Here is a 139,155-nt window from a genome sequence, read left to right as displayed (position 1 = left end):
CATCCCCTGTTTCCCCCATCCCCTTACCCGCCTCCCCTGTGATCACCATTGGTTTGTTCTCTATAGTTAAGAGTCTGTTTCTTGGTTTGCCTCCCTCTCTCTCCTTCTCTTTGCTTGTTCGTGTCTTAAGTTCCACATATGAGTGAAATCATACAGTATTTGTCTTTTCCTGACTGAGTTATTTCACTTAACATAATACTCTCTAGCTCGATCCATGTTGTTGCAAATAGCAAGATTTCATTCTTTTTTATGGCTGAGTAATAGTCCATTCCACACACACACGCGCGCGCGTGCACACATCTTTTTTTTTTTTTTAAAGATTTTATTTATTTATTTGAGACAGAGAGAATGAGAGAGACAGAGAGCACATGAGAGGGGGGAGGGTCAGAGGGAGAAGCAGACCCCCTGCTGAGCAGGGAGCCCGATGCGGGACTCGATCCCGGGACTCCAGGATCATGACCTGAGCCGAAGGCAGTCGCCTAACCAACTGAGTCACCCAGGCGCCCACACACCACATCTTCTTTACGCATTCATCAGTCAGTGGACATTTGGGCTGCTTCCGTATCTTGGCTATTGTAGATAATGCTGCTATAAACATAGGGGTACATGTATCCCTTCAAATTAGTGGGTTTTTAAAAATTTTTTGTTTTACTTTTTTTAAAATTTAACTTCAATTAATACATAGTGTATTATTAGTTTCAGAGGTAAAGTTTAGTGATTCATCAGTTGTATGTAACACCCAGTACTCATTACATCACGTGCCCTCCTTGATGCCCATCACCCAGTTACCCCATCCCCCCACCGCCCTCCCCTCCAGCAACCCTGTTTGTTTCCTATGATTAAGAGTCTCTTATGGTTTGTCTCCCTCTCTGATTTCTTCTTGTTTTATTTCCACCCCCCTTCCTCTATGCTCCTCTGTTTTGTTTCTTAAATTCCACATATGAGTTAGATCGTATGATAATTTTCTCTCTGATTGACTTATTTCGCATAGCATAATACCCTCTAGTTCCATCCACATTGCTGTGAATGCAAGATTTCATATTTTTGATGGCTGAGTAGTATTTCCTTGTATATATGAACCACATCTTCTTTATCCATTCGTGTTGATGGACATCTGGGCTCTTTCCACAGTTTGGCTATTGTGGACATTGCTGCTATAAACATCGGGGTGCAGGTGCCCCTTTGGATCACTACATTTGTATCTTTGGGGTAAATACCAACCAATTGCTGGGTCATAGGGTAGCTCTGTTTTCAACTTTTGAGGATCCTCCATACTGTTCTCCAGAGTGGCTGCACCAGCTTACATTCCCACCAACAGTGTAAGAGGGTTCCCCTTTCTCCACAACCTCGCCAACATCTGTTGTTTCTTGACTTGTTTGTTTTAGCCATTCTGACTGGTGTGAGGTGGTATCTCATTGTGGTTTTGATTTGTATTTCCCTGATGCCAAATGATGTGGAGCATTTTTTCATGTGTCTGTTGGCCATTTGTATGTCTTCTTTGGAGAAATGTCTGTTCATGTGTTCTGCCCAATTCTTGACTGGATTATTTGTTTTGGGTGTTGAGTTTGGTAAGTTCTTTATAGATTTTGGATACTAGCCTTTTATCCGATAAGACATTTGTAGATATCTTCTCCCATTCTGTAGGTTGTCTTTTGGTTTTGTTGACTGTTTCCTTTGCTGAGCAAAAGCTTTTTATCTTGATGAAGTCCCAATAGTTCATTTTTGCTTTTGTTTCCCTTGCCTTTGAAGGCGTGTCTAGCAAGAAGTTGCTGGAGGGGAGGGGGGCGGGAGGGATGGGGTAACTGGGTGATGGACATTGGGGAGGGTATTGTTGTAATGAGCACTGGATATTATATAAGACTGGTGATTCACAGACCTGTATCCTGGAAACAAATAATACATTATATGTTAATTAATTGAATTTAAATAAAAAAAAGAAGTTGCTGTGGCTGAGGTCAAAGAGGTTGCTGCCTGTGTTCTCTAGGATTTTGATGGTTTTCTATCTCACATTTAGGTCTTTCATCCATTTTGAGTTTATTTTTGTGTATGGTGTAAGGAAATGGTCCAGTTTCATTCTTCTGCATGTGGCTGTCCAATTTTCCCAACACCATTTATTGAAGAGACTGTCTTCTTTCCATTGGATATTCTTTTCTGCTTTGTCAGAAAAGAATTTTGTACCAGTACCATACTGTCTTGATGATGACAGCTTTGTAATAGAGCTTGAAGTCCAGAATTGTGATGCCGCCAGTTTTGCTTTTCTTTTTCAACTTCCCTTTGGCTATTTGGGGTCTTTTTGGTTCCAAACAAATTTTAGGATTATTTGGTTCCAGCTCTGTGAAAAAATATTGATGGTAGTTTGATAGGGATTGCATTGAATGTATAGATTGCTCTGGGTAGCATAGACTTTTAACAGTATTTCTCCTTCCAATCCATGAGCATGGAACGTTTTTCCATCTCCTTCTGTCTTCCTCAACTTCTTTCATAAGTGTTTTATAGTTCTCAGAGTACAGATCCTTCCTTTACCTCTTTGGTTAGGTTTATTCCTAGGTATCTTATGGTTTTTGGTGCAATTATAGATGGGATTGATAACTTAATTTCTCTTTCTTCTGTCTCATTGTTAGTGTATCTGTAGTGTATAGAAATGCAACTGATTTCTGTGCATTGATTCTGTATCCTGCCCTTTGCTGAATTCCTTTGAGTTCTAGCAGTTTTGTGGTGGAGTCTTTTGGGTTTCCCACATAGAGTATCATGTTATCTGCAAAGAGTGAGAGTTTGACTTCTTTTCCGATTCAGATGTTGAACTACACTTGCAGCCCAGGAATAAATCCCACTTGGTCTTGGTGAATAATCCTTTTAATGTGCTGTTGGATCCTATTGGTTAGTATTTTGGTGAGAATTTTTGCATCCATGTTTATCAGGGATATTGGTCTGTAATTCTCCTTTTTGGTGGGTTCTTTGTCTGGTTTCGGGAACAAGGTAATGCTGACCTCATAGTATGAGTTTGGAAGTTTTCTTTCCATTTCTGTTTTTTTGAAACAGCTTCAGAAGAATAGGTATTAATTCTTCTTTAAATGTTTGGTAGAATTCCCTTGGGAAGCCATCCGGCCCTGGATCTTCTGCTTAATGATCTGTCCATTGCTGTGAGTGGGGTGCTAAGTCCCCTTATTATTGTATTATTATCAATGAGTTTCTTTAATTTTGTTATTAATTGGTTTATATAATTGGCTGCTCCCATGTTAGGGGCATAAATATTTACAATTGTTAGATCTTCTTGTTGGATAGACCCTTTTATTATGATGTAGTGTCCTTCCTCATCTCTTATTACAGTTTTTGGTTTAAAATCTAATTTCTCTGATATAAGGATTGCTACCCCAGCTTTCTTTTGATGTCCATTAGCATGGTAAATGGTTTTCCACCCCCTCACTTTCAATCTGGAGGCATCTTTGCAGACAGCATATCGATGGGTCTTTTTTTTTTTTTATCCAAACTGATACCCTGTGTCCTTTGATTGGAGCATTTAGCCCATTTACATTCAGAGTAATTATTGAAAGATATGAACTTAGTACTGTTGTATTACCTGTGAAGTCACTGTTTCTGTATATCGTCTCTGTTCCTTTCTGGTCTTTGTTACTTTTGGGCTCTCTCTTCACTCAAAGGATCCCCTTTAATATTCCTTGCAGATCTGGTTTAGTGATCACAAATTCTTTTAATTTCTGTTTGTCCTGGAAGCTCTCTATCTCTCTTTCTATTCTGAATGTCATCCTAGCTGGATAAAGTATTCTTGGCTGCATATTTTTCTCATTTATCACCCTAAATATATCATGCCATTCCTGTCCTGCCAGGTCTCTGTGGACCGGTCTGCTGCCAACCTTATGTTTCTAGCCATGTAGGTTAAGGACCTCTTGTCCTGAGCTGCTTTCAGGATTTTCTCTTTATCTCTGAAATTTGCAAGCTTCACTATTATGGCAAGCTTCACTATTATATGTGGAGGTGTAGACCTGTTTTTATTGATTTTTGAGGGGGGAGATGGTTCTCTGTGCCTCCTGGACTTGAATGCCTATTTCCTTTGCCAGATTAGGGAAGTTCTCAGCTATAATTTGTTCAAATAATCCTTCTACCCCACTCTTTCTTTCCTCTTCCTCTGGGACCCCAATTATTCTACTGTTGTTTCACTTTATGGAATCACTGATCTTTTGAATCCTTCCCTCGTGATCCAGTAGTTGTTTATCTCTCTTTTCCTCAGCTGTTTCTCTCTCTTTTCCTCAGCTTCCTTATTCTCCATCATTTTGTCTTCTATATCATTAACTCTCTTCTGCCTCATTTATCCTAGCAGAGCCTCCACTTTTGATTGCATCTCAGTAATAGCCTTTTTCATTTTTACCTGATTAGATTTTAGTTCTTTTATTTCTCCAGTAAGATATTCTCTAGTGTCTTCTATGCTTTTTTCAAGCCCAGCTAGTATCTTTATAATTGTTATTCTGAATTCTAGCTCTGACATTTTACTAATATCCATATTGACTAAATCCTTGGCAGTGAGTACTGCCTCTTGTTCTCTCTTTTGGGGTGAGTTCTTCCGTCTTGTCATTATGTCCAGAAAAGAATAGATGAAAGAGAGAGAAAATACAGAAATAAACAAATCAGAAGAGAACAGAAACCAAAAAAAAAAAAAAAAGAATCAAACAAGAAGTTAAACAGAACAATAAACTAGATCTCAAAATAGGAAAGGAAAACTTATATATATACAAAAATAAAATTGAATACAATGAAAGGAAGCCAGAAATGAAAAATACGTATGGAATGTAAATGTAAAAATGAAAATTAAAGACTTAAAAGAAAGAATTGATAATATAAGAAAATAGCTAAAAAGGAAATAAAATATAAAACTGAAAGACTAAAGAAAAAACCACGAATGCTATATACTGTTTTCTCCAAGAGCTGGAGTCTTGCAGTTCTGTATGATCAGTAAACATGGTATAGCCTGAAGTTCTGCTGATCTTCTGGGAGAGGGGCCTGTTACGCTCATTGTCAGGTGTCTTTGCTCCGGCAGAGTTGTACCCCGCTTACAGGATGCCTGGCTCATATAAGCGGCTCCAGAGCCATGTGGGGGATGAAAGTGGTGGCACCCTGATCTCCAGCCCTGGAGCTGAAATTAACACCCCCCACTCTTCACAAGCCCCCACAGAAAAGCAGTCAGTCATTCTCCTGTGTTTACCCAGCCTGTGACCGAGAGTTTTTATCTCAGGCACGCGACCCCGTCTGGAGTCTCCAAACTGCAGACTCCTGTGGTGTGCACCCATGTCGCTCCTCCTGGGCCACGGGAGGGGGGTGTCTCACCCTGGTTCTGCTGCCTGCTGGGTCCCTGCTTAGAAAGTGGTTACCCGACCCTGCAGCGGTTCTCAGTTTATGGCAACACCAAGCAGAAAGCTGGCGCCTGGTCTCGCTGATCGCAGTCGATTTCTGCTCCGATGCCTGGGAACTCTGCCACCCTTGGGCACCCCCATTCTTTTTGTGACCCTGGGGACCCTGAGACCACGCCGTCCCACCTGGGATTCTGACCTGCTTGGCCCCGTTGAGTGCCTTTCAGGCAGACTTCTAAAAGTTACGATTTTGTGTTCCACTGCTTACACTTTCCCATAGCTGCTTACGGAGGCTCCCTCCTCCCGCGGTTTATCTTCCGATATATCGCCTTGGATTCATGTCTCTGCACTTCCTACCTTGCAAAAAGTGGTCGCTTTTCTATTTGTAGAATTGCAGCAATTCAATCTCCGGTTGATTTTGCAGGTGTTCAGAATGATTTGATAACTATCTAGCTGAATTCCAGACGAAATTAGGGGCCCCTACTCCTCCTCCATCTTGACTCCTCTTGAATTAGTGTTTTTGTAAAATACCCAGTGGTGCGTTTGCTGGATTGTAGGGTAGCTCTGTTTTTAACTTTTTGAGGAACCTCACTGTTCTCCAGAGTGGCTGCACCAGCTTGCATTCCCACCAGCAATGCACGAGGGTTTCTCTGCATCCTTGCCAACATCTGTCGTTTCTTGTGTTACTGATTTTAGCCATTGTGACAGGTGTGAGGTGGTATCTCATTGTGGTTTTGATTTGCATTTCCCTGATGATGAGTGTGTCTGTTGGCCATTTGGATGTCGTCTTTGGAGAAATGTCTATTCTTGTCTTCCCAGTTTTTAATTGGAGTGTTTGGTTTTGGGTGTTGAGTTTTATAAGTTCTTTAACTATTTTAGATAATAACCCTTTTTCAGGTATGTCATTTGCAAGTATCTTCTCCCATTCTGTAGGTTGTCTTTTGGTTTTGTTGATTGTTTCTTTTGCTGTGAAGTTTTTTTTGATGGAATCCCAGTGGTTTAATTTTGCTTTTGTTTCCCTTGCCTCAGGAGACACATCTAGAAATACATTGTTATGGCAGATATCACAGAAATTACTGCCTGTGCTCTCTTCTAGGGTTTTTATGGTTTCAGGTTTCACATTTAGGTCTTAACCCATTTTGAATTTATTTTTGTGTATGGTGTAAGAAAGTGGTCCAATTTCATTTTTTTGCATGTAGCTGACCAGTTTTCCCAACACCATTTGTTGAAGAGACTGTCTTTTTTCCTTGGGATGTTTTCTCCTGCTTGGTTGAAGATTAATTGACCATAGAGTTATAGGTTCTTTTCTGGGTTTTCTATTCTGTTCTATTGAGCTGTGTGTCTATTTTTGTGCCAGTACCATACTGTCTTGATGACTACAGCTTTGTAAGGAGCTTGAAGTCTGGAATTGTGATGCCTCCAGCTTTGCTTTTCTTTTTCAGGAATGCCTTGGCAATTCTTGGGGTGCCTAGGTGGCTCAGTCGTGAAGCGTCTGCCTTCGGCTCAGGTCGTAGTCCCAGGGTCCTGGGATCGAGCCCCACATCAGGCTCCCTGCTCAACGGGAAGCCTGCTTCTCCCTCTCCCACTCGCCCTGCTTGTGTTCCCTCTCTCACTGTGTCTTTCTCTGTCAAATAAATAAAATCTTAAAAAAAAAAAAAAAAAAAAGAATGCTTTGGCGATTCTTTTGTGGTTCCATACAAATTTTAGGCTTGTTTTTTCTAGTTCTATGAAAAATGCTGTTGGAATTTGATAGGGATTGCACTAAATGTGTAGATTGCTTTGGGTAGTATGGACATTTTTAAAAAAGATTTTATTTATTTGACACAGAGAGAGCACAGGCAGGGGAAGCGGCAGGCAGAGGGAGAGGGAGAAGCAGGCTCCCCGCTGAGCAGGGAGCCCGATGTGGGGCTCGATCCCAGGTCCCTGGGGATTATGACCTGAACTGAAGGCAGTTCCTTAACTGACTGAGCCACCCAGGCGCCTCAGGTAGCATAGACATTTTAACAATATTTGTTCTTCCAATCCATGAGCATGGAATGTTTTTCCATGTCTTTGTGTCATTTTCAGTTTCTTTCATCAGTGTTTTATAGTTTTCAGAGTACAGGTGTTTCATCTCTTTGGTTAGGTTTATTCCTAGATATTTTATTGGACTCAACAGATTCTTGTTTTACTCCCAACTACTATCATATGTCATTGCTCACATTGTTCCGCTTTTGGCCAGTGAGAGCTTCTACAAGCTGGTTTGTCTTTCCTTTTGACATTTCCCCCGTAATTGTTTTGAGCACAGGTTTCAGGCTCATCTTATACTTTCCCTGCCCCAGCCCTGGAATCAAATCAGCCATTTCTCTAAGGAGCCCTAATTCTTTGTATTGGGGAATGACATTTATCGACCAAGATCTGGATACTGACTCCTTGCTACTGGGTGTCCCTGCTTCTCAACCCTCTCAGTGGACAGGGATGGGGAGGTGTGTGCACATGCTTCCCATGTGTATGTGTGTATAGGTGAGGTGTGCCTCTATTTCCATATGTCTGTGTGTGTTCAACATATGAATTCATAGGAACAGCTCCATGTCCACTCCAGGAAAGCAGGGCTCATTTGAGCCCTTCAGTGTCTCTATGTGTTGCTCCCTTCTCTGCACTGACAGCCCTATATTTATTCACTGTATATTTATGTGTCTTCTCAAACTGGAACATCTTTTCCCAATCTTTTTTTTTTTTTAAGATTTATTTATTTATTTGTCAGAGAGAGATTGAGCACCAAGCAGGGGGAGTGGCTGGTGGAGGGAGAAGCAGACTCCCTGCTGAGCAGGGAGCCGGATGCGGGGCTTGATCCCAGGACCCCGGGACCCGAGCCAAAGGCAGACGCCTCACTGACGGAGCCACCCAGGCGTCCCCATCTATCCCAATCTTAAAAATCTGCCTATCTATCCTTTAACTAAACAAACAAAAAACCCAAGGAAGTTACTTTTAAAATCTGAGTCACTAGATTGTTGCAGGAGGCTCTTGGTAGGTGTTCTTGCCAAGAGTGTCTCACGCATCAGGTGTGTTTGTGACGTCGTGCCTAAATGAAGTGAAGCCTCTTCCTGTCGCGTGAGGAAGAATGGTTTCAAAGTTGAACACAGGGCACTGCTGATGCGCGTGGGGAGGGATACGGGTGGATGCGGTACCGCCTCGTCTCCTATGGGCTTTGCTTTGTGGTTGAACATCACATCGATTCTAGAATAGTGGGTTAGTGCAGGAGACTCGGGGCCTCTGGATCGGCCCCACTTCCTGTGCCTAAGTCCCTGTGGGCAAGGCAGTGAGGGCCACATGGCCACCTGCACATGTGGCAGGGTTTACCCAGGAGAGGAGACCCTCCAGATGAAGCTCACGCAGGGCCCTGCTCATTTCTCTTCAGTTGCTGCTATTTGGAATTAGCGTAACTGCATGAAAGCTGGTGTAAGTTCTGACACCAATAAATGAGTAGATGCAGACTTCTTCTGACACGGGTATTTCTGGGCCGGCATGGTTTTGATCTAGAACTGTCTGCTGTAGAGTCAGATCCGGCCTTGGGCCGTATCCTGGAAGGTGTACGTCAGTGGAGTTAACAGAGGCAGCTCAGGGCTTGGCTCCCACGGCTGGCACAGCCAGGGGAGGGACATGTCTTTTTTCCTTAGATTAGCTATTCTTTAAATGGAAGTTTTATAAAATATTTTCTTTTCCACTTTGAATAGTCTCAGACTTTCAGATGGCTGTTGGAGGGAAACCTCCATTTCCACTGTGCAGCTCTGAGAAAATGAGCCCCTGGTCACCCAGAGCCAGGTCCTGCGTTGGCCCCATCACTTTCTGGGCAAGTCTCCTGGTCTGGCGTGCCTGCTCTGGAAGGCGGCACTCGCACCCCCCTGCTGCATTTGTGTGGGGTTAGATAAAACATGTGGAAGCAGCCCCCTGCACAGATGCACTGGCCCGAGGTCTCCGTGGCTGAGAAAGTAAAGCTGAGAAATCAGGGAGTTACTTTTCCATCTGCCTGTTCTGCAGATGTTCACTGAGAGAGGGTGGCTTTCCACTGACCGGTGACACGGGGACTGGGGACTTGGATCCTCCCACAAAGCCTCTGCTGTTCTTCTGGTTCAACAGTCACTGGCATTGCGAACCAGTGGCTGCCCTGCTCTCTGCAGACCGGGGTTGACTCAGGCGTAGGCCGGCTGTGGGAGTTTTCGTGCCAGCAGCCACGAAAGTGACAGTGACAGAGATTAGACGAGGCTGAGAGCGCAGCCCGTTGATGTGGGCACCGGGGCAGGCAGAGCTGGGGTGAGCCAGGTGTCCAGACCATGCGGTCGATGGTCAACCCTGTACGTCATGATCAGAGATGGTGCTGGTCGTCGGGGCCACAGCAGGACAGGGTCCTTGGCCCTTAAGGAATGCATAGCGTGGAGGGAAACGATGAGCTACCGCAGCCCTAAGCACGGGCCGGACATGAGGCCCCGGGAGAGATGCACACGCCAGGTGCGGGCGAGCCGCTGGGCAGACTGGGGACAGCCATGTGGGTGATGAGGCCTATTTGCGAGCTGGCCCGGCCCAGAGAAGGCCAGAGTGTTCCAGCAGAACTGGCAGGCTGGGGGAGCGCCGGGCTGGGGAGGGCATAGCGTGGTGCCCTCTGACTGTTGGCACAGCTCTGAGTCAGGGAGGGCTGGCCGGGGTGCTGCCGCCCACGGACTTGACCTGCAGGGGGGTTTTCACCAGATTTGCATTTCTGAAAGGTGGACGGTGGAGGGGAGGAGGGCAAGACCAGAGGTTCACCCGAGCCCCTACTGTGATCAAGGTTGGGGCGGGGAGTGCTGGTTGGAGTCACTGCCCTGGGGTGGAGGGGAAGGCAAGATGCTAGGAGGACGGCCAGCTTTTGGTCAAGGCAAAGACCATTGGGAGGTGCTCAGTGACAGGTTTGCGTCCATCTCAGGGTTGGGGGTGCCAGGGGCAGAGAGGGCAACTTGAGTAATGAGTCCACAGGAGTTCACTTCCTAGCCTTGGGCTGGCCACGTCCTGCCCACTCCAGTCAGGCCCTTCCTCTCCCCAGCACACGGACACACCCCTGCAGGTCCCCATGGCCGTGGTCAGCTGCGGTGATGTGGCTGACGTCCCCTCGTCCATCCGCCTCCTCCGCTGGCGTCAGCGGCACCACTTGGTTCTATTCTTGTCCTGCCGACTGCCGCTCCCCATTCTGTGCAGGGTGTCCAAGATGTCCCGACCTCCTGACTCTCGTGTGGTCCACCCCCTCTCTCCGGGGTGGCCTCACCCAAGCTGGAGGCTCTACATACTGACTCAGTGTCCTGGAGCTGCCAGAACAAAGTCCCACAAACCAGGTAGACGAAACTTGCGACTCTGGTGGCCAGAACCTGAAATCAGCCTGGAATCTCTTTCAGCTCCTGGTGGATCCAGGAGTTCTTGGCTTGTGGCAACATCAGCCCAGGCTTGGCTTCTGTCTTCACATGGCGTTCCCCTCTGTATGTCTCAGATCCTCCTCTCCCCACTCTTAAGGGACACCAGTCATTGGATTTAGGGCCTCCCCTAAATCCAGGATAATCTCATCTTAAGACCCTTCACATAATTACCTGCGTAAAGACCCTTTTTCTAGAGAAGGTCCCATTTGCAAGGACGAGGGGCTGGGATTTGGCGATCTTCCGGAGGACACCGTTCAACCCTCTCCTTGCACCAGGCACACCCTGATGGTCACCGAGTTTGCATTTCTGTCACAGTCTCGTTTGTTCAGAATTTGTGTGAGAAGCATCTCAAACCTAAAATGTCCCGACTCTTGCTTTCTCCTCCCAGGCAACAGAACCTGCTCCTCTCCGTCTGCTCCATTTCGGGACATGCGGCTCTGCTCTGCTGGTTGCTCAGGTGGGAACCCCGCATGGCCCCCTGCCTGTCCACGGCTGCACACCTGTCCTTGGGCCCCTGTCACGGCCCCCTTCTGCTCAGACCCTCCCATGGTTCCCTGTGCCCCCAAGTCAGGGGGGCCTGTGGCCCGTGAGAGTCTGTGGGACCCGGTCCTGTGCGTCCTGCTCCCTTACCTTCCCCTTCTCCTTCACCAGTCTGCCCAGCCACACCAGCTGTCTGTCTCACACACCACACTGTGGCTCCTTCTGGTCCTCCTGCCTCCGAGTGTCTCCCGCAGGCACTTTTACTGACCCTCCCCCAGTCTTCTCTGTCCCTGCCTGGTTGTCCTCATCGCCTCCTGACACCCGTGTGCAAAGTGACCTCCCCAACACCCTGTGTGAGTGGTCACGGGTTGGTGCCTGTCTCCGCCGGAGCCCATGCTCCCCCAGGGCACAGGATGGTACTTGAGGCATGAGCATTTGCTGAAGGAAGGAGGGTAACCTCATTTGCCCCTTGGCTTTTCACGAGGTCATGTGAGCCCCCACCTCATGCTGGCTCCCTGGGCAGGTGGGAGGCCCTGGACTCCCTGGCAGCCTGGCCAGCTCTGCGGTCTTGGCCCTGTTACTTAGGCTCCTCAGGGTAGAGCGGCCCCCCCGGGAGAACCTGCCTTCAGGGAGGGTGCGAGCACTGAGTGGGTTAAGATGCTGAAGCGCGTAGGAACTGGGCTGGCTTTCGCAGCCACTGCTGCTGGTAGTGGGCTGGGCATCGGGACAGGCTTCTCGCTCCTTCCCCGACTCGCTAGTCTTGGACTGGATTTCTCCCACTGAACACGGTCTCCCAAAGCATTACTTCCCCTGGTGACCTTCCGTGGTCCAGCCAGTGCTGAACAAGTGGCATAACTGCCCTCGACCGGTTCCTGTGCCACATTGCAGGTGTTCATGGGGGGGGCTCGGCGTAGCCCCCCCTCGAATTAGTCTTACTTTGAAGCTTTGCCTTGTCATCAAGTAAATGAACCATTATTTCCATCTGCTCCTACATACAGATGTCAGGAGAGTGCCCTTTGTCATTCCTGTCTTCCATCCAGTCTCCCCGACCTCACAGTCACCAGGTCTCTTCCCAGAAGGGCTGCCCCATCGCACAGCTCGGGGGGGCTCTGGCTCCCACTCTGTCCCCACAGCCCGCCCTCAGTCTGTGCAGGGGCTGCCTGATGTGCCCCTTCTGTGTGGCCTGGTCCCCTGGCCCTCGCCGACTCCCTGTCGCAGCCCCGGGCCCAGGACGGTGTCCTGCACGTGTAAACAGTTACTAGAGGGAATGCATCCGGGTGGGTAAAAACTGTGAGAACAAGTCCAGGCCTGGAGCACATGGAAACTCGGGGCCACCAAGTGAGCAGGATCAGGCTGAGGGGGTTGGCTTATAACGAGGTAGAGTGCTTCTTTCCTCTCCGTGTGAAAATACGCATTTTAAAAAAGTATATGGATGCTGGGGAATAAAGGGACCAAAAATGCTCTGCAATTATTAACTGACGCTTTTCTGCTTTTGTTTCCTCAGACACCATTTGCTTTTGACTCAAGATGATGTGATGTTTTATTATAAAACTCATTAACCATGATGGCTACACAGACATTAAGCATAGACAGCTATCAAGATGGGCAACAAGTGAGCGCCTGAGCTTTATTCCACATTCTAAATACAGTCCATGGATCGGGTACTGAAACACGACCGATGCTTTGTATATTTATAATTCAGTTTCGTGAGGTTGCAGGCTCAATTTTAAGGATGTGATGCATTGATCATGTGCTGGTGCTAGAAAGGCTCGCTCTAGAGTTATTCAAATCATTTCTTCCACTGATACCAAGTTGCCAGTAATTGTGACTCCCCTAAGTCATAGTTCATTGGGAATTTCCTTTTTTGATGTCCTTGCTAATGAGTGTTGTTGCTTTTAAAGAAAAGCTGGGTGTTGAGGAAAGCTGGATGACCGGTTGCTGACCTGAGTGGGAACCACGGTGTTTCCCCTCCCCAGGCGTGAGCGGCGGGGGGTCTGTCCCATTTGTCTGGGCAGCATCGTTGCTGTGCTGTCCGCTCCTGTTGTGTGGCCATGCCCGGACAGCCTCTTGCCTGCCCTCCCACTGTCCGTGGACTTGGTGTTCCTTGCAGCTGCGGTTGAAGGTCTGGGTGTTTGGTGTTCTGTGCCCTGAAGGAACTGGGGAGGCAGGGATGGGAGAAGCTCAGCCGAGGCCTGGGCAGCCTCTCTTGGGACACCTGAGGTCTTGGGATGCTCTTTGTGTTCAGAATGGGGTCCAGTCCCCCTCTGACTGTGGAGCCCTGGAGCTTATTTCGTCGAAGACCTTCCAGTCTTTGCTTCCTGCTTCCTGTAGTCAAGAGGTGGTAGAAGAAGGCCAAGAGGCCCCTTTTTTCCCTACTCGAAGTGAGCTGGGTCACAACAAGGCCAGGGGGACTGGCCCGAATGAGGTCACAGCCCTGCATCAGTGAAGTTGCAGGTGGCGCCTGGGACCTGAGGCTCCCTCTCTCTTCTGTTGTGTCTTTCCTTGGTGGCCAGTTCTGTGCATTCCTGCTTTGGTTCCTGTTGCACAGACTTTGTTTTTGTTGGCTTGTTGTTGTTGTTGGCTTTTTGTTTAAGTGTCTTAGCTTCTTAGGGGAATTGAGGCATGGGGGTGCTCTCTGCACCTGGAAGTCCTTGGATATTTCCAAGTGATTTTGTTTCTAAAATGCAAAGCTAGTGTTGTCCCTCTCTCCACCTGCTGAGCCCTGCCTTGAGGACCCTGCATTGCCCTTGTCCTCACCTCTGCACCCCACTTCTGGGCATCCCTGCCCTGCGGCCCTGGCCCTGGCTCTTCCCTTGGCTCTTGCCTCAAGGAGCAGCTTGGCCAGGGCCCTCTGGTCCTGCAGGTCTTTGCTTCCATCGCTTCCTATGAAGACTTCCCAGCCTGCCTTGGTCCCTCCCCACTTGCCACCTGCCTCCCGTCCTTCCTCCACTGGTCCCCCTGATGCCCTGCTGGCAGATCCTGCCAGGAGTCTCCTCCTCCAGCAGGTCTGTGCCTGGAGGTGACTGAGGTGGCTGTGTCCTGCGCAGCGCCAGGCACAGGGAGGGAAGGAGCCTCGCTTTTCCCTTGACGTGGAAAACTCTTGGCGAACATTATTTTAAACATTTCCTATCCTACAGCATAGATATGCCCAATTTCCTTGGCCATGTCTCCAACATTTAGGTTTCTCTTTCTTCCACACTCATTTTTTTTTTTTTTTAAACCTGAAATAGGTGCCTGGGTGGCTCAGTCGTTAGACGGCTGCCTTTGGCTCAGGTCAGGATCCCAGGATCCTGGGATCGAGCCTGCATCAGGCTCCCTGCTCCATGGGAGGTCTGCTTCTCCCTCTCCCACTCCCCCTGCTTGTGTTCCCTCTCTCGCTGTGTCTCTCTCTGTCAAATAAATAAATAAAATCTTAAAAAAAAAAACAAACCTGAAATAAATCTTTTAAGGCCTTTTTATACTACTGTCAGATTTCCTACCAGAAAGTTGTGTTTGACTGGGCTTTAGTTAGTTGCTTTAGTGTTTTGTTTTTCGAGAGAGAGAGGGAAACCCTCTCCCGGGCCCACTGCACCATCTAAAGGCAGAGGCACAGAGGCGTCCCTGCCTATCTGGACCACGGAGAGGCAAGTGCGGCGCCAGGGTCTCCCCTGCGACACAGCCCCTGGGGCCTGTGACCAGCCCTGGCTGTTAGGTGCCGGGTTTGTGGCAGGACGCTGGCTCTCCCCCGCTGCGTGGGAATAAGCCCCTTCCCCGAGGGCCCCCACCGGGCTGCTTCCTTGAGGACAGAGTCCTGGCAGTGAGGGGTGGTCCTGAAGAAGCTGAGGGGGCTGGCGATCTGCTCACGGATAATTACAAGGTTCCTGCAGCATTTTGGGATTTCTTTCTGTAAACCGAATTCTTTATGCTTAAGGATTTAAATACTTTTCACCTAAGTTACAAACCAAATAGCTAGTTGAAAGCAATTTATAATATCTTTAAGGCTTCCTCTTATGTTTAATACTATTTCTTTAAACACAGCTGGTCTTTGCCTTCTGAATACAGTGACTTTTTCTCAAAATTTGGATAGCTTATGTATTCCTGAAATGTAAGAGTAGATAGGGGAGAATTTAGAATATAGGGTCTGAGTTGTTTTTGTGACAAGATAAGAGTTTTAACTACTCGTGTGCACTTCTCTTGCTCAGCGTGAGCATCTAGAGCAGGCAGAGACAGTGGAAAGATTATTTATGTGCCGCTTCCCTTCAGCGCTGTGTAGTAGTGTGTTTTTGAAAATCATAAGCATTTCACGGATACCGGTCCTCACAGTTTTCAAGATGATTTGGAAATTTGACCTTTGTTTTAGCCGTTTTCAAAACGTATTAAATTCAAAGGAATTTTGTTGGTAGTGTTTTTTATGTATTACTGCCAGTCATCCAGCTGTCTAGCAATTTACCACTCCTGTTGCATTTCTGTTTCTGTTTGAGAATAGAGTACTTAGTAGCAGTTTATTTTATGTTTAGTAACCAGAATTCTCTCCTCCTTTCACAGATGCAAGTAGTAACAGAGTTAAAAACGGAGCAAGATCCCAACTGCTCTGAACCTGATGTGGAAGGAGTGAGCCCCCCACCCGTGGGGTCCCAGACGCCAATGGATGTGGACAAGCAGGCCATTTATAGGTAGCGATGAGATGTGACGCATGTGGGTTTTAACAGGAATGACAGGAATAGAGAACCTTGTTAAATGGAATGCTAGACCTATTAGCTAGGCAGAGTAGTAAGGTTTGATGTGATAACCATGGGAGTGAGAAGTTTGTCAAATTAAGATATTATTCCTGATACCTTAAAAAAAAGTTTTGGAATATAAATGGACATTTTAGTCAACCTTGCAAAAAGAAATCTTCAGGCCCAGGTAGTTTTACTGGAGAATCCAGTAAAGGAAGAGGGAATGCCTCCCAACACATCACTCTGATACTAAAGCCAGACAAAGACAATACAAAAAAAAAAGTATACACCAGTGTGCCTCATGAACTTAAACATAAAAATCATTAATAAAATATTAAATCCAGCAACATATAAAAAGAATAACACACACTGACCAAGTGGAGTTTATCCCAAGAACTCAAACTGATTCGTTAGTCAAAAGATCAACCAGTGAGACACACAACATGATCATACTAAGTGACACAGAAAAGCATTTGACAAAAATCAACAGCTAATTATGATTAAAAACTGTCAGCAAAGTGGTAATGGAGGGAAACTTTCCTAACCTGATGAAGGGCAACATCAAAAAGTCTGTTGTTCTCATCGTATTTAATGGCCAAAGACTGTTTTCCTAAGACTGGGCACACAGCAGAGACGTACGCTCTGACTCCTCTTGTTCAATACTGTAATGGAAGTCCTAGCCAGTGCGGTTAAGGCAAGAGAAAGGAAGAAAAGGCATACCAGATTAGAAAGGAAGAAATAAAACTGGGTCTGTGCACAAACGACGTGATTGTTTATATAGAAAATCCCAAAGACTCAACCAAAAACCTTCCAGAACTGGGTGAGTTTAATAAGGTCACACATTACAAGGGCAACACACAGAAACCAATCCCATTTCTATATGAGTAATACACAATTGGAAGCTGAAAATTAAAAAAGACAATACCATTTACAAGAGCTCCAAAAAATTTAGGTATAAATCTAACAAAACACAGAAACTTTATGTGAAAAATTATAAAATGCTGATGCAAGCAATCAAAGAAAACCTAAATAAATGGTGACACATACCATGCTCATGGACTGGAAGACTCAACTTAGTAAAGATGTCCTTTCTCCTAAAATCGACCTGTAGATTTAGCATAATTCCAGTTAAAGCCCTAGGACAGTTTTGTACATACAGACATGTTAATTCTAGATTTTATATGGAAGGCAAAATAACTAGACCAGCTGAAACAGTGTTGAAAAAGAATAAAGTGGGATTTTTGAGACATACCATGGCATTATGGTAATGAGAATGTGGTGACGGTGGTGAAGGGATAGGATCAGAATCACTTTTGTCCTATACAAATACCTTATTTATTTGATCTTTGACAAAGGTGCAAACAATTCAGTGGAGTAGAGGTAGACTTTCCAAAAAATGGTGTTGGAAGAATTAGACATTCATATGCTGAAAGAAGGTCTTTGACCTAATCTCACGTTTTATACAGGAGTTTACTCAAGGGGCGCCTGAGTGGCTCCATCAGTTAAGCATCTGCCATCGGCTCAGGTCATGATCCCGGGGTCCTGGGATCGAGCCCCACGTCGGGCTCCCTGCTCAGTGGAGAGCCTGCTTTTCTCTCCCTCTTGTGCTCTCTCTCTCTCTCTCTCAAATAAATAAATAAAATCTTAAAAAAAAAAAGTTTACTCAAAACGAAGTATAAATCTAAGTGTAAATTTTAAAACTATAAAACTGGTCTCTCCATACCATGGAATATTATTCAGCCACAAAAAGGAACGAACTAGTGATACGTGTTACAACATTGATGAGCCTGGAAAACACCGTGCTAAGTGAAAGAAGCTAGATGCCAAAGGCCACGTATTGTATAATTCCGTTTAGATGTCTAGAACCCTAGCAAATCTATAGAGACAGGAAGTCGGTAGTGGTGGCCTGGGGCTGGGGTTTGGGAGAAGATGGGCAGTGACAGCTGATGGCTGCAGGGTTTCTTTGGGGGATGACGAAGATGCTGTAAGATTGACCTTGGGGATGGTTGCACCGCTCTGTGAACAGAGTAGAACCATTGCATTGTACACTTTGAAGGGGATAAACTGTAGTATGTGAACGATATCTCAACAAAGCTGTTACATAAACGAATGCAGACATACGTACTAAAATATTCTTGTGCAAATGTAGGACATACATTTTAAAATTTTTTTCCTGCAGGCATCCACTCTTTCCATTATTAGCTTTGTTGTTTGAAAAATGTGAACAATCTACGCAGGGCTCAGAAGGCACAACTTCTGCCAGTTTTGATGTAGATATTGAAAATTTTGTAAGGAAGCAAGAGAAGGAAGGAAAACCCTTCTTTTGTGAAGATCCGGAAACTGACAATTTAGTAAGTATAAGAAATGTTTTATTTTTTTCCCCAAATTTAAAATCTGTTCAGTAAGTTTTAAACGTCTAATTAGAACTTCAGGATGTAGTTCTGCTAAAGGGGAGAATCCGATAGTTTATGAAATAACTTCCTGTATGTGTGACCTGAACGTCCCCATGTCTTCTAGCTTTCTGTAGTGACTTTTACTGTAGGGATCAAAGGAGCTCATCTGTGTCTGTGTCACAAGGGGCCTGGGGACGCAGTTCTCTCCTGAGTGTCTGTGAAGTTCACTGGGGTTGGTGTGCTTATAAGCCGTGCCTCTCAGGCAGCATGCCTGTGCCCCAGCCCAGTTCTGGGCTTCCCCGGATCGCGGACACACACCCTTATGCTCTGTGTGGAGGCTGGCAGTAAGTGGTGATGGGTGACAAGGCTGTATGCAGACTTGAGGAGGCCCTTGAACACAGAGCAGGGCAGGCTTAACGGGGCTCGCACGCTCCTCAGCTGCTTCCCCTCGCCTTTCAGCCTCGTGTGGGTGCCCTCCTCCCAGGTCCGGCGCCCCAAGGTCCAGGGTCCTCTGTGCTTGCTGAAGGAAATGTAGAGTTTGTCAGAGTTAACATCACTGCTGCACCCCTCAGTGCTGGTGGAACGCTGTTAGCCTGCGTCAGGGGACACACTCCTTCCTGGGCTCCCTTTAGAGCCTGCTAACCCCCAGCCGAAAACCTTAGTCAGGGCCCTGATCAGCAGAAAAGTGTCTCAGGAAACTTTTTCCTGAATAAATGTCCCAGATCTTTGTTGGTTTTTAATTTCTCATTATACGTTCAACACTTCGTGCCTAACGGATTTTACCAGGGCGCTGTCTGACCGGGAGTCAGCCTCCTCATCTCTGAACTGGGAGAGTGCCCGCCCTTTTGGGGTGAGAATCAGAAGCTCTCTCCGCCTCTGAATCTATCACACAGCCAGCAGTGCATGGCTGCGGGGACAGCCAGAGGGGACCCAGGTTCTCCTGACTGGTGTTCCAGCACAGAGCCTAGCAGAGCCTGGGACGGGTCGCTCTTTATCGCCTGCTTGGCGGTTCATTCCACAGGTACATACGAATTACTGTCCCCAAGGTCACCGGGAAGGAGCTGAGCTTTGGGGTTGTGCATTCACAGGCAAGTGGTGCTTATTACAGACGACTGTCTACTGCTGTGGGGCAGGTTACTGTGAAATTTAGTGACTTAAAGTCACTGTAAAACTCCTAGAAAAATCGGGCGCCTGGGTGGCTCAGTCGTTAAGCGTCTGCCTTCGGCTCAGGTCATGATCCCTGGGTCCTGGGATCGAGTCCCACATCGGGCTCCCGGCTCGGCAGGGAGTCTGCTTCTCCCTCTCCCACTCCCCCTGCTTGTGTTCCTGCTCTCGCTGTCTCTCTCTCTGTCAAATAAATAAAATCTTTAAAACAAAACAAAACAAAACAAAAAAACTCCTAGAAGAATCTTAAAAGGGCTAACCTAGTGCTAGGGAAAGAGTTCTTAGGCTTGTCACCAAAAGCACAATCCATAAAAGGCAGAGTTGGTAAGTGGAGTTTTATCAAAATGAAGAGCCTCCTATGAGGGGGGTATGGATTCCTCCCCATTTACAGAGGAAGACACAGGAGCAGAGGGAGGGTAAGTACCTTGCTCTTTGTTGGAGCCGGTCCGCGGTGGGGCCGGGGTGAGGCTGGGCTGTCTCCTGGTGCTGCGACTCACTGAGGGCAGCAGGGGGACATCTGTGCCCCACACACCAGATGCAGCGAGATGCCAGAGGTCCGCGGCACTGGAATGACTTGTCGTTTTGCATGATTTCTGAGGTTATCCCCCTCCTGTCACTGGCAGTGCAGATGGTCAGCGCTCTGTGGCATTCAGGCGAATGACTGAGAATTACAGCTTACCGTGATGCTGCTGTTTTCTTGTCTGAAGGTCTTCATTTTCTCTGCTTCTAGATGGTAAAAGCAATCCAGGTTTTGCGTATTCATCTTCTTGAGCTGGAAAAGGTTAACGAACTGTGCAAAGATTTCTGCAGTCGATACATTGCTTGTCTAAAAACGAAAATGAACAGTGAGACTCTCCTGAGCGGAGAACCTGGAAGCCCGTACTCCCCCGTCCAGTCCCAGGTATCTGTGTCGGGTCCTGCTCTGCTTCTTGGTGATGGTAAGGTCTGCGGGGGTGACAGGTACTGACTCCTGAGACCAACTGCCCTGTTGGAGTGTCTGGGCTGACATAACGCCATCCTCAAGCCACAAGGACAGGCCCTCTGGGCTTCATGCAGTAAGTGGGGTGAGGCCTCAATCTGCGTGTGCAGACCCTGGATCCCAGCTTTCTGGAGGATGGAGTACCATTCATTGCTTTCCTTTTTCTTTAGGGTTTTTATTATTTCTTAAAATTGTGGTAAAATACACATATCATAAAATGTACTGTCTTAACCATTTTTAAGTGTACAATTCAGTGGCATTAAGCATATTCACACTGTTGTGCAACCATCATCACCATCTATCTCTGGAACCTTCCATCTTCTCAGACTGAAACACTATCCCCATGAAATACTAACTCCCCATTCTTCCCTCCCCAGCCTCTGGCTCCCACTATTCTACTTTCTATGAATTTGATCAGTCTAGGTACCTCACGTGAGGGGATCATACCGTATTTGTCCTTTTGTGCTTGGCCTACTTTACGGACATAATGTCCTCGAGGTTCATCCATGTTGAAACACTGTTATACTTGAGCCACTCTGATGGTGACATTCCATTGTGGTCATAGTTCACACTTCCTGATGGCTAATGGTGTTGACCATCTTTTCATGAGCTAATTTGCCATCTGTAGATCCTCTTTGGTAGAAGGTCTGCTCATGTCTTTTGCCCATTTTCTGATTGGATTTTTTTTTAAACTGTTGACTTTTGAGAGTATTCTAGATACTAGTCTTTTTTTTTTTTTTTTTTTAAGATTTTGTTCATTTATTTGACAGAGCGAGAGAGCACAAGCAGGGGGGACAGTAGACGGAGAGGGAGAAGCAGGCTCCCTGCCAAGCAGGGAGCCTGATGTGGGGCTCAATCCCAGGACCCTGGGATCATGACCTGAGCCGAAGGCAGATGCTCAACCATCTGAGCCACCCAGGCGCCCCTAGATACTAGTCTTTTATGAGCTATATGGTTTGTAAATATTTTCTCCCAAGTCTGTACCTTATCTTCTCATCCTCTTAACAGGATCTTTTGCATAGCAAACATTTAAATTTAATTTAAATTTTGATCAAGTCCCATTTATCAACTTTTCTTTGATGAGTTGTCTAAGAACTCTGCCTAGCCCTAGATCCCAAGGATTTTCTCTAGTTTTTTGTTGTTGTTGTTGTTTTCCTGAAAGTTTTATAGTTCACATTTAAATCCATGACCCAGGGGCGCCTGGGTGGCTCAGTTGGTTAAGCCACTGCCTTTGGCTCAGGTCATGATCCCGGAGTCCCGGGATCGAGTCCCACATCGGGCTCCCTGCTCAGCGGGGAGTCTGCTTCTCCCTCTGACCCTCCCCCTTCTCATGCTCTCTCTCTCTCATTCTCTCTCTCAAATAAATAAATAAAATCTTAAAAAAAAAAAAAATCCATGACCCATTTTGAGTTAACTTTTGTATAAAGTGTGAGGGTTTAGGTTGAGGTTCTTTGTTTTGCCTCTGGACGTCCTGTGCTCCAGCACCATTTGTTCAAATTCCTCCCTTGAATTGCTTTTATGCCGTTGTCAACAGTCAGTGTATTTGTGTTGCTCTGTTTCTGTGTTCTCTGTTCTGTTCCGCTGGTCTCTGTATTTACACCAGCTAATCTTGTTACTGTAGCTATTTAATAAGTCTCAAATTTGGGTAGACTGTTTCCTCCCACTTTATTCTTCTTTTTCAAAGTTATTTTAGTTATTCTAGTTCCTTTCCATATAAGTTTTGGAATAATCTTGTCTATATCAACAAAAAAATGTTACTGAGATTTTGATAGAAATTGCATTAAGCCTGTGTATCGTTCTGGGGAGAATTGATGTCTTTCCTCTGTTGACTCTTCCAGTCCACAGACCGGGTATGTCTCTCTGTCATTTCTTTCATTGGTGTTTTGTAGTTTTGTGATAGAAGTCCTACATATGTGTTTTTAGAATTACACCTTGTGTGTTTGTTTGTTTCTTTTTTTTTTTTTTTTTTGGCTATTACAAATGGTATTATATTTTTAACTTTAGTGTCCCTGCTAGTATTTAGAGATACAGTTGATTTTGTATGTTTTATCTTTCATCCTGCAACCTTGCTGAACTCATTTATTAGTTCTAGGAGGTCCTTTTCACAGATTCCTCAGGATGTTCTCCTTATTCAGTTATGTCATCTGCAGATAGGAACAGTTCTGTTCCTTCCTTCCTGATCTGTTTGCTTTTTATTTCCTTGTCTTACCTTATTGTGTTGGCTAGAACATCTGGTACTATCTTGAATACGATTGGTGAGAGTGGACATCCTGCCTTGTTCCCAATCTTAGGGGAAAGCATTCTGCCTTTCACTGTTAGTTATAGTTTTAGTGGCAGGTTTTTTCTAGATGCTCTTCATCAAGTTGAGGAAGTTCCCCTCTATTCCTGTTTCTCTAAGAGTTTCTATTATACTGAATTTGTCAAATGCTTTCCCTGGGTGAATTGATATGATTATGTGATTTTTCTTCTTTCTTCTGTTAACGTGGTAGTAGATTACATTACTCGATTTTTCGAATACTGAACAAGCCTTGCATTCCTGGAATAAACTCCACTTGGTCATGGCACATAATTCTTTTTATATAGGTTCCTGAATTCTGTTTGCTAATATGTTGTTAAGCGTTTGTATGTCTGTATTGGGGGATATTGGTCTGTAGTTTCTTTTTTGTTACAGTCTTTGTCTAGGTTTGGTACCAGGATAGTACAGCTTTGTAAAATGAAGAATATATCCTCCTTTCCTATTTTCTGGAAGTGATTATATAGAATTGGTGTTAATTCTTTACATGTTTGATAGAATTCTCCAGTGACACTAGCTGGAGCTGGAGATTTCTTTTTTGAGTGTTCAAGTTCCGAATTCGGTGTCCTTCATAGTTGTAGGGCTGTTCAGATGACCTGTTTCACGCTAGCTTCAGAGGCCCACGTGCCGCGTGGACTGCGGCACTCCTCTCCTGCTGACGTGTGTAGGGTCTGCGGTGCTCTCAGTTTCCTTCCTGATGTTGGTAATTTGTCATGTCTCTTTGTTTTCCCTAAGTCTTGTAGAGGTTTGTCAGTGTATTGATCTTTGCAAAGAACCAGCTCTTTTTTCATTGATCTCTGTTTTTCTGTTTTCAGTTTCATTGATTTCTGCTTTGATCTTTATTATTTCCTCCCTTCTGCTTGCTTTAGTTTCCTTTTGTTCCTCTTTTTTAGGTTCTTGATGGTGGGAGCTTGGATTATTGATTTGAATGAATTAATATTCTAACCAAGTTAATGTGGCAGACCCACATTATTTGTATGTACCTACCAGAGCTTTATACATACATTCAGATTGATGTGGCAGCCTGCAAAGTAGTCGTCTTTGGGCAGTACCCACTGATGCTGTTGAGCTGCTGAAATCCCTGGGTGCCTGCTGGGCGCCAGACCTGTGCCTGGATGCCAGTGTGGCGCTCTCTCCCTGGCCGGCCAGCAACCCAGCCATCTCAGTGAATGGACGGGTGGAATCTTGATGCGGTGTTTATGATCATTTCTGTGGAACCTGCTGCAGGCCAGGCCCAGATCTAGCACTCCCCAGTCATGGACACCAGGGGGCTCGCGTCTTTTATGATGATCAATATGATGACAAGAGGAAAGATAATCTTTTGGAAGCCAGATTGAAACCAGTATCTCAGTACTGATGATGATAGTTGATACTGGGTCAGTCTTGGATCTCTTGGTTTGCAGGTATGTAAGGTGGGCTTTCTGTTTTCCCATAGCCCCTCACTTTGTATTTCTGACTTACAGCAGATTCCAAGTGCCATCTCAGGCACTCTCAGCCCCCAAGGAATCGTGGTTCCGGCATCTGCGCTGCAGCAGGGGAACGTAACCATGGCAACGGTGGCAGGTACGCCGACCGAGAAAAGGATGCTCTTTCCTTGAGCTTTTGTGGAAAAGCCCTTTATATTAGAACAGAGAAGTGCATAAATATAATTTCTAATTAATGCCAGTTCCTGAAATAGGAGTGGCAAAATCCAGAGCATTTAGAATTGAATGCCTGTTTCTTGTTTTAATTCCCAGTAACAAATAGTTGACGCAAATTGTGTTTCCCTACTAAAAAATTTTGGGAAGAAAGGTTTTATATAGGAGTTGACAGCATATAGCAAAAGCCAATTGTACTTTGCAGATAACATAGTTGTTAATTGCACTCTTGGCAGCACCGGGAAAAGCTTAGGTTGGGTCATTAATGTTTGACAAAGAAAGAAAAATTCATTCTTAGTATTACTTGTCAAATAAAAACACGGGAGGGGTACCAATTCTGTGGTTCCCTGGTGCATCTCGAACATCGCAGATATAAAATTGTCATGAAAATGGAATGGGGCATGTGAGGAGGGGAGAAATTTACAACGAAAACCCTCGTGTGATAGTGTCAGGCGAAACCTCCACAGGAAGACGAAGGCATGTTTGATCAAAATATACTATGATAACAAATAGTTCACACCAGTTGCCAGGTCCTTTAATACTGCTAATTGTGGGGAAAGTAGGAAACAGAGGCGGACAAAAAAGGGAATTTGCAGAATCCAAATAAGCCCTTGTGTCCTGTGCAGTGGTCCACCTTAACACCCGCTTTGCACTGTGCCCCCGACCGTGCCTGTCCCCTCCACTGCCTTGCCCCTCACCCTGCACACTGCCCTGCTCTGTTGCACTGCGCCCACCCCCTGCACACTGCCGTACCTCCTGCACAGTGGCCCGCACACCCCTTACAGTACCATGCCCCCCCCCCCCCGAGTGCCCCTCCCCTGCAAAGAGCCAGACCTCACTATAGATGCTGGAACACTACTTGTCCAGGGAAGTTGTTCAATAATTTATAGTGACAAGTCAGCCAGCAAAGTATTGATCATTTGAAACAATTTAAAAACCACATCAGACTAAAGATTTTATTCCTTTCATACGTATATCGAGTATATTGAGAATATGGTTTTAAATCATTGAGAGTTAAAGAGTATTTTAATTTCTTCCTTCTTGAGGTGGCACAGTGTATCAACCTGTCACAGTTGTCACCCCTCAAGGCCAAGTAGTGACACAAGCGTTGTCGCCCGGCACGATCAGGATCCAGAACTCCCAGGTGTGTGTGCCATTCCCGCGGGAGGGTCTGGGGGCGCGTCGCGCAGGCGTGGGGCACAGTAGGCCCAGGCTGGATCTGTTCCCTCTGCCTGAAGGTCGGTTGTCTCGAGCTGGCTTCCCAGTAGCAGTCTCCAGTTAATCTCAGTGTCCATGTTTTGTCTCTTGTTTACTCTTTGTCTCCCTCGGTGTAAAAAAGTTGCAAAGTTCAGAAAGTCTAAGGAAGCAGGAAAAAAGTCATCCATGACCCCTTCCCTTCAGCAACCACTGTCGTCCAGTTGAACACTGGATTGTGTGGTTGTCTCTGGATCAGGAGACTCGAGGCAGTGTGGACACGCTCTTCCCGCCGCCATGCAGGTTGACAGCGGACCCAGCAGGCAGGTCTTGCAGCCCGTGGCGAGGCCCTTCTGTGCTTCTGCTGGGCCAGAGCGCCACTCTGGCCAGCGTCATTCACGGCAGCACTGTGGTGGCGGTCACTCCTGTGCTGTCCCCCACCTGTCCGTCCTGCCCCATGTCTGGCTGCGTTGTGAGCGCAGCTGAGGCGGATTCTGACATTGCCACTCTCCCACAGAAGAGAATTGGCCACCGTGGGCCACATTCTGACCTACGGCCCGTCAGGAGGAGGCAGGATTTGGCCTTTTCCTAGGGCATCTCTATGGAAAGGTGATTCTACCTTTTTTTTTTTTTTTAAGTTTTTATTTATCTATTTGACAGAGAGACAGCCAGAGAGGGAACACCAGCAGGGGGAGTGGGAGAGGGAGAAGCAGGCTTCCTGCGGAGCAGGGAGCCCCATGCGGGGCTCGATCCCAGGACCCTGGGATCATGACTTGAGCTGAAGGCAGACGCTTAAGGACTGAGCCACCCAGGCGCCCCAAGGTGTTTCTACTTCTAAAAACATGTTTTCGAGAAAAGAGAAGTAGCCAGGGGGAATTTCACGGATTTCCTCCTGCTCTAGCTCCTCCCCCTTTCCCAGGAGAGTCTTATTTGTATATATTTTAAGTTTTTGCTATTACTTGGCCTATGACAAGGTTTTTTTGCCTCTGTTTTACTCTTATTTTGCTTTTTTATATCAGGTGGTTGTGTGTCCAGCTCAGTGTGCAGGGTGCTGAGAGGCTTGGAGCCAAGCACCGCTTTTCCCGCCCTGTTCCCTCCTCTCCCCTCGGGCAGCTGCTTTCTGATCCTGCTGATTTCCTCCAGTGTCTCACTAAAAATCCTCCCTCTTAACTCACCCCTGAAGCTCCCTGTTTGGGCTCTCTGTCACGGTCGGGGCCTGTGCTCTGTCCGTGCGCCCCCTCGGCGGTGGCTCTTCCCCGCCCTGCCTGTGCTTCTCCCCACAGCTCGGCCACACCTGTTGTCAGTATGAACATCACCTGGTCTCTGCGGAGCTGAGTGTGTACCTGTGATCTCAGGGCTTCTCTGGTTCGGATGTGTCTGGCTGAGCTCACAAGTGCTTCACTGTTGCCCAAGGTGCATCCATTGGGGCCATGGGCCCCCAGAAGCTCTCCGCCTGCCTTCTCCGGGGCTCTTCTCTATCCAGGCTGGGCATAGCGTGTGTTCTCGAACTTTCCTTTGACATCGCCTTGAGGAATCCCTTCTCCTAGAGCCTACATCCTCTACTTTCTTGGCTTTACTCCCCACTTTGAAAACTTCCACAGAAAATGTGCATGGGAAATACATTCTGTCGAGACGTTGCAAACCTGAAGATGACTTTATTTTGGTCTTGTACTTGACTGTTTCCCAGGACGGTTTCCGGAAGAAATCGTCAGCAGGGCCCGGGAGCATGGCATCGGGGTCTCTAGCCGCCTTGGGAGGAGGTCAGCGCTCGCTGCTTTCCAGGCTGCTGTGTTTTCTCCTCTCAGCCGCGTCTCTTCTCCGAGCTGTTGCTGAGCCCTGGGAAAACCTCATGTCCTGGAGTCTGAGACCTCTCCTTGATGCCACTGAGATAGCCCTGCCCCCACCCCAAGACATTAGATCTTCTGAACCAAATCTCTGCATTTTTGTGTCATTTTGTATTTGTATTCCCATTGTCTGGTTTCTTTTTTTTTTTTTTTTTTTTAAGATTTTTATTTATTTATTTGAGACAGAGAGAATGAGAGAGAGAGAGCATATGAGAGGGGGGAGGGTCAGAGGCAGAAGCAGGCTCCTCGCTGAGCAGGGAGCCCGATGCGGGACTCGATCCTGGGACTCCAGGATCATGACCTGAGCTGAAGGCAGTCGCTTAACCAACTGAGCCACCCAGGCGCCCCTCCATTGTCTGGTTTCTGAGAGATCTTTTATCCCCCAACCCATCCATGCAGGTTGACCTCTTCAGCACAGTTTGGATTTCTTTTTTTTTTTTTTTTTAAGATTTTATTTATTTATTTGACAGAGAGAGACACAGCAAGAGAGGGAACACAAGCAGGGGGAGTGGGAGAGGGAGAAGCAGGCTTCCCGCGGAGCAGGGAGCCTGATATGGGACTCGATCCCAGGACCCTGGGATCATGACCTGAGCCGAAGGCAGACGCTTAACGACTGAGCCACCCAGGCGTTCCTCAGTTTGGATTTCTTAGACTCTTCCATGCCCTTTGTGCTTTCTCTTGAAGTAGCTCCCGTTTTTGCTTCATGGGTGGTTGAAGCCTTCTCTCTGTTCCCTCTGCATCTCAGCGTTTATTCACTCTGGTGTCTGCTCTTTGTGATGGAGGCCTTCGGATGTTTGGGGACAGTTGGCTGTCCTCGGACCTGTCAGCATGAGCTGCCAGAAAGCTGTTGGGTGTGTGGCAGGTACAGGCCACAGCAAGCCGGCTTCTCCGCGGGCTGGCCTCTGGAGTGTTTCCTCCACTTAGTGTCTCCAGAGAAGGACTTTCAGACTTCTTGCCTGGGGCATAGGCCTGGTTGCGAGGGCGAGAGTGGGCCGGGGTCTCCCATTTTGCGTGTAGATTTTCCTTACCCCTCTTTCTGGCCTTGCCCCTCACTTCCGCTGTCCAGCTTGCTCAGTGTGCCCCAGTCTCCTGCAGGGCAGGGGGCAGATCAGTCATCTGCAGAGAATGATGGGGAGGGTGTGGGGGGGTCTCACTGCTTCTTAAACAGACTTCCAGCCAGTTTCCCAGGCTTTTAAACCCCCCGCTTGTCCAGCCCCCCACGGGGCTAGAGCTCAGCAGGGCCAGCGGCCGTTCCGTGCAGAGGCCTCGGCTTGCTTTCCTGACGCAGCCCTGTGGGCACTCAGGCCCCTTGGTAGCATCTGTGAGGTCGAGTCATACGGCTAGCTGTCACTTCGCCTACTTTTGAGCCTGCATTTGCTTTAACCCTGCACGAAGAAAGCAACACTGGGCGTATGTCAAATTTCATGAAGAACATCATATATTAATTGAGACAAATAAGACAGATGAGCTACATTTTGGCCCTGGTGCTTTGGAGCTAGTATTAAAAGTTCATTTCCTCTTCTTTTTCCGGTACACACAAACACAAGCATAGAGAGGGTGCTTAATACTGTTTGCTTTCAGTCCTTTAACAAAGAAATTCATTTCAAAAAACACTCACACCCTTAATATTAAGAAATGTTAGATACAGCTAGTGGCTTGATGTTCCCTGTAAGTCATGGATTGTGTTGTTGCGATGTTGTTGAGGCTTTTAAAGCATACATCTGAAATGATGTCAGGCCAGAGGAAGTACAGATAATACAGTGACCTCCAGAGTCACGTTCCAAACCCTTAGAAGGGTGTCTGGATACATTACACTGAAGGTGATGCTCTTTCCTCTATAAAGTCGGATTCCTGCGTAAGTTCTGCGTTCACGCGTGCACAACAGCAGGGATGTCCCCGACGGGTCTGTGCAGAGACCCTGCGGAGCTGCGGTGGGGTTCTTCCCGGCCCGGGTCGTGAGCGCTGACCACACCTCTGCACAGGGAGGCTGGGCCTTTGGGGCTGAGACCTGGCCTTACGGACATCACATCTTTCTTACATTTGTGTGGAAGACAGTCCCGTAAGAAGTGTTACGCGCATCCTTTCCTGTGGAAAGGGAGTGGGCAGAACGTGTCCATGCTGTCCTCAGGGGCGAGGGAGGCTGTGTCTGTGTTGGCTCCGAAGGCTTCTGGGCCAGAGGCAGGTGCCTTGGCCCCTTTGCTCTGTGAGCCCCGTGTCTGCACTGTGCGTGCCTCTGTGTCTCTCCCCTCTGTTCAGCCCGTGTGGCCGCCTCTCGTCAGCGGCGCTTCTGCCTTCCTGCCCGTTCTTGCTGATCGCTTGGACTCTCTAGGCTAGGAGAGCGGGTGCTGTCACGTCCATGACTAGAGGGTGCGAGGGGAACACGAATGGTGGGCGAGAGGGCCGTGGGCCTCACATGTCTGCAGGGCAGCGGCCCCAAGGCCCTCTGGGCTCCTGTCTCACCTGCCGGACGAGGGGCCACTGCCCGCGAAACAACGGTGTCAATAGTGAGAATGCAGAGGGAGCCCCCCGCAGGTGAGCCTGTGGGGCCCAGCACACGCGTCTCCGCTGCCATACGTCCTTTCTCCGTAAGACCTGTGGTTATTGTCTCCATCAGAAGTCGTAAACTACTTGCCTGTGTCCTAATTTCCTGTGCCTTCTAACGTTATTTTTCAATTGTTTAAAAGCTTCAGTTACAGTTAAACCAAGATCTAAGCATCTTGCATCAAGATGATGGCTCATCTAAGAATAAAAGGGGCGTTCTGCCGAAGCATGCTACCAATGTGATGAGATCTTGGCTCTTTCAGCACATAGGGGTAAGAACGCAAGTGACTCCAGTCAACAGCGCCCAGAGACGCTTGCTTGCTGGCTTCCTTTCTGGAAAAAATGTACTGTCTGTGCCGGAGGCCTGGTGTTGAGTGTCAGTGTCATTGACTGTCTCAATGTTAGGGTGGAACGTGGGACAGAGGAGGGTGACCACACTCTGGAGGTCTCTGCCTCAGGGACTTAACCAGGGGGGCCCTGCTGCTGACAAGGGAGTGCCTTCCGCTCATGCTAATCACCTACGTGCCACGGAGGGTGACCCAGTGTGGTGAGGTTCGAGAAGTGGGCAGAGAGAAGAGGAATTCGGGAAAAACCTGGGGGGCTAGTGACGTTTTAGATACTGGATTTGAGAGGAAGATACGTAAGGTCGAAGATGGAGCTGTGGACAGAGGGGTCAGCACGTGAGCTTGTTGAACTTGAGACGGCGTTTGCCCTGCAGACAGCAGCGGCCCATGCACACGGTGTCGGCACACCTGTTCACTCACCTGGGTCATGGCCACACCCTCTCTGTGAAGATGTCCCGTCTTAGGGAGCACACACTTGCTCGTCCATTTACTGGGCAAGACTTGCTTATTGCCCAGCTGAGACCCTCGGTCCTCCTGCCGCTGAACTTGGGGGAGGCATGTGACCCAGAGCAGCTTTCAGGGGCGGCAGCCCAGGCTAGTGGCCAGGGTCGGGACTGACCAGGTTGGCTTGCAGGGGAGCGTGTGGTGAGACAGAGGCAGGAATGTGGCTACTGTCTGCTGCGTACGGCCCTGTCCAGGTGGACGAGGAGCCCGCAGGGGTGTGGGCACAGACGCAGAGGCCTTTCGGTGCCCGGAGGGACGGAAAGGTCAGGAGGTCCGGCAGGGTCCGGCGGGGAGCTGCCCGGCAGCCTCGGGAACCAGCTTTGCGGCCGGAGCTTTCCGCCTGCTATTCCCGACTTCTGTGCTGCGTCAGCCGGCTCTGCCCCTTTGCCTCCCTGCCCCTGGCCCCCACTCGTGTCTCTGGGTGCTGACCGCTCCCTCCGCAGGCCGCCTTGCTCATCTGCATCCCGGTGCCCCGTGGCTGTCAGCGGGGTGTCCTCGTGCCCTTTCTCCGCATGCACCCTTGGGGAGGCCCGCTGCCTGGGCCCGAGGCCTGCGTGTGCTCCTGGCGCCGGTCTCCGTCCTCGCCCTGACTCTGAGCCCCGGGGCCGGCACCAGTCTCCGTCATCCCCTGTCTTCTGGGCTTTAGCCCTTGTCACTGCCGACCGGCTCCCCCTTTTCTCTAACTGGCGCCAGGCTCCTTCCCCGAGAGACAGCAGTCCGAGGTAGCCACCGACTCCAGGCTTGGAACCGGCACGTGATGTCACTGAGCAGGACCCCTCTCCCTTTCCTGGCCAGCCCTCCTGGAGCGCTAGGACCCCCCAGCTTCTCTCCTCTTCTGCCCTGCTGAGCTGTCCCCGCGTGCGGGACACAGCAGCATGAGTCGGGGAGAACAGTGCCGCTCTGAGCAGTGCAGCCGCTTCCGGAAAGTTGTCCTGAAAGGGAAAGGCGTTACGGACACCATGGTTCAGCGCTGTTCATTCTAGTGGTGGGAAGACTTGGTGTGTTTGCTGGGACGTTACCCAGCTGGTTCCCATGGTACACGAGGGCTGGGGCGCTCGGCAGACCCAGGCAGGGGGTGGCGAGTGAGACAGCAGGCTCCCCCACTGCTGTCCCCTGGGATGGCCCCGCCACGTGCGTGTCCACGCTGTAGAAGCACAGACCAGTGTAGGACGGCCATCGTCTTCCCGGTGCCCTTTCGTGTCTTCATAGTTCCTAAAGCAGGAAACCCTGCTCGTAGGTTGAAGTACAACGTTCCTTATTGTTTTTTCCCTATGAGGCATTTTCTGCCTCCTTTGGCCCTTGTTTCTTTGAAACAGTCCTCTCCTGCAGCCTTCCTAACACGGGAGGAGGACGGTTACTGCCGCACGATGGGGTTTTTCCTGGTTAGTGCCCTGGGTTTCCTGTCCCCTTTTATTTTATGAGCTTTTAAACGGCAGGCACAGTATTCGCATTTCCGTAATCTCTACCTCGGGGCCATATGCGGTGGCGTCACCCCAAGTCACTGTCCGAAGGAACAGACGCTGCTGGGGAGGCCGGTGTGGCACGACACTGTGGTCACCGGGGTCACCGTAGTGGGCAGCAACTTTCCCATACGCTGAGTGGTACGGTATCTCCTGCCCCCCACCGTGTTCTCTGGGGTCCCGGGCAGTCCAAAATAAGGGACTTCGTTGCACGTAGGTTTTTGAGGCATTGTCTTACTGGTTTCTACACGTGGACCGTAATCAGCCACGGAGAAACCGCTTATTACTGTAGATAGAAGTGATTTCCTTTGGTGCTTCTGTCAATTTTGATATGTACCTTCTGGTTGAATTCTGTTTTTTAAAGTGGAATGTTTTCATCATAGAAGAAAAGAGCAATATAACAGGCATTCCCACCCCCAGCCCTGGGCTCGGCTCTTCACAGACCGCACACACTGACCTCGCCCGGGGCGGGTCCCGAAAAGCCATCCACGCACGCCCGTGTCCCCGTCCTCTCTCAGTGCCTGTGACAGAAGCATGTTACCCTGTGTGTCGGGCTGGGAGCAGCCCGCCCTGCCCCTTCCCTGCGTCCCCCTTGTTGCCCAGCTGGAGGATGGGGAGTGTGTGTACCCTCTGGCCTTGGCTTCCTTATCTGTAGGACAGAAGTGAGTGTGAGCATCAGGGATTTACTGTAGGACGTGCAGCGTTGTACCTGTGCTGTCCCCAGTGTATGGCTCGTAACTTGGCCTCGGTGAAGTTGTCCCTAAATGACAGGTCAGCAGAGCGCAGCTCTGCGGCAGGCAGCGGCTCCCGGCGGGCTTGGCCCTCGCCTCCCCTTTGGGCCTTCTCGGCCTAACCACGCCTTCGCCTGCACTTCACCGGCCGCGTTCTCGAGCGATGTGGAGAAAGATGTCCTTCTGTTTGGGACATTTCTAAAAAGAGATTATAAGACTAAAGAGGTTTTGGCAGGAAGCACTATTGCTACTAATGCGTTTTTTACTGAGGATTATTTGTATGTTTCTGTTCTACCTAGACAAGCTGGAGTGCCTTTTTCAGAACTGAAGTTCATGCTAACCCTTCTTTTTATTTTTAGCATCCCTACCCGACAGAAGATGAGAAAAAACAGATTGCTGCTCAGACAAATTTGACTCTACTCCAAGTTAACAACTGGTAAGATGCGCCTGCTCTCTGAAATTGTGCCATCGGCACGACAGAGCCCTCGAAAACACACTAATGAGTAGTGGGATCCGGTTGAAAGTATCTGAGTCCTTTTAACTAGCGACACTGTGTTATCAGAGTACTGGATAATTGGTGGCAGGATATTTGAGAATAAATCAACACACACTTCCAACTTAAACATTTAATGCTCACTTTTCGTCTACATCCTGCTTGTCCAGTCAGAAATGTGTTTCTCCAGGGGCATCTGGTTGGCTTAGTTGGTTAAGCGTCTAACTCTTGATTTTGGCTCAGGTCATGATCCTTGGGGTCATGAGATCGAGCCCTGCGTCGGTCTCTGCGCTGGGCATAGAGTCTCCCTCTGCCTGCCCCTCCCCCACACTGCTTGCACCTGCACACACACTCTCAAAAAAAGAAAATGTTTCTCCATTGTGTTACTACTACACCTAAACCCCCACATTCATTCAGAAACGTGATGTTTTTGTCGATGAGCTTCCCTGGGTGGTGCATGGTGGTGATAAGGCATCTTGACCTCTGGTGGCCCTCCCCTGCAGCTTCCCCCCCTTTGGAAACCTTGTGTCACTTTGGTCAACTCTGAGTGGGGGAGGCAGCCCCTCAGCAGGAGTCGGGGTCCTAAGAGGGAAATGCCTGGGGCAGTGTCGACTTTATTAAGTGAAATATCCTGTTGTAATGTCGGTATCGCATACTACTGTGGATGCTGGGACCCCGAGCACGTGCGTTCCCCTGAGATCACAGCTGTTCACCACGATGATGGGCGTTAATGCCGAGGGGCGCACTTCCACTTGTGTCAGTCATCTGTCTCATTGGCACTCACTCCGACGTGGGAAACAGGTTCGGCTTGTAAAATGGGCATCCGTAAAAGAAAGCACAAGTTCTACCACTTGTAAACACTGTTGCCTTTTTAACTGTTAGAATTTAAACTTGAGCAAGGTCAGGTAAGTTCCCATATAAATGACAAAATCTCCCAACATATGCAGCCGTATATGCAGGAGGTATGCTTTGGGTTGCACTAAATACTTGTTATCTTGCATTTGGGCCATTGTTTTGGGTGCCAATAATATAGACCATGCTCTTTGAATTATTTCCTGTTAAATCTTTTAAATAGGGTTAGCGAAAACAAAGGTTTTACCTATGTTGTTGCTGCGACATTTGCGATGGCCCAGTACCCTCGGTTTCCTCACGTTTCTCGTGTGACGCTTCCAGTCTGGGTTTAGCCCTAAGGATGGTCGATTGATTGATTGGGGGTGGACATTAGGGTCACTTCTTCGGACATTCTGATGCTTTTGTTGCTGCTCGGCCTTCTTGCTTTTCTTCATCTTTCGACTTCCTCGAGCTCCCTAACTTGCTGCTCTATTAAGTTAACAGAATTGTCTGATCTGGAAGGTTTACATCAGCTTTTAATTTTTACGTTAATAGCAGTTTACTAGCATGACTAGCATAAAATTTCTAAAAACTTTTCGTATTTGTAGCTACTTCTACTTTTTGTGACTTTCCTTCTACGTTTACAAAAATCACATGTTGGCCTGAGCTTGAGCACCCCATTAGCTTGCACCCCACCACCTAGCAGCATTGAACGCGGAGGCTGAAGAGGCACATGCTGAGAAGCAGCAGCGGGCTTCCCTCCCCAGGCAGTGGCAGGGTCAGTGACGAGCTGGGGGCCGCCAGGGCTCCCCGGTGACTTCCAGTGCCCGCCTTGCTTGTGCTCCCGGGACCAGATCATTGCCTGGAGCTCTGTGGCTTCAGTCCCCTCGTTTCCATCGGAGAATGTGTCCTCTTGCACTTGAAGATGCTTCTGAATGCTAGGATTTCATTTTATTTTTTAAACTTTATTTAAGTCATCTCTGCACCCAATGTCGGGCTCGTTCTCGGTAGAGATGAGTGGCACGCTCCAACTGGGCCAGCCAGGTGCCCCGTGAGTGTCAGGATGCTAATGTTAAGTGGCCTGGGAGCAGATGCATCCCAGTTCTGCTGTGCATGGGGGGGCATGGAGAGTGGGGTGTGGGGGGCACACTGCCAGGACCAGCCTAGAGCCCGAGTCTCCCGAGGAGCCTGTGTTTCTCTTACACCCTGAACACGGCTCCTCGCTCTCCTCAGGGCCCCGCTTGCAGGGGTGAGCAGGCTTGGCTCCGGCGAGAGGTGAACCCCCTCCTCCCTCGTACTCCTAGAGGGGGAAGCGGAAGTGCCCCTGGGCTGGCAGGTGCAGCCGTGACTGCATCCGAGTGTGCGGTCCGAACAGCCGCGGGCTTCTGGCGGGCGGGGGCGGTGGACCGGAGCTCTGCTGCCTTCCCAGGTCCGAGGGCACCGGCTGGGTGCCAGGAGGGTGCGAGCTGAAGAAGGCAGGCTTTCCGTGCACATACTGAACGTCCCTGAAGCGTGCTCCCGCCGCTCTGCTGGTGCGGGGTCAGGTCCCCGCCGCGGCTGCCCGTCCCTGCCTGGGCTGCTGGGCCACTGTTGCAGCGCTGGCACAGCTGAGGGGTTTAGGACAGGGGCCCCTCCGTAACTAGCCCGTCACCTGGGGCGGTGTCGAGGGCCGCAGCTCGGGTTCCAGAGCCGCGCGCGTGGGGGTGACCACGAGTGGCATCAGGCACCGTCCGCACCCCGAGGCCCGGGAGGGACGGGACTGCGGGGTTGGGTGGGCTCGCTGTTCGCTGGGTGAGGGGGCGAGGCGCCCAGGGCGGTGGGGGCCGTGCTCAGCGGGAGGGCTAGAGGAGGGCCGGCCTGGTGACCGGGTCCCTGTGTTGCCCTCAATGCCCAGGTTCATCAATGCCAGAAGACGGATTCTTCAGCCCATGTTGGATTCTAGCTGTTCAGAAACTCCAAAAACTAAGAAGAAAACTGCTCAGAACAGACCGGTCCAGAGGTTTTGGCCTGACTCCATTGCCTCCGGAACTGCGCAGCCGCCACCCAGCGAGCTGGCCATGTCGGAAGGTGGGCCGCCTGGGTGCTGGGGTGGGGGTGGGGGGGCGCGGGGGGGCGGGCGGCCTTGGCTGCCTGGGACGCGTGCACAGCTGCGGTATTCTGCGTGTGACGTTATCTGCAGAGCCTTGCGACAGAGTCGCACACGCAGGCCCAGTGTCCGCAGTGTGATCGGTCCCGTTTTCCCCTTGCTGTGTGTCTTTCCCCTCAGACTTCAGTGCGCGGGAAGGAGCGGTCCCATCCTCACCACCTGGCATTTGGCCTTTGTTTACCAGCGGTGAGCCCCTGCCGGCCTGGTCCTGCTGTCGCTGGTCCCGCCGACCATGCCTCTCTCAGCAGTATGCTGCTACGACGTCAGGGAGCTTTGGGGCCCCTATTTCTTCAGATACATGTTCTGTCTCCCTCCCCCACCCCTTCAGGGACCCCAGGTGCCCATCTTTTGTACTGGTGCGCTTTCCCGGGTTTGGGATTCTGTTTCTTGTCTGCGCCATTTTGATGGTTTCTGCGTCTGTCTTTGGGCTTCCCTAAGCTCTTCTTCTGTGGCTCACTAGCCACTGGTCCCACCGTGGGTATGTTCCAGGGTAGACACTGTCGTGCTCATCTCCAGAAGTTCCGGGAGAGGCTTTGCTACCTTTCATGGCGCCACCTCATAGAAAACAGTCACAGTAACTGTTTTGATGTCCTTCTCTGCGGGTTCTAACATCTGGCCGCCCTGCGCTGCTTTCTGAGCTTGCCCCTCATTGTGAGTTGTCTCCCTGCCTGTGTGAGGGCCTGGTGATCTTGACTGGATGCCAGGCCCTGTGACCGTCACCTTGCTGGGGGCTGGTGCTTTCGCACTGAGGCAAGTCCTCCTGAGCTCTCTTCTAGCAGTGACGTTACTTGGGACGCTCTGACCCTCTTGTGCCTTGCTTTTGTGATTAGTCCTTGTTTGGTGACCCAGGGGCGCTCAGTCTCAGGCTGACTACTCAAACCAAGGCAAGACTAGATATCCCCCGGCCCCCATGCAGCCAGCTCTCAGAGGCCTGGACAGTGTCCTCCAATCTTCTCAGGTGGTTCTCTCCCAGGGCGTGATTGTTACCTGTATGCGTGTGCGGGCCTGTCCTCCCCCGAATGTACCCGGGGGGCTTTCCACAGCCCTGCTGGCCGGAGGGCTGGGGCGGGCCTCTCACGGTGGGCTGTCAGCCATGCTTGATTTTGTTTCTTGAGTTGTGGTGTGTGCATTTAAAGCTGGGGCTTCATCCTTTGGGTTTTGATATGCAATGGTCTTCTGTTTATATTTAAATAATTTATGTTTTCAGTTTTTGTTTTCTCTTTTAATCCAAGAATTAGTTACAAAGGTGTGTGTTCTCGCTCCCTCTCCCCCCCACCCTTGGAAAAGATAATACTGTATATTGGGGAAGAAGTTCAAACAGAACTATCCAGTGAAGAGTGATTTTTTTCCTCCATCCTGGCTCCTAATCTTCTCCAGAAACCATCCTCATTACCAGTCTCTCCCGTCTATGCTCCCAGTGCATACGTGACATGATAACACTGTGCACAGACCAGAGTGAACGAATGAGTCTCTTTAAAAGTGTTTCCCAAATTGTGATGTATGACACAGCCTTCTCCCGGCATCACATCTCACTACTTCTGCAGGCCTTTACAGATGCGCGCACGAGACCCCCGTGTGTGTGCATCTGCTCGTGTGGCTTCTGTCCCTCGCCGTTAGGCCTTATGACCTTATAACCCGCATGTTACAAGGTTCCTGGTCTCTCTTGTTCTCCGTGTGGCGCCTCCTTTCTGCCCTGTGCATCTATGTTCTTTATGGTCCTGACCCCTGAGGCCTTCTGTAGACCAAGAGCTTTTAGAGTGTATTAGCTAAGGAAGGGCTGAGGCTGATTCTAGAGACCGTTTCCTAATCCCTGTGGAACATCCCGGAAACATATATAGGGGTCTTAACATGAGGTCAGATAAGCCAACCGTGCCCCGCCGAGTAACAAAGTGTCTTCCTGCATGGATGCTAATTTTAACCTTCTGCCCCAGGAGCCGTTGTGACGATCACCACGCCCGTGAGCATGAATGTGGACAGCCTCCAGTCTCTGTCCTCAGATGGCGCCACCCTGGCGGTGCAGCAGGTCATGATGGCGGAACAGAGCGAGGACGAGTCTGTGGACAGCACGGGGGACAGTGGGGCCACGCTCGCCTCCACCCACATCAGCGGCCTGGTCCTGGAGAACAGCGACTCCCTGCAGTAGGGGGCCAGCAGGGCCCAGAACCGTGGGGCGGGCTGGCCTGACTTTTTATAGTTTGCACAGCAAACATTTTACACAGTTTTATTTCTAATATGTTTTATATGTAGATAGAGGAGAGTGCACTTTTGTATTCCATAGTATGCTTCGAGAGCATCTTCGCTGGTGCAGCGACTTCTTTCAAGTGTGCGTGTGCGTGTGCGTGCGGGTTTTTAAGGAAATTCTTGAAAGGTTTAACGCTAAAAATGTGATGAATGACAAACACCCCTGTGAGCCCCTAATTAGATTAAGGAATAGTGTTGCCGTTTTCTAAAAAATTATGCAGTTTCAATTTAGTTCTGTGGTTGAAGCAGGTCTCCGTGGGCTGATTTCTTTGTGTGGCCCATGGATTTGAAAGAAGCTTCTGCATCTTAAAGCTGCCGGCTCGAGGCGGGCACCGCACAACAATAAAATAGGCGTGACTCCGTGGTGGGCTTGCGGCGGTCTGAGTACGCTTAGGTTCTCGCACATTCCGTGAGCCTGTTTCATTTGCTATAGATAAAAAGAAACTCCTATTTTTACCTTGCTGGAATTATTGGATAAAAAAGCTATTTTTATAAATTCGTTATGAATTGGATTATGACTATGTTGAGGATAAAATTTCTAGAGAAGAAACAATACATGCTTATTATTTCAATTTGGAATGTTCTGAACTGACCAAATTTAGTGAACCTGCCCAAAGTTAGCTAGCATTCCATGGTTCTCTGCCATCCCAGGGTAGTGATTTATACTTACTACTATGAAAGAAACAACTGTTGAATGAAATTTTGATACCTGCAAATTTTAGTTTATATGTAAATGCTCAGATTGCATCTTACACTCGATCTGAACATAGATCTAAAGGTATGCTAAATAGGACTAGGTAAGTCAGGTGAAGTGGTGGCCAGTAATTGGTTAACAGCTCTTACCACCCGTATTTCTGTCTGATTTGAATCTGACTACAGTTAAAGGTTACTCTGCCACTTAGCTGTGTTGTTTTAGGATCTTTTAGTCAGCCATATGTTTGCATAGAATGTTTATTATAAACTAATATAAAATGTCCTCTACCCCACTGGCTCAGAGTGAGGGCCAGTAACCCACGCTCAGCTCTGTTACGTAATTAACATCTCCCTGAAGTGACATGGTGACCCGGACTGGGGTGACAGCGTGACGGCAGACTCTCCCGCCATTGGTCCTGGTGTCCGTTTTTTCTCCTTGTCCGTTGTTGCTTTGAAATTTCCAGAGCCCTCCCCCTCTGACTTGATCACATGAGATTTGGAATAATTTTAGGACTTCTGTTTTCCTGGTGACAAGACGAACCAAAAGAGTAGACTGGGTTTTGTTTCCTTTGTTTCATGTATTTGTTTTCTTAGGCTCTCAGTTCTCACATGGCTTGCAAGTGGGGCTCTTTCTCAGAGTGAAAACAAGCTACCTTGTTTCATAAAGTCTTTACGTGGTCTTACATGGGATGGCCACAGTTCGTGTTTCTAAAGGATAGTTTCATGTTTGGGAAAGTCGTCCGTTCTTGGGGTTCAGTAACACTAGCTGGCTATAGACCAAGGTGACACTGAGGGATATTTTGAGTGAGGGCAGATTTTGTTCTGCAACTGATTTCCTCCCCCAAAATTTATTGATTAAAGTTAATCACAGAAGAGTATTATTTCCTAGATAACTTAGAAGGCAGTTAGAAATACATGGAAATTTCTCTTAAAATATTTCAGGAACTTTAGAAAAAAACTTGACTATCAGCTCTTGGCAAGAGAATCACATTTTTAAGCAGCAATTACATTCCTTATTTATAAACGATTTGTAATATTTTTAGTAAGTCTACTCAAGTTTAAAAGATCATTTTAACTTGACCTAAACTCTGACATTGTTGGACTTCTTGAAGTTAGGACCTATGGAGGCCAGCTAGCCGGCTTCCTCCATCCCCAGCCCCTCCTAGCCGCCCCTGCTCTTTGGCCGAGTGCAGACGTTCTCCCAGTGTGGACTCCCAGCCGGTCACCATCTCCCTCCCCACCCGGGGGTCGCGAGGGCTACACAGACCTCGTCAGTGTGGAGGCGGGGGGCCGCACAGGGTCCTCCCCCCCCCCCCCCCCCCCCCCGCCACCGCGCTGGCCTGAGACTCGGCCTTCCATGCCCAGTGACACCACGTGCTCCTTCGGGCTGAGGCCGGTTTTCTTAGGCTCTCAGTTCTCACTGGCTTCAGAGCATCAGGATGAGCCACTCAGAGGTGCGTCCGGGCTGGCCTGGGGACCACAGGTACTCGAACGCAGCGCGGCACGCCAAGCTGTTTCGGTTCAGGGAACCGCCGCCCAGCATATTTGTTGTCTGTCTGCCTTTTATAAAAACCCCCCGTTTCCAGCCCTCGGGCATTCCAGAGAATCTTTGCAAAGGGGACTGCATCGACGTCCAGTTTCTGTGAGCAGACTCGGTCCTGACTCTCCACAAGAAGGATGCTTTGGATGCGTCCTGAGACCCAGACAAAACATGCTGTCCCTGCTGTTGCGCTGTTGAGCAGGTAGCCGATGGCCGACCGCGCCTGCCGCGTCCTGACTGCAGCTAGTCGAGTAAGTTCAGTGTTTGTCCCGGATGCAGAGTGGGGGCGCGGGGCGGGTGGGCAGCCAGCGGCGCCGGCTCGCACCCAGACCGCAGGAGCGGGGCTGCGAACACCCCGCACCCCCGGGGCGCAGGGGCCTTTTCCGCGCGGCCCGTCATCGGCCGGTCCAGTCCTTCCCTGGGGGAGCGAGCGTCAGGGTGCGCTCCTTCTAGGCAGACTCGAACATACCCGGACGGGGGGAGAAGGCCCGTCTCTGGCAGTTAGTGACAGAAATAACTCCGCAATCTGCCTTCGTTTTAGTTCTGTTTGGTCTATGAACTGACAATCTTTAAAATGTGAATACTGTAACCATATTGTTTTCTTGGATTGTTGTCTTTAAAAGGGATTTTTGTGAAGCAATTGATTTATCAAAGCAAAAAAATTAAAAATAGAAACATGCTTTATGGATGTTTTATTTTCTGAAGCGGAGGTCACCGCAAGCTGCTTTTCCATTTTATTTATTTATTTATTTATTTATTTTTAAAGATTTTATTTATTTATTTGAGAGAGAATGAGAGAGAGAGAGCACATGAGAGGGGGGAGGGTGAGAGGGAGAAGCAGACTCCCCGCTGAGCAGGGAGCCCGATGCGGGACTCGATCCCGGGACTCCAGGATCATGACCTGAGCCGAAGGCAGTCGCTTAACCAACTGAGCCACCCAGGCGCCCTGCTTTTCCATTTTAAGTAAAACATTCCAATCGTTGACAGGTTTTGCTGGTGGTATGGGGCTCGTAGTGAGCCCTGCGCTTTGTTGAAGAGTTAGGCTTGTACTGCATTGGACACTCAGGTCCATTTGCATTTTCAGGACTCTTTCCTCAAATTACTTTCTTCAATTAGTCATTGGTATTCCGGGAAAAAAAATTGGAAAGTTTCTGTTTGTTTTTTATTGTAGTTTCTCATAAACCTAATTATTTTGATAGTAATGAGAAAATGATTCATCAGTGAGGTATGGCCTTCCATGGTGCATATTGTAAAGTAATGCCCGAGGTCCTTCTGGACTCGTTGAAGAGCTGCATTAAATCAATTTCAGAGAGTTTTTTCTTTGTAGTCCAGTGTGTTTTAACTCCCTCCAAACTGTTTATCCTTAGAGGCCAAAGTAAGCAGACTTAAGTGTTTTTTTAAAAAGTACATCTGAAATTGTAAATCTTGCAGGCGATGAGGAGAGCTGGTTCCAAAGTATATTGTTTCAGAAAATGTTCTGTTTGGAGGGAAAATGGAGCCTCTGTGTCGTCTCTCCAGCTCCTCTAGGGCAGAACTTTAACCAGGTGAGACCTTGGCCCAGTCTTTGACCCCTTTAGGCTTCAAGTGCTTTGTTCGTAAAAGGAAGAAATTGGTTTATAAGGTTTATTCTAGCTCAAAAATAATATTTATAACTAATGCAATTCTACTCATCTATATAATATTTATAATATTTATAACTAATGCAATTCTACTCATCTATATAACTAAATAAGTAGTGATCTAGCAAATCCTGAGAATAAGAAATATATTTAGATTAATGTTTTGCATTTTGTTCTGTTATGCAGAAGTCAGCAATAATGTATGTTATGTTTAACCCCTATGCTGTGCTTATAGGCACTCTGGGACGAAATTCTTAGCACAAATGATTTTTGCCCTTTTACAATGAGATCCTCTTGTCTTCACTAAGATCTAAGATCTCCGTACCATTTTTAAACTATAATTTGCAAAGCTGCAGAACTGTGGCATCTAAGCCCCCGTGACGAGGAGATGAATGCTGGTCTTGGAAGTGGGCCTGTGGCCAGCTTCCTCCCAGCAGTCCACTGTCCCCAGCAGCCAGGCCCCGGGCCAGCCTCCTCCCAGCAGCGGCTCTCCCACCTCTCCCACAGTCAGTCTGTAAAGAGCTACTTTGTGTGGCTTGGTTGAACAATTTAGTATTTTATGTACAGATAGTATTTAGAAGGCATTATCTTGCACAGATGTTTCCATTTCTTAGGTCATTTAAATGAACCCAAAACTTCAGCCTGCAAAAGCCACTGATGGCTTTAACATAGCTGAGGAATGCTCTTTTTTTTTTTTTTAAAGATTTTATTTATTTATTAGAGAGAGAATGAGAGACAGCATGAGAGGGAGGAAGGTCAGAGGGAGAAGCAGACTCCCTGCTGAGCAGGGAGCCCAATGCGGGACTCGATCCCGGGACTCCAGGATCATGACCTGAGCCGAAGGCAGTCGCTTAACCGACTGAGCCACCCAGGCGCCCGCTGAGGAAGGCTCTTATTGCAGCGGTTTGAAAAGGAACATTTTAAGGATGTTGATGGCTTCAGTTGCTTAGGCATTTTTTTTAGAAAATGGCTTGTGGGGAAAAATTAGGTATATTTTTAAATATGTTGCTTTCTGTTACCTCTGTTTTCTCTAGTATTAACACAGCAGTCCTGTCAGAAATAAGTAGCGAAGCCCATAAGCATCTACACTGCGTGTTAGTGTAGACCGGAGATCTGAAGCGCAGAGTTTGGTTAGAACAGAACAGTGGAGTTGAGCCAGAGAAGCCGAGAAAGGCGTGTTTCTAGGAGCGCAAGAGGCGTGTGTGGAGGACATTGGGTTGGGCCCCCAGGAGGTGATCGGGGCTTCTAGCGGAGCAGGGTCAGAGAAGTGGGGTGAGGCAGATGCCAGGGGTCACGGGGAGGTGACTGTGGATCAGCAGATGGTGATGAGGGAGCTTGTCTTTGTTACCTTGTGGAAGACCTTTTAAGACCCCAAACACAGAAACGATAGGATAAAACGAGTGGATTTGGCCAGATCCAAAGGAAGCTTTTCTGTTCAGCAAAGGACACTGTGGACTGTGAACAGCTGATGATCTGAGAGGAGTGTTTTTCTGTTTTAGCATCTACCGCCGATGAGGAGTTACTGTTTAGGTTTAAGGGAAGAGTCCTGCAGATCAAAAAGAAAAAGACTGCAAATCGAGAGAAAAATGGCCGAGGATATGAACCTGCAGTCCCTGAAGGCGCGTCTGAGCGGCCAGCAAGCCTATGGAGGAGGCGCACCACGAGCCGGGCGCCGGAAACCGCTTTCTCTCTCAGGCCACAGTGGGGAAGGCGGTTCTGAGTTTGCGTAGAAGTGGGAGCCTCTCTCCTGGGGTAGGAGCATCACTGGGACCCCTGCCGCGGGGTCCTTCTCACGGTCCTCCAGGGACTCCAGCAAACGGAAGCGTGGTGTGTTCTGGCCCTACCATCCCGGCCAGGGAGTTGTGACCGCTTCCTGTGCGGACCACTGCAGAGATGCTCCCGGCAGCGTTGTTCGGGGCCGCAGGGCATCCAGAAGCACCCTGGGGGTCTGTGCCAAGGGGAAGGGGAAGGCCCGTGGGGTGGGGTGCACCTGCTGAGGCGGGCGCCCCCTACTGGGTGAATCTGACAGGCGCGTGTTCTTAGGTCTGGTTCGGAGGACTGCTTTCTCTCTTGATGGCGGGGGCGGCGGAGGGGGGTGTATCTTTGCTGTGCGGCTCCTAACTCAGGATGGAATGCCGGTTTATCTGGTAGAACAGTGGAGACCAAGGCAGATAGTCCTCATGCCCAGGAATGGGCACACCCCTGCCGACAGGCCATTAGCGTGTGTGAGTGAATCTTTTGAACCGACGAGCTGGGTTTAGGTTTCGCCGTTGCTTTTTCTCCTTCAGATTCCTGCAGCCAGACCCTTGTCCTTGTTTCTGCCCTGCCTTCAGCTTTCGGCAGGCCCTGCACACCTGAGCCCCTGAGGCGGTCTCCCTGCTCCCACCCCACTCCCAGCAGAAGACCCCGGCAAGGCGGGGGGTGGTGGGCAGGTCCTGGGGGCTTCCGGGGTCAGCCTCCACAGCGGTCCTGCCCACTCGTGTCTGCCGGCAAACTGCCTTACAGAGTGGGGGGAAGTGGCCTGGGATCAGGGCTGCATCCTGGGTCCAAAAGGTTCTCTGGGCCTCCCCAGAAGTAGCGGTCTTTATGGGTTCCTCCCCTTGTGGATTAAGGCTCTTCATGTGAGGGAACAGTCAGGGTGGTGGGCGGGGGTCATGCCTACACACCCTCAGGGGGTCTCTCCAGTCCCCTAGGCTGCTCCCCACGCCTCCTCGCCGGCCCCCGTGTGAGGGAGCGCTGTCTCCCTGGCTGGCTGTGTTCTTTGCCCTCCCTGAGCCGGTCTGCATCCCCTCCTGCCCTGGAGGGGTTTGTCCCTCTGGAGGTCAGTCATCTGGTGGCCTGGCCGCTGCAGCTCAGCCAGAGAAGAGTTAGGGTTTTGTGGGTTATCCGCTGTCCTTACTGTCGGGTGCATACTCTCGTGGCTTCTCCATCAGAAGGGGAAGCAGGGCCGCAGCATGATTAGCAAGACTTCCAGACAGGCTGACGTGGAGAAAAGAGGCAGCACTGGGTCTGCCACACCTTCCGTCAGGTGAGAAATGCGCGGAACGCGCCTGCCCCAGGATACTCCGGCTACTCCGAGGCTACGTGTCTGGCCCAAGGCGTGCGTCCCGAGGCGGGTGCCGGAGACGGAGGGAGGGTGCTCGCGGCGGGTCGGGGGGCATCACGAGCTCTCTGCACCGGAGGTCCACAAGTTAAAAGTGGGCATCAGGAAGGAGAAATGGGACTTGGAAATCACTTTTACTTAGAATTTGAGAGGTGGTTTCATGGTCTTCTTCCTGTGGAGCGTTCTCAAACGCCGGCGATCCTGATTGTGTGTGGGGGAGTGTTTGTGTTCTGGGCGTGCCAGGCTCTTGTGGCCACGGCAGCATTTCCAGCCCTGCGTGCGCGTCTAGGACTTTGTCCATCAAGCGAATCCCGTGTCTGGAACCTGGCGAGGTTTAGGTAGCGCCTGGCCGGCCGTCCTGGCACCTCCTGGCTCTGTGCCGGAGAGGCTCTGACCCGCTCCGCGGCGCTTCGTCTGTTCTCTCCCATCCCCACCCCCATCCGCCGTGTCCCCCGGTCCCTTCCTGTCTCCTCCGTGGCCCTTGACAGTTTCTCAGGCTCCGCACACAGGCTTCATTGGTCCTCGCCTTCCTTTGAACTTGTAAACTTTGAGTGAAGCAAATACCCGCTCAAAACAAATGCAACTTTTGATGTGAGTCAGTGCAGCAAAAATAGTCGGCGTGAATCTGTTATTATACATTACAGAAATTCTAAGTCAGTGTTACATTGCAGTTCTGGGGCGGTCAGCCTGCAGACGCCCTGCCCACCGCACCCCGCCGGGGCTCGTGATCCCCTGGCACAGCACACGCGGGCCCCTGCCTGGCCAGCCCCGGGGGGACACACCGGGCAGCCAGAGCCTGCCTCCCGTGTGAAGGCCAGCTTTCAGGGCCCCCAGTGGGAACCAGGCTGGGGCAGAGCCCCCTCTGCACAGAACCTGTCCCTGTTGTCGCGCGCACCGCCTCCCCTGAAGCCTGGCTGCCGGTCTGTGTGCCTCACCCCTGCCCAGGCCGCAGGCCCGGCCTCCCTCGCTCTCCCTGCCCCCACCCCTGGTTGTGCTGGCAAAGGGTTCAGAGGAATGGGCGGCGCCACTCTGACAAGTCCTGCGGCCCGGGCAGCTGCTCTGTTCTCAGGACTTTGTGGCCTCTGCTGTGAGCGCAGCACCCCGACACGGTCGCCAAGACCCGTGGAAACCGTGGACTCACCCCGTCCAGAGCGCTCGCACACACGCGTCTGTGGGCAGGAATTGCCACACGGGACTTCCAAACCAACGAGCTGGCCTCTGGGAGGATGCTGCTCTGCCGGGCAGCCCGGGGCCAGGCAGAAGTGCTCCTCCGGGAGCCGAGCGCCACGCCAGGACTGCGGGGGCCTTGGCACAGGGCGGCTCTGCCCCGGCTCTGATGTGGCCCTGCTCTTGCCGGTCCCTCGGGCGGCACACTCCTGCCCCACAGGGCGGCCCCCACAGCTCTCCAGCCTGAAATGTCACCTTTCGGTGGGCACCAGCCCTCCCAGGTTGGGGGGATGTGGCCGCTTTGCCTCCCCGCTCTCTCCAACTCTCTTCCTGTTTTATTCTTGTTTTCACTGTAGTAAACAATATAAAATATAGCATCTTAATTACATTTTTAAGCACACAGTTCTGTGGTATTAAGTCCATTCACTCTGTCGTGCAGCCCATCCCCACAATTCATCTCCAGCACTTTCCATCTTCCCAAACTGAAGCTCTGTCCTCATCAAACACAGTCCCCACGCCCCTCCCTCAGCTCCTCGCCCCACCCCTCCCCATTCTCCGTCTTGTGTCCATGGGTCTGATCCTTCGAGATGCCTCTGCAAGTGGAAGCATTCAGTGTTTGTCCTTCCGTGACTGGTTTCTTTTGCAGAGCGTGATGTCCTTAGGTTCATCCTTGTAGCATGTGTCAGGATGTCCTTCCTCTCCAAGGCTGGGTAATATTCCGCATGTACAGAGCGCGCTTGTTTGGTTCTTGTTTGACCCCTCCCACCAGAAGGGAAGGTCTGGTGTCCGGGCATTTGTAATTCAGGGCCTGGACTGGTGTCTGGTGTATAGAGACGCTCAGTCGGTGTCTGTGGGATGCAAGAGTGTGTGTGCCGGCCGGCAAGCTGCCGTCCCCAGAGGCTATACCGATTTCCGCTCAGGAGCCGGCAGGGGCCCGTGCGGGGGGCTCGCCCCACTCGGGGGATTTCCTGCTCCTGGCCCTCACTAACCTGGCAGATGAAGAAGAACCTGGCCTGTGGCCTATGTCTCTGAGTCCAGGAGCAGGCAGGCTGGCCGGCCAGCCTCCTGAGGGGTGAGGTGTGACTGACAGTACTTTGAGCCAGGGCGACAAAGCCCAGGAAGAGCTGTCCGGGGGCCGGAGTCTTTCCAGCACTTGTCAGACCATCGTGGGGGACGGCTGGTTCCTCATCCCGCAGCTTGGGCTCCAGGAAGAGCATGTTCCTTCTGGAATCCACCGTGCACTCAGCTGTGACGGAGAATGGGGGAAGGGACTGAGAACACACCTGTCCCTAGGTGGCCTTGGAGGAAGTGTCCCTGCTCAGCGCTTCTTGCTGCAAGAGACGTGGTCTGTGGCTCCTTCGGCAAAAAGGAAACTGCCGGGAAGGCCAGACTCCAGTGGTCCTGAAGCCGGAGGACCGGGTTCAGGCCGGAGGACCAGGCTGAGGCCGGCGGCCAAGCCACCGCTGGTCACACCGGGAATGGGGCAGATGCCACACTGCAGCCCCCACCCCCTGGCCCAGATCCCACATGGGGCTCCACGTCCTCCTTCCTGGTGGCGTGGGCCAGTGCGTCTGATCCGCCGGGCTTTTCCAGTGCCTGCGTCCTAGCTGCAGAGATGTCAGGAGAGTGATGGGTGCTTCCCGGTCTGCAGCTTGGAAGGTGGGCTTTGTCTCCCACCAGGACATGTCGGGAGCTGAGGTGATCCACAACCCACAAGGGCGCTCACCTTCTGGGCATGGCCAGGAGTGACCCACGGTCCCCAGCCCAACTCAGCAGGAGGAGGGGGTCCGCCGGCCACATGGGATGGTCACATGGACCCAAGGAGCTCTGTCGCCTTGCCCTCTGGGACACTAGTGTCCTGAGCCAGCTTGGTCACTTGTGGGGGTTCCCTTAAAAAGGGCACCCTCAGGAAAGGGCAGGGTGTGTCCCCACCCATCTTTTTCTTTTTCCTTTTTTTTTTTTAAATATTTTATTTATTTATTTGACAGAGAGAGAGACAGTGAGAGGGAACACAAGCAGGGGGAGTGGGAGAGGGAGAAGCAGGCTTCCCGCGGAGCAGGGAGCCCAATGCGGGGCTCGATCCCAGGTCCCTGGGATCATGACCCGAGCCGAAGGCAAATGCTTAACGACTGAGCCACCCAGGCGCCCCTTTTCCTTTTTCCTTAGGACTGGTCCCCCACCACTGGCATTTTCAGCTGAGCCTGTGGCCAGCTGACTAAACACCCCAAAGTCCAGCTTCCCTGGCAGCCAGGTGTGGCCCCGCCCCAAGTTCAGGCCCGTGGGCGGAGCAGGCCACCTGTGCTGACGACTGCCAGCGCGTCCAGAGCAAGGGGCTTCCCGCCACAGCCCAGGCCCGGGATGCCAGGTCGCAGCCTCCGTCTTAGAGACAAGGGGGTAATGACTAAGGAACGGCGCTTTATAAGGGGTGTGCCCAGGGCACCGGGCTGCTCTCTGCCAGAGGATGCGGGCACGGGAGGGAGGTGCGCCTGCAACAGGAGGCTTGTTGCCGAAGGCCTCCCGCTCCGGAGAGGTGGTGTCCGGGGGTGATGGTGAGGGGACAGCCGGGGACGTGCTGGAGGTGGCTCCTGAGCCCCATGCCTGCTGCTTCCACCGCAGCCCCGCCCAGCTGGGAAGCTCAGAGAGCCCCCCCAGGACAGCCCCGTGTGGCCACGGCGCTGCCCACCGGGTCTCGGCCGGGCTGGCACGGAGGAATGAGGAGCAGGCCGCGGGGGCTGCCGGCTTCCGCCACCAGTGCGAGCAGCAGGGGCCGGCGGGCTCCTGACGAGGTTGAAGCCTGGGGTGCCCGGGGGAGGGGAGGCTCAGAGCTCCACGTGGAGCACCGTGGTCCCCAGGGAGCAGGCTATGACCGTGTTGGGGACGGTCCAGTACCAGCATTGCTGCGGGAAAGTAACCTGCTGACCCATCGGGAGTCCTGTAATGACAGCAGCAGGTACGACGGTCTCCTCCATCCGGTCACTGTTCACAAAAGCCTAATACAGGGACTACTGGGTTTCAGAAACGTACCCAAGATACTTTCCTTTTCGTCCAGAAACTAGCTTTTACTGGCTTCGTGTGTAAAAAGATTTTTTTTAAATCACCGTTACACACAGATCCAGGGCAGAGTTCTAGGCGGCTTGCGATGAACATGAGCGTCCCAGACCCACCGCATGCACTCGAGAGACAGCGGCTTCGGTCGCCCCAGCTGCAGCCCGTGGCCCTTGCACGCGTGGTTCCAAACCCTTGCTCACCCTGTCGTTGTTGCCCAGTCATGTCCTTCTGCCGAGGGTGAGGACCCTCCTGCCCACAAGCCCCTTCCCACCAGTGCAGACACACGTTTGTGTAGATCGGCACGCAGCGTTTACAGGGTTTTAATTAGGCAGTCCTTCCTCCCAGCTTAGCTGTGTTGGGCACTGTGACTACGTTCCTCGTTCAGCAGACCCTCGAACCACACAGCTTTGGACTGCGTGGATCCACTTGTCCGTGGATTTGTTCTCCATAGTCTAGTCTGTACATGTATTTTCTCTTCTTGATGTCTTAATTTTTCTTTCCTCTAGCTTAGTTTATTGTAAGAATACAGTATAAATGTAACATATAAAGTCTGTTAACTATGTTATCAGCAAGGCTTCTGGTCACTGGTAGGCTATTAGCAGTTAAGTATCTTTTTAAAGATTTTATTTGAGAGTGAGAGTGAGAGAGCATAAGCGGGCAGGGGGGTAGGGGCAGAGGGAGCAGCAGACTCCCCACTGGGCAGGGAGCCCGATGTGGGGCTCCAGCCCAGGACCCTGAGATCATGACCTGGGCCGAAGGCAGACGCTTAACCAGCTGAGCTTCCCAGGCGCCCCAGCAGTTAAGTTTCTGAGGAACAAAACGCTGCAGATTTTTTACTGCAGGAGGAGGGGGGTTGGCACCCCAACCCCTGTGCTGTTCAAGGGTCAACGGTCTAGCCTGCATTCAAATTGCCTTTTTGTGGTGTTTCCTAGGTACACTAAAGCAACCCCTACTTTCTACCAGGCTTTGACTCAAATGTTTGTAGCCCTCTGATGTTCCCTCCCCCTCAAAGCATCCCCTGGAGCCCTCTGTCCTGCTGCAGTCCATGGCTCACTAGCCCTCTGTCAGGGGACCTGCCTTCCCCGCCATTCTGGGGTGCCCTTGAGGACCTGGGGAGCACCTCTTCCAGTGCCTGGGTGGAAATGTCTGTATCCCCATCTTGCTGTTAAGGGACGGCTTGGCCTATATTCCTTCCATTCCAGATGTTTTTAGGCTCTGCTCCCTTGTCTCCCAGCCTCCACAAGCTAGAGATCAAGTCAGATGCTTTTCTCATTCCCAAGACTTTCTAGGTGAGCTGGGTTTCCCCACCCACCTCTGGAAGCTGCTTTTGGATCCTGTCCCTAGTGATCTAACATTTCACAGTGATGTTTCCTGTATGAGTCTTTCCCCATCCATTGTGCTGGGTACTGGATGGACCCTCTCAACCTACAAAATCATGTCTTTCAGTCTGGGAAGGTTCTTGAATTATTTCACTGGTGATTTCTTTCCCTGCTTTCTCTTTTCTTCCTGGAACTATCTCTAGTCAAATATTGGAATCCAAGAGGCTCAAAGAATTCCAAGTACAAGAAACATGAAGAAAAATACATCAAGATGCATCATGATTTCCAAAATAATACTACAAATGAACAAAGCTGGAGGGCTCACAGTTCCTGATTTCAAAACTTACTACAAAGCTATAGTCATCAAAAACAGTGTGGTACTGGCCTAGAGACAGATCTATTGACCAATGAGTAGAATTCAGAGTCCAGAAAAAAACACTTCCACCTTGGACAGTTGATTTTCACCAAGAGTGCCAGGACCATTCAATGGGGGATAATCTCTAACAATAGACATCCACATACAAAAAAAAAAAAAAAAAAATGAGGTTGGATCCCTACCTCACACCATGTATAAAAATTAACTCAAAATGGGTTAATGAACCAAATATAACAGCTAAAACTATAAAAGTCTTAGAAGAAAACTGGTGTAAAATTTCATGACTTTGGATTTGGTAATGGGTTCGTATATACAGTACCAAAGGTATAACAACAAAAAAAAATAAGCTGAACTTCATCAAAGTTTAAAATATTGTACACTAAAAGTCATTATCAAGAAAGGGAAAAGTTAACCCACAGAAGGGGAGAAAATATTTGCAAATCACATATCTGATAAGGGTCTAGTATCTACAGTATATAAAAACTCCTACAGCAAGACAACAAAAGATAACCCAATTTGAGAATGGATAAAGAACTTGGATAGGCATTTCTGCAAAGATACACAAATGACCAAAAAGCACATAAAAAGATGCTCAGCATCATTAGTCATTAGGGAAATGCAAATCAAAATCACAATGAGATGCCACTTTATACCATCATGGTTGTAAAGCAAATACACAGAAACCCCCAAAACTAGGGAATAATAAATGTGGACAAGGACGTGGAGAAACTGGAATCTTTGTGCGTGGGTGGTGGGGATGTAAGCCGGGGGCAGCCACTGTGGAACAGTCTGGTGGTCCCTCAAAAAAATCACACGTGGAATTACCATGTGACCCAGCAATTTCAGGCCCGGGTATAGAACCAAAAGAATTCAAAACAGATCTTCGAACACTTATACACAAAGGTTCATGGCAGCACAGTTCCTAACAGGTGAGAGGCAGAAACAACCCAAATGTCCATCCGTCGTGGATGAAGGGATAAACACAACATCCATCCACACAACGGAACATTATTCAGCCATAAAACGAGTGAAGAACCGACCCTTGCTACAGTGTGGGCGAACTCCAGAAACATCGTGCTGAGTGAAATAAGCCAGACACAGAAGGCCAGACTGTAGCATTCCGTTTATATGATGGATCCCAAACAGATACACCCACGCAGACACAAAGCAGATTGGCGGTGGCCAGGAGAGGGAGGGGAGGTGATGACGTGCAGTGGGATCTGGCTACATGACACCGAGAACATCACATTTTTAAACTGTTGATTTAAGGTTATGGGAATTTCCCCTCAATCAAAAAACCCCAAACATTCGAGTCGCTCTGACCGACCTAGCCCCAAGCAGACACTGACCCACGCTTCCCCAGCCCCTTTCTGCTGCTCCCCATTCTGGATTCTTCCCCAGAAAAGGCACCTGCAGCTGCTTTTACCCACCCTGCTCCTATCCTCACATGGGTTCCTCCACCTGGCTGAGTTCTATTTAAGAAGATTCTTGCATTGAAACATTTTAGAAGAAAGTTAAAGAAAAACACATCTACTCTAATAAACCATAAATAGATTCATTCAGGTAGCCAGGTGCTAATAAAGGGAAAACGAACATTCCTGCTGGCCCCGGGCTAAGCATCCTGCACCTGTCCTTGCTACCCATCATGTTAGAGCAGTGCCCAGCGTCAGGCAGCTGAAAGTCACATTTGCGTGCTCAGACAAAAGGAAGAGAGGCCGGACACCGGCCAGTGGCGTGGGGGCCGTCAGAGCTGTGCCGTGGCCCCGGCAGGTCCTGACTTGGTCTTTTGCTCTCGCTCACAGGCAGCCACGAAGTTCAGCAAGTCGATGGCAGTGACGACCCCGAACACCATCTGCCTCTTACTGGACTTGCCATTGCTGTGGTCTGAGGAACAAGGCAGTAGGTGTAAAGGGTCCTGTGTGTGCATGCGATGGGAGGCCGCCCTGCCCGCACCCAGGCCCTGCTGGCGGCTGAGCTCCCGAGGCCCCGCCCTGAAGCCGCCCGAGGGTCTCCCCAGCAGCACCCGGGCCGCCCCACAGCAACGGCCATCTGACACGAGCCGTCTGGGCGAAGCTGCAGAGTAGGGTCCGGGCTTCTCCACGCCAGGGCTGCCGGGCCAGATGCCCCAGTCTCACTACTCAACCCATCTGTGGGTCCCCCTTGGTGCCTGCGCTCGAGTTTGGGCATGAAGTTCTAACACTGCCCACAGCATGAACCACAGCAGCTCATAGCTCTGGCCTGTCTTCAGACCCATGCCTCTCTCGCGGTGGCTGCCATCCTGTGCCACCAGTGGGCGGACAGGGTTTTGGGGATGGTTAATTTTATGTGTCTGCTTCACTAAGTCACGGGGTGTGCAAATACTTGGTCAAACATTATTCTGGCTGCCTGGCTGAGACCAGATAGCTGATCGGCTGCACTGAGTAAAGCAGACGGCCCTCCCTGGCCTGGCGAGCCGCGCCTAATCAGCCAAAGGCCTGAATAGAACAAAAAGGCTGATGCTCCCTGAGTAATCGAAAATCGTTGCTGTCTTTGGACTCAAACTGAAACACTGACTCTTCTCGGGTCTTGAGCCTGTCCGCTCAGCCTGCAGCTCCTGGGACCTGCCGATCTAGTCACGTGAGCCAATTCTGGATACTGAATCTCTCTCCGGACGTCCACTCATCCTCCTGGTTTCCCTGGAGAGCCGTGACCAACACACGGACGGCCCGCAGAGCAGAGGAGCGGGAGGGAAAGGCCCAGGTCCCATCTCTTTCCCCAGCACCACTCCCGTGGCCGGCTGTCCCTCCCGCCTTGGAGGGCAGAGGTCACAGAGGGTGGGGGTGGGGAAGGCATGGGGGGGCGGGCACCCAGCTGGCCTACTCAGAGCACCTCAGGAAAATACAAGGGGAACCCAGAAGGGATCAGCCCCGCGCACTGCAGGGATGTACAGGCAAAGGGGCAGCTTTGGAGAAGCCTGTCCAGGGCTGCCTCTGTGCATGCATCCCCGCAGGAGAGGGTGGTCTGTAGCCGCCTCTGTAACCTGCCCTACACACCCCTCCAGGAGAAACTCGTCCAGAACCGAGGCGTGCAGACTTTCTGTAAAGGGCCACACGGTCCGTTAAGACCACTCGGTTCTGCCAATACAGCAGAAGTGCTACCGAGTGTGACTCGAGAAAACTTTATTCCTGGACCCTGAACTTGGAGCTCCTTATCTTTTTCTTTTCTCTTTTTTTTTTGTAGATGCTCAAATACGAGTAAACGTGAGACTAGGAGGAAGAACCCTCCCACTCAAGCTTGGGGGTCCAGGACCCTGGACACCCTCCTTTGCCCTCGGAGGCTGCGATTCTAACTGCAGAGCCGTTTCGGGGGGGGCAGGGCGTACATACCTGCAGGCCCCCCCACCACGCCCGATAAGGCCAGGTCCCATGCTGTGGAGCCAAGGACGGGAGAGGGATTAGACTCGGGACCGCCCAGGCACCAAGACCACTCTCTGTCAGGAGGGTGGGCAGATTTCAGGCCCCTCCCGATTCTCACTTCCCCAGGCCGCCTCCTCCCCGGGACTGGACCGGCGTCCCCTGGCCTGAAAGTGGCTGTGTACGTGGCAGTTCGAAAGCCCCATGGCCTCCCCGGCAGTGGGCACCCAGGCAGAGGGGTCCCTCGGATCCACAGTCCAAGGCCGGTGGGGGCTTAAGGTCAGCACCACCGACTCCCCAGATGCTTGAGGGACGAGGGCCTCCCTGCCCCACACAGCTCATAGCAGGAAGGTGCACGGAACCTGGGGCTGGGCCTTGGCAGCCAGCGGCCTGCAGGGCTCCCGCTCCCCGGCCCCAACCCAGCCAGGCCTGCAGTGGGCCCTACTCACACTGGATCTGCTCGTGGACCACCAGGGCGAAGTGGTCCGTCTCCAGGATGTGCGAGAGCTTGCCCAGTGGGTCCGTCAGGCGGATCTGAAAGAGAAGCGGTGGTTAGTGCCCACGGGGGCGGCCCAGCCGGGTTTCAACCTGGCCAGAGCCTGAGGACTGCTGCTCCCATGGCCACTGCTCCAGAAGGTACCCCCGTAGCCTTTGGCTGAATCAGAAACTGAACACAGGACGCAGAGGGCAACACAATGTACGTAAGACACTAAGATGAGCCATCAGTCCCTGAAAAGACACAGGACATTCTGTACAAATCACTACATGAGAGAGCCTGTTAAAAGAGCTTCCCATGGTCTGATCCCAGTTCAGTCTGGAAGTTCTAGAAAAGACAAAATAATAAAAAGATCAAGGACAAAGAGGTGGAGTAGGGGGGGTTACGCACAGTATTATTCTGTGGGACACTGCACTGGATGCATTTGTCACAACCCGTTGGCCTGTAGAAGACAGATGGAACCCCCACCTCAACTAGCCCTTTACTTAGTAACAATGGACTGCTGGTTACCGTCGCAACAAACGGACATCAACACAAGACTCAGGAAACCATGTGGAGAAGGGAAGAATGTGGGAACTCGCTCGGTACCACCTGCTCAGGACAGGTGATGAGAACTTAGAGTAAGAAAGAAAAAAGACGCTCAGTCTGTCTGCCTTTCAAAGATAAATAGTAGAAGACTCGCCTGCACGCAGCTTCATGGGAAGTGTGTTTCTGACACAATGGGAAAAGGGAATTTGGGGAATACAAAATGGACAGAAGATCCAGGAAGAAAAATCAGGACGGGGGGACTGGAAACCAGCCATGGCACGGAGACCCTGGTCCTCACTGGGGGCGGGGGGGGGGGGGGGGGACAAGGCCGGCCCACGGTGGCCCCCGTCTCCAGGCCCATCACCCCGCTCGGTCCGTAGTTCACCATCAGCTGACCCAGCATCCAGGTCTAGGTGGGCCCACCCCCTTGGGAAGGGCTGCCCGGACCCTCTTACCCCCACATGGCCAACACCCAGCTCACACCTCAGGAAAGACCTGAAACGGGGTTTCTCAGCCCAACCGCCTGGGAGCTGGGAAGTCACAGTGACCACATGTCCAGATGGAAGATGTCTGCTATCAATGAAAGGCCCAAATGGCCTCAGTCTTTACATTCGTTTAGAAGTCAGTGTGAGGAGGCTGTTCCATGGATTCGGCCTCCCTGGCCCTGGGGGCGGGGGGGTGGGGGGCGCGTCATCAAACTTGTCCGTCCCTAGCACTCCACAGACAGACCCCATCCCCTCCCTGGAAGATGACGTTCGCATGATCGAAAGCAACCGCTCTACCAGTTGAACTCATTTGAGGCCATAATTCCCTCTGAAAGATCTTTCCAGTTTTAAATGGCCCAGAGGGAGAGGTGAGCACCGCGAGGGGGACGACTGATCCGGAAAGCAGAGTGAGCCCACCCCCGCGAGGCTGGAGGCGCAAGGCTCACGGCCTGGGGCTCTGTGGTGGGATCTTCTTTCCACCTGGTCACACCACAAGGTTCTCAGAAGGGGAGTTACAGACGGGGCGCCCGCAGCCCAGCCCCGAGGGTCACTTGGTGTTAACCATGCTCTTAGGTCGCCTGTTTACCATCCCAGAAAAGTCCTTTATGGACCTGGAGAGTCCTCTGTCCCCATGGCCTCCACGGCCTTCAGTTCCCTGGGGCTCCTCATCAGATGCGAGCTGGACAAACCCCAAGGTGACTTCCAAAGCCCAGTTAGCCCCACCAGAGCCTAGCCGGGCGCCCTTCCTATTTGGCTTCGGTAAGGGGGGCGATCTCCCCGTGAGAAGACACGTGCTCACGGGGCCGGGTGGAGAGGGTCAGTGGTACCCTACACCGTAGCCACACCGGGTGTGGGCTGAACCGCACACGGCAGTGCCCCGAACGCACGCTCGGCGGCTCAGATGCTGGATGTGGCCAGAAAGACCACGGGGGTCAGGAAGAGCCCGGCGGCTGGGGCAGCGGGGAAGGCCAGCACAGGGCAGGGCCGTGTGCCCGGGAGACGGGTCCCACCCAGGCTTTACCCTGGGGCCCCTGCGTTCGCAAGACAGGATGTGGTCCGTGGAAGCCTCGGACGCCTGGTGAAGGAAGACCTCCTGCCTCCATCCGCAGCAGCCCCTTGGCGCCCAGGGCGGAGCGGAGCAGGCACACTGGGGCCCCTTCATGTTTTGCTCCTGCCGGCCCTGCCCAGCATCTCGGTGGCAGGACACTGAAGTCCCCACACGGAGACCCTGAGAGTCCTGAAAGCAGGAGAGCCAGCAGGGCCGGCCCGGGGCTTGGCCATGCTCTGAAAGGAAAGGCGTGCCGGGAGGTCCGACCTGGCCTCTGAGGGAGGGAACAAAAGAGAGCTGCGCGGCAGGGGGCGGCCCCCAGCTCTGCCTGTCCACCCTCAGGCTCCGCCAGCCTGAAGACACACACACAAAACCGAAGCACCATCAGAGCAGAGACCCCCCCCGGGGAGCCACGCCGGCCCACGGAAGGTCCACGGAAGGCCACGGCGCGGGTGCAGCCACTCCCCGAGGGAAGGGCCAGGCGCCCACAGAATCAACCCCAAAAGGCCCGAGATGCGATGGAGCGGGAGGGGGACAGACGGTGTGCACGGCCCACTGCGGACGGATGGCAAAACCAGATGTGGTGGGAAAGCCGCCGGACACGGCGTGACACGCACGGTGTGTGTATGCGTGAGTCGGGGGCACACGCGCCACCTGCGGGCACAGGAAGTCAGGGCCTCCGCAGTGCTGGGGGTCAGGGAGCAGTGCGGGAAGCCTTCGGGGTGACTGGGGATGGGGTCACGTCACGCCGTGAAACGGGACGTGCGAGGCCGTTACACCTCTTAGGGACGGGAGCGAAGAAACAACAGCTGGTGGCAACGGGGCCCGCGGACAGCTCGCCAGCGCTCAGCCGGGCTGGCCAGCCCCTCACGGGTGACACGGGGGCCGGGCAGCCCCCGGAGCTCTCGGCCGGAGGCACACCCGTGTGCCAGGGGCTGGGGGGCGAGGAGGGCCGTGTGAGCAGAGGCCCGCGGGAGGGGCGAGCGGAAGGCCCAGGAACGCCCGCCGTGTGGGGCCGGGGGTGCTGGTGGCCGGAGGAAGCAGCACAGGTGGACTCGGAGGAGCGGGGGGAGGGGGTGGCTCGGGGGAGGGGGGCTCCGCAGGGCCCGAGCGAGGCGGTGGAAGTGGAAGAAAGCCTCGAGGTTGCGGCGAGGCGGGAGGCGCCGCACACTCACCCCGAGCCCCTGGCCTCCCCGAGCGGCGCAGCCCACCGCCCACCTTCGCCCTCGCCGCCACGTGGAGGCCAGAGCGCGAGCAACAGCGCGGGGGGGCCCAGGGAGAGGGGACGCCCCACTCTGCGGCCTCGGGGCCTCGGACAGCAGCGCGCCCTGCCCGGCCTGCTGAGGCGCCGTCGCGGTGATCTCAGCCGCCGCGGGGTCCCCCCAGCCCCGAACGTCGCCCAGAATGTTCTAGTTCTCACTAGGTAGCTGGGCCTGCCAGATACTCCTCACGAGCGTGCCCGGGAAAGGCGAGGGCCCCGCGGTACGGGGACGGTCACGCGGGCGGAGGCGCGCTTGCTCCGGACCCCGGGGGCCACACTGCGCACCTGCGCTCAGGGCGCCCGTACCTGCTTGAACTGCTTGTAGAGGACTTTCCGAACTTGGTCCGACGGCTGAAGCTTCCCGGCGAGCAGGGATGACAGCATGTTCCCCAGGGTCACCATCCCCAGGATCACCCTGCGAAGCGGGGGCAGGGTCAGGGGTCAGGGTGGGCAGCCCTTCCCTGCCCAGGGCAGAATATGCCCACGGGCGCCCTCAGCGTCAGAGGGTGCCCTTCGGCCAAGGGGGCAAATCCAACCAGTACGTGCAGGGCCTCCGGGTGGCAGGGGCTCTGCAAACCAGCGGGTCCCCTCGGTCCCCTGGGCTTCCGTTCTGGCCCGTGTCGGGGCCGAGCCGCACGGGGGCGGCGGACACTGACCCTGACTCGTCGACCACGGGCACCTGGTCGAAGCCCTTCTCACGCAGGATCTCGATGGTGTGCTCGCAGGTGACCGTGGGCAGCACGGTGAGCGGAGCCGACAGGCTCAGCTCCTGCACTCGGAGGTGCCACCACCTGAGGGCGGGAGCAGGGCGGGCCGTGAACCGGGAGGCGGGAGGCGGGGACAGAGCCGGCCACTGTGAGGGTCATCACACCGGGAGGCCGCGCAGCTGTGGGCCGGAGCAAGGGACCCTGCGGCCACACGGGGCACCTCAGAGGGCGGTCCTCACCACGGCTTGGTCACCGTGAAGTCCTCCTCCTTCAGGAAGCCCTTCTGCAGCATCCACTTGTCACTCAGGAACTTGGACCTGCGGGTGTCAGCAAGTCACCGGGGTCCGGACGGAGGGGCTCACCACCCCTCTGCCCACACGGAGGGGGACACGGCAGGCTCTCAGAGAAAGCCCAGCACCCCTCGCCGGATGCCATGGGCCAGCAGAGACGCCCCGTGGCTGAGCTGCAGGGCGAGGGCGCCAGGCCCCCAGGGCAGACCTGGGAGACCCCGGCAAGGACCTAACGCGGGCACCCGGCCAAGCAGCGCCCGGCGTCTGTGTCTGAAGGCGCGCGGGCCACAGCAGGTTCCGTCCCCGGACCTGAGCCAGCAGGCCCCGCGCGGCTCCCGGGGCCACCTCTTCCCCACCCCCCGCCTGACACTCGGGGACAATGCTGTCCCCGAGGGACACGCCCCTCCTGAGGGTGAAGCACACCGGCCCAGGACCGGCCCTAACCAGGCAGCACGAGCGCCCACAGGGGGAGTCCCTGACCCGCCAGCAGGCGACCAGGACACGGTGTGAGACGACCCGCTCCGTCCCTCAACCGACCATCTCCGAGACTCACACCTACGCCACCGCTCAGACCTACCTCGCCCCTCGCAAGCCCACCCCACCCCTCACACACCCCACCTCACACCTCACCCCTCACCCCTCACCTCTCACACCTCACCTCACACCCACCCCTCCCCTCACACACTTTCACCTCTCACACCCACCCCTCCTCTCACAGCCACCCCACCCCTCACACTCACCCCTCACACCCACCCCTCTCACACCTCACCCCTCACACCCAACCCACCTCTCACACCTCAACCCTCACACCCACCCCTCCTCTCACACCTCAACCCTCACACCCACCCCTCCTCTCACACCTCACCTCACACCCACCCCACCCCTCACACACCTCACCTCTCACACCCACCCCTCCTCTCACACATCTCTCCCACCAACCCCACCTCTCACACCCACCCCACCTCACACCTCACCTCACACCCACCTCACCTCACACCTCACCTCACACCTCACCCCTCACACCCACCCCACCCCTCACACCCACCCCACCCCTCACACACCTCACCTCACACCCACCCCACCCCTCACACCTCTCACAGCCACCCCACCCCTCTCACACCTCACCTCTCACACCTCACCCCTCACCTCTCACACCTCACCTCACACCCACCCCTCCTCTCACACCCACCCCTCCTCTCACACCTCATCTCTCCCACCAACCCCACCTCTCACACCCACCCCACCTCACACCTCACCTCACACCCACCTCACCTCACACCTCACCTCACACCCACCCCACCTCTCACACCTCACCCCTCACACCCACCCCACCCCTCACACACCTCACCTCACACCCACCCCACCCCTCACACCTCTCACAGCCACCCCACCCCTCTCACACCTCACCTCTCACACCTCACCCCTCACCTCTCACACCTCACCTCACACCCACCCCTCCTCTCACACCCACCCCTCCTCACACCTCACCTCACACCCACCCCTCCCCTCACACACCTTCACCTCTCACACCCACCCCTCCTCTCACACCCACCCCTCCTCACACCTCACCTCACACCCACCCCTCCCCTCACACACCTTCACCTCTCACACCCACCCCTCCTCTCACACCCACCCCTCCTCACACCTCACCTCACACCCACCCCTCCCCTCACACACCTTCACCTCTCACACCCACCCCTCCTCACACCTCATCTCTCACACCAACCCCACCTCTCACACCCACCCCTCCTCTCACACCCACCCCACCCCTCACACTCACCCCTCACACCCACCCCTCTCACACCTCACCCCTCACACCCAACCCACCTCTCACACCCACTTCACCTCACACCTCACCTCACACCCATCCCACCTCACACCTCACCCCTCACACCCACCCCACCTCTCACACCTCAACCCTCACACCCACCCCTCCTCTCACACCTCAACCCTCACACCCACCCCTCCTCTCACACCTCACCTCACACCCACCCCACCCCTCACACACCTCACCTCTCACACCCACCTCTCCTCTCACACCTCATCTCTCACACCAACCCCACCTCTCACACCCACCCCACCTCACACCTCACCTCACACCCACCCCACCTCTCACACCTCACCCCTCACACCCACCCCACCCCTCACACACCTCACCTCACACCCACCCCACCCCTCACACACCTCACCCCTCACACCCACCCCACCCCTCACACACCTCACCTCTCACACCCACCCCCCCACCTCACACCCACCCCACCCCTCACCCACCTCACCTCTCACACCCACCCCTCCTCTCACACCTCACCTCACACCCATCCCTCACACCTCACCTCTCACACCCACCCCACCCCTCACACCCCTCACCTCACACCCACCCACCCTCACACACCTTTATCTCTCACACCCACCCCACCTCTCACACCTCACCTCACACCCACCCCTCACACCTCACCTCTCACACCTACCCCTCCTCTCACACCTCACCCCTCACACCCACCGCACCCCTCACACCCACCGCACCCCTCACACACTTCACCTCACACCCACCCACCCCCACCCACCTCACCTCTCACACCCACCCCTGCTCTCACACCTCACCTCTCACACCCACCCCTCCTCACACCTCACCTCACACCCACCCCTCCTCTCACACCTCACCTCACAGCCATCCCACCCCTCACCCACCTCACCTCTCACACCCACCCCTCCTCTCACCCACCTCACCTCTCACACCCACCCCTCCTCTCACACCTCACCTCACACCCACCCCACCCCTCACACACCCCACCTCACACCCACCCCACCCCTCACACTCACCTCTCACAGCCACCCCACCCCTCTCACACCTCACCTCTCACACCTCACCCCTCACACGCACCCCACCTCTCACACCTCACCCCTCACACCCACCCCACCCCTCACACCTCACCTCTCACACCTCACCCCTCACACGCACCCCACCTCTCACACCTCACCTCACACCCACCCCTCCTCACACCTCACCTCACACCCACCCCTCCTCTCACACCCACCCCTCCTCACACCTCACCTCACACCCACCCCACCCCTCACCCACCTCACCTCTCACACCCATCCCTCCTCTCACACCCACCCCTCCTCACACCTCACCTCACACCCACCCCACCCCTCACACACCTTCACCTCTCACACCCACCCCTCCTCTCTCACCCACCCCTCCTCACACCTCACCTCACACCCACCCCTCACACCCACCCCACCCCTCACCCACCTCACCTCTCACACCCACCCCACCCCTCACACACCTCACCTCTCACACCCACCCCTCCTCTCACACCCACCCCTCCTCTCATTCTCCTCAGACCTTATCATACACAGACACTCACACACACGGCAGGCCACCCAAACTCACGGGGAGTCCGTATTCTTACTGGGTGGGGTAGGTGAGCAGCCCAGCTCAGGGCAGTTTGGCAATGGCAACCCAGGCACGAATCACCCCACCCCCGGGAAACCAACATGGCGTGCCCACAGGAGCAGCTGAATGTACCACAGATACATGGCCCACAGCCCCCGTGCTATGGAGGATGCTGTGAGGGTTGGGGGGGCGAGGGTCTCTAGATCCCTGCCCCCCAGCAGCCTGCTGCAGAGCAACTGGGCCCATAAGCACAGCCATCAGCCCAGGGCCATCAGCTGGACCTGTGGTCTTCAGCGTTCGGACACAAAAGTGCACAAACGCTCGGCACCACCGGGCCTGAAGGGGCCTTGCAGGCCACTGGTCAGACATTGCACAGCAGATCCTAAGGGGCCATGTGACCCCAGCCAGGGATCTCCACAGCCAGGGGGTGGACGAAGCTACAGGGCGAGTGGGGGAGGGTAGCAGGGAGGCGCCATCAGGGCAGCTTCATCCTCATCCTCCCTCGGCGGATGCTCTAGGCCCAGACTTCGAAATGTGTCTAGGGGATCCAAGATGGGGACGAGACAGGCTGAAAAACCATGACCTCCTGAGACGTGAAGGGAACCCAAGGGCCAGGAGGGAGGAGGCAGAGCCGGCAGGGGTCCCGCGGACCCCCCGCCACCCTTTTGCTGCCAGAGGTCCGGGGAGGCCCGGCGGGGGGCCACGAGAGCGCCCACGGAAGGCGGGGCCACGCGGCGCGGCTCACATGTAGTTGCGAACGGAGTCGGGCAGGATCACCACGCAGCGCTGGCCCTCCTGCAGCTCCCGGGCAGCCTTCACGGCCACCGACACGGCGCTGCCCGCGCTGCCACCTGCGGAGCGGTCAGTGAGTGCGTGCGCGCTCTGGGGGCTGCCTCTGGGGCCCCGCTTCTCCTGCACCCTGCCTTCCTCCCTCAGCCCACTGCGCTTCACATCTGCCCGGCTTTCATCGCTCAACCCTCCCCCAGGGAAACCCAGAGAGCCCTGAGCGGGCTTTTACAGAGCACATGCGTGTCGCCTCTGTCCCTCAGTCCCCGGGGATGGAAATCCGGCTGCTTCCCTTGGGGGCCTTGGGGCTGCGAGAGCAATTAGCTGGCAAGGAGTGCTGTCCCACCTCCTTCTGCCCCCGGAGGCCCGTGTGACAGACGCCCTCCAGCCTGGGACCCCAGTCGGTGAGCCCCCACTCCAAGGTCAGTGCTGGGCTTGATGGAAAACACAAATGTCCTGAGAGCTTTGGCCTCACCCCCAAAACAGCCCTGCACGGCCGATGGCATCGCCAGAACTCTTCCCACGGCGGGGGGTGGCGGGCAGGCGGGAGGCAGACGCCCGGCTCACACCCGGACCCCACTGCCCACGGCTACGTCCTCTTCCTGTCAAGCTACTGGGGATCTGCTATGTCCCCAGGCCCCTCACCTCTCCCACTCCTTCCCTTCTCGGTCCCTGTGCCACACCCCTGTTCTCAGCAAGACCGTTAAAAGACAAAGCATGTGGACCCTAGGGACCCAGGAACATTGACCCAGAGCTCCGGCCATGTTCTGGAACGGCACCTGCCCCGCGGCCTCCTGCCCTTGGCCGTGAGCACGATGGCCCACCGAAGGGCAGGTGGGCGGACGGCACCGACAAGCACGGCCGCCGCCGCCCCGCGGCCTCAGGACGAGGAGTCTCTTACCCATCCGGACTGGGAGCGGGCAGAGGGCAAGCTGCACCCCAGCCGCCAGCCCGGCGTCCGCGCACCACTCACCGCACAGCAGACCCTCCTGCGCGATCAGCATGCGGGCGAAGGCGAAGGACTCCTCATCGTTGCTCTTGAACCACTTGTCCACCACCTGTAGCAGGACCCCCACCGAAGGCTCTGGAGGGGCTCGGGCCCTTGTGAGGTGGGGGCGCGGCCCACCGCCCGTGTGCACGACCTCACAGATGCCCTGGCCTTGGTCCAGGAGGCCGTGACCTTCAACGGACATGGCCCGGCCCCACGTGTGGGATGCGATTCTCACGTGTAAAACCTAGAACTTTCTCCCTCTCCCCGGTCTGACACATTCTGCTTCTGGCAGCTAAAATCGCCCTCCAGGCCCCACTGCATCACAGTATGTCCCCCCAAGGTCCACTCCAGACCCCTCTGATGGACGCTCCCCCTAAAGAGCCTTGTCTGGGGTCCTTCTCATTCACCTCGCTCACCTGCCCTAAGCACCTGGAGCTCCCTCTCTCTGCGGGGGCCTGACGTGCACACAAAGCTGGATCTGTGCCACTGGCCACGTCCACGTCTTTGCCCAGCAAGGCCACGGCACACACTTGATAAGGTGCCACCGGTTACCTAGCCTTGACCGCCAGGGCCGCGCTTCGCCCACCTGCCTGCGCCGTGCTCACTTCTCTGCTCCTCCTCCGGAGAAAGCCGGTTCGAGGGTGCATGTCCACGGAGGGCTGGAACCCCTCGCAGGGGAAGTGGCCTGGCTCTACCTACCGACCGGTCCAGCACCGTGGGGATGAAGTCGTAGCCGATCCCCTCCACCTCGTACATCGTCTGCTCCGTCTGGTTCAGCTCCTCGGGCTCTGCAAGGATGGAGCCCTCGGGATCCACCCCGATGATCTGCAGAGGAGACAGCATTAGGACTGGAGCTGGGCAGAAGTCTCATCTGGCCACGCCTGGCTTTCATCGAGGTGGCCAATCCCGCCCTTAGCAAGCTCCTGATAAAGATGAGCCCCTGGGGCGTGCGCCTCATTCCCAGGCCTCAGGCCAAACTGGAAACCCAGGAACCCAGGCCCCAAGTTGGGGAGATTCCAAGGTAAACGTTCACCCCGGGGCTCTCAGAGGGGACGGCATGTGGTTGGGGCGGAGCCTCCCAGGGGAGGACCTGGTGAGCAGGGCGCCCCAGGAAAAGCCCTGACTGCCCCTATGGGGACAGCTGGAGCCTGTGGGGACAGAGAGCAGAGAAATGGACCACCAGCCCCTCCCCAGGTCCAGGCTTAACTCCAAATCCAGATGCTTTCTCAGATGGGGCGCATGTGGGACCCGAGCCTAAGAGCTTCGAGCTTCTGGAACAATCCTTGGAGGCCTCCCAAGCCAACTGCCCCAGCCCCAGAGCATCTGGGCTCGCCACTCCCAGACCAGTACAGACACACACATTGCCCTGGACACAAGGCCGTAAGCAGAAATGTTGGGAACTTTCAGCTCTACAGCAGAGGCCACTCTGGGGGCCTGACGCCCAGAAGCTGGACGATTCCGCCCCCAAGTGCAGTTGAGGCCGCAGGGGAGAGACGCACACACGTCAGGGCCTGGTCTCTGGGCAGGGCTGATGCCCGGGTGCCTCCACCGCCCGCCCGTCCGCAGCCCCCGGGTCACTCACTTTGCACCCGGGGCATTTCTCCTTCAGCTTCCTGGCGATGCCTGTGATGGTGCCCCCCGTGCCTGCCGAAGCCACCAGCATGTCCAGCTTCCCTGGTGGCAGAAGCTGCGTCAGGGATCCTCAGGCCCTAACCCAGCCGGCCCACCCCCCCACCTTTTTTTAAGATTTTACTTATCTACTTGAAAGAGAGAGTGATCGAGCGTGCACACGTGCAAGAGCAGGGGAGGAACAGAGGGACAAGCAGGTTCCCACTGAGCGGGGAGCCTGATGTGGGGCTCGATCCCAGGACCTGAGCCGAAGGCAGATGCTTCACCAACTGGGCCACCCAGGCGCCCCCCCGCCCCACGCTTACTAACAAGTGAAAACATAACCAAAACGATGGCTGGTTATGGAAAGGGTCCAGAGAAACTATTCTCGTGTTTCAACAGCCTTTCATTACAGTGCTAGATCGTAAACAGCATTCACAGCAAGTGACGCAGGGGGCATTTCAATCTTGCTGACGGATACACGGCCACGGAAATCGCGATCTGGCGTGTGTCCCTCCACGCCGTCTGGAGGCCGCCCCTAGGGTGTCAGGTTTGGGACGTGACTAAGGGAAGTGAATTATAAAGGAGACAGAAGAAATCACTCGGGCTTGGCTCAAACATCACCCGGCTCTCACCCTGCCGAGGGGCCAGCTCAGACAGCCCACAGACAAGTCCGTGCGGGCACGCACGCCAAGGCAGAGGCTGGTTTTTGCCAAATGAGAGAATTCTCACACATAAAACCTGGGTGAGCAAATGCTTGGAGCTCGCTGCCCGGCTCCTGAGCTCCAGATTCCAAGCAGGAAGCCAATAGGACCCATCGCCCGGCACCTTCTCCCTCAAGTCTCTTCGGGAAATAGCCCAGCAGCAAACACCAGCACAACCCCTCCGGGCCTTGGCTCTGAACGTGCAGAAAGGTTCCAAGGAAGCTCATGTCCGTACAGAAAGTAAACCAACCACAGGTGCCACCACCCGGTTCAGATTGGGGCTCGATGCCAAGTGCCCTTCCGCAGCGTGAAGCCCAGGGACACATCCAGCACCAGCCTGGGACACACGCGCTCCCTGCACTCAGAAGCCCCTGCAGGTCTGGAGAACACACTGCTGGGCACACAAATAGGACTACATACGTCTGGTGTTAGAGGAGAGGCAAAGGCAAAGTCTGAAAAAGCACATTGGAGAGAGAAGACCTCTCTGGGGAGATGCTCTGGAGAGGATGTCACAGAGAGAGAACATTTGAGCTGGGTTTTGAAGGATGAATAGGAGTTTACCAAGGAGCGGGTAAGTGACTCGTACACTCCCAGGCAAGCAGGGGGAGATGCCGTCGAGACAGACGGAGGGGAGGACGGAAGTACACACCCTCACACTGCTGCAGGATCTCCTCGGCGGTGGTGTCGTAGTGAGCGAGGGGGTTGCTCGCGTTGCGGTACTGCGTGGGAAGATGGCGAGGTCAGACACCCGGAAGGGGCAACAGCCACAGGGCAGGAGCGCACAGCTCAGCCAGAGAGGAGCCCGGCAGCTCAGGTGAGAGTGGCCAATGGCATGGGCAGTTTTAGGAACCTCAACAGGTACAAAGCAGTAAATCCAGCTCTCCAGAAGATGCGCTTTCTGAATTAACCCAGAAGTGAAGTGAGGCAGACAGTTTCCGGTAGAAAGGTTTGTGTGCGTTTTACACCGACAGAGCGCTTCCAGGGTCCACGGCGCAGGCCGTTCCAGCCCAGGCCGAGCCCTCCAAAGCCCGCACGGAGAGCAGAGAGCCACCCGCCACAGGGCCTGACCAGGCCGGAGACGCCGCTGCCCGCGGGCCCCTCTGTGGCCCCCACCCCGACAGAGGTCCCCACCCCCGAGTGCACGCCCGCCCCCAGACCCCGGCCTCACCTGGTCCAGGATGTGAGAATTGGGGATCTCGTTTCGCAGCCTCCACGCCACCCCCACGTGCGACTCGGGGGAGTCAAATCTGGCAGTGGTGGGTGTCCTCACGATCTCTGCCCCCAGGGCCCGCAGCACGTCCACCTGCGGAGGAACAGGAGGCCTGCGTCTCCCCGCTGGCCTGGTGTGCAGGGGCGGCCCCGGGAGAGGACCCCTGCCCCCACCTTCTCGGTGCTCATCTTCTCCGGCATCACGATGACGCAGCGGTAACCCTTCACGGCGGCAGCCAGGGCCAGCCCGATCCCTGGGGACAGTGGCGGGGTGAGAGGCGGCCGCGGCGCGCCCCCCCTCAGGCCCCTCCCCGCAGCCAGGAAGGCCCAGGGAGACGGCACCCCGGGTTCCAAAAGGGCCTGATGTCAGCCCCTTCTGCCTCGGAGCGAAGGAGTCAGGGCAGAGAACGCCAGAGGTAGAAAGGCAAAGGTGAGCGTGCCCACCCAGAAGCAACATGACGCCCGGCGCCTCCCGCTTGTCCTGGGCCCCCGCCCCCAGCCCCACCCTGGACGCGTGCATCAGGTGCTGAGCAAACGGCCAAGGGAAGAGGCCCGCCAGACAGGCTGCAAGCAGCTGCAGCGCGCCCCAGGCCAGGGGACCCTCCTGCCTGTCCCAACAGCCACCTGTGTTCCCGGACGTCGGCTCAATGATGGTGTCCCCGGGCTTCAGCGTCCCAGCCCGCTCGGCGTCCTCAATCATCCGCAGGCTGATGCGGTCCTTCACACTCCCGCCCGCATTGAAGAACTCGCACTTGGCCACTGGGAGCCGAGGTTGAATCACGAGAGAAGGCCCCTGCCCCCTAACCGATCCCTGCCGCGCCCCCCCACCCTTACTCTGATACAGGCAGGATGTGGGGACAGACACAGTCTTTGCTGGTTCTGCAAACCAGCCCCTCTCCATTCCCACCTCCCGCCTGCGCCTGGAGGAGGGTCAGCGCTGGCTCACTGGGGGACTCCCACGTGCCCGTCCACCTGCTGTCGGCCCCACAGCCATTCCAAGTGAAGGAGAAAAAGGCACCGGGAGCCCCTGCTGGGTGCATGGGCCAGGAAAACCCCCGTTGGGGGAGCACTGTCCCAACACAGACTCATGGGACATGCAGCAGGCGGCCGATGTGAGCCCCACGCCCCCCCTTAAACAGGACGTGGCCCTGCCCTGTCCGATCAGGGCCTGCAAATGCTCCACGCCTGCCTCCTGTCACCCTCCTCACTGGGAGAAGCCCCTCGCCCAGGCACACGGGGCTCTCCCGAGTTCTCCCTGACCCGTCTCTGCTCTTCTTTCCCGTGGGAAGGCTCCCTCCCAAACACCCAGCGCTTGTAAAAGGCGGGATGGCTACGGCACCAGATGCGCGTGGATGGGCCCGGGCCGGCCTACGTAACATGGGCACGACCACCTTGCGCCTAGTCTGCCCCGATTTCTGAAATCCAACCACGGACTTACCCCCTAGAGCCGGGCAGAGGCCCTGGCGGGAGAATGTGCTGCTATGTGATGAGTGGGAGCTCCCGAATGCCTGGCCGCTCGGCAGGCCTGCGCCCCGGGACCCTTCCAGGTCCCACACTTGAACTACCGAATGCCGTCATTCTAACTAGCCCGTGTGAAGGCCGGCGCTGAAGCGGGAGTCTGAGCTGACCAGCGTGCGGCCCCAACCACAGCGGCCAGCTCCGTCACCCCGGCACGTCGCTGCTGGGCCGGATACGGTCTCGGACATCCTCTGCCAGCTCGTTTCCTGGCCCCTCTGCCCCCCACGAGGGGCCCGGGGGGCCACCCCACATCCCCGGGCCCACCGAGCCACCCGGCCAAGCACCGGACAGAGGGCGCCAGGTACTCACACAGCTCACACTGCAGGCCAAACTTCTTCCCAATCTTGTTGATTCGCACCATGGGGGTGTCCCCAATTTTCTTCAGGATATCTGGCAAGATTTTGGGGGATTTTGCCCTAAAACAGAGGAGTCCGTGATTATTCAGACTTGGCAGTCCAGCACGTTGTTTTAATCAAGAAGCAAATCAAAGAACTGGCTTTACTGGGATCTGGGTGATGGCACAGATCTACGGTCACAGGCACATTCACACACGCGTGTGCACACACGCCACGTGAGGACGCATGGGAGCCGACGGAAGCGAACCCCGCCGGTAGCTCAGCTAAGGTCGACTGTGCCAAGGTCGTGTCCAGGGCGGCGGGCGTCACAGGGCGGCTGGGCGCAGGGACGCAGGACCCCTCTGTGTCGTTTCTGCGACTTCTTGTGTTATTTCCAAATAAGAAGGTTGAAGTAACAGCACTAAGTTCGACAGGTCCTGGTCCATCTGTTCAGAAAGTCTCTTCCGGGGACCCTTACTTCCATCCCTCTCTCACCCCGACCCCTAGGATTCCTCCTTTTCTTTTCCTTGATGAACAAATTGGTGCCAACCCCAGAGCCCCAGACCCCCCAGGCCGCCTGTTTGCCCACCAGGCCGAGGACGGCGGCTGCCAAGGGTGCGGGCCGGACATCTGGCGTCGTTCAGAAAATGTTGGGCCCAGGTGGTATGAAGCACCATGCTCCCAACAAAACCACAAAGACCTTCGGGGAGTCCCTGGAGCCCCTGGGGTCAAGGTCAGGATGAATTCCCAGAAGGCCCTCCAGCTCAGTGTGGGTTTCCATATCATGGACCCACAGTCTCCCTTCACACTCGAGTGACTGGCTCCCTCTCCCCATTCTTCAGGTGACAGGCGGGTGTGGACAGCCCGGCTGGCGTGCGTGCAAACCATGATAGATGCATTTCCTGAAGGGCCCCCAGGAAGTTTCCTCCATCCTTACCCTCGGGGACTGATGCCAATTCCACACCCTCCTCCTGTCTGCACCACGGATGGGCTCACCGAATATTCGCTTGGCAATATGCACCACTGACCTGAGTTCCGAGAAATGCAATCGCTTCCCACAGCCTTGGCTTTCTAACATACATCCCAGGGTTCTCAGACTCCGGCGAGCCCACTGCTCCAGGAATCTGGCCCCACGCCCAGCCCCAGCAGGCCCAGCTTCCCAGGGGGTCTGGAGGCGCTAAGGCGGAGCATCCCACGCCGGGGGCCCAAACAGGCCTCCAGGCGGACAAGCTGGAACCCAACCTCCAACTGCAGCCTTCCAAGAGGCTCGGGGGGACACCCCGGGCAGGCCGGAGGCAAGCCCAGCAGAGAGGTACCTCACAGATGCTGGGCTGAAGGGAAAGCCTGGCTGGGGGCCAAGGGCTCCTGACGTCAGCCTTGGAGGGAGGCCAGGCCCTCAGGGTGAGGCTGGGGGTTGATTCATTAACTAGTCAAAGGGACAGAGCTAAACAGCTACCCCTGAATCTTCCTGGCCCAGCAGGGGCTAAGGAGGGCAAGGAGGGTGAGCCCCCAGAAGCTTACACGGGAACCAGGACCGGGTACAGAATTGAGCAGGGGCGAGCCTGGAGGCCTTCAGGAGGGCAATCCCACCGCATCTTTAAACAGGCTAATTAGGCCAGTATGTGAGGTGCAGGTGTAACACCATTTTACGACCCAGGTAAGAGAGCATCCTCTCCACACCAGGCTTTCCGAGTGAGAGCTCAGGAGCCCTCAGGAACCCCGGTCTCTCTCTGCTGCCCCCTGCCCCCACCCCCACCCCGCAGCAACCACACCCCAGCCTCACACGGCCCTTCTGCCCCCGCTCGGCTTTGCTTGGGAAGTGAGGGTTCATCCCGTCTGGCCAGCGGCCGACGTGGCCTCCTCAGCTCCTGGCACTGAGACACATTTAATGTTTGCAGCTTCTGGATTTGTACATTTTTCAGCCCCGCTGAGGCCTGCACCCCCCTCCACCCCTCGCTTCTGATGTTCAAACCAGGAATTACGACCACTGGTATAGCACTGTATCCGGGACAAAAATCCAACACGTGAGAGCACATTCTCTGCTTCCAGGAGATTATACTAAGGACAGAAGACAAGCCTAAGGTTTAGTGCAGTCAAGTTTTATCACGAGACAGGGATTTTTGTCTTTTTTTTCCTTTCCCACAGACAGATCTCCTGCATCTAGAACAGGGCACAGATACCGTGGGCTCTTGTTAAAGATGCAGTTTTATATTGATAGTTATTCACCCAAGATCATTGCGAACATCTAAATACTCAATAGAGAGCTTAACAATTCTTTATCCAACAGTTGGGGCCCAACCACGAAAAGAGCCCTTCGCAGGAAAATATTTCATGATCAGGAGCGTTCATCACCTAGAGTTAAGTAGAAAAAAGTGCGGGCGTGTTCCTACTGATTGGAAATCTGCAGGCTCTCCTCCCATACGTGGGTGCAGCCAGTGGAGGGGGCTAGAAATGTCACCTCCACGGGTCGCTCCAAGTCTGCCACTGGGGCACATCCAGCTACTGACTCACCATCGACTCTCGCTGGGCACTGATCTAGGTGCTGGGCTACAGAGCAAACAAGCCTTGGCCTCTCTGAGCCTCGGGCCACTCATCCCTACAGTGCCCCCCGCCCCAGCTCACCACCCCTCCAGAGTGATTATGAGGGGGGACCACACCTCAGGTCTACACGGCTATGTGGCTTCCAGGACACAGACTCCTCCCTTCAAGGTAAGAGACAAACCAACTGGGAACCGGAACAGGTACTTACAAGGCAGTGTGATGATGCGGAGAGTCCGTGACGGGCCTGCCCAGCTGCCAGGAGCACCTGCTTGGGGCATCGGGACGGATCCACAGGCGCTCCTTGGCTTCTTTGTCCCCGGGGGGCCCCTTCTCCAGGTGTGCCCCTGAGAGGTGGGGGCACGCTGCAGACCCCGCGTCTGCTTGGGGTGTCTCGGAAGGCATGCTGGGATCTGGCAAAGGGAGCGGAGAGACTCAGTCGGTTCAGGCCGTTTCTAAACACCTGCTGCCGAGTCCGCTTTGCTGCCGCTGGACCAGGGGAATTCGGCTCACCTGGTCCCCGGGGGGGCGGGGCTCCACCCAAACAGCTCAACAAGAACACAGACTGCAGCCCCAGCTGCTGGGCATGGCTTGGTGGTTCCTCAAGAGGTTAAACACAGAACCACCATGTGAGCCAGCGTCCCATTCCCAGGCATATACCCAGACAACTGGGGAGAGATGTTTGCACACCACGTTCGGGCTCACAATGGGCAACACGTGGAAACAAACTGAGTGTCCACCATAGATGAAGCGATAAACAGAATGCAGCATATCTGCACAATGGAAATATCTGGCCATAAAAAAATAATAAAGTTTAAAATTTTTTCTCAATATGGGGGCGTGTGGGGAAAAAAAAAAAGGCTCCTATGTGGAGGTGACGGGTATCCTCCTTGACTGTGCCTGTTTCACAATGTATACATCAGACCCAAACACCAAGTTGTAAAAAGGGCTTCTGTCTCGACTGGCGCACGTAGGGCAGGTTCCACTAAAAAAAAAAAAAAAAAATCAGGGCGCCTGGGTGGCTCAGTTGGTTAAGCGACTGCCTTCGGCTCAGGTCATGATCCTGGAGTCCCAGGATCGAGTCCCGCATCGGGCTCCCTGCTCGGCAAGGAGTCTGCTTCTCCCTCTGACCCTCCCCCCTCTCCTGCTCTCTCTCTCTCTCATTCTCTCTCTCAAATAAAATCTTAAAAAAAAAAAAAAATCAGGGGCACCTGGGTGATGCAGTCAGTTGAGCATCAGACTCTTGATTTCAGTTCAGGTTATGATCTCAGGATCATGAGATCGAGCCCCATGTCAGGATCCACGCTCAGCGGGGAGTCTGCTCGGGATTCTCCCTCTCCCTCCATCCCCTCCCAACCCAGCTTGAGTGTGCACGCGTGTGCGGGCTCTCTCTCTTTCAATCTTAAAAACAAAATCAGGGACGCCTGGGCGGCTCAGTTGGTTAAGTATCTGCCTTCAGCTCAGGTCATGATCCGGGGGTCCTGGGATAGAGGCCCGCATCAGGATCCCTGCTGAGTGGGGAGTCTGCTTCTCCTTCTCCCTCTGCCCCTCCCTCTCTCGCGTGTGCAAGCGCTCGCTAACACTCTCAAAAAAAAAAAATCAAGTTTTACACCTTAAACACAGTTGACCCTTGAACAATAGGGACAGGCGGACAGAAGGACGGAAGGGAGGGAGGGAAGGGGGCGGGCTCACTCAGGGGTGAGGCTTCACTTGGCTGTAGCCCTGCCTCGTTCCTCTGGGGAGACAACTAGCAGGTGCCACCCTCATCTTCGGAGAGACGGGGACTGAGCTCAGCCCCTCTTCTGCTGCCTTCTTCCATTTCCCACACTGACCAGAAGACAGAGCCCAGCTAAGTATGCACTGCTTGCGGAGAACTTCCCACAGCGGAAACTCTGTGGCACAAAGGAGATAGGTCCTGCTTGCAATCCCGGAAGACAAACAGGGTGTTAGGGGAAACTACGGGAACCTGAGTAAGTATGGACTTCAGTGAAGAGTCCTGTTCGCTGTCACACAGGTACCTACGAATGCAAGAGACTAATCAGGGAAACTGTGTTAGGTGGCAGGCATATACGTGGGAACTCTCCGTCCTGTCTTCTCAATTTTTCCTAAAATTAAACTGCTCTAAAAAAAAAAAAAAAAAAAAAGGCTAGGGGCGCATGGGTGGCTCAGTTAAGTTCCTGCCTTTGGCTGGGGTCATGATCCCAGGGTCCTGGGGTCGAGCCCCATGTTGGGCTCTCTGCTTGGCCTGCTGCGCCCCCTGCTTGCGCACTCTCTATCTGCCAAACAAATAAATAAAGTCTTTAAAAAAAAAGGCTCTGAATCCTGCGGGTTTGGAAAAGTCCCTGCCAGGAAGCCCATGGTAAGGGATGTGGCTCAGGGTGGTCTCTGAACACAGCCGCAGAGCTCTTCTGACAGGCAGGAGGGACCCCAGATCCCAGCCGTGCACCTCCTCTGCTCCCCAGGAGCTTCAGTTTTGCAGTGAAAAGGTCGAGGGCCCTGGGGAACTGGGCTGAAGGTGCACAGGGCTCCTCCCGTGGAGCTGTAAATCCAGGCTCCTGGGCCGCTCGCTTGCTCCCTTTCTCCTGTGGAGCTCACCCGGCCAGGCAGGCGGGTTATCAGCAAGGGCAGAGGAAGCCCCAGCTGGGTCCCTCTCCCCCAGCTCAGGTGGCCTGATGCAGCCCAGCCCAGCGGCTGCCCACAGACCCCTAGGCCAGAGCCTGCCAACAGGGAGTTAGGAACCTTTGCACCCTTTTCAAGTCACACACCCCTTGGAAATTCTCCAGGCCCCCCGAGGCTGGGGGCCTTCTGGGAGAAACCAGCCTTCCCAGCTGTCCTGCCCGCGTCCTTAGAGCGGCGGTTCTTCCAAGCCTCGGGATCACCCACTTCCTTTATCGAGGTTCAGACCTTCCCTGAAGCCCCTCAAGGATGTCCTCCCTCCTTTTGGAAAGACCTAAGCGGAACAGCGCCGGTTCTCCGTCGGGCGCCAGAGTAGCCCGCGGGCAGGTGATCTCCCATCTTGCAGAAGCCCCCGAGTCACAGACGTCGCTCCCCATCAGAGGCCGACGGCCCGGCCACATCGCTCGCAGACGCGGCCCGGGAAGACGCGGGGCAGCCCCGCGCCTCCTTCCCGGCGACTCGCCTCGCCGGGCGCAACCTCCGGCCAGGTGAGGAGCCGCTGCGTGCCCAGGGGGAAGCCGAGCGAGTCTCCGCGGCCCCCAAAAGCCCTGGGCCGGACGCCCGCTCGCCGACCGGGTCGGAACCCGCGGGCTCCGCGCCCCCCGCCCCAGCACCCCGACGCACGTGCGTCCTGGGGAGGCGGGCTCACCTGGCGCCGCCCGGCTGGCTCCCGCCCCACCTTAAAGCGCAAGACCCTCCTGGGTCACAACGCCCCGAGTGCACCCTGTACTCTGCAGACACGCGCCAGTCGGCCCAGTGTTGGGGGAAGGGGGCAGGTCAAGGGTGCAGAGGGAGAAAACTCCTCTCTTAAAGTGTGCGTTTTCAGGTGGGAGATCGAGACCCTACAGAGGATTGGGAGACCCTGGCGCCCTGCCAATCCCGAGTGGGAGACCGCCCGGGAGGGGCACTTCGGGACAGTTCGGGAGAAGCACGCCCAGGTAATCCTCGAGAAGCTAAAAGCGCGTTCGGCCATCCGCCTCGCCTAGGGCTTGCGGAAGTGGGGGTCTTAGGGCATCCTCCCTCACCCCCGCGTATGTGCCCGGGGCACGACCCCGCGTCGCCTCCCCCCCTAGGCACCCACCTCACGTGCCGCCCACGCAACATCAATATTTACTCCCACCTCATACAACTGGCGGAAAGAAGCGATTTGCGAAATAGCCCTTTACCGTCCAAAATTCAGCGAAAAATCAATGATCGCAGCCCGGCTCCCGGCCCCCCACCCCGTCCGCTCTACAAAAGCGGGAGCTGGGGGGCGGCCCGGGGCCACGTGGGCGCTGAACCCAGGCTGCAAGACGGCCTGGACGCGCGGGAGCGGGCAGGGTCCGGGGGCGCGGGGCGCCGGCCCTGTTCCGCCGCGTGCAGGTGAAGATGATGCAACTCCGGCGGAGGGGGGGGGCGACCCAGGCCCCGGCGGGACCCCCGCCCGAGCCCCCGGCCGAGAGGCGGGGCGGGTCTCGGCCCGGCGGGCGCTCACCTGGACGGAGACGCAGGAAAGCGGGGCGGGCTGGGCGCGTCCAGGCGCGAGGAGCTGCGGGGCCGACACCTATTAACCGGAGCCGCAACCCTGGGGCTGCGGGGCCTGCGGGACGCGGCGGCCGACGGTGCGCGCAGGCGATTGGCCGAGAGGCGGGGGCGGAGGGCCGGCGCCCTGCCAATCCCGAGTGCGGAGCGCCCCGCCCGCCGCCGCGCTTGTCCCCGCCCTTCCCACCCACCGCGCTCCACCCCCCCGCCCCCGCCCCCACTGCCCAGCAGCAGGTTCGGGACCCCGCCCCCTCCCCCGTGCTACCCCTCCCGCAACACCCTCCGGCCCCCCGCCCCCGCCCCCACTGCCCAGCCGCGGGTACTGGCCCTCGCCCCCTCCCCGCGTGCTGCCCGGCCCGCCTCCCCCTCCCCGCCCCCACTGCCCAGCAGCAGGTTCGGGACCCCGCCCCCTCCCCGCGTGCTGCCCGGCCCGCATCCCCCTCCCCGCCCCCACTGCCCAGCCGCGGGTACTGGCCCTCGCCCCCTCCCCGCGTGCTGCCCGGCCCGCATCCCCCTCCCCGCCCCCACTGCCCAGAAGCAGGTTCGGGACCCCGCCCCCTCCCCGCGTGCTGCCCGGCCCGCATCCCCCTCCCCGCCCCCACTGCCCAGCCGCGGGTACTGGCCCTCGCCCCCTCCCCGCGTGCTGCCCGGCCCGCATCCCCCTCCCCGCCCCCACTGCCCAGAAGCAGGTTCGGGACCCCGCCCCCTCCCCGCGTGCTGCCCGGCCCGCATCCCCCTCCCCGCCCCCACTGCCCAGAAGCAGGTTCGGGACCCCGCCCCCTCCCCGCGTGCTGCCCGGCCCGCATCCCCCTCCCCGCCCCCACTACCCAGCAGCAGGCTCCGGACCCCGCCCCCTCCCCCGTGCTACCCCTCCCGCAACACCCTCCGGCCCCCCGCCCCCGCCCCCACTGCCCAGCCGCGGGCCCTGGACCCGGTTTCCACTCCCCTTTGACGCATCCGCCGGCCAGGAGCCCCTTTACCCTCATCTCTCCCCCGCGTTCCCCGAACCCCCCCGCCTCTGCCCGCCCCCTGGGCCCCCCACCAGAACCGCAGACTCCTGGGGGTGCGGACGCTCCGTACTCGATATCCCGATTCCGTTTTACTTGGTTAACCGCTTGCTCTGCGGGAGTGTAATGAATACTTGTTGATGAGTTTTACCACGGGCCCTCTGGAGCGGGGAAGGGCTGGTAAGGCCACGAGGATGATCCTCCGCAAGTAGCCCACCTGCTAGGTACCCCCACGCCTGCCCTGGTCCCCGCGGCCTCGGGTCAGGGGGGCACCCAGCAGGCACCAGGCACCCGGGCTCTGGATTCCCCGCGGCGGGGTTTCCGGGGCTTGATTTCTGCCCCGCATCGTGCAGGTGCCCAGCAGACCCAGTGCTTGCCCGGGCTGGAGACCGCCCCACAAGACTGGGAAGGGACCGGAGCTCGCCGAGACTTGCCAGAAGTCACAAAAGCCGCTCAGAAACACGTGTTACACAGGCCCTCCCCATTTCAAGGGCGCCCTGGGGCCACCGGGGAGGTCACAGCCAACAAGGTTTCAAACTTGTGCGCTCTTGACTTTTAAAGAGCCTGCCTCTTGAGGTTCTGGGGTGGACCCTTGAGTTTCCCCTGGCAGCTGTAGGACTGACAGGGACGGTGCCCCAAGGTGTGCACAGGGGTAGAAGCATTGTTAGCTCGGCCCAGCACCTCGAGGTCGCGCTTCATCCAGCAGTGACTTGGTGGGCTTTTGTCCCAGGCTCTGGAAATACCGGGAAACTCAAACAAACAGGGCCTCTGCCCCTGGGGTGTTTCTATTCTAGGGGAGGGGGCGCAACTAGATCTCATTTTATAACAAAATTTCCACTAATGAGAATTAATGTGAAGAAGGATGAAGGCGTGGATGGGAGCTAGTATGAGGTCAGGTGGTCAGGAAGGCGCTCTGGACAGGTGACAGGTGACCCGAGGAGCCACATCTTGTTCTCAAGAAGGAATGTTCCGGGCTGAAAACAGCCACTGCGCAAATGCCTGGGGCAGGAGCAAGCTCAGGGGCTGGAAGAACCCAGGAGAGGTCAGTGTGGTCAGTGTGACCGAAGCAAGAACAGGAGTGGCCGGGGGTGGGGGTGGTGGGGGGGAGGGGGAGGCCAGGGTCGAGCCTTCAGCCTCCACGCTCCGGGGCCCTTGGAGGGTTTCAAACCAGGAGTATTTTATTTATTTATTTATTTATTTTAAAGATTTTATTTATTTATTTGGCAGAGAGAGAGAGAGAATAAGCAGGGGGAGCGGCAGGCAGAGGGAGAAGCAGACTCTCCGCTGAGCAGGGAGCCCAACGCGGGACTTGATCCAGGACCCTGGGATCATGACCTGAGCCGAAGGCAGACACTTAACCAACTGAGCCACCCAGGTGCCCCGAACAAGAAAGTTTTAAATTATGCTCTGAATTCGTTTATTTTGGCATCATTTCTGACTGTCACTAAAGTGGCAAGAACAGAGTAAGAATTCCCATATACTCACTAGATCTCCAAATATTACTCTTACTTACCCCTGGAATCTGTAAATATGACCTTATTTGGAAATAGGGTCTTTGAGTATCTAATCAACATAGGAGGAGGTCGTACTGGACAAGGGCGGGGGTGGGGGGGTGGGGGGGGAATGCTAAATCCAGTATGACCAGTGTCCTTGTAAGAAGAGAGAAGTTGGGACGACTGAGGCAGAGACGGAAGTCATGCTGGCCCAGGATGAGGGACTCGGGCCACCCCCCCACCCCCCACCCCCGAGCTGGGCGGGGCAGGAAGGACCCTCCCCTGGAGCCTACAGATACAGAGGGAGCGCTGCCCTGCCGGCACCTTTTGGACTTCTAGCTGTCCAAGTTTATAGTGATTTGTTATGGCGCCCAAGTACTAAAAAAACTTTTTAAAATTTTAACAAAATTTCAGACTGTCAGAAAAGTGGCAAGAAGAGTAAGAATTCCCAGATGCCCTTCATCCAGATTTTCCAAATGTTAAATTTTTTTTCTTTAAGATTTTATTTTTAAGTCATCTCTACACCCAACGTGGGGCTTGAACTCATGACCCCGAGATCAAGAGTCTCGTGCTGCACCAGCTGAGCCGGCCAGGTGCCTCCGAATGTTAAATTTTTATTGCCTTTTCTTCACACTGTGTCTCGGTCTGTCTCTATAATACGAATGTGAGTGCGTGCCATCTATTTATGTCCTCTGACCGGCTGGCTCTTCTGAATGGTTAAGATTAAGCTGCAGACATGGCTTCCCTTTACCAACTACTTCAGTGTCTATTTCTGAAAAAGAATTTGTTTTCCATAACCACAAGATAGAGGCCAAAATCAAGAAGTTAAGCTAAAACTGCTTTAGAGAAATTAAGTCTTTAAAAGACAACCAAACCGAAAATAAAAAGTGACCACTGTACAAACCCATGATCTAATCGACAGTCCGTTTGCCAGCACCTCGGGCGAGTCCCCGAGCACGCCGCACCCAGTGGCCGGGCCCCTGTGGGCGCTCTTACATGAAGCCACGGCGTTGGTGACGCGGAGAGGACAGACGTCTGGTGGAATGTCCCTGATTCGTCCGATGTCTCCTTGTGATTGGCGCGGGATGGCCTCCTGGGGAAGGCACGGGGGTGACGGGGGTGTCTGCGTGGCCCCTCTCCGGCGGGGATTCTCCGCTGTGAAGCTGCAGGTTTTACGCTTTGTAACTAGTAAGTATCTTTGGAGAGATGCTTTGGAAATACCCGGTTACCTTCTCAAACCCGCGCTCTCTGGGCTAAACTTCCCTGGAGAGTCTGCCGGAATCCATTTCGATGACAGAGGTTGCCTGGGGGGATTGTTCTAGCTCGTGGCCCCCTCTACCTTTGCTATTTGGCATTCCAACACAGTAGCTGGGCCTCGCCCGTTCCCGTACCTACTCAATGATTCACACCAATGTGCATTCAGGTCCGTCCTTTACTTTTTTAAAAGATTTCATTTATTTATTTGACAGAGAGAGAGAGCATGCGCATACAAGTAGGCAGAGAAGCAGAGGGAGAGGGAGAAGCCCTCGCGGAGCAGGGAGCTCGATATGAGGGACGCAATCCCAGGACCCTGAGATCATGACCTGAGCCGAAGGCAGACGCTTCACCGACCAGATGCCCCAACACCCTGTTTTCTGTCACACGAGGTGTTTCAGGCCCATCTGGACCCCCTGCCCCAGTCCTGGGATGGGGACATTTCTCCAATGGGCCCGAATTCCTGTGCAGAGGTCCCAGCCCCCACACCTAAGAATGTAACTGTGTTTGTAGGTAGTTAATGAGGTGACAAAGTGAAAATGAGGCCATTAGGGTGACTGACCTTTGGCCAGGCTCCTCTGACCTCTTCTTCACTAGCCCCCAGCCCTGTCCCCCCGCCCGCTCCCCCCCACCCCGCTTGAGCCTGCCTTGCCAGGTTTAGCAAGAATCCTACTGAGTTTAGAGAGACACCCCCCTATTCAATCACTGTCATACCTGATCAAGTGCCTCACGTCCCCTGACCCCCCCCCCCCCGCATGGAGAAGCCCCTGGCCCACCTCCCTGCCTTTAGCAAGAAGGTGCCCAGCCCTGATGCTCCCCTGCTCCCTGTCTGCCCCCAGCTGTCCTCATATTTGGCGCTGAGCCCAAACTCTCTCTCTACAGCCACAGGCCCACTGCAAGAGTCTTGAATAGAGTCTCCCTTCCGGGGACGCCTGGCCGGCTCGGCGGAGCGAGTGACTTTTCATCTCCGGGTCGTGAGTTCCAGCCCCACACTCGGCATAGAGATCACTTAAAGAAAAAGAAAGTCTTCCTTACCATTTCATCCAGCATCATCATAATAGATTCCTTAACAAGAGGGGGGGCCCTGGCTTAAACAACACACATTTATTTCTCACATTCTGGAGGCTGGCGGTCCAAGATAAGGCTCAGGCCTGGGGAGGGCTGCTTCCCTGGCTCGCACACACGGTGGGGGGCGGGCAGGGAACCAGCTCTCCAGTCTCTTCTTATGAGGCACCGAGCCTCCTAATACCTTCCCACTGGGGCTTAGGTCGTCAACATACACCGGGTTTTGGGGGGTGGGGGACCTGTACCCGGTCTGACTGGTGTCCTAAGCCGCAGGAGAGACAGAAATGAGGGAGGAGGCGCATCCACACGCCCAGGAGTCAGGCCTCCGGAGGAACCAGCCCTGCCCCCGCCTTGACCTCAGACTTCCTGAACTGGGAGAGAATGGGTGTCTGGGGGGGGGCGTCTGCTGCCACTGCACCCGGGTCCCTCAGGGCCACAGAAGGGTGTGCAGCTCATGGAGGGGGCGGGTGATGGGGCGCCGAAGAAGGTGTGAGCCATTCTGGGGAAGGAGATTGGGGGGGGTGGTCTTCTAGATACAGGACTGCGGGAGAGACCGCCCCGCAGGTGACGGAGAAGCCTCTCACCTCTGCCCACCCCCAGTCCCAGGTCTCAGAGACAATCTCTTCGGCCAATTGTTTTTTTATTCTTATGGTATTCATCTCCATAATTTGGATAAATATTCTGTATTTCTCTTCCTTGATTCATGAACCTCAGATGATATCTATTTTGTTTTTTGACAATATCTATTTTAAGTAATAAAAACAAATGCTATTTATTGTCCCCATAACTTATTTGTACGTTTTATTTTTTTATTTAAGATTTTATTTATTTATTTGACAGAGAAAGACACAGCGAGAGAGGGAACACAAGCAGGGGGACTGGGAGGGGGAGAAGCAGGCTCCCTGCCGAGCAGGGAGCCCCATGCGGGACTCGATCCCAGGACCCTGGGATCATGACCTGAGCTGAAGGCAGATGCTTAGCCAACTAGCCACCCAGGTGTCCCTTTTGCCCACTTTTAAATTGGCTTGTCTTCTGTTGTTGAGTTGTTAGCAGTTCTTTTACATATTCTGTACTGGACCCTTGTCAGGGGTCAGGGTTTGCAAATATTTTCTCCCATTCTGTGGGGTGTCTTTTCACTTTCTCGATGGTGTGTTTTGATGCACAAAAGTGGATCGATTCATTACTTTTGATAAGCCCTAATTTATACATATTTTTCCTTTGGTTGTTTGTGCTTTCACATCATATCTAAGAAACCAGTGCCAAACCCAAGTCATTCAGATCTTCCCCAGGTTGTCTTCAAAGAGTTTCATAATGTTAATTTTTAAAAATATTTATTGTTTATTTTTTAAAATATTTTATTTATTTATTTGTCAGAGAGAGAGAGAGAGGGAACACCAGCAGGGGGAGCGGGAGAGGGAGAAGCAGGCTTCCCGCCGAGCAGGGAGCCCGATGCGGGACTCAATCCCAGGACCCCAGGATCATGACCTGAGCCGAAGGCAGATGCTTACCTGACTGAGCCACCCAGGCGCCCCTCATGATTTTAATTCTTATGTTCAGATTTCTGACCCATTTTGAATTAAATTTATGGTGTGAGGTAAGAATTCAACTTCCTTCCTTTGCACATAGATAAGCAGCAGTCCCAACACCACTTGTTGAAGAGACTGTTCTTTCCCCGTCGACTGGTCTTGGTGCCCTTGTCAGAATCAGCTGACCAGAGGAGTAAGGTTCTTTCTGGACCCTCAGTTTTGCCCGCTGGTCTCTGTGTCTGCCGTAATGCCAGGCCCACACCATTTCTATGACTCTGACTTGTAGTAAGTTTGGAAATCAGGAACTACAAGTCTTCCCACTTTGTTCTTTGAGATTTTCTTGGCTATTTACCGCCCTTTAAAATTCTGCATGAATTTTAGGATCAGCTTTTCTATTTCTGCAGAAAGGCCGTTAGGATTGTGGTAGGGATTACGTCGGATCTGCAGACTGCCGTTAGGGAGTACTGCCGTCTTAACAATGGGAAATATTCCAACTGGGGACACAGGCTGGCTTTCCGTTTATTTGGGTCTTCTTTAATTTCTTTCAGCAATGTTTTGAATTTTCAGTGTACAAGTCTTGCACTTCCTTGATTAAAGGTATTCCCAAATATGGTAGTCCTCTGGATGTGGGGAGTAAGTCTTCTGGTCCATGAACATGGGATGGCTATTTCTTTAGGTCTCCCTTACTTCTTTCAACAATGTTTTGTCACGTTTCAGCGTGTGAGTTTTATACTCACAACTTTTTACACTACTTGTGAGTGCTACACTTTGTAAAACAGGCCTCGTGGGGTTCCTAGTGATCCCTCTCCTTGCGCTTCTGGGCCTTCACCCACCTTCTACCTTCTGTTGCTGATGGTCTTGCTCCTAATAACTAACCATTACTGAGCACCCACTACGTACATGCCAGGCACTGTTCAGGAACTTTACCTAAATCCACAAATGGGATCCTCATCACAACTGGAGGAGAAACACACTGCTTCACCGTCACCTGACAGAGGAGAAGATGAGGCATGGAGCGGTGGAGTGACCTGCCCAATGTCTACGGCTAGTGGTGAGCAGATGTCCGCCGGTAGTTTATTTCAGGGGTTCATATCCATATTCAGAACCGAAACTCCCTTGCAGTTGGCGTGTCTCTCCCATTTTTGTGAGGTTTTATCAGTTTTCATACTCATTTCATAGAAAGAGCCTGGAAGCTGTTCATTTTCTTATGAAAATTAAGTTGCACTGAATTGGGTCAATGGGGCATGAGACACTGGGCGTTTCGGGGGAAGAGGTGTCCTTCCTGGGTCGCGCCTTGCTCTCCGCCCGAGGGATGCAACCCCACGGGTGAGCTGCGTGGTCTCCCGTCTTCAACACCTTGTCGGGGCCGAGGCCTCCGTCTGTGGAGCCAGGAGGAGCCCTGACGGACAGCGGCTGGGGGAGGGCAGCCTGGACGGGGGTGGGCCCCCTCCCCAGCCCACTCCAGGCTGCCGGCCTCTCCCCAGCGGGCTGAGCGGGGCACTGAGGGTGGGGATGACGGTGTTACGTTTCCACGGGGACACTCCTGCCCCGGGGCTCACCGTCCCTCCCTGTCCCAGGAGCAGAGTGGTGATGTCTGATCAGTGGGCGACCAGGCTGACCCTGACTTGTCTGTCGTCCCCCATGACACAACACTGATCCAGGACTCCTGTGCGTGCTCTGCAGACCCCGGCTGTCCTTCAGGTGAGCTGTCCCCGGGTCACACCATGGATGCAGGTGGTGTTTTGTTCTTTGGGCCGTAAGACCCAAATTCAGGCTCTCCAGGCGGCTTTATCGGATCGAGCTGATGGAGCCCCACCTCCCCTCCAAATCTGCTAAGGCGAACGCCCTTGGAGGCAAAGCCTATGGGCTCTCGTTCATTCCAAATACATGCTGGGCTCGAGGACACAAAACAGACCACGGACAGAAGAGAATCCAGAAACGGACCCATCCACACGTGTGTGCAAAGGCACCCCTCGCCTCAGCAGGGAAGGTGGTTGTTTTTACGACGCACAGTGCTGGGGCAACCGGAAGTTCACACAGAGCCGTAATGAATCTCTCACCACACGCACGAAGTGACTGGCTAGGAGCCACAGACCCAACGGGAAAAAGGTGAGACGCAGCAGCGGGAACGTGGGGGGCAAAGATCTCTCAAACAGGAGCCAGAAAACCCTGTCCGCAGACAAAAGGCAGATACGTTGGACCCAACTGAGTTAGAAGACACGTGTTCGTCCAAAGACACCCCTGAGCGAGGGAAAAGGCGAGCCACAGACCAGGACCAGCGTCTGCAGTGCACGTGGACAGAGGATGTGTCCGCAGACAATGTGTGAGCAACTCCCAGAAACACCAGAAGAAGACAGAGTACTCCATGTGTTAGCAAAGGGCAAAGACAGCAACAGGTGCCTCCCACGGAGGCGTGAGCGGCCTGAGAATGCACAGGGGAGGCGGACTGAACCCCCAGGGGCCTACCCCGGACTCCACGGCCTTGCCCCCTGCCCCCCGACCTGAGCCGCCCCCGCCGCCGCTCAGCCACCGCTTCTGCGCCGGCTGCCCGCCTCCGGCCTCAGTCTATTGTCCACGTGGCAGTGAGACGCGACCTCAACACAAAGCGTCCGGGCCCTTCCCCAGCCCTCGCGGCCCTGGGAGAGGTCCCCCACTCCCTTCGGGCATGCTGTCCTTGGTCGCACTGTGCGAGATGCTGCTCGTGCCCCAGGACCCCCGTCGGCGCCCCCACCCCCAGCCCAGTCCCGAGCAGCTGCGTGCGGAAGGAAGTTCTGAGCGGGGCCCCGGAGCCAGCAGGGGGCCCCTTGGTCTCCGGGCCTGCAGGCGGGCACCGCTCCATCCCAGTGGGGGCTGCCTGCTGCCCGTCGGTCCCCAGCGAAGGAAGCGCAGTGGCCCTCGGTGCACATGTGGGGGACTGGGAAGGGAGCCAGGGCGTCGGGTGCATTTCCCCCACAGGGATCCTGGTGCACGCCTCGCCTCGGGGAGTTGGCCACCGCTGTTCCCTCTGCCCGGAGGCGCCCTCCTGTTCTTCCAGCTGGTAAGGTGGGCGGCACGGCTCTGCTCCTCGCCGTGGGCGGACCTCAAGCTGCAAATTTAAAGGCAGCTGTGTGCAAACATACAGGATGTCGCGAAGAAGCCTAGCAGGGGCAAGCCCAGTGATACATAAAGATGCCGCTTCTAGAAAACTCGAAAGCTGGTAAAACTGTAACGCTTCATGACGCTTACGGGGATCGCAAGAACACGGCGACCGCAGGCGCGGAGCGGTCCCGAGGAGAGCTCTGTGGTGGGCAGGGCCTGGCCGGGGCTGGTGGCCCTGCTGCTCCTTCAGCTCTTCCTACTTGTCCGCGGTACGTCGCTGAATGCATCACGCAGCTCCCCCCAGACACCACGGCCTGGGGATCACAGTCGCAGGATCTACCCACTGGGCAGCCAGCCCCGGCGGCGTATTTATTTTAAAGGGCTGCTAGACGCTGTCCGCCGGTAGTTTATTTCAGGGGTTCATATCCATATTCAGAACCGAAACTCCCTTGCAGTTGGCGTGTCTCTCCCATTTTTGTGAGGTTTTATCAGTTTTCATACTCATTTCGTAGAAAGAGCCTGGAAGCTGTTCATTTTCTCATGAAAATTAAGTTGCACTGAATTGGGTCAATGGGGCATGAAACACTGGGCGTTTCGGGGGAAGAGGTGTCCTTCCTGGGTCGCGGCCGCCTTGCTCTCCGCCCGAGGGATGCAACCCCACGGGGGGTGGCGGCCAGGCAGACCAAGAGAGGCGGGCGGGCGGTCTGCTCCTCCAGCGATCTGCCTTTCCTCTTGTTTTTTTTTTTTTTTTTTAAGATTTTTATTTATTTATTTGACAGAGAGAGAGAGAGCGAGAGCAGGAACACAAGCAGGGGGAGAGGGAGAAGCAGGCTTCCCGCCGAGCAGGGAGCCTGATGTGGGACTCGATCCCAGGACTCTGGGATCATGACCTGAGCCGAAGGCAGACGCCTAACGACTGAGCCACCCAGGCGCCCTGCCTTTCCTCTTGTTGCCCACACGCCCTGGCTGCATTGTCCGGCTGCCTGCCTGGGACAGTGTGGTCAGCAACCAACGCGGTTTCCTCGAGTCTCAAAAGGTTGTGTGGATCAGCTGGGACGGAGCCCGATCCAATGAAGTCCCTTCCTTGTGGCCGTGTTCAGGCTCCTCCGAATCCTCGTGCCTGGTAAGGACTGGGACTGGACCTCGGTGACCCCGTCTGTCTCCCCGCCTTCAGCCTTTAGGGTCTCAGCCACACGGCCCTGGACGGACTCGTCTGCCCCGAACACTTCTCGGAGCAAGTCCCCTGACCCGCCTCTTCCGTCCGAGCATCCACTTCTCAAGGGTCGAGCCCTTGTCTCGCCCCGAAATGCCAGCTGAACGTCCTAAGTGCCGACGAGGCGTTTATTCCCGTTTGCTCACTTTGACACACCCACACGGATGGTGCTGGCAGAGCCCCTGGCTGCCAAGCCCCGGACACAGGAAAATCCGAGACAGAAGGCGGGAGTTGTGCAGGGCGGAGCCTCTCCGAGGGCTGGCTTTCCTGCGACTGTCGTGGCAAAGTCTGCAGGTTAGGAGCACAAACTTAAAGCATCTGGGGCCTCCTGACAGTCTCGACGTCTCCGCAGGTTTACAAATGTCCATAATGAACACTTAAAAAGCTCTTTCTGGGCTGGCTGCCCCGGTCGCTCAGTCGGTTAAGTGTCTGTCTTCGGCTCAGGTCATGATCCCAGGTCCTGGGATCGAGTCCTGTGTTCGGCTCCCTGCTCAGCAGGAAGCCTGCTTCTCCCTCTGCCTGCCACTCCCCCTGCTTGTGCTCTCTGTCAAATAAATAAAATCTTCAAAATAAATACATAAAAAGTGTTCTTTCATGAAACAAGAGTGAAATTTGACAGGAGCAATTTAAACAGTCCCACCTAGCAAATCAGAAGTTGAGACTCTCATGTTGATCTTGTTTCTTTGGGAAGACCCCTGCGGCTGGGAAGCGCCGAGCTAAAGTGATGCCCCACGTGACACCCCACCAGGGTCACCCCTGCACGCCCCGTGTGACAGCCTGACCGTCCATCACAAAGGCTCCGGAAGTGAACGTGGGATGCCATTCTGTTTGTGCTGTGAGCCAAGGCTTTATTTTTTAGAACTCACCTGCAGTTCTATCCCTTCGGGAAACAAGGAATCCTGAATGGTGAGAAAGTGTTAATTAACCGCTCAGTTTAGATGCTGCAATCACATCACCCACCTTTCTCCAAGAGGAGCTCATTCGAAAGAAGTGCATTTTCACCGATTTGCAGGCAGAGGTGACCCTGTCCGCCACCGTGTGACAGTTACAATGATTTTATCCACTATATACCCATGCACACTGTCAGCTTCTGTGTTAGGCCCCCTGTGTCCCAAGAGCAAGCCAAGCACAGGCCTCAGTCAACTGGCGTAAGAGCGGAGCTCACAGGCTGTCCTCACTCTCCATTTGGTTTCGGTCTGAAGACTTCAGCATATGATATTCAGGACAAGAAACCTTTTAGTGATATTCCCTGGGCCTGAGCTCATTACAAATCGCAAAGATTTCGGGTGGCTCTTTCCCTTTGCGTGGAGATCTCCATGGGCCTGGGGTGTGGGAGGCCGGCCCGCCACACCGTAGACCGCCCGTGCCTCTGTGCTGGGCGGCTCCCCACCCACCGCGCGCCCGAGCCGGCGGCCGGACCCTCTGTCCTCCTACCCCAGGCCCGTCGTGGGTGCGGAGGGAGGGGTGGTGCGGGGTTCCTGGTTTACTCTGTAAGCTTGTCTTTCTTCCATCAATGTCAGTGGTGATGTTTAAAGGCACTTTTGGAGGCGCCTGGGTGGTGCTGTCGGTTAAGCGACCGACTGTGGGTTTCGGCTCAGGTCGTGATCTCAGGGTCATGAGATCGAGCCCTGCGTCTGGCGCCGTGCTGGGCAGAAGTCTGCTTGAGATCCTCTCTCTCCCTCTGCCCCTCCTCCCTGCTCGCTCTAAATAAATCTTAAAAAGAAAAAGGCACTTTTGGTGGGACTTTCGTGTACACTTTAATAGGAACTTTCACAGGAAAAGGGGATTCTAATCTTAAGAAATACAAAATAAAATGTTTGCCACATTCCCTCCCTTCAGATATGGTGGAAATTACCCAACAATCTCAACTTTGACCAAACTTGGGGAGAAAAACTGAAGTATTGGTACTGACGCTTGGGAGGATGGAGATAAGACTTCCTAGCTCACCAACTCAGCACTGCCACCAATTCATGCCCCAGCATCTGCCTGTCACCAATCATATGAACTCTGTTTCGAGACCAACACAACTCATGTTCCATTATTAGAATCACTTTTTAAAAATTATTTTATTGGGGCGCCTGGGTGGCTCAGTCGGTTAAGCGTCTGCCTTCGGCTCAGGTCGTGGTCCCAGGGTCCTGGGATCGAGCCCCGCATCGGGCTCCCTGCTCAGCGGGAAGCCTGCTTCTCCCTCTCCCACTCCCCCTGCTTGTGTTCTCTCTCTCACTGTCTCTGTCAAATAAATAAAATCTTTAAAAAAAAAAAGTAAAAAAGTTATTTTATTATTTTTTAAGATTTTTGAGAGCGCGCGCACGCTAGCAAACAGGAAGTGGCAGGCAGAGGGAGAGGGAGAAGCAGGCTCTCTGCTGAGCAGGGAGCCCTATGTGAGACTCGATCCCAGGACCTGAGCCAAAGGCAGACGCTTAACGACTGAGCCACCCAGGCGCCCTAGAATTACTTTTTAAAAACTTCATTACACAGGGGCGCCTGGGTGGCTCAGTTGTTAAGCGTCTGCCTTCGACTCAGGTCCTGATCCCAGGGTCCTGGGATCGAGCCCCGCATCGGGCTCCCTGCTCCGCAGGAAGCCTGCTTCTCCCTCTCCCACTCCCCCTGCTTGTGTTCCTGCTCTCGCTGTGTCTCTCTGTCAAATAAATAAATAAAAATCTTAAAAAAAAAAAAAAGATTTTCATTACGTAAAAACAGATGTTCGTGAAAAAACAAAAAACCAAAAAAACCCCAACCCTGGTCAAGTAGGATCTCCTCCCACATATACCCTGCGTGGTCCAGGGCCAGGGGGTGCCTCCTCCCACACCAAGGCGCAGGGCCGTCCCCGAGAGCCACGCCGCGGTGTGCCAGGCGATGTGGTCTCTGCTGGGGACAAGGCGCCCCCAGCCGGGGCGTGCGCGGGCCTGGAGCAGGCGGGAAGCCGTCAGCGGCACCCCACGGCACACGGGCCGCCGCCCTGCGCCGCAGGGAGTCCGTGTGACGTCCCTGCAGCTGTCCAGGGCCGAGCCAGCGGCAATGACGACACAGAAATGGGACCAGGGGCTCTCCTGCAGCTCTGGGCACAGCCAGGTTTTGGGCAGCACTCCTGCTTCACGGCGGCTCTGCGAGCAGACAAGGAAGCTCGCGGGTAAGAGGGGTGGGCCGCAGGCGGCATCCGACCCAACAGCCCCCCGGCCCCCCGTGCCATGCTCCCTAGGAGCCTCGGAGGGGAAATGCCGCACTGCTAGTTAGCACGTAGGGAACTGGTAATAAGCCTGACCGTCCCCTGGGTGAATTTTCCCTTAGGGGATGGCGGGTGCGGGGGTTGGACCTCACACCCTAAGTTTGAAACCACAGCTTCGTTTACACCCAAGTCACGGATGGGTATTAATCCTCGCCTCGGGATGGATGAGGAGCACAGCTGCAAGGGAGAGAGTTAGGGACCTTCCTTCCGCGAGAAATAAGCTGCACCGAAAGTACTGTATCACTACAAATTTTATTCAGAAACCCATCTTTGTTTTTTTTTGTTGTTTTTTAAAAAAAATTCCCGTTATGAACTGGTTTGGTCAATCAACTACAACACTGTCTAGCAGACATACGGTAAAAACGGCACGGCTCAGAATCGCCCAGATCTCTCTCGGTCTCTCGACCGCCTCCTGTCGCGCTCCCGTCCCCCGCCGCCGCCGCCGCCACCGCCGCCGCCGCCGCCACGGCCACGGTCTCTAGACCGAGAGCGACGCTCCCGGGACCGGGACCTCGATCTATGCCTGCAACCAAGAAAAAGAAACAAAGCTGTGGCATCCACAGCAGAGCCCGCCACGAAGCCCCGCCACGACCCCCACTTCTGAACGCTGTACCCCGACGGGGGGACGGCACGGATACAGGGAAATCGCTCCCAGGGGACTGCGCGCCCACACCACGGACGCGCTCTTGTCAGGGAAAAAGAGGGGCTTGGCAGGATCGCGGGGCAGGTCACCCCCCAGGCCTGCGCTTCCAGGGCGCCAGCTCCCAGGATCGGGGACTGTGGAACCACCACAGCGCCCCAGACGCACCCCCCCACCCCTGCCCTCCCGAGCTTCGTTGACAACGGAACAATCACCAAACAACGTGTGCAGCTCCTGGTCCCCGTCTGAGGGGAGAGGGGTGAGAACCCCCGGGGTCAGAACGCAAGCCAGGCGGGCAAGGGGCCTCTCCTGACATCCAGGCTCGGCCTCTGTTCCGTGGTCCCACAGGCTGCCCCTCGACACCAGGCCCAGACACACAGACTCTGCCCGATTCTGCGCGTGGTCCCTCCCCCCAAAGCAGGACCCCCAGAGGAAACCCTCCGCACGCGAAGTCCCGCCGTCTGAGGGAGTACGGCCCGCACGCACGAGCCCACTCTTCCCGCCCCCGTCCCCTCACCCAGGTACTGAGGGCTCGCAGGACGTGTGCGTGGGGTAGTCTTTGAAAAGTATGCTTCGTGCCCCAAAATACGCCCTGCACCCCCAACAGTGACCCTCACAGCGAGGCCACGCTCTCCTCGAGCAGGGGCACGGCAGCGAGGCCGCGGAAGGACTCACTTCTTGCGCCGACGTCCGTACAGCTCCCGCCGCAGCTCTCTGGAAATGGGCTTCAGGTGCATGAAGTTGCAGAAGCCGCCTCGTGTGCACTCCCTGCGGGGAAGCAGAGCCCACATGTGGCGCGCCGCCCCCCGCCCGGCCCCCCGCGCCCCCCCCCCCCCGGCACCTACCCCATCTCGTACTGGCGGCAGCACGCCTCTCGGAAGTCGGTCACCGGGGAGAGCTCCGCGTGGATGGGCTGCCCGTTAAACCAGCGGTTGTTCAGGTCGATCACGGCCTTTTCCGCGTCTTCCTCACGGCGGAACTGCAAAGGTGAAGCGGAGATGCCTGCGGCCCGCGCTCTCCCCAGAAGGACCTCCCGTTACCGGTCCAAATACAAGTTACGTATTCACGGGGTAAAATAAAGCCGAGTGATGTTGCACGGCACATTAAAAAACAGACCATCCTTTATTTGCCATCAGGTCACTTAATTTTGTGATGGCCCCAAATCATACCAGATACACATGACCTTGACTTTCAAATTCATACGGTTAAAAGAGCAAATGCGATGATTTGTGTAGGCCACAGAGGTTTAAAAAAATGGGAAGGAGAAACCACACATATAAACCAACTTCTCCTGGGGCGCCTGGGTGGCTCAGTCGGTTAAGCGACTGCCTTCGGCTCAGGTCATGATCCTGGAGTCCCGGGATCGAGTCCCGCATCGGGCTCCCTGCTCGGCGGGGAGTCTGCTTCTCCCTCTGACCCTCCCCCCTCTCATGTGCTTTCTCTCTCTCATTCTCTCGCTCTCAAATAAATAAAATCTTTAAAAAATAAATAAATAAACCAACTTCTCCTGTGTCTAGACAGCCCATCAGCAACAGCTGCGGAGATCCCGACAGGGAGGAGCAGCCGGTGACCGTGGTGTCCCTCCCTCCCGCACCCCCAGGCCGCTGCCACATCCGGGCTCCAGCCAGCAAACGCCTGAGCACATGAAAATCCACGGCTAGTAGTGAGCGCTCAGAACTTCCAAGTTCACAGCTAAAATCCGGAGGCCCGGGGTCTTCACTCGGCAGCCGCATCAGTCAGGAGACACAACCCCCCACCTGTCACACTCTCCTCACCTTGACGTACACGTTCCCGACTAGGTGGTCTCCAAGGTTATCGCAGACATTCATCTCCTCAACTTCACCGTACTTCTCCTCCATTTCTGTAAAAACCTCCTGCGGGGAGGACAAGGGTTTAAGGCTCACGATACATTAAAGATATAGGAGTAACTGAATATAACTCCTATTTAAGGGTATCTATTAATGAGGAAAAAAATTTAATGCCTTCCAAACAGAAAAGGCAAAGAGGTCTATCACTTTCCAACAGTATCTCACCTCAAAAAATTCGTCATAGTGTTCCTGCATCTCGACGTCACTCACAGCGCCTGTAAACAACAGAAATCTTGCTGGTTAGAGAGGGAACCTTAACCAAGAGAACGCTGCGTTTAACTCAAACTGCTACAGTAACACACATTAGATTATCTAGAGAGGAAACACAACAGAGCTGCATTCTACTGGAGCACTGAAGATACTGCGGGACAGCCAATTGTTAAAATTTTAAAGTGTGGTGGGGTTTTTAAATGCCCCTTATGACAGTCTCAATTCTGGCTATTAAAATCACAACAAGTTTTAATCAGCATCAAAGGGCCATGTTTTCAGAAAGTGTAAGGAAAAAAATTACCCTCAAGAAATTTTTTAAATGAAAATTTTCTTCCTTTCACGATTTAAAATAGAGGCCAAAGAATCACACTGATTTTTTTTCCTCTTTATTACGCTAAAATAAAAGAAGTTGAAATCAGGGTAAGTGATTAAGAGCTAATGTTCCTGACTAATTTCTTTTACAGATTAGCAGCCACACAATGCTATTATAAAATTCTTTCTGATGCGATTAAAACCCAAATGACCATAAATGAAGACTCAGTACGATAATTACCAAGTTCAATTACAGTACTTCGAATGCCCCTGAATAAAGGGAAAGTTACAATGCTTTGCTGAAGAAAGCATTCTTATTTTATATTCCGGAACTATTTCCATCAAGTTTATTCTTCGTAATTCACATGCACTAAGTGAAATCACATCCACTGTGTGGATAGACTTTTTCAAGTTCACATTCTCTCCTCATTATCATTCTCTCTACTAAATGTCACCTTTCAAATTCTAGAGTTCTCTTAACCTACATCTGAGAAATCACAAAGCTGGCGAGTCAAGAAGCCAGTGTTCCACACAGCTGGATCCAGGAGCCTACAAGGCCGAGTGGCTTTAAGGCCGGGCCAGCTTCATGCTCAGGTGCCCCCTTCCATGACCGCACTCCTGGCCTCACCTGGCGCACCCCACTGAGGGTGCTGGAGCCGAGGCACTCGGGTCTACCCACTGGGCCGCCCCGGAGCAGTTTCCTCGCTCTCTGGAAAACCTTCTCTTCATGGACAGGAACTTTAATCTTTGGATTCTGAGAAGGGTTTAAATTTACTTTCTAATGCATGGGAGGGGGAAGGGGGGATTCCTGCATTTTATTTTAATTTTTTTTAAGATTTTATTTCAGAGAGAGAGACACAGTGAGAGAGGGAGCACAAGCAGGGGGAGTGGGAGAGGGAGAAGCAGGCTTCCTACTGAGCAGGGAGCCCTATGTGGGGCTCGATCGCAGGGCCCTGGGATCATGACCTGAGCCGAAGGCAGACGCCTAACGACTGAGCCACCCAGGCGCCCCGATTCCTGCATTTTAGTTGTTTTTGAATTTCCAGGAATCCAGCTTGCTTTAGAACCCGAAACCTCTTGAATGCATTAGGCAACAACTACTCCTGACGGCCCAGTCCAATTTAAAAGCTGTCGTGAACAAAACCTCCTTCCCTGGGTAGAAATCAGGCTCTAAACAACAGAACAGCTAGTCGGGAGAAGAGAAGCCTATTCCAAAAGGCAGATTTTAATGTTTACATTCCCTTCTCACATCAGAAAAAAACGAAGACAAAAGATATCTGCACGCTCAAAGTGCTAGTAGTGTTGAGAATCAGGCTCTGGTGGTGGTTCAAATACTGTTGCACTCATGATAATTCTATTCTCTCACTGGAGAGCAGTATGGTATCTTAGTAAACTTCTGTAAAGTGAGATATGAAAATGCTCCATAGTGGGCCTATTTTACCTTCTATACTCCGCTTAAAAATTTTCAGTCAACCAAATGACTCGGGCAGAACAGAGATGAGGGATTAAGAAACCGGTAACTGCAAAGTCATCTACATGACTCAATAGATTTTACAGACCACCACCTGAAAATACCCAGTTTTCTCACAGAAACATTCTTAAACTGGGATTCATAATTCTATAGATGAAAGGGTATGTTAAAAAGTTGTAAATTTAGGGGAACTGATGAACCCGACTGGTTGAAATTTACTCGAAGCGTCTGTTGCAGGTTCATCAGCTTAAATGGGTTTCTTCCTAAATTGAAAAATCGGAATTTCATTTAATGTGTCGAATCTGGACCCCATAATCAGAATATTTGGTACAGCTAAACTTTTATTCTGTAGCATACGCACAACAAGAGCACTGTGAATCGCAGGTAAAGACACGAAGAAAACTAATCCAACATTGTTTTGTCAACGAAGCATCCGCAGTCCCCAGGTAAACGATCAGGGCAAAGAATGATTAATTGTTGTTACTCAATCATCAACCTCTCATTCGTTTTACCCCAGGGCAGGGTTGTTACAAAAATTATTTAATAAGTCCATATATAAGCATTTCCCTCCACCTATTGATCTTGTTTCTTTAAGAAAACAAAGCAAAACCAAGTATTTTAAAACCAGGGCTACCAAGTAAATCCTGTTACCATCAGACTCAGGGACACAAATGATCCGCTACCCGGTCAGGATCAGCGTGGAGAAACACAGTGTCTCGGCAGGAAAACCTTACAAGCCCCTCCCCCACAGACCCGTGCACTCACACGTGCACAACTGGGAGGCACCCCCTGTCTGGGGCCAGCCCAAGTGGGCAAGTGGAATGCTGGGACCATTCCACTCAGTGTAGATCGCCCTGTAAGCTGAGGGGCTGTGGGCCAAGGGTGTGTTGGACTTCGATCTGTGGCTGTCCGGGGGCATCTGTGGACAGCACCTTCTACGAATTTTTGCAGCTTCAAAACAAACTGGTGAATGAAGCGGTTCGGTTTGGACCCCTTGATTTTAACAGGAGTCCAGGATGTTCGCTGCAATTTATCCAGATGAAGAAACGGATTCCATGGCTCCAGAGCCATAAAATTGAAATTTTAGCTTTCTGAAATTTCCAGTGACACTAACATGGATCCTGTTCTCGAAAAACTACCCCTCAGGAAACACAACGTTTGTAACTTAAATTACTTCCCCAAACAGGAAGAAACGGGCCATATCTACTAAATGCCCAGTTTAGCCCCGTTTCCCTGCCAAACACACCTTCTCTTCCCCACACGTAGTAAGCTAGCTCCTGCAGCTGCAGACAGCTGCACAAAGGACTCTGATCAAGGACTGAGTCGGCATAGGGCTGGCGTTGAGGAAAACTCCGGGGAGTCCATGCAACTCGGAGCACCCTCATTTGGGAAACGCCCTCGGAACAATGCTCTCACAATTAAAGCCTAAGCTCCAGAATGGAGCTTAAGAAAAAGCCTAATAAAAAAATAAAATCTCAAAAATAACTTCAGAACAATTCGTTTCTTAACGTGAGAGAAACTTTCAAATACTGTTGCTCTTAAGAGGGGAAGGATGTAACTGCACATTTAATTCCAAGTATACTCTCCCCTAGGATGACGGTCAAGGTAAAGGAAGAGCAGCAGCTCCAAACTACGGTACAGGGAGGGTATCCTTTCCGGCCATTTTTCACTTCTTAAGTGGGCAGGAGTTCCAACCTCAGAGGCTTCCATGGGGTCAGTGGGACAAAAGCTCTGGGCACGTCTAGTGAAAGGCCGTCCTTGACCCTACAGCGGCAGACCAGGTGGAGCGGACACTGAGCTCTGACACGCAAGCCCAGGGAACCAGGGAAGGAACTTGTATGAACTTACAGCGCAAACCGTCAGCAGACTGGGAAGAGTTTTGAGGGTTACGGTAAATGTTCAAGAGGGCAATGGTCTGAAATACAAAACGCAACAACTTTATATTATGGAAAATTAAATTTAAACACTTAACCGGTTTCCTGTGGCGATCACGTCAGTCAAGACTCAGTGCTGAAAAAAGAGCAAGTTATTTTCCTCCGAAGCAGAGATGTTTTCTCTTAGCTGGTCGCTGTCTTGGAGTGCCCTAACACTGCAACGTCACAGAGATCCCATGATATGCTGATATTGTATTTCTGTTCACGGGACGCAAAGATTTCCCACTGCCAAGTTCCAATCCAGGTCAGAATGCAAGCAACTTGGCAGGTTACTACCAAAATGGTCTTCCGTATTACAGAACGCGTCATGAGCTGAGAAAGTGCCCGCATCAACTGACGACAAAAACCACAGGAGCAGAGAAATACAATAATTACATATCATGAAATCTCCACTTCCTAGAGGAAAAACTGTAATGGTGAAATAAAACCCACACTTATTGGGCAACTTACCTTATTGATTCCTAAATATTCCTAAGAGTTGTAACTTTACAGAAAGAACTTAATAAAGGCCAGGGGTTCAGGCACCGGAAAGACCAGTGATTGGCTGGCAGCTGTCAGGTGTCACCTGGACAGACCCCCTCCCTCTCGTCAACAAACGTCAACCCAGGGAAGAGGCCTCCCCAGCGCCCTTGCCGACGACAGCCTCCTGAACGTGGCCAAGTACCAGGTTCTTGCTGTAGGTACCAAGGCTTCCCAGCACCTTGTCCTGTTTGCAACAGCTCTATGTCAGCAGCTCAGAAGCCAACATTATTTGTCTCAATTAAGAGTGGGCTCTTTAACACCATTGTTTTAAAAAAATTTCTCCAACTGTGGGACTTACAGTGTGAGCCGTCAGCCGTCTGTGCACTGTTTTGGGGATTACGATAGATGTTTTGAATCAAGATGGTCTGCGGGGAAAAAAAAATAAAAAGGGGAATTCTACTGGCTGCTGTGCATGTATTAGACAATTGCAAAGAGACAACTTGTTTGCAAATGGCTCAACGCTTGCTTGTTTGTTTCCCACAAGTCAGACACTTGTCCTCTGAAGAGCACACCCAAACCATCATATTATGAAAACAGAGTGTGAGCAGTGACTTCGGTCAAGTCAGCCAGCAACCAAGAAGAAACTGTAGCCGTTATTCTCAGTGGTCCCACGTCATTCAAGTGTTTTAGTGAAAAATAAATCACACTAACGTTTTCTTATACTTCAAGCTAGCAGATGCTAAGATGTCGAAAAATTCACATGATAATCATATTCCCCACACAAAATTATATTTTTTAAAACCAAATGTGTCAGTCAACTGTATGCAGTCCATCAAGCTGTCTGGTCTCACAGGAAACAGGCGCACCAAATGGGTGTCCTGACTGTCACGGACACGTATCTATACACATTCCTGTTTGCTTGGGGGGACCTCTGTTTACATAATACAATAGCTTAAACATCTGTTCTTTTCCGATCCTTCTTTTAAGGGAAAAAAATCCTTTTAGCCCTTGTCCTTTAAACTGGATCAGGCAGACTTGAAACCTTACATTGTACCGTTCTTCTTAAAATCAAGTTGTCTGAAAAAACAAACCATGTTTAAGTTAGTAGGCTAATATATTACATGAATCTTAATGTCCACATCACTGCAAGAAGCTTAAAAAGAAACCCACACTGAACTTTACAAGCTGAATGAATAAACTGCATGATTTAGAAAAATAAATGTTCAGTCTCAACAACATAGGTCCAAAGCAGTTTGGTGAGTGGTTTTACAAAAGCAGTCATTCTATTTCTAGCTACACTTCCAGAAAGAAGTTGTGTGGGTACTCCCCAAAGGTCTGCTGTGGGGAAACCCCAGGGGAGGAACATCCAACAGCCAGACCACGCACGCACACACACACACGCACGCACACACACGCAGACCCTTCTTGCAGGGTGTGGCATCTTCCCCGGGCCATCAAGTACTGTCCCGGGTCACCTTATCTAAGCCTCGGCTATTTCCCAAAGTTGACTTGACTCCGTTTTCAACTGGAATCACCAGCATGTGTAACAACTCTGATATAGAGCTATACTGAGCCTAATTATTCAACAAGAAATTCATTTTAGGTCTCACTCAGGTCATCTGGCAGTGGCTGTTTAGTGAAGGAAACTTCACTCAAATGGGGCAATGCAGTTCTATTACAATCGGGGGAGGTCAGGATTGCCTGAAACCAACCAACCAACCAAGCCAATCAGAACGAGATGCTCAGGTAAACACATACAACGGACCCCACCAAACATTAATGGAATCACTATCTCTTTTTGACCCACAGTACTCAAATTAACTTCACATTAACATTCTGAGGCAATTAGTGATTCAGATAGAAAATAAACCAAGTGTCTCTGGATAACTTAAAGAAAACTTTCCTGACAGGATCATTTCCCTCTCAGCCCAACACTTGGCACATCTCTAAGTAACCCCCCCAAATAAAAAAACTCAGTGGACACTAATGACATTTGGTTACTGCCCAATCTCTGACCACCGGCTTAGTTGGGGAGATTTAGTTCATAAATCAAAGCACTTAGAAAAAGTTGCAATAAACAAAGTTTAAAGCAAGATCTCCGATATTCTGAAATTCAAAGAGACATATTCGTAGGTTTAGATTCTTGTTATACCAACCACGCCGTTATCAGTAGAATAATGGGGGAAAGGAAGCCATCACCCTCCTTCTAAAAACACATTACACTGAAGGTTTTCTATGGGCTTAAATTAGAAAATACAAATGTCTCTCTCTTATAGCAATTGGCTCATTTTCCTAAATACTCACAGGAAAACGTAAATATCTGTTCTGTCAGAAGTTTAAAAGATGTGAACAGAACAATGTGAGCTCAAAGGCAGAGTCCGGCAGCTTCCAGGGGCTACACACCATAGTTACCCAATGGTTCAGGGGATGCTCACTCAGACTTCGCCGTAAGTTGAAAGGAGCTCAAAAGTCCTCAGTCTGGAAAGACTATAGTTTTTCAAATTCCAAACATTCAGATAAACATGGGCGGAAGTTTTCTGTCCCTATGACAGGTGCTTTCTCCCTTTAACTCATCAGTGATCACTTGTAGGGTGCAAACTCTTGCCTGTTCTTCGATTAACGAACAAAACCAGTTTCTGATTGATCTGAACTCACAGCAGACCTAAACTCAAGCTAACAGGCAGCATCTCTCAACTGACCAAATAGACCGGCTACAAATAACTGAAGGTAAAATGCCCATCTTCTAAAGTTAAGTGCCATTTTTCATGTTTCTATGACATGATGTCATTGCTCTCCCCTCGCGTGGGGTTCTGAAAGAGGGGGCGCACCCAGGACTGCTGGAGAAGCCCTAAGCGTGTGGCAAGCTAGCCCTGCTGAGAATGGCAAGAGCACCTCCTGTGGGCGGCTCGGTTGGTCTCGGCTGCCTGGAGGGCAAAGAGCACAAAGCCCGCCGGCCTCGGCTTCTACTGGTGCCTGCAAAAGCAGCTAAGTTCGTGCCGAAGCAGCCGCCCCCGCCGGACCCGTCTATGGAGGGGCACAAGGGGTGGCAAGGCGGCAGAGACCAGGCAGAGCCAACACGCAAACACTGAGCACGTCTTTGTAAAAAGCTTCCCAAACGGTGAGAGGAGGGACCTGTCTCAGAGACCGCCCCCTGGAGTGGCTCACCTGCCTCATTCTCATTTAAACAGAAGAACACACTCACGAACACAAATGGAGAATAGACCCACTAGAGAAAAAAATGTCCTACGTAATACATGGAAATTATTAACTGCCTCTGTAAAGTACATGAAGTTTTGATAATTTACATGAAAACAGAAAAAAGAAAGGAAAAACAAACAAACCTGGCTAAAGGTCGGTTTATTGTGCAACCGAGAGCATCTGTCTCCATGACGACATGCTCCAATTTTGAAATAAAATGAACAGTTGACTCTGTAAGGGAAAATAAGAGCGGATTACTTTGCTGGGAAGACGGACACATGCACATACGTCAACACCACGATACATGCTACCAAACTGCTTTTCCTTTGCTTCAGGCAAACACAGGCATACGGGTTTCTGGGGTAGCAGGTACCTTTCCCTTTCCCGGCAGCATTTCAGGAAGACTTCGCTTTAATTTGCCTCCTGACGAACACGCTACTCTTTCAATGACAGGTGCTCGAACCCCATCCCAGGACCCCTCATCCGTATCCACTCCACTCTCAGCTACTTGCTCTGCTCTATTGTTTTCTCTTAAATTGAATATTTAGTTTAAAACTAAATTTAATTTAAAAACGTATCAGTTCTCTAGTGTTCTATGATGAAATTCTCTCTTGAGGACACCAATACAGCACGGTGAGGGTTAAGATCCTGACTCTGCTACTAGCCACCTGGGCTTGGGCAAGTCACCCCACCTCTCCTGGTCCCAGGAGCCATCTGTAAAATGAGGAAAATGCCAAGGTGGCTTTGTTCCAAGAATCAGAGACAGCGTGTGCGCTTCATACATAGCGCTCGTTAAATGCAATCATTATCTAACGAAGTCCATATTCTCTCATTCGTGATGCCAGACCAACCGGAAATTTCCAAACACAGGTCTGAAGTAACAGTCTCCTGGTTTCAATACACCAAAGACAAGCTATTGGGGAATTCATCCGCCTGTTCCTACATAAGGCCACCTTCTATCTATACCGCAAAGGCCTCCTCCCTTACTAGTGTTCAAATACTGGGATGATCCAGATGATATCAAAACTAGCAATCCAGCCATCGTGACAGCAACGTCAGGTGGCTCAGACCTGTGATGAATTATGAAATCTTACTGGATGGGCCCCATTCAAAGTTAGACTTGCAGAGGCGGGAGGGTTACCCTGTAGATTCAATTTTTTAGCAAGTGCCCCATGTTCAGACAGCTGATCCAGTTAGCCTCAACAAAATCTGATGGTTCACAAATATCAATTAGCCACTGATTTATTATTAGGTAGCAATAAACACAGGGAAGTCTGAATTTATCAGGGGAGGAAAACGATTACTATATATATTTGCAAACTCATCGTATTAAGTTTTACTTTACGTAATTTAAGTGGAATATATAACTTACATCTTCAGAAAGTCACCTGAAAACGAAGAGCTTATTTTAAGAATACCTCAGAATGGGCAACACCCCCACCTGAACAATACCCAGCTATTCTCTATAATTAAAACAATCTTTGTTCCTGTACTTCCAGAGATGGCTTTCATTTCATAATGCTCAATTAGAGATTAGTATATCAGTCAAACTTTCCTAGTAATAAACTTTTAGTGATCCACTTATTAAACTACTGAAATAAAAGAGAGAAAATAAAAAAGTGTGACCCAATATCACAGAGAAGAAATTAGAGAACTAACCTTTGCTTGGATTTAGCAAACGTCCATAACTTCAAATGTAGGACTATCTAAATCTTTTTAATTGGTACACACCTACGTTTTACTTCTAGCTTGAAAAAAAAAAAGTTAGCAGGAATCATCACCTTCGTTTTTTAGGAGTTGATACTGTCTCCTGGAACTTAAAACCCCACAAGTCCCCCTAAAATGAGACTATGAGTAATCTCGTTTCCCAGATTAAAGCCATGCCTTTTACTATACGACAGCTCTAACAGGCTGAAATGTGGTTACTTACATCAGGAATATAAAAAAGGTTACTGGAATAAACTTCTAAACTAAAAGTGTTGCTGAGTACAGCAAAAGCACCACCCAAAGGAGCTTTTTACAAGAGCAGGGAAGAAAAATCCACGGACTAGAAGTCACGGCACTATGACAAGCTCAAGAATGAAATTAATGATGCATCTTCTTAAGTCCACGCTCAGAGAAGGCTCTTTTCCCAGCAGAGCTGGCCATTCATTTAGGATGGTATTTACAGGTAAGTTCCCCGGGGGCCTCCTGCCAGCCTCTTCCACGGCACTTAACAAGCTTTGGTGCGTTTTACTTTAATTATGCTTTCCGGGACAAGCACCTCCTCCCCTCCAGTTCCTCGAGATCACAATCCAAATTTTGTTCATCTTTAAGTCAGCAGAGACTGACTTAGGTTGACAACAATGTTTCTGGAGTGACTGTGACTGATGATTGCGTCTTGTGGTTTTGCTACTAAAAAACAGAACCCCCTCTTCCAAACAACAAGGTTTTACAAGACAGACTGCATCCTGGAAAACAGAAACAATGTAAAGGGTGGGGGCGCCTTGCGGGCTCAGGCCACAGAGCAGTGCCCTTGGTCTCAGGGTTCTGAGTTCCAGCCCCACGCTGGGTGTAGAGATCACTTAAAAATAAAATCTTTAAGGGCGCCTGGGTGGCTCAGCTGGTTAAGCGACTGCCTTCGGCTCAGGTCATGATCCTGGAGTCCCGGGATCGAGTCCCGCATCGGGCTCCCTGCTCGGCGGGGGGTCTGCTTCTCCCTCTGACCCTCCCCCCTCTCAAGTGCTCTCTCTCATTCTCTCTCTCAAATAAATAAATAAAATCTTTAAAAAAAATAAAAATAAAAAAAATAAAATCTTTAAGAAATAATAAATAAAAAACCCACAGTGTTTGAAACAGTGGTATTAAAACATTATCTGTGACAAACCCAGGGCCTTATCATGAAGAACATACTAACGTAAGCCTCGTAGAGCCCAGAAGAACCCCAACACGGTAACTATCCGAAAAGTAGATTAACCCGGAGCTTAGTCTCTAAGTTTTCAAAGTAAGAATTATGTTCCTCAATGAGGACATTCCTTTTAAACTTCCGTCAACGCACTGGGAATTAAAACGTCCTACGGTGGCAATCAAAATCAGTTAAATCTTTTGCTTCTGATCTAACCACTAGGTAGGGAAGGCAGGCGACCTCGGGGGGGGGGGCACGCTTTTCTCTATATCGGAATTACACCTCCGAGTACGTTAAGATCAGGTTACGTCTTTTACGAGAACCGAGTTCATCACTTTCTTCACGTCCCACGTCCTCACCGCCCGCCCGACGGGCGCCGCAACCGCCGAGAGGCTCGTTGACCACCGGCGCCCCGAGTCACCGAACGACTTAACACGGGCGAGCCTTGGACCACTTGCCCGACGCGACACTTAAGGCTGGAGCAGGGGGAAGGGGTTAACGCGGACAACTTCGGCACAAGTCGAGACGGCTCGGGGCCGGAGACGCGGGCTCGGGCCGCCAACAGACGGGACGGCCTCCTCGGTGAGCGGAAGCCCGCCGCCCGCCCGCCCGCCCGAGCGCCCACGAGGCGGCGGCGCGCGGCTCCCGAGGCCGGAAGGGCCGCCGCGCCCCTCCCCCGCCCGCCCGGGCCTCCCGCCGCCGCCTGCGCGCCGCCGCCCGCCCACGCGCGCCCGCCCGCCCCCCCGGCCCGGAGCCCCGGCGGGCGGCTCTCACTCACTTGTCTTTCTCGGTGCCGAAAATGGAGGCCAAATACTCCGCCATTTCCCACCGCCGCCGCCGCCACTGCTGCCGACGCCGCCGACCCTGCCCGACGCCCGCGGGAGACGTCACCCGGACGCGACGACGCTCGCCCCGCCCCGACGGCGTGGAGGCGCTGCCCAATCGGACGAGGCGTTGCCTGCGCGCGGGCGGGGCTGGCCGCGCGCGGGCGGCACCGCCCCCTCGGCCTGGGAGCCCGCGCGCCGCCCGCCGGCGCCCCCTGCTGGCACCCGCGCTCTCCGCGCGGCCAGCCCCGCGCCCCCCGGGGCCGGGAGCCCGCGCTCTCCGCTGCGGGTGTTACCAGCCGGGCGGAGGCCCGCGGCCCGGACCTCACGCTCCTCCCGCCTCCCGGGCCCCGGGAAGCCGAGCGTGCGGGCGGCGGTCGGGGAGAAGAAGGCCGCGGGCAGGGTCCGGGCGGGCCTGTCGCCTGGGCGGGTTCCGCGGAGCCAGGAAGTGCGGGCACCCTCCCTGGCCGCACCGTCTCCTCGGAGGAGACCCCTCCTCTCTCGCCCCCTCGGCGGGGATGGAGCCGGCCGCCCCAGGCCCGCCCCAGGCCCGCCCCAGGCCGGGAGGAGCGCCGGGCTGGGCTCGGCCCCGGGAAAGCCGTGCTGGTGCGCAGGGGCCCCGCGCCCAGGGGGCCCCAGCACCGGGCTGCGCAGGGCCCCGGGCGGCGGGCGGTGGGAGTGCGGTCGGGTGCGGGGCGAGAGCGCACAGAAGTCCTGGAGACCGCGGAAGGATGCAGCGCCCCGGAACTCGAGGAGAGGGGCGCATCCTCACTGCCCGCGAGCACCAGGCCTCAGACCTCAGGGGACGCTGGGTCCTTTCCCCGGAGCCAGACATTTCCAGTGTTTTTAGTTTAGTCTTCTGTATTGTAAGAAGATACATGTATACGTTTGCGCTTCCTCCTTCCTTATCCGCCCTTTTCTCCACCTTGCCTTTTTTCTCGTAATCATCCATCCTGGAGATCGCTCACGTAGGAATACGTGGGGATCGGCCTCAGTGCTTTGGCAGCTGCTGGGAGCTCCACTGTGTGGGCGGTGAATCCCTTAATCAACCTGTTGACCGACTTGTGCGTCGTTCAGTCTCCGTCTTGTAGCGCAGTCCTGCAACAAATAGCCTCCTGCGTGCATCTTTTTGTATTTGGGGCAAATGCACTGCACCCCTGCTTTGCAGTCTCAGGGCCTTCATAATTAAATAGGTGAAGTAATACCAGTTTTATCTCGAGGAGGACTGCACAAAAATGAGTTATCCTGGCAGAAATGTTTAATGTTTTGGGGGTTTCCAGTGTGTTAATATTTGGTATAGAACACATTTGAGAACGGGTTGCCTCTGAGGAAATGATCATCAGATGCTTTAGCCCCAAACGCAGTTGCAGGGAGCCCTGGGTTTCCTTTGCAGACAATTTGAGAACCACTGTTTAGGTGGGCTGTTGAGGATTTTACACAGGAGGGTTATGAGCGTACTTTAGAAAGGTCACTGCTATATAGATGATGGTGTATTAGTTTCCCCTTGTTGCTCTATTACAAACTCAGTGGCTTAAAACATGCTTACTGGGGCGCCTGGGTGGCTTAGTTGGTTAAGCGAATGCCTTCGGCTCAGGTCATGATCCCGGAATCCTGGGATCGAGTCCCACATCCGGCTCCCGGCTCAGTGGGGAGCCTGCTTCTCCCTCTGACCCTCTCCCCTCTCACGCTGTTTCTCGCTCGCTCGCTCTCTAATAAATAAATAAATAAAATCTTTAAAAAAAAAACATGCTTATTATCTCACATTGTGTTGCAAAGTCTGCTGGGCAAGGCTGGAATCAAGGGGTCAGTCAGGTGGGCTTTATGGGGACTCCAGGGAATAGTGGTTTTCAGGCTCATTCAGGGTGTTGGTAGAATTCAGGTCCATGCGGTCTTAGGGTGAATTTCCTGTTCCTGGCTGGCTGGCTGTCAGATTCTAGACACCACCTGCATTCCCTGCCTCACGGTGCCCTTCAGGGACATGGGTTGAGTCTCACGCTTTGGTCTCTTTGCCTCTGCCTCTAGCCAGAGACATCTCTGCATTTAAGGGCTCCGGTTACTGGGCTGGACCCAGCTGGTTGATCCAGGATACTCTCCCCATTTTAAGGTCTGCAACCTTGATGACATTGGCAGAGTCTTCACAGCAGTGCTTAGCTTAGTCCTTAGGGGATGAGACTCTCGGGATGACATTAGAATCCTACCTGGATTTGAGGGTACTAAGACCAGAGATGACAAGTGGCTAGAGGGCCAGTTAGGTTGGTGAGAAATGAGGAGCCTGAATTGGGGCTGGGGTGGCAGGTGCAGTGGTCAGTGTCCTGGGCTGCAAGCCACAGCCACTGAATATGGCAGCTGTGATGGGCTGAACCGTGTCCCTCTGAAACTCGTATGTTGAAGCCTTGACATATGAATTTCCCTCAAAATGTGACTGTGTTTGGTGATGGGGCCTTTACAGAGGTGATTAAGGTAAAATGAGGCCATCAGGGTGGGGCCCTGATCCAGTCTGACTGGGGTCCTTATAAGAAGTTGGGACACAGAGGCACACAGCGGGGTGACCATGTGAGGACACGGGAGAAGACAGTGTCTACAATCCCAGGAGAGAGGCCTCAGGAAGAACCAGTCCTGTCCCCACCTTGACCTTGGACTTCCAGCCTCCAGCACTGTGATAAAATAAATGTCTGTTGTTTAAGCCATATATTCCTGTTGTTTAGACTAAAAGGGATTTTAAAAGGAAATTGGATAATTCATCACATTACTGGGAGATATATTCCTATTGTTTAGACTAAAAGGGATTTTAAAAGGAAATTGGATAATTCATCACATTACTGGGAGATCTGGAGAGTCACGCTCTGAGATCTCACCACTGTGCTGGTCTGGGGAGGAGCCCACCACCCTGCTCGGGCTGTGCTATGATTCCCCCCTTCTCTCCCCCCGCCCCAGCCCCCGTTGACACCATGACACCAGGAGCTCCATGTTGCTGCACATGTCTGCTGCCCAAGCAGGAGCTTGACATCTGTGCCTCTGTGTGTTCCTGGCCAGGTGGTTTGTGGATCAGCAAGCTCGTGGCTGGCTCCTCGAGTGGCCAAAGGGAGAGTCAGCGCCTACTGAGGCACAGAATGTCTGAGGAGAAACGGATCTGGGGGTAGTTCTGGCCTCTGGGAGGTTGGGTTATTAGTTTGCAGCTTTTCCTTCCTTTCCTGTCCACCCGTGGTGCCCCACGGGCAATCCACACCATGACTCATCCCCTGCTGTGGGGCCTGGCCCCGAACTTCAATTTGGCCCGTAGAATGTGAGCAAATATAAGGAAGCGACATCCGGAAGAGCAAGTCCCTGTGTCTGCTCCCCTGCAGTCTGGGGCCTACATCAAAACACAGAGAGCAGGGCTGATGAGACCTGCAGGCGAATCAGCTGCCCCAGCGGCCCCGCAGGCAAGGGAGTTGGGACGACGCTTGTTTCTGTAAGCCACTGAGATTTTAGGGTGGTGACATGGTATCATAGTTACACGTGGTACTGCCGACTAATCCAACAGGAGGGGGATGGCCTAGCGGACATTCAAATAGAAATGATCAGCAACCACTCCTATACATCAATAGACTGTTCTGTTAGATAGAACATTCTCTAATGAAGGAAACGCTCGACATCGGTGCTGTCCCGTGATGGGACTGCCACTGGCCACACGTGGCTATGAGCACATGACACGTAGCTGGCAGGATTAAGGTGCTGAATTTTAATTTTAATTTAATTTTAATTAATTTAAATTTAAACTTAAGTAGCCACGTACGGCTGTTGGCTGCTATGTTGGACAGAGCAGGTATATCTACATCTGAAGTTCAGGAGAGAGGGGCGCCTGGGTGGCTCAGTCGGTAAAGCATTTGACCCTTGATTGCAGCTCAGTTCTTGATCCCAGGGTCATGAGTTCAAGCCCTGCATCAGGCTCCACACTCGGTGTGGAAACCACTTAAAAAAATAAAGTTCTGGAGAGAGGCCCAGGTGGAGTAGCATATTTGGGATTTATTCATATGTATAGAATTAACATATGTGAATATATATGGAACCCTGGAACATATATACAGAATTCCAGTATATGTGTGTGTTCCGGGGGGCAAATAGTCCATAATTTTGTCAGATTCCTGAAGGGTCTTTAGCCTCCAAAATTAAGAGAAACTCTAGGCCCTGGGGGATGTTTCCTGCTGGTCAAGAACCCCAAGTATTGAGAGTAGGTCAAGGGCCAGAGCCCCAAGGGACGGCAGTGCCTGAGTGGGGGTAGCAGGACCCTTCAGAGGAGCCTGGGCAGTGACATTTGGAGGAAGGGAGCTAGACTTGGGGAGCCAGGAGACCAGATAGTCTCAGAAGCAGCTGTCACAGCAGAGGGCAACCAGATGTGGTCAAGAAGTGGGCTATGCAGCAGGACCATGGGTGGTCTTGGCTGGAAGGGGGCTGCATGCTAACCACCAGTGTTTGGATGAATTCACCTGTTCACTTGGCAACAGAACAAACATTCCATACCTGGGGAAGAGCTGGATCAGCAAACCAGAAACCTCTCTTAGGGAAAATAGGGACTCAGAGGTAAGGCCAGATAAGTGACAAGACAGATGCCAGTTCAGCAGGCAGTCCTGATCCAGAGGGTACAGCTGCAGGGCATGGTCCAGGGAGGATAACTCTTGAAGAGTTGGAAGCTGGAAACAGGGTGTCAGATGTAGAGCCCCTGGGAGAAATGTTGGAAGGCAGGATAAAGCTTATGGGAACTTGAGGCGCCTGGGTGGCTCAGTCGTTGAGCATTTGCCTTTGGCTCAGGTCATGATCTGGGAGTCCTGGGATCGAGCCCTGCGTTGGGCTCCCTGCTCAGCGGGAAGCCTGCTTCTCCCTCTCCCACTCCCCCTGCTTGTGTTCCCTCTCTCGCTGTGTCTCTCTCTGTCAAATGAATAAAAAATCTTTAAAAAATAAATAAATAAATAAAATGAAAAATTCTTAAAAAAAAAAAAAAAAGCTTATGGGAACTGAACTGAAATACAAGGCTCCATCACAAGGAATTAATATGGTTACTGGAACCAGGGCCACCAAATCATTCCTCCATCCATTCCTCCCCCTATCCATCCAACCATCCATCCATCCAACCATCCATCACTCATCCATCTATCCAACCATCCATCCATCCATCCAGCCATCCATCCAGCCATCCATCCATCCAGCCATCCAAACATCCATCACTCATCCATCTATCCAACCATCCACCCATCTATCCAACCATCCATCCATCCATCCATCCATCCAATCATTCAACCATGCATCCATTCACATCTGTCCGTCCATTATCTGATATTTGGGGGCATAGCTGATATACTAGTTACTGAGGCAGGTCCACAAACACAGTTGAGAAGACAGATCCCCACTCAGGAGTCTGCCAAACACATTGAGCTCAACATGTTTCCAGCTGATCCCATTTTCTCCTCCTCCCAACTCCAGACCTTCACCTGCCCCAGCTTTTAGTGACTGTTAGTCATCCCTACCCTAAGTCCGCATGGGTGGTCCTTGGTTTTCTGTCTTCCTTACCCTCCCATCCATTCTAATTCCTTGGCTTCTCTCAACCATCTCTGCTCTTCTTGGCCAGGCCTCAGTGCCCCTGGGTCACTGCAATATTACCTATGCTAGAGTTTTTGTCTGCTCAGGCTGCCGTAGCCGAAGAATAAAGACGGGGTGGCTAATGAATGACAGACAGGTATGTCTTACACTTCTGGAAGCTGGAAGTCCAAGATCAAGGCACCAGCAGATTTCACATGTGGTTGTCAGGAGCATGCTATGAAGGCGCACATGTGAGGAGTGTCTTTCCCAGAGCCGGCTTTATTCCGTCCTCAAGGTTAACATGCCGATGAGGCAGGTTCAGGATTCCAAACTCAGTGACATCTCACCACGTGTTGAACTTGGCTTCTTGCAGGTCACCCAAAGCAAAGCAGGAGACAGCCCACAGCACACATTAGGCAAAATAGGACGTAGGAAGTGAACGATCCCCATGCGACGTCAGTCTGTGGGCGCGCGGTTGAGGGAAGGCCTCAGTCCTGCCCCGGTCAGTGCTCGGCGCTTACTGCTTCTTACGTTCCATCAGGGAAGGATCTCGGTTCCTCTTGGAGATCAGTTGGGCAGAGCCCCGGCGGCAGCTGCCTGTTTGACGTGGTCAGAGGTGCAGGGGTCAGTGTCTGAGGAGCCTGACGGTTTGCTGCAAAAATCCTCCCTTTCTAAAGGGATGTCATCAGTCTTGGGCCCTGCAGACCTCCTCTGCTTCTGCTAGTTGTTGGTTCTGGGGTGTGGTCGGCCGGTGCTGGTCGGGTGATACCTGGTCTTAGCTCAATACTGTGGGCCTGGGGCGCCTGAGTGGCTCAGTCGTTAAGCGTCTGCCTTCGGCTCTGGTCATGATCCCAGGGTCCTGGGATCGAGCCCCGCATCGGGCTCCCTGCTCGGCGGGGAGTCTGCTTCTCCCTCTCCCACTCCCCCTGCTTGTGTTCCCTCTCTCGCTGTGTCTCTCTCTGTCAAATAAATAAATAAAAATCTTAAAAAAAAAAAAAAATACTGTGGGCCTGCTCTGTCACTGCCTGACATGAGTTACTCCGTCTTGCTCTCTATACTGGCGAAAGTCCGCTTTCTCATTCACAGATGGCAACTTCTTCCTGGGTCCTCACAGTGGGGAAGGGGCAAGGGAGCTCCCTGGGGTCTCCTTCATAAGGGTACTGACCCCAGTCATGAGGACCCCCCTCCTGCCCTAATTACCTGCCAAAGGCCCCGCTGCCTACTGCCATCACCTTTGGGGGTTGGCTTCAGCCTATGAACTTGAGGGGAGCGCATTTAGACCATAGCAATCCACTCCTGGCCCCCAAAAGTCACGTCCTTCTCACATGAGAAATACATTCACTCCATCCCAACAGCCTGAGTTTTAACTCATTCTGGCATCTACTCCAAAGTCTGAGTCCGAAGTCTGATCTAAGTCTCATCTAAGTCAGGGGTAGGGGAGACCCCAGGTACCTTCATGCTGAGGCAGACTCCACTCCAGCTGTGAAGCTGTCCCAAATGCAATGATGGGGCACAGGACAGACATTCCCATCCCAAAGGGGAGCAACTGGAAGGAAGGATTGGGGTGACCAGACCAAGAAAGTCCAAACTACAAGAAAAACTGTGAGAGTTTGAGGCTTGAGATGAATCCTATGGCTGGATCCTCTGCCGTCTAGGACTACTGGGGCAGGGTCCTGACCCAGGCTTTGCTAGGCAGGGGTTGGCTCCCCAAGGCTCTGGGCGGCCCGACCCTGGTGCAACTCTGTGCCAGGTCCTGCTCTTATGGTGGCTCTCTGGGGCTGGGGTCACAGAGTTACAGCTCTGCCTGGAGGCCCTGTCCTTTGAAATCTAGGTGGAGGCAGCCATGGCCCCCAGGACTCTGAGGGGGTGGGTTGGGGTGGGGGGTGTGGAGCGGTGGCGTGGGGAAGCACCTGGAGCCACAGTGAGGGGAATCGTAGCTCTGATGGTCGCAGGGTCCTTCTCTCTTGTCTTGGAGAATAGCGTCCGATCTTTTCATTGACAGTCATTCAAACACATCCTTTGTGTTCTCCGTTTTTGCAATATGGATAGGGTGGGAGTTTTCCAAATCTTAAAGTTCTGCCTCCTTTCTGATTAGCAATTCTGTCTTTAAGATATTTCTATTTCACGATAAGCCCTCAGGAGAAGCCAAGCCCCACCATCCACACTTTGCTTAGACAGAGCTTCAGCCAAAGATCCAGTTTCATCACTTAAGTCCCACCTTCCACCAAACACTAGAACACAGTCCAGCCCAGCTCTGTCACATGATAGTGCGGATCACCTTTCCTCCGGTTTCCAGGACCGTGGTCCTCATTCCCATCTGAGACACCACCCACATTTCTACCAACATCGAGTTCGGGATCACCCAGGTACTCTCCAGGAAGATGGGGGCTCTCCCTGCAGCTCTCCTCCTGTCTTGAGTTCTCACCAGAATCGCCCTCAGTGGTCTTCATGGTGATGGAGACTTTTTCCAGCATCGACCTCAAAACTCCCAGCCTCGGGGCATCTGGGTGGTTCAGTCGGTGAAGCATCTGCCTTTGGCTCAGGTCATGATCTCAGGGTCCTGGGATAGAGCCCCGCATCAGGCTCCCTGCTCAGTGGGGAGTCTGCTTCTCCCTCTGCCTCTGCCTGCAGCACCCCATTCCTGGTACCGATGTTCAGTCTTAGGCTGCTATAATAAAAGGACCCTGGACTGGGTGGTTTATAAACAGTAGAAATCTATTTCCCACAGTCCTGAAGTCTGGAAGTCTAAGCTCAAGGTGCCGGCAGATCCAATGTCTGGTGAGAGCCCTCTGGTGGCTCGTGGATGGCCACCTTCTCCCTGCGTCCTCAGTGGGGAAGGGCTGAGGGAGCTCTCGGGGGTCCCTTTCAAAGGGAGGGAGGGCTCCACCCTCATGACCTAATCACCTCCCAAAGACTTCATCTCCACATAGCACCATTGCGTTGGGGGTTGGAATGGAACAGATGAATTTGGGGAAATGTAACTGCTAGGTCTATAGCCCTTGGTTATGAACTTTTCTGACCCCGTCTCCACATGTGAATGGGAACAGGAACACCCACGGTGGAGAGCGGTGCAGAGCTGGGCACTTATCCAGTAGGCGCTTCCCAAATAGGAGCTACTTTCACCCCCGGACGGCGCTCTCTCTACTACTGTGGGCTCCGGGAAGACCCTGTTCTACCTTTCCCTTGATTCCATCGTGTAACAGACCACAGTCTTATTTGCAATTCTGAAATACAAAAAGCTCTGAAGACAGAAAGTTGTGGGTTTTTTGTAAGTTTGGTGCCAAAATTCAACTTGCTGCAAAACCTCACCTGCGTGGGCTGACGCCCCGACACCCCCTGTGTGCAAGCACCTCTGTTGGTCCCTGACACTGTGTATGTTTTAAATTCTAAAGTGTATTTTTCCTCTTGTGACCTTGGGAAATCCTTCCTTCTCTTTCCTTCCCTGGAAATCTGAGGAAGGTAGGAGGGCCTGATGCAGTTTTTGAATATAGGTGAGGTTTGGTGAGGTCCAGAGCCGACGGCCAAGAAAGAATTCTTGAGACGTCTTTGGTGCCAAAAGGTGGTTTTATTAAAGCCCGGGGACAGGACCCGTGCGTGGAAAGAGCCACTGTCCTGGGATTGTGAGGGGTGACTGATTATATACTTTGGGGTTGGGGGAAGTAAAGCGAAGGGAAATTCCAAAAGGACCTTCATATGCTAAAGAAGCACAGGATACCGGAGGCCTTCCCATTGTCAAGTTAAGGTTGTTTTTCCCTCTAGCAAAGCATTAACGTGAGGACAGTTGGGAGTTTCCTGGAGGAAGGTTATAACTCTGCCCGCCTCAAGTACCTGTCGATGGGCTCCAGGTTATAAGGACATTTCATTTTATCTCCATTTCCTTCGGCCTTTGTTTCCCACATCAGTATGAGTTAGGAAATCAAAAGATGAGCAGCTGAAGTTTCACAATATCAAGAACCATAGAAACCTGGAAAACACCACCTGGGGGGAGGGAGAGATGCTGATGAGGTATAGCGTGAGTGGGGTTGGCAATGAAGGAGCCGACATGCGACATGGACCAAGGGCTGTTTGCTGGTCTTGGAGGCAGCTGGGATCTCGCAGGAAGACCTGATCTTTACAGGGAGCATGAATATTCAGAAGGTTGGCTGTAGGAATTGAAGAAGTGCTGTAATAGAAAACATCCTGAATATCTGTGGTGGGAAAACTTCTGATCAGGAAGCATCTGAAAATTACACTGATGGGCTTGCTGTGATCGTATGAGATGAAAACCTTCATCTGAATGAGTCTTCAGTGCTGACGAGGCAGCTGGGTCCTGCGCTCTGTTTCCAGAAAGGCATTAGAATGGCTGAGGGAGGGGCGGGCCAGGGTCTCAGGCTGGCTCAGGATAAAGCTGGGTGTGATTGGGAAAAGGCACCCTTTCTCAACGGCATATGCTGTGTTCCATGTCCTATTGTGCAAACAAACATTCGCTGGTAACCGGAGGAATGTTTTCTGCCTGGTTTGATAATCCCTTTCTATCAGCAGCACAGATGTGGTAGACACAAGAGAACTAACATTTTACTATTTCTCTGCAACCGCTCCACACACCCCCTTCCTGAACGTCTTTTGAAAAGTAATGTTTCTGACATTTGTTTTTCCCCCGTTTGCAAAAGGAGTTTTATGTCCCGTGAAGAGTAAATGTAAATGCTTTTCTAGAGGAGGGGTAAATAAATGCACGCTTCTGTGGTTGTCAGAGCAGGGCCTCTTGAACATGATCGATCGATCGATCGATTGATCGATCGGTAGCAGGATGGCCACTTACACCGTCGCTAGAGCTCCGACGGTCTGGGGAGCTCCTCTAACACATGCTTGGCACAACTTTGATCTAAAACAATGCTGGACACCGCACCTGGAGAAGTCTGCCCATCAGAGGACATGGTGAGAGCAAACCTCATTATTTACCCCAAAGATTTACCAACCACAGTTTAAGCCAAGGGAAAGCGACATGCTGAACACTGAAATGAAGCACGTCATGCGCCTTCCTTGAGTGATGGAGAAATGAGGAAGGAGGGATGAGGGAGATGAGGACACTGTGTGCTGGGGACGTCCCCGTAGACCATGTGGAAAGTGGCGTGGGACCTGCCAAGTCCTGGCTTCAAGGACACTGATCAGCAAGCAGACCCTCACCAAGCTTAGGAGATGGCTTCGCTTTGAGACTGGTGACTTGGGAACCATGCACCAAGTGCTGTCCTCGCGGGGCTGCCTGGTGATCTGAGATGCTCATCCTCGCATATGTCCACCTCTAACCCTAGGACCCCAGCCATGCAGCACAGCTGTGCCCTCTTCCCGAGCCCCGGCTTCCGAGGCAGCCGGACCCAGGGACGGCTCACTGCGCATGGGAGGATGAGCATTTAGCTTCTCTTGAACCGCTATACGTTTGAAGCTCGACTGAACATTTTCCTCGGGAAGGAGTACTAGGAAATTCATTGTCTGTAGTTAGCGCAATATTTCATGGACCGCTTCATGACTGTGTAAATCACCCGGAAGCAAGTCGTCATAGTATCTGTGGGATGTTAATTCCACTCAATGGGGTAAATCCGGCTGCAGCAATGTTAGTGTGTCTGATTTGGGGCTCCTGCCCCAGACCCCTGACGAAGGTTATGCGATATATGGTGTATGCTCTTACTGCTTTTTTCAGCTCTGGACGCTTTGAATGCCAAAGCTCAGCTGGCCCCACGGGACGCAGACCTGGTGCTGAGCAGGAGGATCCCAGGACATGTTTAGGAGTGAGTGAAGGGCAATGAAGGGGACGGCAGTGGAGTGTGGCTGACACTTCACAGAAGAAGTCATGGCCCAGGCCGGCCCTTGGGAGTGGAGTGGAGGGAGCAGGGAGTAAGCAGGGAATCAGCCAATCCCTGCCCTTGATGTTTGCTCCTGTGAACAGAGGGAAACGCATATACTAGATGGACTGTATCTATCAAACTGTGTCCCCAAGGGCAGTGCTGGGCTCAGGGTACCCAGGAAAATACAGGATGCCCAGCGAAATTTGAGTTTCAGGTAAATGATGAATAATTGTTTAGTATAAGTAATTCCCAAATATCACAAGGGATTTATATTAAAAATTTACCCACCATTTATCTGAAATTTTGTCCTTCGCTTTTATGTGCTAAATCTGGCAACTCTTGCTGGGGTCTCAGACACCTTTGTCCCTGGTCCGCTAGCGCTGGGCCTGCACCCAGAGATGCTCACAGGTGTCCAAGGAACGAGGGGCCGTAGGGATGGACTTTGGCAGGGTGTGGGCTTGCGTCAGTTCTCAGCTTCTTGCCTCTGAGCCTCAAATCCACCCTCTGCCTGCTCTGGATAATGGACATGGGCTTTGCGAATGGCTCCCCTCTGCCAGCTGGGATGCTGGTGAGCCCCGTCAGTACTTGGCACAGTGGAGGGGAAGGTTTTCTTTTCCAGTGCTGGTGCAGTGCACAGCACCAGCAACGTGCTGTGGCCAGTACCTCCCCTTGGCTCCTCTTCCGGCGTCCGCAGTGGAGTGACCTGACACGGTGCCTCCTGTGGGCTGCTTCTCCTGGCATCCCCTTGGGAGGCTTGGCAGAGTGCCCTGATGCCCAGCACCTCCTGGGGCGCCTTCCCCGGCACCCCAGAGACCAGACCCCCAGCAGTGCCATTGGTGAGGCCCTCAGTGAGTCCAGTGGGCAGCGAGCCACGCCGCGCCCACCCTATGCAGCGGGCCACGCTGGGGCTACGCCGGGACTGCTCCTATGAGGACTGGGGGAGTCTTCCCTGTCAACCTGAGGGCTCTCCCCACATCTGCTAGTCCTGTACCCCAGTGTTCTCTGAAGCTATTGCACCCAACTCTCTGTCACTCCAGTGCCCTGTGGATAATTCTTCGAGATGAACTTTCCCTGTTCAAATGACCATGTGGTTTCTGTCTCCTGATGGGACCCCGACAGCCCAGGCACGAAGCATCTCTGCAGTTCTGTTTTTACTCTGAACCAAGGGCTGGTTTTCTCTTTCAGAACAGGGCCTGATAGTTGGCTTGATTCGTTCAGCATGACACAGACACGGAGGGCGGCCCAGAGACCCCACTGGCGCAGGCCTCCCTGGGGCCCCTTAGACTGCTGTCTGCCTCCTTGGAAGGGGCGGTCGCCTAGTGCTTTGCTCCCACCAGCCGACCCCCTGGCTAGAGGAAACCAGGGAGCCAGGTCTCCTGGGTTTAGGAGGGGAAGCTGGCTCAGCCTGGGAGTGGGTGTAGAAGGTCAAGAGATGGAGAGGAATTGACACAAGCCTTTTCCTAAGGAGGAGGGTTGGGGAGCCTCGAGTTAGCTGAGACTGGTCCCTGCAAGAACACTGAGTTCCTCCCAGGGGCCCCAGGGGGACGGCTCTTATCACCGACTGCAGAGGTTCCCTTTGAGGCGGGAGACAAATAAACAGAGTGGTGTGACTAGACCAGGGGACAGGATCCTCTGAGGGACCTTCATCTTTCAAGAACCTCACAACCTGTCACCATCACCCCACAGATCTCCAGCAGGAGATGAGGGCCCAGTGGGTTAAGGGCAGCCCCTGCATGTGTCCCCCGTCAGCCAGAGGTCCTGGAACGAGGCCTGGTTTGGTCAGTAGAGAAGTCCCTGGGCCCCAGGTCCTCTTGGGGATTCTGAGACCAGGACTCTGGGCTTATTTCAGTGAGGTGGAGGTGGGGGGATTTCAGGGCCAGTGGCAACCCTGGGGGAGCTCCCACCATCCTTTAGCACCAGTCATCTCTGTGGTGGGGACTCTGAATCTGTATTTTTAGTCCGGGCTCTCCTTGGGGCTGCAGCCCCCTGGCTGTAGGCCTTTGAGTTGCCCCGTGAGTCTGGACTAATGGGAACCGTAACCTCATGCCCAGCTCAAAGCTTCTCCAGGTGATTTGTTCTCTGATTTTACTAGGGACATCCTATTCAAGTGACAGGATCATAATTTCGTCTTACAGTTTTATTTTACAGACTCCGGCACCCCCCACCCCGTTCCTAAGGGTGGCTGGAGAAGTCACGTGATTCTTACCACTAAAGGAGATAGAAGACCACCATTTTGTAGGGACTCCCACGGAGGGGGATTCTGTCAGGCCCACAAGGGAAGGCCCAGCGGCACCCATAAGACTGTCTGCAATGGGGCTGAGGGCAGGTGCACTGAAGCCTTTGGATCATTTTAGACGAGGGAATCAAATCCCCAGCCCTCTCTTTCCCTTACGAGGGTTTTTGTCTCTCCAAAGGCGGTAATCCAGCTGATCGGCCATGAACAGCAGCTGTACCTCAGTTCCCAGCCACAGCGACAGGAGGCGAGCCCTGCGCAACCCACCCCGTGCCCTGGAATTCCCCCATTCCCTTCAGCACCCCAGAGGGCCTTGAGTATAAAAGCCTGCATGTGAAAACAGGCAAACAATTCTTTTTTTTTTCTCTTTTTTAAGATTTTATTTATTTATTTGACAGAGAGAGAAAGAGAGAGAAAGCCAGCACAAGCAGGGGGAGTGACAGGCAGAGGGAGAAGTGGACTCCCCGCTGAATGCAGAGCCCGATGTGGGACTCGATCCCAGGACCCCAGGATCATGACCTGAGCCAGAGGCGGACACTTAACGACTGAGCCACCCAGGTATCCCTGGCAAACAATTCTTACATTTAAAAACAGTTAGCCTAACTGGAGCGAGATGCATTTTTCAAGCAGATTTCAGAGCCTGAGAAGGTCCACCTGCAGAGCAGGGGTCTCAAATCTTGGGGCGGGCCAGAGGGAGAAAACCACAGCGAACATAAAGTACTTATGGTTATTGGTGAATTAAAAAAAATATATTTTATTTATTTATTTGAGGGAGAAAGAGAGTACAAGTGGGGGGGTAGGTGCAGAGAGCGGGAGATAAGCAGACTCCCCACTGAGCAGGGAGCCCGCTGTGGGGCTCGATCCCATGACCCTGAGCCAAAGGCAGACACTTAAACGACTGAACCACCCAGGCTCCCCAGTTATCAGTGAGTTTTAACCTTTCTCAGGTCATGAGGCCCTTTCCAGTTCTAAATAAAGGTGTTTGTCTGAACACACAATTTTGTGCAACATTGCTGAGGGCTCACGAACACGCTGCCTGCCGTCTGGGGTCTGTGGGTTTGGGTCAAGAACCATCAGCCAGGTCCGTGTCGTTCAACACGCGGTCCAGGGCCCCTCCCATCAGAACCAGCTTGCACCTGCTCAGGACCTCACCCCACTGAGTCAGAAGCAGGGGGGAGGAATTTGCAGGGCTAAGGCCGCGGGATCCTCTAGTTGTTTCAACACACTGGTCCTGCGGGAGGTTGTTTGCAAACTTGCTTATTCTGTGCCCCTTGGAAACGTCACTTTGCAGCGACTCTCCCTGAGTTAGGGACGTCCAGGGGAACTGCCTTCACAGAATGTGGCGGAAAGGTGGTGCAGCTCTGAGCTGAGGCCCCCGGGGCTGTCCACTGGCCCTCTCTGGGAACTGCCACCCTGCCGGGGTCACTCTGCTGGGGCCTGGAGTCCAGGCAACATGCCCACCTGTGCTGACTACAGACTCCACGTTCCCTTATTAATGTTCACATTGCCTTTGCTGCTTCTGCTGCCCAGAGTTGCTGTTCATCCCCAAACCAGCACACCGTGTCTCTTCATTGTCATTTTACGTTTAAAGGAGAAGGGAAATGCGGCCGTGTGCGTGTAGGTCGCATGAATAGCTTGCACGAACACCCTACAGCATTACACAGTCTTACAGACCTGAGGAAGGAGAATTGACCTTTCTCCGTGACAGACAGATGTGTTCCAATGATATAGGAAAAAACCACAAAAATCATCAAAATCACCCACCAACCAACAAGCAAAATCCCACACGGACACACCAGACGGGATGATTCATCAACAGCCAAGTTTTGTAAGGGTTGACCCTTTAGGAAATGCAGCTCTGCTGGGCAGGGATTCTGGGAGCTTCCAGTCACCCCATTTTCCATTTCTTCATTCATTACGTGCTTATTGAACACCCCTAAGAAGCAGGCTTTGCTGGAGGCACCAGAGATCCCAGGGTGAGTGAGAGCAGCTCCCTGTCCTCGGGGAGCCCACATTCCGTGGAAGAGAAAAAAACAAACAAGAAAAAGTGAGACGTAATGTCAGACCCTGCCCAGAGCTGCCAAGAGAAGGAATGAGCACAGGAGAGGAACCCTGACAGCTGAGGTGGGCGGGGAAGGCCATCCAAGGTCATGATATGTGAGCTGAGGCTCCTAGATGTGAAGAGCTGGGAAGGGACAATGCAGGGGGAGGAGCAGGCGGGCAGGCCCAGAGCAGAGGGCAGGGGGAGGCTGGTGGCTGCAGAGGCTGCTCCCAGCATGTCAGGAGGCCTGGGACACCCAGGTTGGATGCCGTCCAAAAATCAGTAGGTGTCCCTGGGAAGTGTGCATGAGAAGAGAATTGAGACCCCATTCATTTTTTTTTTTTTAAGATTTTATTTATTTATTTGACAGAGAGAGAGCACAAGCAGGGGGAGTGGCAGGCAGAGGGAGAGGGAGAAGCAGGCTTCCCGCTGAGCAAGGAGCCCGATGCCTGGCTTGATCCCAGGACCTCAGGGTCATGACCTGAGCCAAAGGCAGACGCTTAACAGACTGAGCCACCCAGTAGACCCCCCATTCATGTGGTTAAGTCTCAGAAGGGAGTGTGTCGGCGATACCTGTTGATGTTAGACTGGCATCCGGTCTCACACAAGCTTGTACAGGGGCTCACGCAACAGCCAGAAAGCAACCCAAACTCCATCACTGGGGGACTGGACGAACCGAAGAGTTCTGGTGTAGGGGACCTATTACTCAGCTCTAGGAGGAAGGACATTTTGGCACACGCCGTGATGTGGACGAACCCCGGGGACACTAGGCTCCGACCCAAAGGACCACAGAATGCATGATTCCACCATATGAAATGTTCGGAATAGGCAGATCCATAGCGACAGAGAGATGATCAGTGGTTGCTAGGGGCTGGGGGGGCAGGGGGAGGGGAGAGTGGGGAGTGAGTGTCATGGGGGTGGGGTTTCTTTTTGGGGAGACAACAATGTACTGGGATTTGACTGGTCATCTGTACCATTCTGTGAATCCTCTGAAAATCACGTAAGTGTTCACGTTAAAAGGGTGAACTTTATGGTATGTGAATTACATCTCAATAAAGCTGATTTAAAAAAAAAAAACAGAGCTTGGTGTGTTGAGGATAAGGCAGCAGTGGGGAGACGGTTGGGGAGCCGATCCTGGGAGGGTGAACATCGGCCAGGTTGGAGGCATGGAGGTGGGGGTTCAGGAGGAGTTTGGGAGAAGGAGGAGTTGGACTTGGCCCTTGGTTGGGCCGTGGAGGTGAGGTTATGGAAGGAAGAGGTTTGGCCTGAACAAGCAGGTTTAAGAGTGGGGTGGGGGGCAGTGGGCCCACCGGGTTGCTGTTTCTCACCCAGTATAGGTGGATGGGCATTTGACCAGGAGTCAGGGTGAACAATGGTTTGGGGCCTTGTCTGGACGCCCCCTCCCACCACACACGCCAGGGCTCCGTGCTGGCTCCACCCCAGAAGGACTGGGAGGCCTTGGGCAGGAGGGGCGATTCTCAAGTGAGAATGGGGACACTACGTGTACCTAGCTCAGGGCATTGCTGGGATTCACTGCCATGAGACAGGGGACGTGCTGAGCACAGGCCAGGTGCGGTATGAGAGCCGCGTGGGGGGCATTCCCAGCTTGGAAGCTCCGAAAAGTCCCTTCCTCCATCTGGGCCTTGGTTTGCTGATCTGTAAAATGGGGCTGGACGAGTTGATGCGCGACATCCCTTCTCAAACCCTCATTCTGTGATTCTGCGCTGTGGAATACAACCACCCTGCCGGGGTCCGAGGAGATCCGTGAAGCCTCCCTCCCAGGGGCATTCAAGAGCAAGGCGGAGTCCACCTCCAGGTGGTCTTGACGCTCAGCCTCAGAGGGCGGGAAGGGGAGGAGGGGACCAGGAAGGGTCCTGCCCACCCTTCGCTGCTGCACTGCCCTGCTGGGGTGACCTGCGACATTACTGTGTGCTCTCAGGTGAATCCGTTAACCCTGTCTCAACAAACAAAACCGAGAGTGTGTTTTCTTTCAAGCATGTGGAATCTATCAGACCGTGTAGCTAAACCCTTAAGAAGGCTTAAGGTTTGCATGCGGGCCCCTGGGACCCCTTATTTCCAGCAGAGTAAAGGTGGTCAACACACACACACACACACACACTCACTCACTCACACACACATGACCTTCCATAGTGGGCTCTACATCTTTTTTTAAATTAATTTATTTTATTTAAATTCAATTAATATATACTGTATTATTAGTTTCAGAGATAGAGGTCAGTGATTTGTCAGTCTTATATAACACCCAGTGCTCATTCTATCACGTGCCTTCCTTCATGCCCATCACCCACTTACCCCACCTCCATCCCCCTCCCTCCAGCAACCCTCAGTTTGTTTCCTATGATTAAGAGTCTCTTTTATGGTCTGTCTCCCTCTCTGATTTTGTCTTGTTTTGTTTTTCCCTTCTTTCCCCTGTGTTCATGTGTTTTGTTTCTTAAATTCCACATATGAGTGAAATCATGTGGTATTTGTCTTTCTCTGATTGACTTATTTCACTTGGCATAATACCCTCTATTTCCATCAATGTCATTGCCAATGGCAAGATTTCATCCTTTCTGATGGCTGTGTAATATTCCGTTGTATATATGGACCACATCTTCTTTATCCATTCATCTGTCCATGGACATCTTGGCTCTTTCCATAGTTTGGCTATTGTGGTCATTGCTGCTATAAACATCGGGGTGCAGGTGCCCCTTCGGATCCCTACATGTGTGTTTTTGGGGTAAATACCTAGTAGTACAATTGCTGGGTCGTAGGGTAGCTCTATTTTCAACTTTTTTAAAAAAGATTTTTAAAAATTTATTCATTTGAGAGAGGGAGAGGGAGACAGAGAGAGCACAAGCAGGGGAAGAGACAGAGGGAGAAGGAAAAGCAGACCCCCACTGAGCAGGGAGCCTGACGCAGGACTCAATCCCAGGACCCCGGGATCATGACCTGAGCCGAAGGCAGACACTTAATGGCTGAGCCACCCAGGCGCCCCCCATTTTAACCATTTTTAAGAGTATAATTCATTAAGCACATTCACATTGCTGTGCACCGCCCCCACCCCCCATCCATCTCCAGGACTTTTTCATCATTCCCAAATGCAACTCCGTCCCCGTGAAACACTAACTCCTCATCACCCCACCCCCAGTCCCTGGTGCACCCACTGTCCTTCTTTCTGTCTCTCTGGGTTTGACTCCTCCAGGGACCTCATAGGAGTGGAATCCTACAGTGTTTGTCCCTTTGTGTCTGACTTATTTCCCTCAGCACAATGTCCTCGAGGTTCATCATGTTGTAGCAGGCGTCAGAATGCCCTTCCTTTTTAAGGCTATTCCACACTGTTCCATTGTGTGCACGTGTTTTTAATTCATTCATCTGCTGATGGGCATTTGGATTGTCCACATTTTGGCTTTGTGACTAGTGCTGCAGTGAACACGGGTGTGCGTGCTTCCTTGAATTTAGAACACTGTAGAACATTCCATGCAGCCGAGCCCGGCGTGCCTGCCCTCTACTGATACATCGTTGTCTTGTGTCTGTTTCTTTGCTGTCACAAACACAGCTGCACTAAGAAACCTAGTGTACTGTATATCCGTGGGGTCCGTTTCTACCGACGGAAATGCAGCATCCCACTTACGTAACTCTAACCCTACGTCTTTAAACCATTTTTGTCTGGCGCCTGTTGGAAGCTGGTTTGGATGTGCCGAACCTCGCAGGTGACGGTGTGAGGATTGTGGGTGCATTTACCGGGCCAAAGTCACGGGCAGGGTTGGAAATTCCGGTCTTTGCCTCTCTTGGGGCTACAACTTGGACAGAAGTCGCTCCACGCTGGACGCAGTGACGCCCGCGAGCTGCGGCGGTGGACACTAGGGGGCGCGATGCCCCCACTTTCAGGCACAGAGAGCGCGGGGGGGGGGGGGGGGGTGGGGGCCAGTTCCTGCTCCTGCCTCCACAGGTGGGATGATGAAGAGACTCTCCAACCGGGGGGAAAAAAATCAGTGTTTCCTAAAGACGTGCCATACGGGATTTGTTTATTAGGTTTGGGGTGGAGAATGAGTATGGAAGGTGGAAAGCGACGTCGGGGGGCTCAGGGACTCCTTTCCAGTCTGGCGCCCAGCCGGCTCGTCAGCCTCCCCCTCCCTGAGCCCATGGGCTCGCACCCTCTTTTAAACAGATGATGGCACATCTCTTTATTTGTCTAAATTCAGTGCACGGTGGCATGTGACCCCCGCGTGCGCTGACTGGGACTGGCACTCGGCCCGCCTTGCTGCGGTGGTGGCTTCTGCCCGGGGTCAGGTGGGGATGTCCTACCTGGTGGGGATGTCCTCTGGGGGTCACAGCCCTGCAGGGAGGCTGTGGCGGGGGGACAGGTCCAGGTTCTTCTTCCCCAGCTGTCACTAGGGACCAGTGCAGGCTCTCTGCCCCCCCACCTGTCAATGCAAGGGCAGGGGTCACCCTCCCACCCCAGGGGTCCAGGGCTCATAGATTTGGGGGTGTTTGGAGGAGCCCAGAGGGGGCCAGGGGCTGATGCACAGCTGTGCTGCCTCCAGGGATGGGCTGGGTGGGGGCTGAGGGGCAACGAGGCAGGGGTGGGGTGGGGGCTCCCCCCTGGCAGGGCTCCTGGGTAGCCCAGCCCTCACTGGGCAGGACCCCCCTCCCACAGTCTGCCTCTTGCAAGGGTCCCAGGTGGTCCGCACTCCATCAGGCAGCCCGCCTCTCTGGGGCTCTCCTCGGCACGAGTGCGCTTCTCCCCTTCTCCTTGCCAGGATTCCGCAAAAGCCCAGCCCGCATCACTGCTGCTGGACCAGCCCTCTTTATGCAGGTTTGCATTCGGTGTCCACACCCCTGCAGCTGTTCTCCCCTCTTCCTGCGGCCAGGCTGCTCTGTCAAGAGGGCTGCCTCCTGGTGGCCCCAGTCGGCTCACCCACAGCCCTGGCCAGGTTCCTGGACGGCCCTCCCCAAGCTGCACGGACTCCCTGCCTGGGGGACACGGAGCTGACCCCCGGCACTCTGGCTGCCAGATCCGCGCACCCCCTACCACTCCCCTGACAGCCCTTACCTTGCCATTTTGGGGAAGCTCCCCCAGGTGCTCTGGGGTTGGTCGTGTGCTGTGATACTGGGCCATGACACACGGGTCCTTCTGCCTGACCTGTGTTGCGATGTGGGCGCTCTCTGGGAAGGACGCACCCCCGTGTCCCACCAGGGAGGGTGGGCTAGCGTTGCTGTGCTGAGCATACACGGCCCAGGACCCACTCAGAACCAGGGCCACCAGGATGGAAGGGCCTTCGAGCTGGCCATCTAAACCCTTGTTTTGTGGAGAGAAAACAGAGACCAGAGGTGGAGATGGAGCTGTCCCCTCATGCACTGGACCCACCTCTCAGGGCAGTCGCTCCCAGAGCAGGGGGCTTGGATGAGTGTTGGGGGGCCCGACGAAGCGCCCCAGACTGGGAGGCTTCAACAACAGACATCGGCTGTCCCGCACAGCTCCTTCCCTCTGTGTCCAGATTTCTCTGCGCAGACACCGGTGTCCAGGTCGGCGGCCCCCCCTAACCCAGCACGACCTCATCTTAACACGATCACATCTGTAAACACCCTCTTTCCAAATAAGCCCACACTCATGGGTTCTGGAGGTGAACAGATCCTTAGATCTCTAGAAGTTAGGAAGAAGGTGTCTGTGTGGCTTTGGTCAGACAGCCCCCCAAGGGTGAGCCTCAAGCAGAGGTGGGGCAGGTGCATGAATATGGGAATGACACCCCCAAATTGTCGACCGAGTGGTTGCCTGCTGGTGTGTCTGAGCAGAACTTTCTCTTTCTCATTGTCCGGTTTTTGTGGACTCAGAAGGGAATGAAAATCCTTCATTCATTCACCCAGAATGGATTTACAGAATACCTACTGGGCACCAGTCCTTGGGGGTGGGAATGTGAGTAAGTCTGGCTCCGATGACTTTCTCTGCCCAAACTCCTTTTTTTTTTTTTTAAAGATTTTTTATTTATTTATTTGAGAGAGAGAGAATGAGAGAGAGAGCACATGAGAGGGGGGAGGTTCAGAGGGAGAAGCAGACTCCCTGCCGAGCAGGGAGCCCGATGCGGGACTCGATCCAGGGACTCCGGGATCATGACCTGAGCCGAAGGCAGTCGCTTAACCAACTGAGCCACCCAGGCGCCCTCTGCCCAAACTCCTTAATGTGTGTATGTGCTCATGTGGGACCACCCGCTCTCTAGGTGCCTGGAGCACAGGAGACCTCGGTCAGACCTTGGTTTTTGAGAGGGAGAAGGTGACTCGCTTCTTCACAAAGCCCTAAAACTATGTCCTAGGGAGGGTCAAAGACCTAGGGCTGGTCACTCCTACCAGCCCGAATCTGTGTGCGGGCTGCCAGAGCAGAAGGAAGGGGCCGGCTTTGCGGGGCTGCCCACATCAAGGGGTTTTCCTTTATTTCCCTGCTAACAGGGGGAGCGTCTTGGAAAACCCCATGAAAACCATTATGGATAATCTCTTCTATTTCAACACATGATGGACTCTTCGTGCATATCTAAGTAGATTTAGGGAAAGGCCACGTTGTGCAATTTCCTCTAGAAGAACACAAGGCTATAAACACGATACTTGTTTTCTTTACATCTGCTTTTATGAATTTATAGAGACGGTTAGGAAGGAGCTGTAGCTGTCATTTTGGCTGAAATTTGATTATTTGACCCAGCATTTCACTTCTGGGAATTTACTTACAGAAATGTTCTCACACGTATGTGTGTGCAAAGGCAGTTTCTGGGACGTTATTTATAATGAGCCCGACTGGAAGCACCCCCACGCTGGCTCCCCAGGCCAGGCTTGGTCACGTTCCTATGCACGCACAAAGTGGGGTCTCAACCTGCCCTCAGAAGGAGCCGGGCACACCCGAGGGCCTCGCAGTGAAGAAGCGAGGTGTCGGCAGGGGGAGGTTTCTCCTCCGTGAGGCCGGAGGGCGCTCCCACAGAGGCAAACATGTGCGCGGAGCAAGACGTCCTCATTCCCTTCCTCCACCCTGTTTCCCCGCCCCCCTCGCCCCCAGTACTTTAACCCAAATCCGGACATCATGCCATCTCGCTTGCCACGTGACTTCTTAATGACATAATGATTTCCCCAACTGTCTCAAAAGTGCCTTTTTACGGAGAGTTTGTTTAAGGCAGGACCCGCACCGTGGGTTGGCTGGCGTGGTTCGCAGCTAACGTCATGCTGTGCTTGGCCGCGTGGCTTTCCGGCGGCTGCTGTGCCGAGTCATCACGAACGTCGGGGCTTACGCCGTCGCGACCTGGTGGTCTCACAGTGGAGGGCACATGTCTAGAATGGCTCTCACCGGGCCCGGGTCAAGGTGTGCAGAGACATGCATTCCTTCCGGAGGCTCTAGGGGGCCATCCTCGCCTTCTCCAGCTTCTAGAGGTGGCCCCCATTCCTTAACTCCCGGCCCTTGTCACTCTGACCTCTGTTCTCCTACAACCCTCCCACCTCCCACTTTCCCTGCTAGGGGCCCCGTGACGACCCTGGGCACCCCTGGGTCACCTCCCTGCTCAACATGTTTAACTTAATCCCATCGGCAGAGTTCCTTTGGCTATAGAAGCCTATTTACAGGTTCTGAGCTCAGGACTCGGACTTCTTGGGGGGCACTGTTCTGGGGGCCCTCACTCTGCCCACCACAGCAGCTAATTAAAACACGGGAGGGAGAGCCAGAAATGGCCCCAGGGCAGTTCTTCCAGGTTTGCGGCTGGAGTGGCAGCTGAGGCTGTGTCTGTGTGGGAAGCAGGGGTGCTGCGTGCACGACCGTGAGCTCGGAGCCGCGGGGCCAGCTGAACGCAGCTTGGCCATGGCTGCGAACCCCAGCTTGCTAACTGCAGCCTCCTCTGGCCACAGCCGTCCATGTGGGGGGTGTCTTCTGGGCCCCTGGGTGACGTGGTCGCACCCCCTGGGTGGTCTCCAGGCACGGCATTCACGCAGGTGGGAGTGTGCATGTGTGCGTGCACAGTTAAGTACACAGGACATAAACGTGGTGTTGTCACTGGTTTAAAGAGCAGGTGTGTGGCAGGTCCGTTCCCATGGTGTGCAGGCACGGGATGGTCAGTTTCCTGGGTGACTCAGGCAGGTACCAGCACCCCCCCCGGGATTCGATGGGGAATGTGTTCTGTAGGGGCAGGTAACTTCCACCATCGGTTGACTTTGAAGGAGATTGTTCTAGGTCATATGAATGGGGCTTGTTCCTTCGAGAGGCCTTCAGAGCAAAGCCGGATGTTTTCTGGGGAGGAGGACATTCAGCCCGAAGCCCACAGCAGCCCCTCTGCCCAAGGGGCTAGCCCCCCGGCCTGCCCTGCCGCTCTCAGACCTGCCACCCCCCTCCCTCGCTCTGCTGTTGGCTCTGTCTGAGAAGGTGAAGCAAAGGTCGGGGTGGGTGAGGGGCCTGACCTCTGATCGTGGTGATCGGCGGTGAGGCGTGATTTATGCAGAAAAGCAAAGGTAGGCATTTTGCACAGAGCAGCGAAGTGGTGGGGCCCGCCCCCCCCGCCTCCCCTCTGCTGCCGGCGGGGTCCGCGGGCTCCCTATTGCTGCCCTCACGCCCTGGCCGCTGTTCCCTGCACCGCCGGGGTTCTGCCTGCTCTGACCTCAGAATTTTTGGGAGGAGGATGTGGGTCCGTTCACGCAGAGCTGTCGGCACCTGCCCAGGATAGTGACGGGGTTCTCTGTGTGCACACGCGCGCCTCAGCTCTCCAACTGCAGCTGGTGTAAGGGGGTGCTAAGCTCGCCTTCACGGTTGCTCGTTCCAAGGGCCCTCTCCCTTCCCAGGAGTCCTTAGTTCCTTTGACCCCAACGGATGCCCGGACTTGAGTTCCCATTACCGCTTCTAGTCGTGTGGGCTCAGGGTGGAGTAAAGATACACACACACAGGAAAGTTCCGTTGAGCCCCAGGGTCTAACCACAGACTCGTCCGTGTTACTTCGGTCTGTGCTCGAGTGTGCAGTGTGGTGGGCTGGGTTCCGGGTTGCGGGGCTGCCTCTGTCCACAGCCTGACTCCCACCGAACCCCGCAAGGTGCAGCCGAGGGGGTGAAGGTGGACTTCCATCCTGCATGCTTACATGAGAGACAAAGAACCATAGAGACCAAACAGCTAAGTAACCACATAAAATAAAACAAAACAGTTAGTAGTAGAATAAATCCAGAAAACATGGAAGGGGGAACAAAATAACACGAGCAGAAATGAATGAAACAGAAAACCCTTAGAGAGGATGGATAGAGCCAAGCGTTGAGCGTTGAAAGATCTGGTAAGATTGATAACTCCCAGGTGAAGCGAGGGGAATGTCGAAGAGATGGAAGTAGACGACAATGAGAAAACGGCAGGTGAGCGGGTCTGTGTCCTGGTGCCCTGCGGAGATTAGAGCCGGCAGGTGCGGCGGTTTCCAGGGCATCTCAGTGCCGGGCTCAAGGACAGGGAGGACTGCAGCCTGCCGTTGACTCAGGCACAGGGGGGAGGCCGGGGGCCCTAGAACCACTACGAAAACCAAATCGGTAGAAAAAATATCCCCAAATAGAAAACGTCAAGCCCGGATGTTCACAGGTGTTTCACTAACATTTCAACAAAGGCTCCAATTTCATAGAAACTCTTCCAGAGGACAGAAAAATAGAAAGCATGCCCCCCATGCCCCATGCCCCATTGTGGGAGGCAATCACAGCTCTGATATCAAACCGGGTGCAGAAGATCAAGAAAGAAAAGCTATAGGGAGGCCTGTTGCATCTGGAGCGTAGATGCCAAATCCTAAACGGACTGAGCGATCAGAGCCCGCTGCCCATCGGCTAACACGGCCAGAGGCAGGCGGGCGTGGGGGGGCCCCCAGCACGGGGGGGGCCGCGGGGGACCACTCTCGGGTTGCCCTGCCTGGCCCCCGGCAGCTGTACTTCTCCAGTGGTCGCCTGGGGGGCTGTGGGGGGGCGTTCGCGGGACGGAACGCGCGGTTCCATGGCTACTCCGAGACGCACCTGCTGGGGCCGTGGCCAGTGGCAGAAAGCGTCCCGCCACATCACGCGGGGTGTTGAGTGTTGTTTGTATCCCATGTTACTCACGTCGTGTTCACTGTGTTGTATTTATGGCGCCTCACTCTTGCCTCCCTGGGACTGCAGCTCCTTGCAGGGCGCCGAACCCGTGCTCTGCCCCAGGCCGCTTTCCGAGGGCCGGGGCGAGACGCAGCTGGGTGGAGTCCGGCTGGTGCGTATAGCGGCGCTCACTGTACCATTCTCTCCACTTTTGAGGACGTATGAAAAATTTTGCCACACAAATAAACTCGGTGAAATAGCGCTTTACTCCCAGGCGGCAAAGATTGGAAACGCCAAGTGCTAGTGAGCAGACGTGGCACCGCTGTCCACGGCCTCCCACGGCCCGCTGAGACAGGACGGGGTCTAAGTCCCCGCACACAGCGCTCGGGGGGCTCTGCAGCGCCCTCCCTCCCTGCCTGCAGCCGCGGTGGGTCGTGGGCCAACCTGGCGGAGACTCCGCCGTGGGCTCAGCCAGGTGCCTTCCCGCTGACTCACGGCCTTGCCTGCGGGCCCGCACCGTGTGGATTTGCGGGTGAGCCCCGCTGGTCCCTGGAGTGGAAAATCGGGGTGCCAGGGCTTTGTGCTGGCGCCATGGGAATTCTGTAGCTAAAGCAAATAGCCTTTGTGTGAGAAGGGCTGGCATTCAGCTCGAGTGCAGCAGAATGCAGATTGCTGAGGACAGGCTTAGGCTGGCCTCGGAAACAATGCCGGCGGGGACAGTGCCTCCGGGAGGGGTCCCCCTGCACGCTGCCCTCCCGCGCCGGGTCTGACAAAAGGCTCCCGACAGCTCCTGACGCATTCAGATGTCAGCGAGAGATGACCTTGGGGGCTGTGGCTCCCGCTCCCCCAGACACCGCACACAGAGATGCACAGAGACACACAAAGACACTCATACACACTCATACAGACACACTCACACACACACACACACCCAGACACGTGCAAGCCTCTCGGGGTCCTGTCCTGACATCCACGGGCCCCGCCCCTGGCCTGCTGGCCCTTCAGCCCTGCGCCCTCCCTGGGTCTTCCCTGCGCCCTTGCCAGCCCAGGACCCCGGGCAGAGCGCACACTCCAGGCATGCCCGCCCGGGGGCCCGTCCCGCGCTGCCTCAGTTCTCCGAGCCCGTGGCAGCCCAGTCCTGCAGGTTCCGTGTGGACAGCCTCTGTGCCTCGCATGGGAATGACGGGACAGGGCCTGGTCCCCCCTCCCCTCCCCGAGCTCCAGCACGTCCTCTGCCGCCGCCTGGCACACACCGGCCCAGAGGTCAGAGCCACGCACCTGGGCCTCTCCCTGGCTTTTCTCTGTCCCGGAGGCAGCTTCACAGGTGCCATGGCTGAAAGACCTCTGCTGGTGTCTCTAGGACAGGCCAGAGAGACAGAAACGTCAGAGCATAGCCTGTCCTGGTCAGTTGGGGCTTGCACGATGTGGGAGTCCGCGGCCTGGCGGCCGGGCATGCCTGGGGATGGTGTGACTCACTCATGGCTCAGCGCGAAGGCAGCGGGGCCCTCTGCCCCGCTCTGAGGCGGGGGCGTCTTTGTCACAGGGGGGCCAGGTGGCTGCCTGATACCCAGCCCCCAGGACCCCGGCCTCCTGGGTGTCCTCAGCCTGGCCCACCCCCCAGATCTCTGAGTATGTTGTTGGCATTTCACGGCTCATCTTCTTTTGGGAACACCTTCTGGATGGCTCCTAAGCCCCCGAGCTCCAGCCCACTGAGCCAAACGGGAAAGACCTACCATTTCCTCTCTGTGAGGACTCAGGGTTTGCTAGGATGATGGGTATTTCCCCCACTGTTAGATTTATATTTCTGTCCAAATTTAGAGCAATTGCAGTGTCTCGCTTTCCTAATAAGAATGTTATTTAAAATAATAAAAATCAGAGTCCAATACACCTATCAGTCGTCTTTTGAAAGCTGGGTTCACAAAGAAATTTTTGAAAAAGCGTCTCATCGTGAAAGGTCTGCTTTTGGGTCTGGGAATAATGGACAGGACAACATGGGGGTGGGGCATTCGTGGGCCGTGCCCTCCGTGCCCCGCGCTGAGGCTCTGGGGCCCGAGCCGCCACCCCACGCTGGCTTATACCAGGGGGCCCACCTCCAGGAGGCACTGGACGATCAGCACCTTGCTCTCGCGATGTCCTGGAGTGGACTCTGGCCTTGGGCGTGGTCTCTGGCTACCAGGCAGGTTGCCGCCTGGGGGCTCACAGAGGCAGGACTGAGGTCTGGGCCTGAGGGCTCTGAGTAGGATGTCCACCCAAGGTCTTTACAGAGAGCTCTGGGGGGTTGTGGCAGGCTTCAGGTCTGCCCTGGACAGCGATGGGGTCCAATTCACGCTTGTAAAGGCTTTGAGAACTTCTGGGACGCCCACGAGTGTCCCAGAGGAGCCCAAGGTCAGTGGCATGGACGCTGAGGCGGGACACCCAGAGCAGGTCACTCTGTGTTCACCGCGTCCGCATGAAGAATCACGACTTTGCTGATTTGTTCTTTAAAACAAACAGTTAACAATCAATACAAAGACTATGCTTCAATTGTAAAGATCTTACTTAAATTCAGTGAAACATTTAACGTGGGAGGTGACGCTTGTCCTGGAACGTTACACCTCACGCGTCCAGCAGGCCGCCAGGGTGCCCAGCAGTGCTCCTGCACGACCCACGTGACTCCAGGTTTGAGTCTTCGTGTGGGTGATCACGGAGGCTCTGGGAGGTTTTCATGCAGCAGATGTTTGCATGAGAGGAAATCTGTGCTACTTTAAGTCGCATAAATACGGCCGCTCCTCGTTACTGGAGGGTTCTCTGTGTGAGCCCCTGTCCCTGGGTCAGCTGGCTTGGCGGCTGGGACTCGGTACCCCGGCCGGGGTGACCGCACTGCATGATGTGTCCTCACTGCGCGGAGGCCGAAGTCCACGGTCGGGCGTGGGTAGGGCTGCTTCCTCCTGAGGCCTCACTCCTGGGTGGCGTGTGGACGCCTTCTCCGTGGGTGCTCAGTGCATAGCTCAGCCTCTCCTCCTGCGGCCACCCTGGCTCTGAAGCAACCTCTTCACTATGATTCCAGGGGCCTCCAGGGTGGTGGGGGCTGAGGCAAGGGGGAGTTTGCACACACGTGTGGGAAACAGCTGTGCCCACCGCTTTCTCTCCCTGAAGCTTTGGTGCTGGCTCACTGTGAAGGCCAACGCTCCAGGCCCGGCCGGCCACCCAGCAGGTGCACCTGGCAGGTGCCCCAGGGCCCGTGGAGGTCTCTGCAGCACATGGGATTCCTGACCCTGGAAGGGGCACTAAGGGGCGTAAGTGCCCGGGCACCTGGGGGACTGAAGGATCTTGGCAGACCCTGGGCCACCCTGAGCCGTGTAGCCCATGGGACGGGGCTGTGCTCAGCACCAGGCTGTCCCCTCTGCCTCCATCTCTGCCTGCAGTCCCAGACTATTTGAACGACCCCATGGAAGGCCACGGGTGGTGAGGAGAGCAAGGCTCTCCTCTCGGTGACCTTGTCGGGGGTCACCAGAAACACAGTCATTAGGACAAATCATTTCTTAATGTAATGTTTTAAAAAATCAAAATGAACGCAAAAAACCGCAATGCACAAAACACCAACATTTTATTTTTTTTTTATTTTTAAAAGATTTTATTTATTTATTTGAGAGGGACAGAGAGTGCACAAGCAGGGGGAGTGGGAGAGGGAGAAGCAGACTCCCCGCAGAGCAGGGAGCCCGATACGGGGCTCGATCCCAGGACCCCGGATCATGACCTGAGCCGAAGGCAGACACTTCACTGACTGAGCCACCCAGGTGCCCCAAAATACCAACATTTTTAATGAAGACAGATCAGCACTCCTGACTTTTCCTTCTGCCTTACGCTCCTTTGTTCCTTCTACGTCAAGCTCCCGGCAATGCCTGGCCCTGCCGGACCCTCCACAGAGGACCGTGCTGGATGGACACTTGCAGCACCAGGAGGAGGCAGCCAGAGCTGCCCGGCCCCCACCACTGGCACTGCCCCTGAGGTGGCCCCAGCCTGGGTGAGCAGCCTGCAGGGAAACCCCCTCCCCTTCCTCCAAGCCGTGTGCCTGGGCACGCAGCTTACCCTCTCCAAACTCCACTTTTCGGGTCTATGAAGTGTGTGTGTGGGGGGGTGCTGAGACTTACGTGCCATGTAGGGCAACCAGCAGAGCATGGCCCAGAGCAGGCTTGGGCAGGGAAGGCGCCTCCCCCCGCCCCCACTGCACTGACAATCTCCGCCCTACTTTGGCCTTTGTTGCCTGACATCTGGGGAATTGCGCCCCCAAATCATAAACTTGCAGAGCAAAAGTTGGCTCTTCCAGACTTTTCAGGACCCTTCACCACCGGGCTGGTGATGTGCAGGTAGCAGGTGCCGAGAGTGGGGAGGAAGGATTTGGTACAGAGCATGTGTGCGGGACGCTCTGAAGCTCCCGCTGCTCACACCGATTCCATCTTAGCCGCGTCAAATACACCCCTATTCGAGTGCCGTGAAGTGCTCTCCCATGACCGGCCAGGTCCAGCGGTGTGAGGGGAGTGTGTAAGGATACCCGAGCCCTTTGGGGATGCGCTTCCTCCACCAGCACGCCGTGGACACGGGTTAGAAGCTGCCCTGGGAACCAGAGGCACAAGGACGAAGAAGAAACTTCCCGCGCTGGACTGCGCAGTGAGGGGCTAGCTCGGGCGGGGTTGGGAGAGGGCACCCCCACCCTGCGGTGGGTGCATGTTACTATAGCGACGTGCTCCCCGGAGGCCAAGCTACCGAGGAACATACCAGGTGGCTGGTCCCATCTGAGTGGCAACCGGCCAGAGCCACAGCGGGAGGAGAAAAACAGTCCCTGGGCCTCGCAGGCAACAGTGACTGCCGGGCGTGTGGCCGGCCAGCGGAAGCACCTGGTGTGAGGTCACACGGAGGAGAGGTTGTCCGCAGGGATGATGTCCAGGTTGAGCCGCACAGAGAGCCCAGATACAGGCTTTCCACGCTCATAAGACCAAACCTGCCTCCCTGTCTGGATGCACAGACCCCATGTCAGCCCCACCCCCACCCCCGGTGCTGGGAATTACGGGCACTTTTCAATTGCTTCTTGGTATTTTCTGTTTTCCTTGAGATTTTTAAAACCACTCTATCCATTTTGTAATCAGGAAGAAGTAATAGAAGTAATTCTGTTTTGAAAAATGATACACTGGGGGCGCCTGGGTGGCTCAGTTGGTTAAGTGTCTGCCTTCAGCTCAGGTCATGATCTCAGGGTCCTGGGATAGAGCCCCGCATCGGGCTCCCTGCTCAGCGGGGAGCCTGCTTCTCCCTCTGCCTCTGCTGCTCCCCCCGCTTGTGCTCTCTCTCAAATAAATAAATAAAATCTTAAAAAAAAAGAAAAGAAAAATGTCCCCCAGGTGCTGTGAGATTTGGGGATCATGGGTATAGCCTCTGAGCCCACCCCCTCGTCTGTGAAGTGGGCATGAGGGTCCACTTATGGGGCGGCTGTGGCATCACCCCGGCCATGTAAGCAGGGGGTGCCCCCATCCCATCGAGGGGGATGAGAGTCTTCACCGTCCCCAGGTGAGTGTAGGGGCAGAGCCACAGGGAGAAGCGCCTTGGGGACATTGTCCTGCAGGTCCAGGGCTCCATGCTGGTCAGCGTCTCAGTGCCCGGGGCTGGGAGTGGCGGGCGCTCAGCTCAGGCCACATTTCTGCTGACCGGGCAGCCTTCCCCCTGAGCTCACGCTTTCCAGACAAATCCCCCTAATGCTTCCATTCTGTTTCGGGCGTATATAGGGAGGCCTCACCTCAGAGCTCTCCACTGCACTGCCCAGAGGCCCCTGCCCGACTCCCTGCCAGCCCCGGGTCCCTGCACTGCCGACGCCCAACATGGACATCGCCATCCAGCACCCCTGGTTCAAACGTGCGCTGGGCCCCTTCTACCCCAGCCGGCTGTTCGACCAGTTTTTCGGCGAGGGTCTCTTCGAGTACGACCTGCTGCCCTTCCTGTCCTCCACCATCAGCCCCTACTACCGCCAGCCTGTCTTCCGCAGCGTGCTGGACTCTGGCATCTCCGAGGTAAGACCTGCCAGTGTGCTGGTTTCTCTTGCTGGTCGGAGGCGGGCCCAGCCATGGCTGCAGGGGAAGCAGGGCTTTCTGAGGGCCAGCCCGGGGCAGAGGTGGCACCGTGCCCCACGTCTGAGGTCTTCCGCCTGGGTGGGGCCACTCTCCCGCCGCGGTCCGCGGTGGCCCATGTGACCTGCAGCAAGGAGCCTCCCGGGCCTATGAGAGAGGGTCTGGAGAGGGAGCCCAAGCCCACCCACTGTCTTTCCTGCTGGCAGCTCATGACCCACGTGTGGTTTGTGATGCACCCGCCACATGGTGCAAGCCCCAGGAGCAACCCCACCGAGGCGGGTTTGGTGGCAGGTGTGGGTTTTGTGGTCCCGGCTCTCCACACTGTTCCTTCCAGCAGGAAGCCTGGGTGGATGGGCTGCACCACCCCAGGCCCCCAGAGGAGAGGTTCTTGAGCACTAGTTGGTGCTGGAGGAGAGGCTGATGGTGGAGGACAGGGCGGGCAGCAGGTCCTCGTAGGGCTGTGGCCAGCAGAGCCGCAGAGAATGGGCTCTTCCCCAGCCCGCCCGGGTGCACAGGGCCCAGCCCAAAGGGAAGCGATCAGACCACTGGCCTTCCCTCCTTGAGCCCTGTGGCGGACCCCAGGGTCCAAGGGTCTGGAGGGGCTAGGTATCCCCCACTGCCCAAAAGCAGAGGCCTGCTGGGAGCAGTGTTAACCCACTCCAGAAACGAAAGGAGCCTGGCTGAGGGCTGCCAGCGAGCTGGTGAGGGCAGCTCGGAGGGAGACACTGTGTGCGAGCGGACAGCTTCTCCCAGCATGTCCTCGTGGGAAAACAGGCCCCGGGCTGTTTATATAGACACTAGCGAAGCCAAAGGCTACGACCTTATTCAAAGTGCTAGGTCCAACCAGCCAGCCAGCTGACCCAGAACCGGTCTCCTAACCCATACCCAATCGGCCAGCTAACCATAACCAGCCACAGTTCATCCCCAACGAGGCAGTCAACGGACACCCCGCCTTGAGGCCCAAGTGTCCACACGGTCCCGAGCCAGGGGTCCCCGGGACTCTGTCCCCTGGGTGCGTGGAAGGGGTTTCTGTGCTGGTGACTGGGGCCCGAGCCGCTGGCCCCCAAACGCTGGCTGCTCTGGCCAGCCCCGCCGCAACCTCGGCCCGGGCAGACCCACATGAACCGCGTTGGGGTTTCAGGTCCGATCTGACCGAGACAAGTTTGTCATCTTCCTGGATGTGAAGCACTTCTCTCCTGAGGACCTCACTGTGAAGGTGCTGGAGGACTTCGTGGAGATCCACGGCAAGCACAACGAGAGGCAGGTGAGTCCGGGGGCGCCGCTGCCTCGCACCCGCCTTCTTGGGGCTCTGCCCTCACCTGCCCGCCCTCCCTGGAAGACCTGGGACAGGGAGGGGGCTCCTGAGCCCTTGCAGGGGAGGGGCCTGCAGGGACGCCCACTCGGGTACTGCCCGCCGCCCCGGCTCCTTCCAGTCTCAGCGGGAACCCTCCCCAGGGCATTCTGGCCCTCCTACCCCACCGTGGGGTCCGGGAGGACCTTCTCCACGTGAGGTGGGGTGGTGTCTCACTGCGCCCTTCCGCACGCCCTGCCCAGGACGACCATGGCTACATTTCCCGTGAGTTCCACCGCCGTTACCGCCTGCCTTCCAACGTGGACCAGTCGGCGCTCTCCTGCTCCCTGTCCGCGGACGGCATGCTGACCTTCTCCGGCCCCAAGGTCCCGTCTGGCGTGGATGCTGGCCACAGCGAGAGAGCCATCCCCGTGTCTCGGGAGGAGAAGCCCAGCTCTGCGCCCTCGTCCTAAGCTCGGCCTCGGCCTCGGCTGCCACCCACTGCTGCCCCCACGGCCCATCTATCGCGGGGACCCGTAGAAAGTGGGGTGTTGTCTCCCTTTGCTTTCCCTGTTTTCATTTCCTTTTCCTCCTCTCCGAGGGAACGAGGGTTTGAGAGGGTGGCCTGGAGGGCTTGGGGCCTCGGCCTGAGGTGCTGCAGCCTCAGGGTGACCCAGACCCCCGCACCAGCCAGCTGGGGGAAGCCTGAGACAACAGCCCCAGGCTCCCAGAAGATGCAGCCTCCGGGTCGCCTCTGGGTCTCCAGGGCCGGCCAGGTGCACCTTGACCCTTGCTGGTGGGCGCCCGCATCAGGACCCGGCCACGTATCCTGCCCAGGTCTCCTGGGTGCCCTGAGGTCCGTCTGGCGGAGGCTCCTGTGTGCCTGGGCTCTCGGCAGGCTGCCCTCCCAGACCGCCTTCCCTCCACCCTTCCCCTCCGTAGTACCCCTGCTCCTGGGGCACCCGGTCACCCCCGACAATGCAGCCCGCGGCAGTCAATAAAGAGCAGGTGACGCAAGCAACTTGCTGACTGGTGGTCGTACTGTCTCTCTCGGGAAGTGTGGGGAGCCGCGGGACAGGGAGTGGGGGTGCGAGAGGGGCGCGGGGGGGTGGGAAGGGGTCGTCTGCCTGGTCCTTTTCAGCCCCAGCTGCTGCCAAGTGCCTCGCTCACTTCCTGCCTTCCGTTCCCGAGTGTTTCCCTGCACCCCTGCTTTGTAGGAAGGAGAGGGTTTGGTTGGAGAACCTGAGGGTTGAGGGGAGGAGGGGAGGTTGGAGAAAACGGCAGGGAATCAGGCTCCCTCCCCCAGCCTGTGGGACTGG

General features: G+C 53.8%; 4 protein-coding genes and 1 long non-coding RNA gene across 18 annotated transcripts in view; 3 read left to right on the top strand and 2 right to left on the bottom strand.

Moving 5' to 3' along the window:
* The window catches only part of PKNOX1 (PBX/knotted 1 homeobox 1), a 58,412-nt gene extending 19,168 nt beyond the window's left edge, over window positions 1-39,244 (top strand). For 2 of the 8 annotated variants that reach the window (XM_045902397.3, XM_064578312.1), the window contains 11 exons: window positions 11,163-11,231; window positions 12,759-12,866; window positions 15,779-15,906; window positions 18,131-18,302; window positions 20,239-20,409; window positions 24,244-24,343; window positions 25,464-25,561; window positions 30,140-30,268; window positions 33,395-33,471; window positions 36,254-36,426; window positions 38,437-39,244. In XM_045902397.3, the coding sequence (XP_045758353.1) occupies window positions 12,816-12,866; window positions 15,779-15,906; window positions 18,131-18,302; window positions 20,239-20,409; window positions 24,244-24,343; window positions 25,464-25,561; window positions 30,140-30,268; window positions 33,395-33,471; window positions 36,254-36,426; window positions 38,437-38,648 (1,311 nt within the window). In that variant the 5' untranslated portion in view covers window positions 11,163-11,231; window positions 12,759-12,815 and the 3' untranslated portion in view covers window positions 38,649-39,244. Of the gene's footprint in view, window positions 1-10,208; window positions 10,697-11,162; window positions 11,232-12,758; window positions 12,916-15,778; window positions 15,907-18,130; window positions 18,303-20,238; window positions 20,410-24,243; window positions 24,344-25,463; window positions 25,562-30,139; window positions 30,269-33,394; window positions 33,472-36,253; window positions 36,427-38,436 lie in introns of those variants that run through there. The other 6 variants (XM_045902398.3, XM_045902399.3, XM_045902400.3 and 3 more) reach the window with 6 other exon arrangements.
* A 13,478-nt stretch (window positions 39,245-52,722) lies between these two features.
* Window positions 52,723-77,213, bottom strand: CBS (cystathionine beta-synthase). 2 transcript variants are annotated; one of them, XM_064578301.1, is made up of 17 exons: window positions 77,055-77,213; window positions 73,116-73,317; window positions 70,341-70,447; window positions 69,138-69,272; window positions 68,688-68,767; window positions 68,473-68,607; window positions 67,954-68,023; window positions 66,575-66,666; window positions 65,692-65,817; window positions 64,975-65,059; window positions 63,961-64,066; window positions 59,768-59,845; window positions 59,478-59,612; window positions 59,128-59,236; window positions 55,453-55,537; window positions 54,977-55,018; window positions 52,723-53,495 (listed from the first exon to the last, which is right to left on the bottom strand). In XM_064578301.1, the coding sequence occupies exons 2-17, from the start codon at window positions 73,307-73,309 to the stop codon at window positions 53,356-53,358; spliced, it is 1,719 nt and encodes a 572-aa protein (XP_064434371.1). In that variant the 5' UTR covers window positions 73,310-73,317; window positions 77,055-77,213; the 3' UTR covers window positions 52,723-53,355. The 2 variants fall into 2 exon arrangements, with proteins under 2 accessions (XP_064434371.1, XP_064434378.1); XM_064578308.1 differs by lacking the exon at window positions 54,977-55,018.
* Window positions 73,915-82,087, top strand: LOC135362560 (uncharacterized). 3 transcript variants are annotated; one of them, XR_010407405.1, is made up of 5 exons: window positions 73,915-76,068; window positions 76,407-76,518; window positions 79,336-79,571; window positions 80,536-80,789; window positions 81,071-82,087. It is a non-coding gene; the product is annotated as an uncharacterized LOC135362560 (long non-coding RNA). The 3 variants fall into 3 exon arrangements; XR_010407403.1 differs by having other exon boundaries at window positions 73,915-76,518; window positions 79,336-79,483; XR_010407402.1 differs by having other exon boundaries at window positions 73,915-76,518.
* Window positions 82,088-91,196: 9,109 nt separating this feature from the next.
* U2AF1 (U2 small nuclear RNA auxiliary factor 1) lies at window positions 91,197-104,879 on the bottom strand. Of its 4 annotated transcripts, XM_064578282.1 has the most exons (9): window positions 104,721-104,835; window positions 101,202-101,289; window positions 98,219-98,285; window positions 97,313-97,379; window positions 93,637-93,686; window positions 93,379-93,477; window positions 92,449-92,582; window positions 92,279-92,371; window positions 91,197-91,486 (listed from the first exon to the last, which is right to left on the bottom strand). In XM_064578282.1, the coding sequence occupies exons 5-9, from the start codon at window positions 93,664-93,666 to the stop codon at window positions 91,336-91,338; spliced, it is 507 nt and encodes a 168-aa protein (XP_064434352.1). In that variant the 5' UTR covers window positions 93,667-93,686; window positions 97,313-97,379; window positions 98,219-98,285; window positions 101,202-101,289; window positions 104,721-104,835; the 3' UTR covers window positions 91,197-91,335. The 4 variants fall into 4 exon arrangements, with proteins under 4 accessions (XP_064434352.1, XP_045758349.1, XP_045758348.1 ...); XM_045902393.3 differs by lacking the exon at window positions 97,313-97,379 and having other exon boundaries at window positions 104,721-104,879; XM_045902392.3 differs by lacking the exon at window positions 98,219-98,285 and having other exon boundaries at window positions 104,721-104,878.
* Window positions 104,880-136,244: 31,365 nt separating this feature from the next.
* CRYAA (crystallin alpha A) lies at window positions 136,245-138,857 on the top strand. Its single transcript, XM_045902390.1, has 3 exons — window positions 136,245-136,488; window positions 137,687-137,809; window positions 138,100-138,857. Exons 1-3 carry the CDS (start codon window positions 136,300-136,302, stop codon window positions 138,307-138,309), a joined length of 522 nt encoding a protein of 173 aa, XP_045758346.1. The 5' UTR covers window positions 136,245-136,299; the 3' UTR covers window positions 138,310-138,857.
* Window positions 138,858-139,155: the final 298 nt, after the last annotated feature.

Source organism: Mirounga angustirostris, unplaced genomic scaffold, assembly GCF_029215605.1.
Source record: "Mirounga angustirostris isolate CCGP_5_RB_7025 unplaced genomic scaffold, mMirAng1.0.hap1 SCAF_1, whole genome shotgun sequence".
Classification (NCBI taxonomy): domain Eukaryota; kingdom Metazoa; phylum Chordata; class Mammalia; order Carnivora; family Phocidae; genus Mirounga; species Mirounga angustirostris.
This window is presented reverse-complemented; position numbering and strand designations above follow the sequence as displayed.

Coding starts and splice junctions, on each gene's coding strand:
- CBS (XM_064578301.1), bottom strand. CDS start 73,309: ATGCCTTCCGAGACACCCCAAGCAGACGCGGGGTCTGCAGCGTGCCCC. Junction 68,608..68,687: donor AGAAGATGAGCACCGAGAAG/GTGGGGGCAGGG, acceptor GTTCCTCCGCAG/GTGGACGTGCTGCGGGCCCT. Junction 55,019..55,452: donor GGTCCACGAGCAGATCCAGT/GTGAGTAGGGCC, acceptor TTGGCTCCACAG/CATGGGACCTGGCCTTATCG.
- U2AF1 (XM_045902393.3), bottom strand. CDS start 104,764: ATGGCGGAGTATTTGGCCTCCATTTTCGGCACCGAGAAAGACAA. Junction 101,290..104,720: donor TTCGGCACCGAGAAAGACAA/GTGAGTGAGAGC, acceptor TTTCCCTTACAG/AGTCAACTGTTCATTTTATT. Junction 93,478..93,636: donor ACTATGACGAATTTTTTGAG/GTGAGATACTGT, acceptor TCCTCCCCGCAG/GAGGTTTTTACAGAAATGGA.
- CRYAA (XM_045902390.1), top strand. CDS start 136,300: ATGGACATCGCCATCCAGCACCCCTGGTTCAAACGTGCGCTGGGCCCC. Junction 136,489..137,686: donor TGGACTCTGGCATCTCCGAG/GTAAGACCTGCC, acceptor TTGGGGTTTCAG/GTCCGATCTGACCGAGACAA. Junction 137,810..138,099: donor GCAAGCACAACGAGAGGCAG/GTGAGTCCGGGG, acceptor CGCCCTGCCCAG/GACGACCATGGCTACATTTC.